Source organism: Gymnogyps californianus, chromosome 24, assembly GCF_018139145.2.
Source record: "Gymnogyps californianus isolate 813 chromosome 24, ASM1813914v2, whole genome shotgun sequence".
Classification (NCBI taxonomy): Eukaryota; Metazoa; Chordata; class Aves; order Accipitriformes; family Cathartidae; genus Gymnogyps; species Gymnogyps californianus.
The window spans coordinates 4,250,574-4,370,731 of record NC_059494.1 but is presented as its reverse complement, the minus strand read 5'-3'; the positions used below and the strand labels follow the sequence as shown (position 1 = coordinate 4,370,731).

General features: G+C 52.8%; 3 protein-coding genes and 1 long non-coding RNA gene across 4 annotated transcripts; 1 reads left to right on the top strand and 3 right to left on the bottom strand.

Annotated features, from left to right (window-relative positions):
- Positions 1–12,151: 12,151 nt before the first annotated feature.
- On the bottom strand, positions 12,152–15,340 carry LOC127025593 (uncharacterized). The gene is made up of 3 exons (XR_007767683.1): positions 14,562–15,340; positions 14,085–14,295; positions 12,152–12,342 (listed from the first exon to the last, which is right to left on the bottom strand). It is a non-coding gene; the product is annotated as an uncharacterized LOC127025593 (long non-coding RNA).
- Positions 15,341–16,126: 786 nt separating this feature from the next.
- OAZ1 (ornithine decarboxylase antizyme 1) lies at positions 16,127–20,416 on the top strand. The gene is given in 6 exon segments (XM_050910623.1): positions 16,127–16,284; positions 18,792–18,849; positions 18,851–18,937; positions 19,068–19,240; positions 19,776–19,861; positions 19,987–20,416. Coding segments are annotated over 6 exon segments (651 nt in total). The 5' UTR covers positions 16,127–16,168; the 3' UTR covers positions 20,118–20,416.
- Positions 20,417–33,324: 12,908 nt separating this feature from the next.
- LINGO3 (leucine rich repeat and Ig domain containing 3) lies at positions 33,325–59,260 on the bottom strand. The gene is made up of 3 exons (XM_050910655.1): positions 59,232–59,260; positions 46,894–46,997; positions 33,325–35,176 (listed from the first exon to the last, which is right to left on the bottom strand). The coding sequence occupies exon 3, from the start codon at positions 35,140–35,142 to the stop codon at positions 33,325–33,327; it is 1,818 nt and encodes a 605-aa protein (XP_050766612.1). The 5' UTR covers positions 35,143–35,176; positions 46,894–46,997; positions 59,232–59,260.
- A 17,658-nt stretch (positions 59,261–76,918) lies between these two features.
- Positions 76,919–79,899, bottom strand: LOC127025613 (uncharacterized). The gene is made up of 7 exons (XM_050910672.1): positions 79,824–79,899; positions 79,644–79,730; positions 78,989–79,211; positions 78,678–78,820; positions 78,175–78,291; positions 77,730–77,993; positions 76,919–77,077 (listed from the first exon to the last, which is right to left on the bottom strand). Exons 1-7 carry the CDS (start codon positions 79,860–79,862, stop codon positions 77,060–77,062), a joined length of 891 nt encoding a protein of 296 aa, XP_050766629.1. The 5' UTR covers positions 79,863–79,899; the 3' UTR covers positions 76,919–77,059.
- Between the last annotated feature and the right edge of the window lie 40,259 nt (positions 79,900–120,158).

The window sequence follows — 120,158 nt, the reverse complement described above, 5'->3', positions numbered from 1 at the left end:
ATTTGGGATACAACGGCTGTGCAAAGGGAGGGTGATTTACAAACTAAATGAGACAAAGGTGGAGGTGTAGCAAGAAAACAGTGAATAAACTCCTGGGCAGCACAGGACGGGAGGATCTAACCTACGCTCTGCTCCAGCTGCTCTTTTTGCTACTGCCCCAGTTTCTGCCTCCTGGCATGAAGGTCACTGGTCTTATACAGCCATGAAATTCCCCCTTGGCTTAAATTACATGTGTCCTTCAGGCTTCTAACCCTAGATGTCAAACCGTCAAGGCTGCCATGTCAGTGACATGGACATAACTTCTGGTGTAACTCCAGCGAAACTGATAGAATTACTTTGGATTTACACCAGTACCACCCCCCTGCACCCCACCCGCTGCCGGGGAACGTTTCTCCAGTTTCCCCGGGGCTCCAACTTTCTTGCCCTGTGCATGCCTCTCGGTATAACCATGCCCACGGCGGGATGCGACATGTGCCCAAAAAGGGATTCTCGGAATTATTCATATGGAAAAAATGCTGTGGTATTGCTTCCCTTCATGTAACTAACTGGTCCCATGACCTCAGTTTCATGAGTCTTGATTTCTGAGTGAAATAATTTCCAATACCAAGAAGGGAGAGGCTGCTGGGTTTGTGGGGAAGTCAGCGGGGAGGCTGCAGTGAGCAATTGCTTGCAAAAGAGACCGGCTTGGGAGCCACACCTCAGATGAGCTTGGCTCCAGCCCTGCCTCCCCACACCATCTTTCCGGTGCCTTTTTAGCAACCATGAACAAGCCAGTGAATTGGGACCCTGAGCAATAGCTAAGAGCCACAGAAACCTGCTGCTGGAGATGCCTTCGATGGGGTGTTCACCAGTCCCTAAATAGAGCAGCTCTCCACTTACGTGGAAAAGAGGGACGTGAAGAATTCAAAACCAAGAAGGGAGAGGAGGTCACCGCAGAGCTACTCAAGTTCAGCTGCAGTTTCACAAACGCTTTAAATATCGCTCCCTGCTGTCCTGTCCAGGCCTGGGCAGGGTAGAGAAAGCTGAAAGCTCAAGGTCTTGGGGGGGAAAAAAGTGAACAAATAGCGGGGAATGACAGGAGCAGCTCCCTGATTGCACAAGGAGATGCCTCCAGCTCCCTTCCTTCCCTCGGTCACTGTAGGAATCAGGATTTTGCAACAAACTTGAATTTGAGTACTAGAGAGTGAAAGGAACTGCAACGGCAATCAGGTGGCTCGTGCCACATCCCTGAAGCATCCCACGGGCAGCCCCAGGCTGCAGCACCACAGCTAAGTACCTGGGATGAAAACCAGCCTGTCTCCTGTTCTGTCCCCGCCTTGGGAAGAAGGCTCCCACCAGGTTTCAGAAAGGCACCAGGTGCACAAGAGGCATTTCAAAGCAGAAGAAAACAAATCGAAAGGGCAAAAATATATGCAAAAAAGCCCAACCCAAGACTCCTGGGTGCAAAAAGCGTTGCAGGTGCCAGGAACATCTATGCAAGGGGAATGTTTGAAGATAAGCACTAGCTCACACCACGGGGGAGAGAAGATCAGCCTGTCAGGGCAGCCCGTTGCATTCCTGCAACAGGATGGGGCTGAAGTGCACAGACTGGAGAAGATCGTGCAGGAGGGTCTGGGGCAGAGCCACAGGCTGGCCGAGGCCAAGCACCGAGTCTCGACCTGCTGTGGGCTCTGACTGTGGACAATCCCACTGCCTCGCAGTGTTGCAGCTTCCCTTTCTGTAAATAGAGGGAATAATATTTGCCGTGCTCCCCACATCACAGGTAAAGGTAAATAAATTCACTAAGATGGGTTGTAGAGGATCCTAGATGAGTTTACTAGAGTACTGTGCATTTTTGTCACAAGGTGTAACCCTAAATCCACCATCCCCAACGACACAACAGTATCTTCCAGAGCTTTGTTCGGTTCAACTTCCAGCATCCAAACAACAGTTTTTTCTGTTCCTCATCTCGAGATACGATCCACTGCTTGCCACATCCCACAACCAGAAATCATCCTCGACACTCAGCCTATAATTTCCACTTACTTAGCTTAATCCCTTTCACAATACATCATCCATGCCGCTGCCTTCCTCCTTCGGGCGCTCACCACTTGTGACTGGCTACGGCAGCGACTGCTCAGCCGACCTGCAACATCTGCTCCCATCTTCCCTGGTTTTTGGGGACAAATCCAGGCCCAGCACAGAGCCAGCTCCTGGGAAGGTTTCTGCCCTGAGCCTTCCCACCTCCATCCTCGCAGTGCAGATAACCGAAGGCAGCTGGCGGGGCCGGTGCGTGTCTCACAGCACCGGGGATCGGCTGGAGAAGGGAGTGCAGGGGTAATGCGGAGCGGCGAGGGAAGGCACGGTTTGCACAAGGAATTAAAAAAGTCAGCCCAGTCAGCTCCGATCGCTAATGAAAGCCTCGCAGCCGCCTATCACTGGGATTTGGCTTTTCTTATACCTGAGAACATTGTCGTCAGGACCACAAAGAAAACACAATGAGAGCGAGAGCAGGAGATAAAGAGGAAAGCTGGGCAGCACTGGGAGTGGAGGGAGGGGGGAAATATAAAAGGGAGAAGGAAAAGAACCAAGGATGTGGGCAAGCAAACGAGCCAGAAATTTGGGTAAAAAAGGCAGGGTCTGAAAAAGGCAAAAAAAGAAAAACGGAGCACCATGGCAAAGCAAATCCACGGGGAAGAAGCAGGAGGAGAGCGCCTGGTCAGCCCCGAAGGACGAGAGCTGCAGAAGGGACGGACGGACGGACCCACAGAGCTCCTGGGGCAGGTTGGCGGGACGGTGACTGGCAGCCCGAGCACCAGAGCGGTGCCGACAGCCAGCACATCGCCCCGTGCCCGACCGCGTGCCCCCACGTCCCTGCCCATTCCCCTGCCCGCCCCTCTGCCCAGGGAAGCATCCCCTGCCGCAGGGGAGCTCGTGCCCGGTGGGTGCTCAGGACCGGCAGCGATGGACCATAGCCCACGCGGGCAGTGGGACCAGCACCCTCTGTCGCGGCCCCACCACGGCCACCTCTCCCATCTGTTTTTGCTTGTGCCAGATGGGAAGGGGAGGGAGGGATGGGGGATGGGGCTGCATCGCTGGGATGTCGGGGATTCATTTCTTTCTATTCTTTTCCCAGTGACATTTAAATGGCTGGCCCCAAAACGCTTTCTGATGGCAGTGTGTTTTTCCCAATGACACAAAGGCGAGAGTCTTTCAGAATAAATCATTTAGAGACAGGAAAAAAGAAAAGCAGCAGCTCTGACCCCACAGGCACATACACCTCCCTCCTCCTCACCCTCCCCTACAAGCATGTTTTGGAGCTGCTTAAGCAAAGGGGAGAGTGAGCAGGAGTAATTTTCCACGGATGCAGGGAACAATTGAGCCCCGCATGGTTTTCATCGTTAAAATGCTTCCCTCCAGCAGTTTATGTTCATCCACACCAGACAAAGGCGATATGCATGCAGAGACCAGTTTAGTCTTGCTCCACCCGCCGGTGGTGAGGAGTCGAGGTGTGGGGTGACGAGGAGGAGGAGTGGGGGAGAGATGCTAACACCACGAGGTGGGACCCGCTCCAGCTCCTCTCCCTGCACGGGCAGGGGATGGCTGAACCCAGCTCTGAGTCACCCTTACTCAGCCCCGGCGCAGCCTCAACCGTGCCCAGGTACGTGGGCTGGTTTGGGGAAGGGAGAGGGGACGGGGCAGCTTGGGCACGGAGAAAACGAGCGCGTGGGTTTAGGGGGAAGCACCGCTCAATGCTGCTGGTGTGGCACCATCGTTTCTGCACGCAGACGGGAGGCTGGGGGAGGAAGGAGGCCACGTCACTTCGCAGCAGTGCTTGCTTCAGCCTCGTGCTGCCTGCCCGGCTTCTCCCGGGATCCAGCCCCTCCACTCACACAGGGTCTCCAACCACCCTACAGACATGGGAGACCACCTTCCCCATCCTCCGTGCAAACACCAGCCGGCAGTGGGATTGCTCCCTGCAAGGAGAGCACATGCTCGTGCTGAGGATGGATGCTGGTACCACGTTCGTGCCGAGAGGCTTTAGAGGGGAGCAAGGGGACGTGGGCATCCTCAGCACCATCTCCCCAACAGCACAGCCCAAAGGGGGCTGAACACTGCTGGGGCTGGGGGCATGAGATTGGGGAGTGGAGCCGGAGCCCTGAAGCACAGCAGGGCGATCCCCAAGTCCAGCAAAGCCTCGCCACAATCCTTTTTCCTCTTTGTCCTCAGTTCCCTTCCCATCTCCACTCCTTTCAGATGGAGGAACATACTTCAGTCACTGGCAAGGAGTTCCCCGGCTCTGAGCATCACCCGCAGCCCCCTCAGGAGGAAGGAGGACGGGGTCTGAGCCCTCAGACATCCCCTGCCCAGGTGTCAAACCTGCACACAGCTATGAAAAGCACAACTGGTTTTTATAGCACAGATCTGCCCAAAAGAAGAGCTCCAGGCTTTTGCAACTAAAAGAGCTTTTAAATGTCCATCTCCAGGACCTGTAGGACAGCAGGGTGCAAGTTTGCGGCTGGCAGCTTCGCTGCTCTTGCACATCAAGTCACAGCATCGTTTCTGAGCCCCTTTTGGCACCTCTTCCCCGAGTGGTGCCTACTAAACCCATCGTCCTCAGAAACCTGCTGCTCGCTGGGAGCATGCAGGGCTGAAGGGGCAATACCACCGGTCTCATGGGAACCATGTCAAGAGAACCTCTAGCTCTGAGCACGAAGAAAGATGAAAAGCGACCAGTTTTCATCAAAAAAAATATTTTCTTAGTTCCTTATCAAAGATCTGCACATAGGAGCTAAACAGACTCAGGCCCAGGCTCTTGGTGGGAGATCTCTAAGCAACATTTTTGTGGTGCAGAGTAAGGTTTTGCCAAACTCCTTCCACCTAGATACTACTGAGCCAGTGGTTCAGAACAATGCTGGTTTGTATCCGTTTGCCAGACCACTGAAGAAGGCTTTCAACAAAACATCAAAGCAGAGACCCAAATGAATCACAGGATCGAGTGCTGAGGCTCCAACAGCCCTTTCATGAAGCACCGCAGCCTAAGCCCTAACATCCTCATCGAATTATAACCTCCCCAGGTAGATATGCCAAGCTTTTCGCTCCTTATTCTGCTTGGATGTGTGTGCTTTTTTAGCTCCTTTTTCAACATCCAGCAAATGCATTTATAAATAGCCGGGTTTTACCTAAGAGGTGATGGCACTTACGTGGTCACGGAGAGATGCTTTACATAGCTTGTGTGGGAAAGATTTCGGGTGGCGGAGATACTTCCTTGACAAGACACATAATAAGGAGAAAGGAAGCTTTTACAGAAGACGATCTCAGTTTGCTTAGCCTAACAAAACAAAGGCCAGAAGGGGTAGGATTGCTACACATAAAAGCACCCAAGAGAGAGCTGAGACGTCTATTTAAGCATAAGGACAATGTTGGCATGAAACCAATTGGGAAAAAAATTGGCTACAGATAAATATAACTGGGATTAAAAAGGAGCTTCATAGCTCTTAGAGCACTCAGCTTGTGGAATGGCCTTGCAGGGGAGACAGTGGAGGCTGTGAGGGGGGAGCACTGTACCTTTATGAACGGGATCCTATGACCATGCGTGGACAGCAGGTCTGGATTTGACTCAGAAGGTCGCTCCTAGCCCTATGCCTCCATCGGTAAAGACATCCTACACGTAGGTCTCTGAAACGGGGAAGCTAAACCTTGCAGCATGGGGAAGTCCCAGTGCTCGATGTCCCCACAAAGCTGTGTCAAGAGCTCTTGAAATCTTCCCAGACGAAGTGTCAATCCAAGAAGATACATGAGCTGACTTCCCTTGGATTGCGTGTGCCTTGAGATTGGTAACTTTTCAAAGTGCTATAATGAGCACAGATCTTGGAGAGCTGCAACAATAGCTTATTTTCAAGGAAAATTAAGAACAGCTTGTTTTTCCTAATCTTACAGTTTTCTCCAAACAAATGTGTCACAGCTGTTATACCTGGAGGTCAGGGAACAAGGTCTCATCGGAACTGCTGCGAGAAGTATTTTGGCTGAAGAAGAGTTTAAATGTGTCCTGTATGAATACAATGAGGAGAGACTGAAGAGAAACTGTCTTCTTGCCTATGGTAACAGAACGATGAATAGCAGTCATGAATTTAAGGAGGAAAAGCCCAAATACTTTGTAGTAGTAAAGACAGAAAAGTATTGGAAGAGATTGTCTAGGGAAATGTTGGCCTCCCTACCGCTGAAGGGTTTTATGAACAGGTTAGACACATCTGTCAGGAATGATTCCTGAGAAGCTGATCCTTTTTTGGGGCAGGAGCATAGGTTATATGGCCTTCTGCAATGGCAACTAGTATCATCTGTGATACAAAGCTCAGCACCAAGATGAAGACGACACAGTCTTCTCTGATCGCTTACGTTCAAGGCTGGACACAGAATTGCTGCTAGCTGCCAGCACAAACCCAACGGGCCCTCCACCTCCCACAGCGACCTGGAGATGCCAGTCCTGAGGCAGGCCTGAACGCCTCGGTCCCAGCCTGTGCTATTACAGTCTGAACTGGAATGATAAAGGCTTAATCAAGCCTTATATATTATTAAACTTTATTTGCACTGCTTTGCATGCGAGGCTCAGGAAAGGCTTCTCGTTAAAATTCAACAGTTCTAAAAGTCCCAGGGACACTGAGAGTAGTGATGCAAAAGTAGTGATGCAAACAACCAGAGTTTCAGTGCCATCGCGTTGGCGTTGCTTGACAAAGACACAAGCTGCACGATGGTGGTCAGAGCCGTGCAGAGGCCCAGGGTGGTGGTCATGTCAATCGACATCACCATGAGAACAATAAAATAAAATAAAAAATATAGTTTTGTATAAATTGATATCTTGCAGCCACCTCCGTAACAGCTCATGGGGAAAAGTATCCAGTTACCACAAGCAAGCGTATTTCTGAACCCATTTAAAATCTTAAAACTGCAATACATAAACCTAACAATACCAAATGGCAAGACATGAGGAAACCATTGAAAGAAAAGCCCAGTATAATAGAAAAGAGAATTAAACATGACTATCACTGCCAAAGGATAATCTCCCATAAACATTTTTAAAAGCAACAAAGAGGATTATCAATGAGAGTTGAGACAGGATAAGGACAGATAATTTAGGTTCAAGAGAACGTTTTGCTTATTTCAAAGGTACGTTGAGGAGACTTTTAAAAGTGACCTAACCCCCCAGTCCATTTTCCATAGGATTCAAGGTCAGAGGAGGCAGCCTGAAGGGAGCAGAGGCGCAAGACCTCTTTCAGCTCCAATCTCAGCTCTGCCTCTGTACAGCCTGAGGCCGGTCCTTTCTCCCTGCCTCAGTTTCCCAATCCACAGTGACACAAGCGCAGTAAGTTACAGCCTCCAAAGGGAGCATGAGGGCTGCAAGGACTGAGAGGTAGCATTGGAAGCTTAAAGATGTAAAACACGGATCCTATTTTCCCTGTCTAATGAATACGGACGGTCACAGGGATGGCGTAGGATCTGCCGCCGCCGCCGTGACACGCTCTAATCTCTGCAGGGATCAGTTTTAATGTGCATACTCCAGCCCATTGAGCCCGTGACTTGATTTAGCAGAACTACAGAGCTGCCGTACTGTGCACATTGTTCTGACAGCTGTTAAGGACTGACCTGCTGACTCTCATTACTTCCTGTCACATCCTGTTCCTTGAAGGATAGCTGATTACATTTTCCTCCCTAATGAGCTCAATGAGTCTGAAGATGGGCTGAGACTGCCCAATTGGATAGTACACGATCTTTGGCTTCCACTGCTGCCTGACGGCTGGCAGTCAGAGATCGAGGATATGTCTGTGTGTGAAGCCAAACAAACATGGAAACGTCACGGGGGATAAGGAATTGTGAGCTAAGAAATTAATGTGCTGTAGGACACAAGTCCGGGGAAGCACCAGGAAGGCAGAGCACCATTACAATCTGCATTGCAATTTGAAAGGAGATCCCCACTAGACAATCCAAACTGGAAACTCTCTGACCCAAGAAAGGACAAACATTTATACGGGGATCAGATGTCCAGAGGAACAGAAGTAATAGCTTCAGTAGCTAAAATACCCAAAAAACAAATTTCAGAACTAATTCTTAACTCCTGTCCAGACAGTTTATTTTCTGTAATCACAACTGCTCTCGTTCTTTGCATACACCTCTGAAGCAGTAGGTTTTCAGATCATCATCTGAAGTACTTAGTAAAAGTCACTGTGAGCTGGAAATCAAACTAACTAGGTCATCAGTCCAATCCCGGACAGTAATGTCAAGGTTTCTTGCCTTCCTTAAGCCACCTCTTTATCTTCTAGCACCTTAGGAAATCTGTTGGTCTTATTAAGAGTTATGAGCACATGCTCAGCTCTGCGTGGAAGTGCGCTTTTGCACTCCCCAAAGATTCGGCTACCCTGCCTCTGCAGTGGGAAGCCCCGTGGGTCGAGTTAGGGTATCTGCGTGAGATTGCTGGGCTTACGTGCAGCAGGACACGCGGGAATAAACAGCTCCCCTAAAGCCTGGTTACTTCGGAAACATAGGGACAGGCATCACGATGCTCTCGGGAGTGCTGCTGGAAAGCATTGCAGAGCTTTGCACCGAGTTACCCCTTTCCAGCGGGGTAAGCAATGAACTCTTCAAATCTCAGCTTCTTCTAGAGTTAATAACAAACAGGAGGCAGGGTAAGTTAATTTGTACCTAGAACGGCTTCATAAATAAAAACCTTTAGGAAAACTGGAAAATTCTAGCAATGAAATAGAGCTGCCTTCATTTTAAAGCCTCCACTCCTAAGTGGGTTGACAACCTGGTGGCTTATTTGATAGCAGTTCGCTGTCAATCCCTTACAAACATCACTATAGCACCGGTTGTCTTTGGATTTCAGTTTGTTGCTTACAGAGCGAGCGGTGGGGAGACGCCAAGGCCTGCCCGGGCAAGGGGTCTGCTCCTCATCCGCTGCTCAGAGGGGCTTTCCTGGCTGAAGAGGCACTGCGGGTGGGCAGGTCAGAGAGGGTATGCTGCAGGGGAAGCTTGCGTTGCCATCGCTCTGCCTGCTGCGTGGGTAAAGGCTCACCAGAGCTGCCAAGCTGCCACCTTTCACCAGCCTGAAATTCAAGAGTATTTAAAAAAAAAAAAAAATAAATGTAAACAACCCGAGCTGCTAAGCTGGCCTGATGGCTGGTTCCGGCCCCGCTCTCACTTGGGATTGCTGACTATCTTGGTACACAGAACCATGAGTAAATATTGGCTGAAACACGGATAGCTCGTGGGCAAAAAGCACAAGGCTGCATGCAGCTCAAATAAACAGGCTGGCAAAAGTGACTGCTACTGGGGCTGGACCTCCCCTGTCCCTCCTGCAGCACCCCAAGGGCTGCCCTGGCTGTTAGCACAGCTCGGGGTGAGCTCTGGCCAGTGACCTTGCTAAATCCACGCTGAATCCACGGGGATTATACCCAAAATAAAGCAGCGTGCAGCACAAACATACAGCTGGAAGAAATCCCACTTTGCCAATTCTGCTGGTCAGAGGCCGTTCTCGGGCTTGTTCTCAGCTACAGCAAAGGGGCCAACTGGTTCCCTTACTCGCAACTCTCTAAAGGATGAGTGTGGGATACAACTTATTGCAGGCTAAATAACCTTCCCTGCCCTCGAGGCTCGTTCATTTTATTTATGGGAAAATATGCTCATTAATGCTGTTATCACAGGAATGATCTAATCGGGGGGAAAAGTCTCCTTTGAATATATCCATTTTAATGAGCTGCTGGGCAAAATGTTTAGGCAGGCAAAACTGACTCTGAACTCGTTTCTGACAGAGCAGATTCTGCACAGGTCTTAACGCTCATCCTGCTGGCATCTGTTTGTTTTGATAACATTTCCAAACGAAATTACGAGTTACAAAAGCTGAGCTGTACTGTGCACTTCCTCGTCCCTAAGGTTGACTGATCCAAGCACAATAGGAACTGAAGGAAAATAAGCCATGCCGTCCAGCTCGCCTTCCCGACACACAGGCTGTGAAAGTGGCCCATCCTGCAAAGAAACATCAGATTGTGCTGAACTCTTCTGTAAGAGAAAAGGGAAGCTAAGCAAAAAATAAACGAATAAATCCACCACACAAAGGCTCCAGCAAGCAAGCAAGCGAGGGAAAGGGGTCAGCAGAGAAAGAAAATGTCCACGAAAGAATTCCAGAAAGCCGCTGCACACCGAAATGCTGATTGCATGTGATTGCAGGGGGGCTCGTTTTCTCAGGACCCGGCTCTGCGAGGTGCTGTGCACCCCACCGCTCTCTCCCGTGCTAACGGGAAGGAAAGTGCTCGACCTCCTCTCCGAGCTGAACTCCCCTCTGAGGCATTGCACCCTGTGCAAGAACCGCACCTTTATCACCTCTGGTTAACTTGGGGAGGGGGAGCGGAGGGAGAGGAGGGGATGGAGCTGTGAGCTGCATTTGGCCCAGCCTAAACGAAACAGAAAATGGATTGTGGAAGGAGGATGTTGCAATGTCTTCCACTTGATTGTTTTGTAACTACCTCTGAATTCCTCATGACCATTTGTTCATAACTGGCAGCAACACCCAGAGAAAAATCAATAAAAAAAAAAAAAACAAGCTTGTGGAACACTACTCTTAAATTACAGAACTGTAACGACAATCTGCTCAAGCACACTTCTTTCCCCAGAAATGTTAAGGTGCCATCCTCTGACGGTATCTTGTGTCTCCTGCTGTTGGCTAACCCACTCTCCAGCTGACTTTATTTCCTGTTCTTACTTCAAACTTTTCCTCTCACCCCCACATTATTTTTATACGGAAACTGAGCAGCAATCCCTGGTAAGTTTGATCCTGCAAACATAAAGAAAACAACTCAGCACTTACCAGGTGACCAGCACGATGTTGGATTACACCCCTAAATCAGATAACAAGACTTGAAAGCATTTTAAGCATCTGTTACCTCATCTGCATTCAATATATAGTCCTCTTCATACCAGCTGTTTTTAAGTGAGAAAGCAGAGATCCAAAGTTTCTTTGGTAAGACGTACAGACATTTGTTGGCCTGACGAACTAGTAACTGCTTTCTTCTAGTTCAATATCTCACAAAGATCTTGGAAAAGAAATTCTTCCCTGTGCTAGTAAACATCTAAGAATTCCAGCTTAATTTGGCAGTGGCATGCAGAATCTCCTTCCAGCACAAGTGGGTCTGCAGAAAACCTGACCTTCAAATCAAATCAGTCTCGCACGGATGACAATGATAACGAGGAGAGTTCTCCAGCTAGAAAAAGTGTTCTAATTACATGTCCCACAAAGATCAGAATAGATTCTAACACACCAAATAGCGTTTTTAGTGGGGGAGCATTTAAAATTAGATAACTGGTAGTTAACTGTTACCTGTAAGGAAATGAACCAGAAGTTCTAAGGAAGGAGATGGGTAGACTTAAGAGCCCTGCTTTATAAGACTTATAAACTATAGGTCTTATAAAGTTCAGAAATAACACTATCCAGTGTTTTGGTAAAGACCTCACAAGCTTTTGCTGTACTTCCTCTCCACACAGAGCTGACCAAGATGAACATTTAAATTATTCTGAGACTAAAATCGGCTAAATTACAGGGTGGAGAAGTCATTACACACCATGATTTCTGTGAAAACACATCATGATGGACATCTCTGCCTCAGTTTCTGTCCTGTTTTGGTGCTTGGCTACTAGATAAACTCTTAAAACTGTAAGAATAAGTAGAATCTTCCTGGAGTGGAAATAGAGAGAAAAGGCAATCAGAACGACTTTATAGTCTGGCTCAATTAGTTAATTTTTTTTTTTTTAACCATTTTTGGGGAGTTACTAAATGTGTAATGCTACGTAAGGACTGCACACGCTTTACAAGAGAGCTCATGTTTTTCTTTCTGTTGTACTTCCCTAGTCAGCAAATCAGAGATAAATTCCCATGATGCTGCTAAATGTCATAAACATTTCCACATTCAAGAAGAGCTCTGACAGCATGATGCAGCTAAGCAGAAAATATACAGGGGTTTCTGCTAGGTGTCAAGTATCATTTTTTTTCCATTCACCTTCACTGGAGCTTTGTTACTCCCCTAGAACATGGACGCAGGAGCTGCTTCAACGAAGCCTGCAGCAGCCCACTCTCCGATAACCTCCTCAGCGGCAGAAAAACACACAGAAGCACTAATATTTGCAGCCGTGTTATTTAGTTATGTTTTAATCACCTAAACATCAGAACAGTTTCTCTTTCCTTCTCTAAATAAAAGATGTGATACAACTATGGCATCAACATGCAGGATTTCAGAACCGGCAAGTCTTTTGAGTGTTTCAGGTCCTGTACATCTTTCTAAGCACTAGTTCCGTGTCATCTGACCACAAACACTTGCAAACCTGAAAACAGACAATGAAAAGACATTGTTACTTATCCTGCCCATTTCTTGCTCTAACATCTGTTTACATCAGCTACCAGTTTTGAATTTGACTTTAACTTATTCCTGTGCTGCCATAAAGTCTTCTTCCAATCTAGTATCTTTCAGAAAGTAAAAAACTATAAAAGCCTGACAAAGAATCATTAGCTGGTGATTTTGACTAATGTTTGAGACCTCTTTTGTTAAGAGAGGCTGAAAAGCATGCTGAAACAAGCTAAAAAAGGAAATTCTAGAAAATGAAACTCCTTGGCTTTCCTCAACCTGAAACAATTTAAACTTGGATTCCTAATGTGGAGTTTCAGTTGTGTTGCTGCTTCTGTACTTTCTCTGTTAACAGGTCTGATTATTGAGTAACTCAGACTGTACAAGATATTTTCCCAGGTCGTTCCATACAACCTAATTGCTATGACCTGCTTGTGTAAGAACACAGAACAAGCGCGACTCGCTACATGCTCTCCTCTGAGGAGTTCAGTAAGCAGTTCAGGAGAGAACTGATACAAGCTCCCTGCTGCATCTCCTGCTTTGGGGACTACGCTGGTCCTTTGAAACATGTATTTTTTGGAGATGGAAAGGCTGTGGTAGTTGGGAGCCAGTGGAATGAGGGGGCCTTTGATAGTGTATTTGTGGACACCAGCATAGGACTTGGAATGAACTAGAGCCTCAGGACTTCGATGGACGAGATTCTCTATTTGCAATTGTCCATCTTGCCTCTGTGTTGAAAGGTACTGTGCTCACAGCAGACGTGGGCAAGTAGGAATGGATGCCCACACATCAGCTGTTAGGGTTCACTGCCCAGTGTATTAGATAATACCAGGGACTGAGACGGGTTTGGACTACGATGCCAAACTAGGAACGCAGCTGGAGCAACTGAGACACCGACACACAGTTACTTCTGCCTACTCTGCTGCCACGGGTAGGGTAATCATGGCAAACCAGTGGTAAAAACAAACCAGCTGGAGATGGCAACATCTCAAACTGCCTCAGCTGATAATCCTGAAATCGTGAGTCAGAGGCTTCTCTGGGAGGATTTATGAATCACTGTCACCGCTAAACTGGAAGTCAGGCTATCTCAGCAAAACTGCAGCTGGAACTAATCCCACACGATATTTAACGCACAAAACCGAAACAGGTTGATTGGGCTTTTTGCAGACTACAGAGCACCACAGCATTACCCAGGTCACTCAACTGTAAAATGGAATGATGGCCCCTTGAGATGACAGGTATCCAAAGGGCAAAGCTGTTCCCAGTGCCACACTAAGGAGGAAAGCAGCTGCAAGGATGATGTCCTCTGACACAGTGCCATTACAAGGAATTACAGTCAGATTACTACATAAATAATAAATGCCATTATTAGAAATAACGAAACCTACCACAAAATGCTAAGGCAGTCCTTCCACCGACTAACACATTCATGCCCCCATCATGAAAATCTTTCTAAAACAACATACAAAACATGAATCGCTAAATCCTCTCTGATGTGCTTAATTTGGTCCGGATATTCCTGAATTGCAGCTATCCCATTGTTTCAAGTCGGTCTCTGGGTAATGCATTAAATGGCAGTCAGCTTCCCCTCCATAAATCAACACCCAAACCTAGAGAGCGAGGTGAAAGCAAGCACTAACGTCTCAGTTATGTTGTGTTCTGGGAGCTAAGCGCAGATACCTGCAGCAGGAAAAGGATTTTTCTCTCGTACCTCTTACTTACCATGACTCCCAGACTAGTCACTGGCTGCCGGCCAGGCTAGGCTTCTCATCTAAGCTGTAGGAGAACAGACAGTGTTTTCTTTTGGCAATACACTTTGTTCCATCATAGTCAATCAGAGCAGTTTCAGGACACAGAAGGTGGGTGGGGATTTAGACAGTTATCCTCGTGCAAAGTGGAACCAATCAATGGACTATCCATGTGCTAAGAGCTCCTGGATGGGAATATTTTAAAGCAAATAAAAATAAGCAAGATAGTAAACAAAAAGGAAAAATAAAAAGTGCCCGAATGCAGCTATGGTACCTGAAGGCAATAAAATAGGCGTGTCGTAGCCCGAGATGAATGAAGAAAAAAGAAATACAGCCATCTACAAATTTTTTTTTTTCAGAAAACCATGATTTTGAAAATCATTACAATGCATCTTTAGCAGTTTTCTTTGGCACTATAAACACCTTTTTCCACTTAATTTACATGGCATACCTGACTGCAAACTCGATTCAGCATCATTTAAACCATTATTTTGAGCTTTCTTTCCATATAGGATAAGATCCACTGTTTAGGGTGTGCCTTGACTTCTGTCATGTGCTTCTGACTTGGTTTTCAGGCTGAAATGTTCAGAAATGGCCGAGTCAAAGATCTGCTGTCATGGAAATTATACCCTATTTACCTTTTGTACACATTTGCTGCTTTTAAGATGAATTTTGAAGATTGACCCCCACCCTCCAAAGGGATGAATCTGTGTTTTCATCAATATTGTCCAAAAGAGAAGCGGGGCATCTGATTTTCAAATTCACATCCTTCCCTCCAGACTTTGTTCTTGCTGTGGGGCTGCAGAAAGACCCAACCGTGTCCCCAAGCCTCGGATTTCCAAAATCTTTGCAGGAGACAAAAAGCAGAGCACGATGCTGTCAGGGGAGTGCTGTGGGCCGTTTGTTATGGGGGTGGGGATGCAGACCAACTTCTGCTATGTAAATAACCAGGATTTATTCACTTCCTCACAAAAGTGCAGCACAAATCCTTTCTCCGTTTAAAAGATCACCACCGACCATTCCCCAGACAACCGAAGCTATACATTACTGCACCGGCCAGCACAACACACAGGCAGAAGGGAAACTGGGAGACGTTGCAACTGGAGGCGGGAGCACGGCCACCACAGCCCAAAACGCGCACCCCAAAACCGGGCCACAACTTCAGCCCGCCCTTTTAGGGACCCTCTCCAGTACTTGGGGGATGTTCTTGTTATTTTTTTAATTGAAGTTTCTCTCAGCATCGAGCCGACAAACACTTTGCGCGACAGCTCGGAGGGCGACGATGCCCCCCCCGCCCCGAGCCCGCTGCTCCCCACAGGAGGGCCCGCTGCCGCCCCTCTGCTGCCTCCACCAGCGAGCGGGCAGCCCCGGAGCTGTAAAGCCCGGCCATACAGAGACCCCGGCCATACAGAGACCCCGACCCGCCGTCGCCGTCGCCGTCGCCGTCGCCGTCCCCGTCCCCGTCCCCAGCCGCAGCACCGCTCCGCTCCGCTCCTCTCGCCCGCCGCCGCCCGCCGCTCCTCCCCCCACCGGCGCATGCGCGGGGCCGGGCCTGGCCCCTCCCCTCCGCCGCAGTTTACCTCAGCCAGGCGGGGGCGCGGACGCGGGACTCGAACCGGCGGCTCCGAGGGGAGTGAGGGTTGCGGCGCCGCGCCGAAGCCTCCCGGCCGAACCCCGCCAGACCCCGCCCACCCGCAGAGGGCGTAGCCAATCAGAGACCGCTATCCCCCCCTCCCTATCCCGACGCCCTTCTAACCAATAATGAACCCCCTCACGCTGCTAGCCAATACAGAAAGAGCTTGCTGTTCTGCCCCCGCCCTCCTTCAGCCAATGGGAAGCGAGACTTTCTAAGGGACAAGCAGGCCGTTCACCGGACGGGAGTCCTTTCCCGGTGGGGGGCGTGGCTCGCTCCGCGGGGCGTTGCCGTGGCGGGAGGCGTGGCCTGGGAAGGGTATATAAGGACCCACTGCGGCGGCGGTGCCATTTTGTGTAGCAGCGCCTGGAGAGCGGCCGGCGGGAGGCGGCGGAGGGTTTCGGGGTTCGGACCAGAGCGGCCGGATGGTGAAATCCTCCCTGCAGCGGATACTCAACAGTCACTGCTTCGCTAGAGAGAAAGAGGGGAATAAAAGCACCATCATGCCCGCTGTGCTGAGCCTCAGTACCGGACAGAGCAGGTGAGGGGCCGGGGCCTCCCTCAGCCTTCGCACCGCTAGGCGCTCGCCGCCTCCTCCTTTCCCCTCAGGGCCCGCCCTGATCCTCCTCCTCCTCCTCCTCTTCGTTCCGCAAGCGCCGGTCGCCTCCCCCGTGACCGGGGGGAGGGGAGGGGTGCTCCGTGGCGGGTGGGGGAGGGGCGGCCCGCGCCGCCGCCGCCTCAGCGCTGGGCGCTGCGGCCTGGCCTCCTCCCCCGCAGAAAAAGGGGGGAGGGAAGGGGGGAAAAAAATGGAGGAAAAAAAAAAAGGAAAAGGTTTTTTTGAACGCCCAAGGCGGCGCCTGCGCGCCCACGGTCGCGCCGGTTGCACCCCGCCCCCACCCCCCTCTACCCCCCCCGGTCCGGTGTGACTCGCCGCCGTGCCGGGCGACACGTCCCCCCTCCGCCGGGGGGGGGCTGCCCGCGGCCGCCACCCTCCTGAGTCGCCTCACACACCCGGCTGCCTCCCGCCATGTGCCACGTTAGCTGCCGTCTGCCTGCAGGGAGAGCTCCCGTAGCATCTCCGGAGTTGTCATAACCGTGGGAGGAAGCCTGGAAGAGCACACACCGGCCCCGGATGGGAGGCGGCGGGTCCGTCAGCTGCTCCCGAGCAAGTGAACGGGGCTGAGAGGTGCCTGGAGACAAAAGCCGGGCTGGAGGCAGGGCCTGGAGGTGCCGCCTTCCTACTGGGGGGGAAAAAAACCCCGACAATTAGGCAAAGATATCAAAGGATTGAAAGCTGTTATCCCCTTACGTAATTGTAGATATTCTCGAAAACTAATCGAGGGTACTGAGCCTAAAGTAGAACATAAGAGTGTTAGGAGAGCTGTTAGTTTAAAACTCAACCAAAAGATGAAACAATCCCGACAGATGCTGGGAAGAAAATATCTGAATCGGGGTGACCAGTGTAGAGTGATGGATGCTTAGGACATCAATCTGCGTTGTATGAAGGAAGCCATGATTAGACCTTGTATGTGCACTATGAAAGGAGTTCTAGAATTTTTTTAGAAAGCCGTTTTTATACTTGACTGCTGTTTAAAGGTTATTTTTTCCAGGAGAAGTAAGTGCGCACAAACATCGCTCTAAAATACGTTCTCGATTGCAAAGTGTAGGCAATCTTCATTACGTACCACCTTCCGTTGGGCGAAAGGTGAAATTGTATAAAGGATTGCCACTGTGCTCTTCTGAAAAGAGTGCTTAAAGGCTTATTTATTTGTAAGGGTAATCAGGAATGCATAGCTCTACAGTCATTCTGAGATAAAATAAGTATCTAATGCTAGTACTAAAGAAAAGTGTCTCTCTTTCAAAGACCCTAAAATAATGGATTGAACGCTCATTTAATTGAGAGTGCAAATTTTAGTTTTTTAATAAAACTTGGCAGTTGTCATGCTTATGCGTTCCAGCATCTAATATTTGACCTATATGGCCATTCAGTGCCTTTCTAATACAGATTATTCATCACAAGTTTCAAGCTCATTAAAAAAAAATAAACTCGTACGAACTGTGCAAAATGGTGGATTATTTTGTACATGTTTATTCTGATTTGCAAATGGCTGCTGGCACTCACAGACAGGACGATTGTGAAAATTTCCCTAAGGGCCTCGATTGCTGCATCTGCTGAGATGACGCAACTCAAGAGTGAGCCTGCAGGGTGAAGGATGGTGCAGAGGGAGGGGCCAGTCAGCACAGCGTTTGCTCTTGGTACAGTAGAAGGCTTATTCGGTTAAGCAGGCTTATATGGATGGGGTGAAACTTAGCATGCATACAAGAAATATGTTCCGTATCTTAAGAGGATAACGTTCTTAGCCTTGAGTACTGAACTTTGCTGAGCAGCGCAAAATTGCTCTGAAGAATTCAGGAGAAAGGCTTGTAGGTTTTCAAATATTCAGGTGTGGTCTCAAAGTTAAAACTGGCGATTTTGCTTCTGAGTGTGGTGAAAACATTTGAGGTAGTGACACCTGTGAGACTATTTCATGTAATTTTCTGACCTCCAGCCAAGAGTGCTGACGCAAAAGTTTAAGGTAATTAGGGCCGTACATCACAGGGGAAGAAAATTACCCCTAGCTTGCTGGGCCAGTATACTCGTGATAACTTAGGAGAACAAGGTGGGGGAGAAAATGGGATCTTGCGTATGTGATAGCAGAATGGTTCTTCTCTTGACAACAGGTCAAGCATACTGCTGCCTTGGTATAGAAATACACCTTGCTCACTTTAAGCTGAGAGTATTTTCATCTCCAAGGTAGTCTTTGCCTCGAAATACTGCAGTAGTAGCTTTCTGACCCTTGTGGATCTGGGCGTGAGGCAGTGTTCCTGTCCCTGGTCTGGAGGTTCCTTTGTCTTGCCACATCCCTAGGTTGCAGTAGGAGGAGTTCCTTTGCCCTAGGTTTTGGGTTTTTATTTAAATCTTGCCATCTGATCACTGTTTAAAACCTAGAATGCACCGGCTTTGTCTAACACTGCCTGTTTGCCTCTCTAACTGTGATCCCTTTCTAGTTCCAGGGTTCCCTTCAATTGCTGTAGTAACCTGGGTCCGGGGCCTCGGTGGTGCTCCTGATGTCCCTCACCCACCCCTGAAGATCCCAGGTGGGCGAGGGAATAGTCAGAGGGATCACAATCTTTCAGCTAATTTATTTTATTCGGTGAGTATGAATAATAATAAACAGCTTGCTATGGTGAGCTTGAATGCATTTCTTCCCTCGAGCCTATTAATGGGAGTTATCCCTTCTCCAAAATGAATTGGAAATAACTTTGCACGTATTACTGCTACAGGATAATCGGCTGAATGTTACAGAAGAACTAACATCTAATAACAGGACGAGAATTCTGAATGTCCAGTCAAGGCTTACAGATGCCAAACACATTAGTTGGAGAGCAGTGCTGAACAACAACAACCTCTATATAGAAATTCCCAGTGGTGCTCTGCCTGAAGGGAGCAAAGACAGGTGGGTAGAATAAAATGCAGCTGCGGTTTAACTTGCCTCTGTCTTGAAAGCCTATCAGTAGGGTGGAATAACACTTTACTGTTGTTGATGTTTGCTTCCATTGTTCTGAAAGTTGAAGTCTAATTACGGTGCTTGGTGCTCTCTTGTAAGAGGCTGCAAGTAAGTGGTCCTGGTTTGTGGGCTGCTTCTACCTGTTTTGTCAGGCAGAACCACCCAAAAGATCCGTGATTTCAGGCTGTGTTCCCAGGTACTGGGTACTTTTATCCACTGAAAACACCAGCCTGGTTCTGAGTCTGTCACTGCAGTTTGCCCTTCAGCTGCAACAGAAAAAGCATATTTCCTGTGTTACTGAAAACCTAGATTTCTGCCTCAAGTTAAACCTAGGGCTCAGGGATCTCCGGTTGGTGTGAGTCTCCAGCCACTAGCCTCTTGGGCCTTACAAGTTTGGGTGCAGATTGGCTCACAGGGCCTTGCTTACTATCTCTGAAGGAGGTGCTTGCTCATGTGCATTGAACGCCTTGTATTTGTCTTGTAGTTTTGCAGTTCTTCTAGAGTTTGCTGAAGAACAGCTTCGAGTTGATCATGTGTTCATTTGTTTCCACAAGAACAGAGATGATAGAGGTAGGTGTTAACTCATAGCACTGTCTCTAGAGATGTGAATGCAGTATCTGAAGTTGGTTTTGGTGGATGCTCTAACTGTTGTACAGTATCAAATGGATGAAACTTGTTTTGTGCTTTTTTTCTAGCTGCATTGCTCCGTACTTTCAGCTTTTTGGGCTTTGAGATTGTGAGACCAGGGCATCCCCTTGTCCCCAAGAGACCAGATGCTTGCTTCATGGCCTACACGTTTGAGAGAGACTCATCAGAAGAAGAATAGATTGCAATGTTTGCCTCTTAGAGCTTTCTTGTTGTCTATAAAGATGATTCTGTAGAAATTTTGTCAACATCTATTACAGTATATATAACTCTGTATGAAACGTTGTGACCAACTGCTCTGGTGGCGAGATGTTGAAAATTTCAGACTCCACATCTTTTTCTGGATTTGTGCGCATGTTGTGGTTGTGCAAATAAATGCTCCCTCCAAATTAGCAGTATATTTCTTGAAGTTAAATATTGTGTTTGTGATACTGAAGTATTTGCTTTAATTCTAAATAAAAGTTTATATTTTACTTTTTATTGCTGGTTTAAGCTGTTTAAGACTTGCACTCTGAAGAGATGGCTCTGGAACTGCTCCAACCATTAAAGTTGCAGGTACGGAAAGGCGTTGGTCATTCTTTGCTTGACTGGAACTCATGGCTGTCATCTACCAGGACTTGAAACAATCTAGCAATCCTGTAAAAGCCTACTTCTAGTGAAATAATTAGCAGGTTGTCCATTTCCACTGGTAATTAGGATCACTGCATCCCTGCTCTGTCAATGTTTCGTGGGGGTACTTAAGGCTGTGTGTAAGTTGGAAAGTCAGAAGTGAAATGCTGAGAAGCACAGCTTGTGGCTGCCTGGAGCTTCAAGCGTCTGAGTATCAAAGGGGCGACTTTGGTACCTGAAGTCTCAATGTTGCCAGTAGTGGTGGAGTCTTACACCAGCGCGTGTTAAGCAGGCAGCATGGCTCGATGAGTTCTTCGGCTGTGATCTAGGAAGGCTTGTGGCGCTTCTGTAGCTAAATACTGTCATTGAGGCTGGGCAGCCTCCGGGACTCTCCTGGGGAGACAGATTGTGGTTGAACTGTAAGGAGAAGGGGCCATTGTCAAGCAGTGCCGGTTGTTGGGGTCCACAGACATCTGTTAGTGTTTAGGATACTGAACAAAAGGGAAAATGGCTGCTTGTGTAGTGCTAGAATTAACAAAACTTGTGCTGAAGTTACCAGAGAGAAATCTCCAAAGGGCTGTGCTTTAAAGCATTATATTTCAATTTTTTTTCGGTGCTTAACGCTTGCAGCTTTGGAGGCTTGTTTGGCAGCATTTGAGCTGGTTAATCTCTGCTGTAAAACCTTGTAGCAGTGGATCCCTGGGACGGGTTATTTACCAGGTTGTCATGCTGTGAGTTGGTGTAAAGAGAAGCATGTGATCTTCATGAGTGGGTGCTCTGCCAGGGACCTGACACCCCCACCGAGCTTGGCTTTAGGAACTCTGTACATTGTGAAACATGTAAGGGAGGGGTCCTAAGGATCACCCCGCAGGTCATCCCTAGGCAGATGTTCTGCGGAATCGCATGGAATACACCAAAACATAATCCCTGAAACTCCCTTCTCGGAGATGCGGCAGGGAGCAGATCCCATAGTGGGATCTGCAGCACAAAGTAACCCGGGGGGATGGCACCGTGTTCCTAGAGAGCCTGTTGTTAAATTAGCAACACAGTGAAAGGTGGATGTTCTTGATGGTCTGTTTAATTGGCTTCAGATACTTATTTCAGCCTCTCGCTCCCCCAGCTTGAGCTGTTCTCTGCTCCTTGGGTCCTGGGGTATGGTGTTCAGCACAGCCATCACCTCCGCTGGGATCAAGGCTCTTGGCTGCGCCGCAGTCCAGTGAATGCGAGAGGTCTCCTTCCCACAGGTCTCTTGCCAATTTTTTTGTGGCCGTATAATTGTGCTCTTCCTGTGGGTTTTTTTTGGAAAGCTGTGAACTTGCTGTTCTCGGTATGCTGAAGGCCAGCAAAGAGGAGGTGGGCATGACCAGGGAGAGAGTGTTCCTCCTTTATGCAACAGGCTGGCAAAGGTCTGAAGTTCCTAAGCTGGTTCTCTAGAGAAATTCTTGTTTTCCTCTGCGATGCTGTGCCTGTGCTGTGGTCTGCTTTCCGCAGGGATGTGCGAGTGTGGAGATGTACATGGTCCTGCCTTGAAGGTCGCGTTTCCCGGTAGACGTTTCGCTGACCTTGGGTGCTCCAAGCTGCTCCTGGCAGAAGGGGAGGGGGTCACCCAAGGTGGAAACCAGAAACAGTGGTGCAGGGGGTGCTCGGAGGTGCCGGCCTGGGGCTGGGGTGGGCTGCAGGCGCCGGCAGAAGCAGGTTTTGTCTTTGTTTTTTGCAGGATCCGATGCCCAAGGTGGCTTTGGGCAAGCTGCTGCCGTGCCGTGGGCTTTACTGCCATCTTGTAGCCATGCAAGATACTACAGGAGAGGCAGTGGGGATAGTAGGGCTGGGGCTCCCCCGGGACAACCCCTCCTGCATGTTTTTGGCCCAAAAGCCCATACTGAAATTTGAACAACATTTCTGTGGACCAACCGTGCTCGGGTGGTGACCGTGTCAGGGTTTGCGTGGCTGGCGAGCTTGTTTGGTCCCCGCCCTTGCTCATCCAGCCTCGGCGGGGAGGCTGTGCGGCGGGGTTTGGGTGCTGCTCTGGGGGGGGGGGAATGGTTCCCCACTGTGCACAGAGCCTCGCACGGAGGGGCTGTGGTCTCGGCTGGGTCTTTGGCCCCGCTGCAGCCCAAATGATGAGGCCGCTGCCTGCCCATGCTCAGCGGGCAGGGCAGGAGGCAGAAACCCACTGACCGGGGGAGCTGGGAGCGTGCTGCTCTGTGGTTTCATCTTGGAGGGGGGGGCATGTCACAGCTCCGATTTACTAGGGTTTTTTTTTTTGAGCTCAGGGATTCCTAGGAGGAATCATTCCCGATCCAGCCCTGCCACGGGCTCTGGTGACTGCCTGGTGTGCCGGTGCCCACGTCCATGAGCGCACCAGAGCTGCCCCAGCAGTAGCTGCGGGGGAGGCTGGGACGGTCTGTCCCACTGTGTGCGCAGCCCACGGAGCCTGCTCTTGCTGCTGTCGGGTGATAGCTGCGAGTGGATTAATAATTACTTAATTAATAATAATTTAAATGACCTGAGCGGGGCCTTGCATGGCGCTTCACTGTGATGGTCACTCGGCATCTGCGTGGGTTTGGGGACCAGGGTGCAGATCCTGCGCGGTGCTGCGTGTTTCATACCAAACAGCAGATGCAATGGCCCTGCCTTGGTGCAGCCAGAGACCGACCCTGCAGCCTGGTCCCTGGCTGCAGCAGCCGTTAACTGACCCGAGCTATTTACTAGACACCATAGAGGCTGTTCTGGCTAATCACTGCCGGGCAGTGAAGTTTGGCTTTGTGTTTCTGCCTGGATATATCACTGGGGTGTGTAATGCTGTCAAAGAAGCACATAAAGGACCAGTATTTAAGAGGCTGAGCTCTGGGTTTTATTGAAGCTGTGTGGCTGCTGTATTTCCCCCTTTAAAATGTCATTTATATTTGTGACTATGCCACAAATTGTTTCCGAAAAGAGCAGGCTGTACGAGGTATTGTATCTCTCCTTTGCTAACGGTGCATTAAGGTGAGCTGTAATGTGTGGCTTTGCATTGTTATTTAAAACAGTGAAAGCCTCGTGGGCGCAGGAGAGGTCTGAGGGGGTTTTTTTTGCAAAGTCTAAGCCCCATAAACTTTACTTGGGATAATCAGCCACTAAACTGGCGCTTGATCCTGTGGCTTCCATCCAGCTGTCTTTCCTGAGATGCTCCGATAAACTGGACTCACAGTATCAAACAAAAATCGGTCGAGGGTGTAAAAACACACCCTGCGTTCTGGGAGCCACGCGTGGGAGTTTGGTCCCAGCTTCATCATTGATGTGCTGTGGGGGAAGCGGGTTTGGGTTTGCAAACAGAGTTTTCCCAGCCAGGACCAGCTTGGGTTCCTTGTGAGCTGGTGGATTTGGCCAGGTCCTCAGGGGCTCTTGGCTTTGAGGAGACCTTTTGGGTGGGCTGAACTTCAGCTTGCCTTTAGGGAGTGTAGAGAGCCTGGGTGACTTGGTAGAGTGTGTGTTCAGTGACGTCCTTGAAGTACTGGCAGCACAGCCACTCCTCGAGGCCGGGGCTCCCCACCGCCCCAGCTGAATTCTCCGCAAACTTCAGGAGCAGCAGAGCCCTCTTCACCTCCACCCAGCTCCGGAGCAGGGTAAGGGTCTTCTTGTTCCTGGCGAAGAGTTCCTGGCGAGGCCCCCAGAGCAGGACCTGTAGGATGCTCCTTGCCTGCTCGATGGAGACCCTCTTGCAGGGATCTCTGTGGAGAAGCAGCGTGGCCAGACGCTTGAGTCCCGTGGAATAGATGGACAGGGAGAGGATTTCAGGAAGTCTATTGCTTCTGAACCCCAAGGCGTTCTCCAGAGAGATGTCCACATGCAAGATCTGATAGATCAGCATGCCTACGTTCAGCTCATCTGCCACCGGGGAGGGTGGTGCAGCAAGCCCCTCGGTCCAGTCCTGCTCTTGGCTGGTAGAACAAGGTCTTCGCTTGTCTTTAACCTTGAAGAAGCTGCTGATGAGCAGCCTTGGAAGAGACAGCCCCAGGGATGCCTCCTTGCCTTTCTGGCTCCAGGGAGGACACGGGCACTGCACCAGCAGCAGGTTCTCCAGGCAGAGGTCCCCCTGCCCCACGTTCTGCACCCGGAGATGCTCCAGCCCCATGCACACCTGCAGGAGGAGGAGGCAAGCCAGGCGTTCGTAGTGCCCAGGGCTGGTCCTGTGCAAACCACGGGATCCCTTCACAAAGCCCGCCAGGGTCTGGTAGGGAACCTCAGGAGAAATGAGGACCTGCATGACAGGGCGGGTGGCGAGACGGGCTGGCTCCTCTCTGGAAGGGGACTGACTCTGCTCCCCAGGGCTTCCTGGGAGCACCAGCTCCCGAGGGAGGCGGTCAGTGAAGCGGCCGATCAGGCGCTGGATGCTGCAGTGCACCCCGAGGGAGCTCTGCACCCCCAGACTGGTGCAGGATGGCTTGGGGACCTGCAAAGAGAGACAGGGCACGGCCAGCTGCTTGAGGATGGAGCCACGGGGTGCCTCATCCTGGGCCGGGCCACCACCTCAGCTCAGGGCCACCAGCCCACGACCCATGCCTGGTGCTGGGCTCCCCTTGCACCCTCTGAACCCACTGGCACCCACCAGAATGGCTTTGAGCAAGAAATGGGAAAGGAAGGGGGGGTGTAACCCCCAGGTGAACTGCAAAGCTGCTTTGATGGGTCTCATCCTGCACTGCCTGAGGAGCCGGCTCTGCTCCAGCCTCTGTGTCCGCTGGCCCCTTGAGACCACTTGCCAGGGCATCTCCCCCAGCGGTGCCATTCTCCTTGACGTGTCCTTTGGACCCGTGGGAGCTGTCGCCCTCCCCTCCCCGGCCCGCGCCAGCAGTGCTGTCTCATTTAGCAAATGCAGAAGTAGGTGCAAAAAGAGGAAGCGCCTGCGTGACAGGGGTCAGGGGAAAAGCCAACCCTCCCGGTTCACGCTTGCCTGCAGCACTGCAGCCCTCTGCGCTGCAGGAGCCCACTCCCTCTGCACCACCCCGGGGCATTTTCCCCAATTCCCTGCTTACCTTCGCTGCAAACACCAGTTGGGTTTTCTCAAAAGTGAAGCCCACCCGGAAATACCAGGCATCCCTGCTTTCGCAGCACGGCTCCCGGTCCAGGATGCTGAACGCTGCCCAGCTCTTCCCTGCCAGCTCTGCCTCCAGCAGCTGCTGCCGCTCCTCCGGCCCCACGAGCTCATCCTGGATGCGAGCCGAGAGCCGGGCCAGGGTGGCCGCCTGGCACCCCAACACCACCCCGCACACTCCAGCCGGGCTCTCCAGGAGTGGCAGGAGCTGTCCCAGCTCCCCATCTGCCATCCCGAACGTCAGCTCTGCTGGGCTGGGCGACGGGGCTTTTTGCGGGCTGCTCCGGGCTACTGGTTCCCCCAGGCTTTGGGACTTGGTCAGGAGTTTCTTGGGTCCCCAGGAGGGTCTGTCCCGTGGGGGGATGGAGCTGGGAGCCCCCTCCTCGTGCCGCAGATGGGACAGTGGGACGCTGTAGAGGATGCTGCCAGCCCATGTTGTGGGGTTGCCCCGACAGTGCTGGGACGGCCCCGGTTCCGGGAGGGACTCCGCTCGCTGGAGCTGCTTTTTCGGCAATGGGGGAGGCACGAGGTCCCGGTCGGGCTGAGAGGGGGGTCTCCCAGCCGCTTCCCCTCGGCTAGCCTTGCGGGGGACGAGGTGGGCCCGGAGCTCTCCTGGGGAAGGAGGAACAGACATGGCAGGGCTGAGACTTCCCCGGGGGGCGGGGGAAGAAAGTGGGAGACGGAGCGGGACGGGAGTACAAGCACGTTGTTATTTGCCCCACTGCATATTTCCAGCCCCAATGCGATGCCCAACGCCAGCCGGAGGGGTGATGACCGGGTGCCGCGGGAGGAGGATGAGGACAGCAGTGGGGTTCGTCCCTGCCATCCGAGCTGACACCTCGGTGGGCAGGAGGACAGCGGGGTCGGGGCGTCACTCACCCACGTTGCTGTAGATGAGGGCTGAGTTGGGGGGTCGAGGCGGGTGGCCTCCCAGGGTGTCCGGCATGGGGGCGGGCAGTCCGGGGGCACCCAGGTCCAGGCTGCTGGAGCGGGCATGCACGCTGCCCTGTGCCTGCACGACGGCCCTGCACGGAGCCGGGAGTCAGCGCTTGCCCCCCCCCGGGGGGGTTCTGGTTCCTTTCAGTGCCAGCTCAGAGGAAGAATAAGGAGAAAGGGGAAGCAATGGCCTGGGGAACCCTGGCTGTGTGGTTTTGGGGCAAAAGACAGGGAGTTTGGTGGCTCGGTGACTCCAGCTCCTGCAGTGGGGGGTCCTGGGGGTGCTCCCGAGGGGTGGGGGCTGCCTCAGAGGCTTCACGTGCGTGGGTTCACACTCACACGGGTGCAGGGGGGTGGTGTGTACACACGGGTTCGTGTCTGCCCTGCTGTCCCTGTTTGGTAGCCATGAGGAGGACACGATGGTGGGAGAGGTGTGGGACGAGAGCAGGAAAAGCCTTCGACACCCCTGGCCCAGGTCTCGGAGGGGGCAGGACAGGGGGTCTGTGCGCGGGGAGGGAAAAGCAGGGAGCCCGTAAGGAGGAGAGCAGTGGGAAGGAGCCGTCCACAGCCCCGGCTGGGGTTTCGCTTCCCCGTCCTGGCCAGGCTCAGCGCAAACCTGCAGCTCTGACCCTGCTCCCACAAGCGGTACTGAAACCACGGTGGCTTTCTTTAAAAGCTCCGGTTTCTGCTGGGGACATCACTCGCTGTGCAACTTCAGGCTTTGACCCTCTTTGGCCCAGCTCAGCCCCCGTTACCCCCCCCCCGGGGAACTGGGGATTATTGCCCTGCCTCTAGCCACGGTGCAAAGCGTCGGGCTGAAGCAGCCTTGCCGGGGTGCTGCTGGGAAGCTCCTTTTTGAGCCCCATTTGCAGAGCAATTTGTTACCTCTGAGTTTTCCCTGGCAGCGGTGGGGGCCTGAGGGGCTCCAACTCCATCTCCCGGCTCGGCAGCGGCTCCCGCTCCCTGTCCCAGGCTCCCCCGGCGCTGGCCATGGCGCTGCCGGGAATCGCCTTGCACAACTTGCTGCAACCCTGCTCGTAGGAGGATGTTCTTTCAAAACCTGCTTCTTGCAAGTCTAAAGGAAGCCGGAGGCTTGGCCTCGCTCCCCGGCAGCCCCCAGCGCTGCTCCGGGGCCACGCGCTGCCCACGGAGGCTCCTGCTGTGGCTGCAGTAATTGCATCGCTTTCGGTGCAACCTGTTGCAATGGGTTTGCTTCCCCTGAGCTGCTCGTGGAGGCTTCGCACTCCTCCTCCCAGGCTGCTTTTGGATGGGAGCGGTATTGAAGGGGGGATTTCCGCGGTACATCCCCCCCCCCCCCCCCCCCCCATTACATAATTAATTCCCTGCTCTCCAGGTTGTGTTACTGTTACTCTAGATAGATTGGCGAGGTGGAATTTTTTTGTTTTCTTCAATGTTTTTTTGCTGGGATTTCCTGCAGCCGTTGCACAAGAGGAGACTAGTTGTTAGGAAACGCTTTTTTTTCTCCCAGAGCTTTACAGGCGCTGAGAGAGCACGGAGCAACATTGACTCAGCTGCTGAACCCCCCACCCCCATCCGTGTCTATCCCCTCTAGGATAAAGATGCTCTTTTAACACTCTAAACCCCAAAATATTTTAATATCTCCTCCCTTCTGTTCAGTCTTTGAACTAATTAGCAAATAACTAATGGCACTCGTTAGCAATTGGCCTGGGTGGGTGAGCTCCTCTGCCGAGAGCTGTGGGAAGCCAGCTTCAGGGATTTCTCCTGCGAGCACCGAGGCTGGGGATGAGCAGGCTTTGGGGGGATGTGGATTTGCATGAAGAAAGTGGAAACATCCACCGTATTTTCACCATTTGACCTGGACCATGCAGCCCCGGCGGCGGCGCAGGCACCCGTGGGACCGGGCACCTCCCCAGGGCTTTGGGGGGCCGGTTTGGGGCTCGGTGGGTGTCTGTGAGCCTGGAGCCGCCCCCTGCAAGGAGACCACCCTCCTCCATGGTTTCCTCACTGTGTATTTTGCAATCCGTATTTCCTAGCCAACACCAAGCAAGCCAGTAGGTTTGTGTCTGTTGGCCCACGATGCTTGCCGAGAGCCGTTTCTGCGGTGCCGAGGCTGTATGCTAGAGCTGATAAAAATACGTGTTGGGGCTGAGTCATGTTTGAATCCGGCACTAGCTCGGGGAGGATGTGCAAGACTTTGGGAGATGACAACCTGCCTTGGTACCCACACGGTCCTTCCCACGCTGCTGCCTGCTTTGCTGCTGGAGCTGCTCATCCCTGCGCCGCAGCCCCGGCCGGGGCTGCAGCCCATCCCTGCCCAGCAGCGAGGCTGGGCTTTGTGTTGCTCCCTCAACACCTCATCTAGGGTTATAATGCTGTAAAAATAAAGAATATAAATGGAGCATTTAAGATTCAGCAGGATCCTGGGCTTATTGATGGTGTTCAGCAGCGGGGTCAGTGTATGTATGATGTCCCTCATCCCAGTAAGTCATTTATGTTAATGGCTGTACTACAAACTGTTTTAAGCAACAGTAAATCTATCATCAGAAGCATCAATATTTTTCCCTAATGAGTAATATGTTACCTTCAAGATATACCAGAGACCATTAGGAATAAAATTACCAAATTAATACAACGAGCGTGACCCTACCAAGCTAGAGAGAAGTGGCACGAGCCCAGAGGAGCCCCGCAGCGGGGCAGGCAGGAATTGCCTTTTGCAGAAGTATTAGCTGCAGATTTCCTGATGCCTCTTATTATAATAAAAAGGAGACAATGCCAAGTTTAAAAGCAAGCCTCTGGTCCAGGGGGTGCCGAGCCCTCTGTCCCACCTCGAGCTGCGCAGGGGTGGGATTTGGGGAACTGATGCAGAGAAGTTTTACTTAGCCGAAGTCTTTTTAATTTGTAAGGAAATTGGTTTCTCTTCCCAGCGGGAGATACGATCTTTAAATGCACCTGCTGGAAAATTGCATTTTTCTAATTGTATTTATTTTTTGGTGGGTTTTTCCCCGACATTATTGTCAATACATTGCTGCTGTGGGGATGCTCCGTGCCCAGCTCGGGGCAGGTCGGGGTGATACCTGCGGCAGTGCCAGGCCTGTGCGGGCACACGGGCTGGGCACAGCGGGCACTGAAACCACCCGAGCCGGTTTCTCAGCATCTTCGGTCCTGGCAACTCTCATCCCCCAAAAGCTGCCGAAGGAGCGGGTGGGCTCAGTCCTGGCTCCCATGGGTGTCCCCGAGGCCACGATGCACCCAGACCCTTCGGCACGGGCACTGTAATCCTGACCCTTAACCTCCTGGGCGCTCTTGTGCCATGCAGTATTTTTTTCATGCAGGAAATAAGAGAAAAAACCCAGTTTCCTCTTTTACTCCCACGACAGCTCTGGCCCTGGCTGCAGGGGCTGCAGGAGGCCCAGGGCAGTGGCAGCATCCTGGTTATTTTGCAACCAGGGCCACCCTCCTTCATGCCAGTGAGGTGGGTGCTGGGAGCCTCCCCGGGTCCCCTGGGAGCCGTGGGGTGTGGAATTTTGGGGTGCAGAGGCTGGGAACCGGCCCAGGGCCCTTTTCTCCAGCAGATGGAGGCATTGCTTTGCTTCTACCACCCTGCAGGCTCCCAGTCCCCATCCCAGTCCCATGCTGGGAAAGCCGGGACTGGGGACTAGCATGGGGGCAGGCCAGGCACTGAGCCTGGAAGGAGGGAAATGGGGGGGTTTGGGGAGGTGTAGCAGCCCCTTTGCTGGGGACACAAGGACAGATGGTCCCCAGCCAGCTGGGCAAGGGGACACTGGGCTGGCTGAGCGCCTCGTGGGGATGGCGACGGCAGCTGGGCCAAGGGCAGGGATGGCCTTGCATGGGGCCAGGGTGTCCCCTGGGGCTGGTGGGATGGGAAAGGGGACCAAGAGGGTCACTTCAGCCTTCCTTAGGAGAGGGACAGCCCCCCCAGTGCCGCTGGCTCCTGCCCCTTGGCCCTACTGCAGTGCCCCTCCGTGCCTCAGTTTCCCCAGCCAGAGAGCTGCAGTGCAGACCCCCAGTGCCCGGTTTTCCAGGCTCATCGGAGGGGTTTGGCTGTGTGTACATGCACGTGTGCGCGCACTCTTGTGTGTATGCGAATCCTTTTAACACCCCCTAACCCCAGTTTCCCTGCAAGCAGGAGGTAAGGTGCTGGCTTTGCACCCTTCAGCTTAAGTGCATCCTTATAAACACTCTATTAATAATTAATAATAGATTAATAGCAGTGGCAGTTTGTTAACATATGCGCATTAATCATTTATTATTAATATGGACTTCAGTACCCTCTGAAAGTTGGTTTAGCATTGTTTATTAAGGGTTTTGCGGGGCTGATGGGGGTGATGACCAGCTGATGGGCTGCAAATCCCAGCAGAACTCGGGGGGGTTAACGTCTGCCTGAACCCCGGGACTCCCTTGGGCCTGCACCACGCTGGAGCAGGGCTGGCGAGCACAAAGGCACGAATCCTGCACGTGGTGCAAGCGGCTCCGACCGCCCTGTCCGGGTCCTGCCCAGCTCCACGCTTGCACTCAGCCCTGCTCAGGCTTTGTCCGTGGATTTTGGCTTTTCTTATTTGAGGCACATGGAGAAGAAAAGGGGGAAAAAACCAAACGAGCCACAAAAGTCCCTTTTTTTTTTTTCCTTTTTCCCCCGCAAATACATTTCACATGCTCATTACATATAAAATTGTGCCAGGTTTGCGCTGCCCAAACCTGCCTTTGCTCCCGGCTGCAAGGGTCCGTGCCCGACCCCCTCCCCACCCCCTCCCTCACCCCCCCAGGTAAAAAAACCCCAGACACCGAACAAGGGCGTGCGGGTGAGGCCGGTGGGACCCCTGGTACGACACGGCATGCACGGCTCGGGGAGCGAGGGGGCACCGGGCATGCGAAGGGGCCGCAGGCAACGGCCGGACCCACGGCAGGGGGTGGATGGGGAGAGATGGGCAGCATCTCCCCCAGGTCGGGGGCCGGATCCTGGCAGTGACCGGCTGCAGCCCGGGCAGGCGGGAGCAGCCTGGGGAGCACCTTGGAGAGGAGGGCTGGGTGCTGAGCCCGCCGGCTCCTTTGCCCCTCTCCCCGCCTGGGGCTCAGCTGGGGGCTGGGGGGCACCCAACACCCATGGGTGCGAGAGGAGGACGGGGACAGCAGGATGGGGTGCAGGGGACGACCTGAGCAGCAGCTCTCACTTGTGCCCAATGCAGCAAAGTTCACGGGGCGGGGGGGGGCGCACAGCCCTGAGCCCTGGGGAGCTCCTGCCTCCAGTGCAGCCCCGAAGGCCCGGGGATGCCCGGCAGGAGACGGGCAGCTGCCTTCTCCAGCTCCCAGAGCGAGTGTGCTCAACCTGACCGCCACCGGCTGGAGAAGGGACATCCGGGTGCGGGGACGTGCCCGCAGGAATGGGGACAGAGGAGGGACCTGCAGCAACCCCCGGGGGTGAACATGGGAGGAGAAGAAAGAGGAGGAGGAGGAAGAGGAGGAAGAGGAAGCAATGGGCTCCCTGGCCCATTTAGGTCCCACCCAGGCCTTCCCTTCCAGCTGTGCCAGCTCTGCTCCTTCTCCCACCCAAAAACCTACACCCTGAGCCGAAGCCAGCGCTGCCCCGGGCAGGGGTAGGAGGGGAAGCTGGGAACCATCCCCGTGGCAGCAGGGAGCGGAGCCCGGGGACACTGGCCCGTGGTCCTCAGCGCTGGAGGGTGCAGGATCCGGGCGGACCCGACGGAGGTGCCAGCTGGGACCTTCTCCCGGTGTTTGCTTTTGCTGTCGGTTCCCAAGCTGCTTGTTCCAAGCCTTTCTCTCCTCTTCTTTCCTGGGCTGTATGGCCTCCCCACACAGGACAAGCCAGCTCCTGCTCTCCTGCAGACTTCAACTTTGCAAGCCAGACCCAAAAGTGCCTTTTACACCCGTACGAATCCTGACCCCCTGCTCCTTCACCCCTGCCGCTCCCGTGGTGGCTTGGGCAGATGCAAAGACGGGGCCTTGGATCGCCCCGGGGCTGCTCCTCCTGATTTTAATGACCTTGGCCTCATTTTGCCTTTTTTTTCCTTTTTTTTCTTGCTGACACCTCCTCAGAGCCCAGCCTTGGGTGGGTTATTATTGCTTGTGCAGGAGCATCCCCGGGCACCCACGTTTGCAGATGCTGTGTCTTAAATGTGCCGACGGGAAGCTCTCAAGGCACGGCCATGCCCCAGGGGGTCCGGCTTTGCCAAGGGGCTGGAGGAGACCCCCAGCTCAGCACAACCTCCCCTGGCACCCCAGTCCCGCATCGCCCCGGAAGACTTTTCTCTTGGAAATTCATTAAAAAAAAAAAATCGTTGGACCAAAAAAAGAACCAACAACAAGAAAAGAGAAGAACCATAAATAACCACCAAGAAAGTTTTCTGGAGAGTCTCTTAAAAAAAAGGGAAAGGGGGGAAAAAAAAGGAAGCAGTTTTTTTCCCAGGCCCAAACGCTGCTGACCTCTTGGCTAGAGAAATGCATAGTTGGTAGCAAAAATGTTGGCTACATAGGGAGCCCCTGGAGCCGGGATGGCCCCTGAGCCATTGCGCCCCGAGGGCTCACCACAGGGCCGGGACAGCCGGGATCATCGTTCCCCGACCCTGAGGTCCATGCGGTTCTGACCCTGCTGGCCCGCGGCGCCTCTGACATGTCTCCAGCCACGTCCCAGCACGGCGAGGTCCTGCCGCCAGCCCTGGGACATCGCCGGTGCTCCCACACCCCCCCTGGCCCCGTCCCATCATGGCTGTGCCTGGGGCCAGGCAGCAGACAATAGTTCTCCTCTGGGAGAGGCTCAGATCATCTTCATGTTGAACTTCCTGGCTCCTCCTTGGCCGGTGGTGGTGGTAGGACCGTCCACCTTGCGGAAGGAGTACTCCACCGAGAAGTTGTTCTTGTGCTGCCCCCGGCCCCGGCTCCAGACGAAGAGGAGGAGGAAGCAGAAGAGTACCACGCCCAGGAAGGTGATGCAGCCCATGGCCGTGGAGACCAGGATGGTCTTGAGGTCCAACGTAAACTTCAAGAAGACTTGTGTGTCGTTGTGGGAGGTGTCATTGAACTCACTGAGGTACAAAGTTCGGTTCGCGTAGTGGGAGCCGTCGGCTGGCCGCCCCTTGACCGTCAGGGTGGCAAAGTAGGTGTCGTTGCCTCCCGCGTTGCTAGCGATGCAGATGTAGGTGCCACTGTCCTGCACCTGGGCGAAGCGGATCTCCAGGGTGCCCCCGGGCAGCACGGTCGCCCGCCCCGTGCTGCGGGTGGTGATCATGCGGTGCTGGGGGGACACCCAGGCGATGGAGGGGTCCGGCTCTCCATCCGCCCGGCAAAGGAAGGACACGGACTGCCCTTCCCGGGCCGTCACGTGCTGCAGCTTCCGATCCCTTATCTTGGGCTTCTGGCAGGTGAAGTACTCGAAGAGCACGGAGTCCGGGAAGTCGCGCAGGGCATTGCCCTGGATTTCGGGCGGCGAGGAGCACATGGGCTGCTGCCCATCGAAGTTGAGTGTCTTCCGTCGCTGCAGGATCCAGAGGAGGCGGCAGTCACAGGCCAGGGGGTTCCTGTCCACCCGCAGCGTCTCCAGCGTGTTGACGGAGTGGAAGGTGCTCTCCTCCAGCGTGGAGAGAAAGTTGCTGGAGAGGTTGAGCAGCCGGATTTGTCTCAGGCCGGAGAAAGCCTGCGGCTCCACGGACACCAAGAGAGCACCCACGATGTGGAGCTCCTGGAGCCGGATGAGGTCTTTAAAGGAGCCCTTCAGCACAGTGCTAATGGGGTTGTAGGACAGATTCAGGTACCGGAGGTACACCAGGTTCCTCAAGGCAGCGGCGGGCACGGCTGTGATGTTGGTGTAGGTGATGGAGAGCGAGGTGAGGTTCAGGCCCTGGAAGCTGGTGGGGGAGACGTCTTCCAGCAGCGGCCAGTTGTCGATCTCCAGCTGCAGGAGGTTGTAGAGCTTCTTGAAGTTTTGGTCCTCCAGCGCAGAGATGCTGAGGTGCCGGAGCCGCAGCACCTCCAGGTTCTGGAGGTAGGAGAGCGACTCGGCCGAGATGGAGGTCAGGTTGCACTTCTCAATGGTCAACTGCTCCAGGCCGAGCAGCCCCGAGAAGGCCCGCTGGGAGATGTACACCAAGTCGTTATCACCCACCTCCAGGCTCTTCAGGTTTCGCAGGTCCTGGAACATGTAGTCCAGCAGGATGACGAGTTTGTTCTCGCTGATGTCCAGGAGGGTGAGGTTGGTCAGCTTGGTGAAGACCCCCGGGGGGATGAGCTTGAGCTGGTTCCCCCGCAGCCGCAAGGTCTGCAGGTTGAACAGGTTGCTGAAGGCGCCCGGCTCCACATTGGAGATGATGTTCTCGCTGAAATCCAGCTCCTCCAGCAGCGGGTACGGGGAGAGGTCCCCCGGGTTCAGGCAGCGGATGCGGTTCTTGTTGAGCTCCAGGATCTTGGTCTCAGTGGGGATGCCCTCGGGGATGGAGGTGAGCCGCTTGCGGTGACACACCACCGATTTGACCTGCGGGGCACACTCGCAGCGGGCAGGGCAGGCTGCCACCCGCCGGGGGCTCAGGAGGACCAGGTGGAGGACCAGGACCGGGAGCCAACATGTCATTGTGTAGAGCATGGTCTTATGGGCTCACTACCATTCTCCCATATGCCTGGAATGGAGAGAGAGATGCGGAGTCAGCGGCGAGCCCGGGGGCAGCTAACAAAGTCCTACCCAGCCCCAGATCACCTGTCTGTGGGCTGAGACTGGAAAATGCTCCCCAAACCATGGCCCGTGGTGCTGATAAGGTCCCAGTCCCCCCAGGAAACCCTCCGAACCCCTTTCTCAGCCCGTAACGTGTGACCCGGCAACCGTGCCCTATGCAAACCTGGGCTAAACAAGTCTCATCGCCTGCACATGCTGTTAGGAGAGCAGGGAAACTGAGGCAGGGGGAGATATTTGCGAGACAAGACACAGCTGCAAACCCACATCTCAGCCTCTGCCTTCCTGCCTGCTCACACCCGCTCCGTGCCGCTGACGGTGCATGCACAAGCGTAGAGGACAGTGAGCGCGAGCACCCCAGGATAACGGGGGACACAGACCCCTCCAAGGCAGCGTAGGAGCAAACAGATGCAGCCAGAGGCCTTGCAAACTCGTGACACAGGTGGGACGCCACATCCCCTCTGCTCCCTGTGCAGCTGCTGCGAGGTCTCGTCCGGCGGCACAAATCCTTCCTAGGCCCCGGGCTCAGCGAGGTCCCGCAGGACAGGGGATGCTCGGTGCCGCACGTAGGGACAGGTCCTCCTGTCCCTGTCCCCAGCGTCGCCCTCTCGGAGCGGAGATTAAGGCGGCCGCAGGCACAGTCTTCGCAGATAAGGGATTAACACCGACCTCGCGCGGCACGGTGCCCCAGCTGCCCTCCTTTCCAGGGATTAGCACTTCGCCGCTGCTTTCCCTTTTCTCTGCTTCCCCTTCCCTGCTCCCTGTCCCCTTCTCTGCCCCAAATCTGTCAGGCTGCCGCCGTGCCTGGAAACGCACCTCCCAGCACCGGTGCAAACTCCTTAGCCGGCTTTCCATAACGAAGCACTGTCATTAACCTAATTAAGCGGCAGAGCTGCTCGGTCGGGGCGCTGCGGGGTGTTTCTGGGCCTGGTGAGGGAATACAGACAATTTGGGGGGTACTGAGAGCAGTCAGCCCCTCCAGCCACCCCTGCGGAGGTGCAGCGAGCGGGGCAGTTCTCAGCCCTGCGCTGGGGGCAAAAGGCCCAAAGAGAAAATATCCCAAACGAGGCGACTGATGTCACCCGAAGCGGTTCAACATCTTCTGGGGCTGGGTCCTCACCCCCTGTCCCCTAAGCAGCATGGGGGCGAGAACCTGGGCAGAGCATCTCCTCTTCCTCCCCCTCCTCTTCCACCTCCGACTCCTCCACCTCCTCGCTGCCAGGATTTATTTGCTTTGTGCCTTCCCAGGTGCCTCCTGGCCGCTGCACCTCATGGGCAGGAGGCAAGAGCATCCCTCTCCCCATCTGCTCTCTATCGACAGCATTTATCCATGCTCCGGCTGCTCTCGCCGCACCAGCCCTGCTTCTCATGGCAAAACCCGCCTGTCCATGGGACGTCTCCGTTCCCACAGACTCAGACCCCTGCCTTCACCCTTTTCCAAATTTTCAACAGCCCAGCACGGCCATACCGATGGCTTGAAGGGGCAGAGGGGCACTGACCCCTCCGGCACAGGGGGCCATGTCCCATCACCCCCACAGCACTAGGACAAACTGGCAAGAACACTGGGACAAACTGGTGTGCGGTACCCAAGTGGCAGCCAGGCTGGCTCCAGCCCTTCTGCCTTCGGGGAACCCTACGCTGTGGCTCTGGGGAGCGTTGGACCTCACTTCAGGGTTTTTTTGCCCAAGCGCCCCACGCACGCTCCCTTCTGTCCCTCTGGGCCTGTTGGGGACCCCAAATACGGCTGTCAGAGCCCGGCAGGGTGCGGGGAGAGGGGACGGGATGGGCCGGCAGGACACGGTGTCTGTAGCTGCTCAAGCCCATCGTGGTGCCGCCGCATGTCCTCATTGCCCAAAAGCTTCTGAAAAGGCCAGACTTAAGGTGGCTGGGGCTTGGTTTAGGGGGTGATGGAGGGAGAAAGGAGGAGCTGCTGCTTGTCATCAGGAGAGACAGTGGGAGCTGCCGGGGCAGGCTCACAGCGTGGAGAGGATGAGCCACCACGTCCACTCGCAGCCCCCACGCCTGCCCCTTTGCTAAGGGGCATCACAGAGGAGAGAGCACCCAGGGCCACAGGGATGGTGGGGCAGGACACGCGGGTCCCCATCCTGGGGTGCTAAGCCATCCCCAGCTTCCTACCGAGTTGCTGCCTGTCGCCCAAACCTGCTGGCCCCTCTCCTCCCAAAACTCCCTCTCCTGCAGCATCGCAGCCCCCGGCCACCCCCGGCTGCGCCCCGTACCCCGAGCCCGTGCCGGCTGGCTCCGTCCCTCACGCAGCATTCGCACCCCAGCCCCAGGGAGGCTCGGCGGGACAGACCAGAAGGAGTCTGAAGGTTTTGCCGTGCTCCCGTTCCCCGTCACCCCCTTCCCCGTCCTCCTTTGCACTCCCAGAGCGCTTGGCTCAGAGCAGCCCGGCCCCGGGGTCGGCACCACTGGGATGAGTGATGGGGACCCTGGAACCCCGCGGAGAGGTGACACTGATGGAGCGGGGACAGCAGGAGCTGGCCCATCCCAGCACCTCTGCCCAGCGTCTCCTGCACCACAGGTCCACCATGCTGATGAAGGGCACCAAAGGCTGGCGTCACCCTCCTGTCCCCGAGGGGCTGGCAGTGGCGTGGGAATGGCCTCAGGGGCTGGGGGGGCTCCCGACCCTCTCTGTGCCCACGTCGCGGGAAGGATGCCATCTCCACGGATAATTTCCCATCCTGATCCTATTATCCAAGCTGAGCAATTCTCTGGCAATAAACCCATTGCTCGGTGCAATTTAAGAGCCGCAGGAGATTATCTTTCACAGACTTTTTTTTTTTTGGTGCGTGTCTTAATTTTGCCACGTTTCCCTTTTTCTTCTAATGAATCAAACCGAGAGGGAAGCGTTATCATTTTTCACACAGCCACAGGGAGGGGATTAACAGCCGGGTGGGATGCAGCATCGGCTTTCTTTGCCGGGGGCAGCGGGGTGGGACCGAAGACCCCACTGCTGCCTCTGCCAAGCGTCCCAGCCCCTTCCTCCCCCCTCACCAGCCACGCAGACCCTCTCTCCAACACTGCTCAGGCTTCACCCTTTGCACCTGACCCCCCCATGTCCTGACCCCCCCCATGTCCAGCAACCAGGGGCCCCCAAATGCCACCTGGGCACCGGAGCAGGGATGCGGTTGGAGCTGCTTGGCAGCCTCTGCCTTCAAGGAGGCTGCTCACAGCCGTGCCAAGAGCCATTTTGCGATCGGCTCTGCCTGGCTGGTGGCCTTGGGAACCCGAGCTGGCTCTGGGGTGAGGTGGGGACAGCTTCGCTTGGTCCCCCCTGTTCAGAAGGCTCCGCTCCTGGTCTGCCACGGGGCTGGATGGGAAGGATGTGCCCAGGCACGACCTGCAAACCCACAGGAAAAAAACCCTCCCAATTTATTGTGACACTTATTTTTTTTATTTAGTGTCTCTACGCTAAATAAATATGCCCAGGCACCGCTGCCAGGCTAATGGTCTCCCATGCTTGGCCGTATCCTGTGCCCACCGTTGCCTCCCCTGGGGGGGATCTGGCCTCTTCCCCTGCCCTGCCCACGGCCGCTGTGCCAAGGCAGCCCGTGAGCACGCCGGCTCTCTGCCGCGTTCATTATGAATGAGCCCGGGGTAACCGTATTCCACTTCTGGTTACTACTTCGGCCACCTGATCCTCTAAGCAAAGGTATATGAACCTGCTGGCATTGTTTTACCCGGCAGCCGGGGAGCGGGAGCCACAGCGCTGGACTCTCCTTCCCCCTCTGCAGCCAGAGCAGAGCATCAGCTGCCCCCGCTGCCCCACAGCTCCCACCCATGGGTGCACCGGTGGAGCCAGGCACAGCCCTGACACCCTCAGCAAACCCCATGGGGGGGGATTAACGGGTGCCGGCCGAGCCCCCTCCCAGCAAACCCAGGCGGATACGAGCTCCGGAGCAAGGAGCCGAGGTGGCCGAGGTCGGCTCTGCCCCTGGGGGTCTCCACCGGCTCCAGGACATCCCGCAGAAGCCGCCCCAGCCGCGGAGACCCCAGGTCCCCTGCAGTGACAACCGGGGCCCCATGGTGCCCATCTGGCCCGGGCAGAGCAGAGCACAGAGCCGAGCAGCGCCGTTTATTAATAGCTCATTACTCCGATAGCGCAGCGTTCTCCGGGGCTCGCCTGGTCCCTGGGGAGCGAGGCCAATTAAGACTCTACTTGAAGGCCTAGATAGAGGCTCTTCTTCGCATTTAATTTATTTTTAAAAATAACACGCCTGCTGCATGCAGGGTTGGGGAACAGAGCCAGGAAAGCCCGAGGCGGAGGGGCTGCAGCACGGTGAGGGGAAGCAGAGCAGACCACCTTTGGCCACTTCTGAGCCCCCGGGAGCAGCCTCCTCCTTCCCTCCCTCCCCACCAGGACGTGTGGCCACCGAGCCCGTTTTGTCCCAGCCACCGGCAGCACAGTGCTTCCCAGCAGGCAGAGGTCAGAGCGCGGAGGAACTGGTGCCCTCCAACTGCCCGGCTCTCGGACGCTCGGGCACCGGCCGACCCGGCTTGCAGGTGGGTCTTCGCTCCCTCGCACCACCACTTCTTAGAGAAAAGGAGGTGGGAAGGTCTCTTCCACCCCCTTCAAATGGCTCCTGCTTTGGTGGCACACGCTCAGCACAGTCAGCTGCTCCGAGAGCAATTGCTCCTCAGCTGCCATTTCTCCCTTTTTCTGAATAAAGACCAGAAAATAAGCCAAGGTTGACATTTCTAGGTTCCCCTGTTTTGACATTGCGCAAGTACAAATACTTCAGTCAAAGCAACGTCTTGTTATATTCTTCCATCGACTTGCAGGATACAAAATGGTCTTGCTGAGACCTTCTCCTTCAAGAACCCCACTGCTGCTGCTCAAGGCCAAGCCCATGTTACCCCTCCTTCACAGGCTCTGCCTGGGGAGGCCAGGAGCACCCAGGGGAGGTTACGTGCTCGGGATACGGGATGCTGCTCCACCTTTCCAGGAGATGCAGGGGACCCCAGGGCAGGGTGGAGACCCCCAGGTAGGGAGGAAGCAAACGGGGCAGAAAGTGATGCTGGGACCCCCATGCGTTTTGGAGAGGCTCATCCTTAAAACACTGATGGGGGGATAATACCAGCGCCCCGACGCACAGGTGACAGGGAGGTGGCAGTGTCAGCGACTCGTGCCAGTACGTCCCAAACTCGGCACAAGAGAGGAGAGGGCTCCTACAAACACCGACGGCAGCCAAACGCTGCTGGAAACACCCCGAGCGATGCCCGTTCGCTGCCGCTTGCCTGAGAGCCGGCAGCCAGCCCTGCCCTGGCAGCGAAGCATCCCAGCTGCCTGCCCACGGCCGCCCTCGCTCCCTGGCTGCTCTCCCCAGCCTGCGCCAGGCTCCATGCCAGCGGCTCTGCAAGGAAGGCAGCGCCAACCACGGCTCTGCTGCGCAGACGGCGGCACCTCTGTGCTTGTCGGGGGCCCGTGCCAGCATCCTCACAGCCACCATTGCCCCGCTCAGCCCCCGCGCTGGGGCTTGGGCTGGATTTGGGAGGCGGATGGAGTGGCCAAGCATCCCCTGTCGAAGCAGAGCGATATTTCCCCTGGCTCATTCACAGCTTGCCAGGATTGCTCAGGGGATAGTGCCGGATTCTCCATCAGCGCAAGCTCCGTGTGCTCCCCGGTCCTGGGGTATCAACTAGATGAGATCTCGATTACCAGGAATGGGAATATGGCTGCATCAAGCAGGCTCGATGGCTCGTCTGGGACTCGAACCACCCAGAGCTGCTGGCAGGGGCTTGGAGCGGAGGATGGGTGCCCTGAATGCAGATGCCAACAACTCCCACACGTTGCTGCCAGGCTGAGCCCTGGCCCCAAGCTCTACCCGTGGGCTGGGAGCCTTGGCCCAGGTCTCAGGGGAAGCCCAGAGCCAGAGCTGCCACGGGACAGAGCTCTTCAAGACCAGAAAATGAGCCCAGCTCCCCAGTCCTGTGCCAAAGCCCGTCCAGACGTCTGCTCCTTCCTCCCCGCTGGAAAACCCCGAGCCCTCAAATATGCCACGCAACAACTAGCAAAAACAAAGCCTCCCCCATATGGTTTTTGGGCTGCAAAGTGAGAAAACCAGGGTCCCCGGGAAGTCTGCTTCATACTCAGCTCTCGCTGGTGACGCTGCCACCATTGACCTGTGGCACCCATGGGCTGATGTGGGCTCCTGGGGGGACTTTTAGGCATTTTTCAGAGCTGACAGAGCAAACTTCCACACCCGAATGTGAAGTCAGGGATTTGAACCGTGTTTTTCCAGCCGCTGCCGCGGGTGGCTTTGCTCGCAGCAGAGTGTAGTTACTGCGGACATTTTCTGGGGGCACTGACATGAGGACCGAAGGTGACCTGTGCCGCTCAGCATCTCTAGGGTTTCTTGTGCCACCACCCAAAAATAAACCTGTGGCTCCTGCAGCTTTATTTTATCCATTGCCTCGAGTCTGCAAAACCAGCAGGTTTGTGGCCACACTGAGCTTGGAGAAGCCCCAGAAAAGACGAGGGGGCATGGGGAGGATGGAGGTGATAGGGAGGAACTGAAGGGGCATCCCTAGGACCTTCCCTGGCTCCAGGGGTGACACCAGCAGGTTTCTCCCTCTGCTTAGGGCAGCAGAAACAACCCAGCTTATGCTGGGGAGTGGAGGAGATTAAATCAGAGCTGAGGCATAAACAAAGAGGCAGAAAACTCGGAGGGTCAGAGGAGGCCAGTGATGTGCCCGTGCCTCACTCTGACGAGGCTCTAGTGATCAGGCAATTAGCAAACCAAGCATGAGAATAATCCAGCTGAAACAGGGAGAGGAGGAGAGAGCTGATGGTAAGAAGGAAGAAAATCAATCACCAGACCTAATGGAGAATTATCTAGCAGAGAGTTATTCCTAATCCTATCAGAGTCTGGCTGGGAAACAAATTCTCCCAGCTCTGCCACTCTCGGCACACCCAGAGCACGTTTTTCTGGGTCAGTTCATTTCCCAGCAAAGGCAGGCTGGGGCAGGCAGGAGGGCAGAGCTGGAGGAGCGGAGGGGAGAACCGAGCGGCTGGGTGGGCGGCGGAGCAGCCCCGGCAGCAGGAGGGCACCCGGCAGGCTCCGTACAGTGGGTCCCCCCACACCGCGGTGCCTCGTGTCTGCAGGACCTGGCAAATGCCCCAAGGCCAGGGCTCCCCGGGGTATGAGACGGCCGAGTGACTGCACCCAACAGCCATGGCAGAACCCAGCAGCAGGGCTGGGACCCGTGGTGGCCATGCTCCTGATAGTCACCCTTGTGTCCCTCTCAAGGCTGCTGAAACAGAAACAGATTTTCCTGATGACTCGCAGAAATGGGGAGAGAAAGTGTGAAAGGAGAGATGTCTGTGCGAGGAGAGAGGCTCCTGCTGGGTCCCTGCAGAAAATGTCCCGAAGCATGATTTAAAGGAACTGCTTGAAAAACATAAAAACCTTATATAGAAGGGAGTTATTTTGGAGACTGGCAGCTGCTGCATCTCACGCGTCTCCCCCTGCTCAACAGCCCCAGGTCTCGGGGCCAGCCAAGATGATGCTGGAGCAGCAAGACTGCGCGAGCTTTCAGCGGAGGCAGGATTTACCCTTTCTACCCAGCACAAACCATGACTGATGTCTTCATGGAGCTGTCTTCCCACCCCATGATCCCACCCTGAGTCCTAGCCGAGTTCTCAACAGCTGCGACCACAGGACTCTCCACTTTCCTCCCACGTGGAAACTCCCAGCCCTCGCAAATGCTGCAAAAACCCAGAAACGAGGATTCCCTAATGAGCTAAGATGCCAAGGAGACAACTCAAAAGAAGCCACCGCTTATTTTTAGAGACAACCTTATGATTCTTGAGCACGTGGCCCAGGCAATACTGCACAGGCAGCCACAGATTGGCCGCAATCTGCTTTTCTTCTTGATAGACATCATGTCTGAATCTCTATTTCCACAAGATGCTCCCAGGAGAGAAGACATTTAGATACAACCACAACGTACAACATTTCTAAAAGGTCACTGCATGTACTAGGGAACGAGGTGCAGAAGCCACTCATCAGCAACAGGGGTTTTGGGGAGGTGTTTAATATTCCACGAGCATCTTTATTTCTCTACCAAGGTGAGTAACTCCTCTAAAACGAGGGAAGGGGGAGCAGAACAAGTGGGTGCTATACTCTTATTTCGACCCAAGCAGTCGGACTGAACCACCAGCCAGATGTCTTGACTGCTACTGGGAAATGTTGGCTGAGAGCAAACCTCACCTGGATCTCAACAACTTCAGTACCTGCCGGACCACACGGGAACTAAGGCTGAGCTCGACTCCCTGTCTTCAACTGCACCCAAAAACGCCTTGTTGCCAGTGAGCTGTTCCACTAGCACCCGTCAGAAACACTTGAGTTGAACTTGGCTTTAGGCAGCAGCAGTGGTCCCCGGATGGGCACCGGGGGTTATTTTTTTGAGGATTCCCAGCAAGTTTCTGCTGCGCAGTGAGAACTTTTAATTTGCAGAAGCCCGCTAACGTCACGGGCAGGATGATGAAGGTCTGGAAGGCAAATGCAGGCTGACAGCCCACGTCCCTGGGACTTCCCCCTGATGTTTTGCCATCACTGTCTGTCACCAGGACCAGCTGCCGGCCACAACCCCCATGGTGTCCCTGTCCCTGAGCACCCACCCAGCTGGGAGAGGACCCAGGAACAAGCTCAGAGGCATCTCAGGGTCGAGGAGACTCCTCCTGTCAAACCACTTTCCTCCTCTCCCACCAAAGGGCAGGATACAGCCCAGGGGCTCTGGGCTTTGCAAAGCTCCCCATCTGAACCAAAGCTCCCCATCTGAACCAGCCCAGGGCCCAAGGTTTGCCTGTACTCAGGTTTCTTCCCAGCCCAGCACCGGGAGCGGGGACGGGGAACCTGAGACCCCCAGGAAACATCCTCCCGGCATCTGTCGGTTTTAAAGCCCATGCCACGACGTTGCTGAGAGATTTACAAAACACAAGCCCATAACAGTCCCGGCTGGCACAGACGTGACAGTCAGGCACGCACGTATCCTGGCTACGAGCAGAGCATCTCGGAAAACAGGGCTACGCTCCTGCCCCCACGGAGACACAAACAAAGATCATTAAATGAGAGAGGGGAATTTGCTCCTTCTCCTGCAGCTGCTTCCCCCTCCTGCCTCCCGGGGTGTGCGGCCATTTTTACGAGCTCATCACTTACCTTCTGCACCAGGGCTGCCGAAACACAGCCTGGGAGCAACGCCCCAGGAGCAAAACCTCGGTGGAGGAGAGCACGAAAGCCAGCGTGCCACGCTTGGCTGGAGCCATGTGGAAGGGGACAGAGGGAGCTCGGCAGAGCCTGGCCAAGCAGGACAACCCCAGGCAGAACACAGGCTGTGCTGGGGCCGGTGGTGGGGACACCCCAGGCTGTCCCCCCACGCTGGGAGCACTCATGTCCTGCAGACACATCACCCAAGTGGGCTCCCAAACAGCAGGGAGAATGTGCCACCTCGTCACATGAAGGGACCCTGTGCCTTCCCTCCTCTAACCCAGGCAGCTCCGTAATAAATGAAGTGCAGGAGCAGGATGATTAATAATCATAACAGAAAAGCATACGCTGTAATTAGCCGCCTTTCAGAAAGCTGATTGATGACGCTGCTCGGGGGCGTGCGGAGCGCTCGGGCTGGCAGCCGCGCAGCCGCCCCACCTGGCCCCAGCCCCTGGTCCCAGTCCGGCCAGCAGCGGCTGGCAGAGCCCTCCCCATGCCGCCAGCCGAGGACTTTGCAGCAGCCCAAGTGCCAGCTGCTTCCCCGCAGGCTGTGCCCCTGCAAACCACCTCGCTTGTCCACCTGGGCCAGTGCGCCAGCCCTCGTTAGATTCGGTCATTCATTAAGCTCAGCATCTCGGTGACGCTGGCCTGAGCCCCTCGGGGGGCTGGCACGTAAATCACACTGTGATCGATGCCTCTAGTTGCCAGCGCTGGACCTTTGATGGCAAAGTCTACTCTTAATCCCTTACCTGGACCGTGGTGGCACCCACGAGCCCGGTTGCCAGCAGCACCGTGGTGTCAGGCGCTGCACAAAATCAAGTCAAGGCAGTCCTGGCCACCTCCCCAAGGCTCCTGGATAAAACGACAGCCATTTCCAGGCTTGACCCTCAGAAAGGACCCTGTTCCTGAAGGCTCAGCCCCATGGGGTGCCTTCACCCACAGCGGCGGGTGCAGGGGTGCCCGGCATGCTGGTGAGAGAAGGAGCCCAGAGCCCTGGGGCAGGCTGCTGCCAGCCCACGGGCACTGCACCTCGGGAGAGCGATGCATCATTCGGGAGGCTTTAATGCGACCAGACGGCTGGACTCGTGGGCAGGATGAACAGACTGACAGGCCAGACTGACAGACAGATCTCTGTTCTGAGGACAGGGCAGGAGAGGCAGCCATGGGTGGAAAACAACCTGGTCCCAGCAGGACTGCTCAGCTCTCCGCAGGAAAACAAGCTCGTAGCTCTGCGAGCAGACCTCTGCGGGTGCAGAGGGGTGAGAGGTGGAGACATGGAGCCCCCGATCTGCTGGAAACCCTGCTCAGAGCAGGAATCCCAGGCAAGGGGAGTACGGAGCGACAGCCTTCCCTCCACCTTTCAGCTCTGCTCAGCATCAATCCGAGGCTGAATGCGTTTTTTAAGACCTGTCTACAGCTGCTGCATTGGAAATTTTATTGCCATCCCAATTATGATCATGGGAGCGGCGAGCAAACAAAGCAAAATGCCATTACAGGGTGAAATAACGCTCGGCATTGCAATCTATACCTCGTCCTGCCAGGCGGGAGTGAGACCAAAGCCCCCCACTGTAATAAGCCCCCGAGAGGGGAGGGGGACAGGGGACTCGTCCCAGCCCTGCCTGAGCCCTACGGAGAGCAGATCCCTCCCAGCCTCGCTGCTCAGATTTCGGATGGGGCCGGCCGGGCCTCGGGGGCTCCAGCTGCGCCACCCCCACATCTCCTCCAGGCTGGAGATTGCAGCGAGCGGTGACATTTGGAGCGAGACACGCTGGCATCAGTCCCCAGATCTACAGCTTCGGGGCATCAGCTGTGGCTGTGGGACCAGAAGAGCATCTCCTTTCCCATACGCAGCCCCAAAGAGGTTCCCAAAAGTCAGAAGTCTCCGTGGTGGGAGGGGAAGGGGATGGCAGGGCCATATCTCTTAACTCCCTGTCTGGCATCTCGACAGCAGAGCAAGGGCAAAGCCTCCAGAGTCCCTCTCCCAGGATGGAGCTGGTGGACTCCCGAATCCCATGAAACCTGTCCAAACCCTGAACCGCCACTCTTCAAACCGATGCTGTGCACGCATCCCGGTGCAGCCAAGGCTGGGGTCCCTGCTGCTGTCTGCCAGCAACCTTGGAGCGAGCACCAGAGCTTAATGCCCCTGAGCTTTGCATCACGTCCCTACTTGAGTTACTTTTTGCACATTTTTGGGGTCATGGCAACAGGCAGGGGATTTCTCAGCTGTGGGATAAACCTCCGGCTCAAAGGTACTGAGTGCTCCATGCTGCAAAAAGAGGGGGGGGACGAGGAGGGAGCTAATGCCACCAAGCAGGGATGGCCATGAGCTAAAAATGAACTGGATTTCAAGCATTCCAGTGCACAAACCCCATGGGGTGCAAAGGCAGTGATGATGCTGACCCCCCCCTCACCCTGCTCGAGCCCGGGGAGCGCTCACCGTTCTGCAGGTCCGGGGCAGCACCGACATCTGGATCTGCTGTGGCATCCGAGACTGGGGATGTTTAAATGGCAAAGTGTCCGGCACAGCCAGCCTCAGCTCCTCTGGACAAAACAGCACAAGGAGATTACTGTAAATCACCTTTCCACAGTGTCCAGCACAGAAATCCCAAATAAATGCCCCCGAAGCCCAAGAACATGGCACACAGGCACCTCCCAGAGAGGGGAAGCATCCTTAGTGCTGCTCCAGCCTGATGTGTGACCTGACCATTGCAGCTTGCCCTGTTATATATATATAAAATTATATAGCACTTTGTACCCTGAAGGATCCTCTTACAAACAGGAGAGCGTCCAAGCCCAGCACCACCATGGCCAGCTCTGGGGTGGAACAAGGGAAGACGTGGCAACGCTCCCCAGCAATCACACAGAGGGATTTCAGGAAGAGATGGCACCCATGCAGCGGGTGCCCACAGCCAGCTCTCCAGGAATCCTCTCATTTGGGGAGGCTGGACCCAAACTTGGAAGCAGAAGTGCCACTGGCCGGACCTCCTGCCCCGTGTCCCTCCCCTGGGCACTTTGTGGGGTCGAGAGACACGCTCCCAGCCCTGATGGCCGGTGCAGGGGATGCAGGACGCCAACCTGCAAGCAAATGATTTGCTACAGTTCTGCTAAAGTGTTTTGAGCTCTCTGGATCAAGTTTAATTTGCCTGTAACAAAGAAAGAGGGAATTTAAATAGCTCCTTTTGGGGGGGGAAATCCGGCTCCTCCTGGCTAACAGAACACAAACAGTTCCAGACTCGGGTCCTGTTCAGCTACACCCGCGCAGAGGTCCTGCTGTTACAGCTTGGCAGCTGCTCTGACCTCTGCTCGAGACCCCGCTGGGGCCCCGACTCGTCTCTGCCCCCTGCTCCTGCCCAGCCGAGCTGCCCCAGGAGCCGGGGAGGTTAATTCCTGCTGGGAGAGGCTCGGGGAGCCTTAGCCAAAGGAGCTTTCCCTCGCAGGGATTTGCTAGAGAACGGTGGAGAAACGAGGAGCCGGCTCTGCAGCAGCAGCCGGAGCCGGAGGCACATGGCTCGCACCCCCTTAGCGCTCGGGGGGGACATCCCTGGTGGCAGTGGGGAGCCAAGAGCCGACCCCAGGAGGGTGGGTGCCCCTTGCCCGGGCAGGGCCGTCCCCTGCAGCCTCCCCACGTGTTCCTGCGAGCCCCGGCGCTGTCTGCGTGCTGCTTATGGGAGGGTAAAACCTCACTTTTGGGGTCCCCGAAGAACTGACAGCGTGCAGCAGTCCAAAAAAGCTAAAATTCCTCCAGGAAAGCATCACTACCCTGAAGCAAAAGACAGAGGGATTCCCCTAAAACCTGCCGGCTCAGGCTCAGTTGTGCAGGTGCCGAGTGGCGGCTCCGCTTCCCTGGCCACCCCCGAGCCGGGGGTCACGCAGGGCCCCTGCAGCGGTGCAAGGCAGCAGGGCTTCAACCAGTGACTGACAATCCCAGCTCGTTCCCCGCTCCAGAAAACCTTCCTCTTGTCCGCTCTGCCTGGGGGACGTGGACTTCTCCCTGGGAGGGCAAGCACCCACATTTCCAGCTGCCGGAGGGTCACAGTATCGCCAGTGATACACTCAGCCCTTCACCCCAGCCTCCCCCACGCTCCCGTTGTGCCATCAACAGCGGGGATGCACACATACACAATTCAACTCATGCCCTGGCAGGGATGCACGCCAACAGAGAGCAGCTAGCAAAGAGGGAGCGGTGCTAAAAATCCCCCCTATTAGCAACCGCAGCAAGGAAATCTCCTGCCATGGACGTGCCGGGGTTTGCTAGTGGAGCCAGGGGATGCATCAGCCTCTCTGGGCTGGCCCGAGGCCGTGGCAGGGCTGGGACAAGAGAGACAGGGAGCACTCCGGGGCTGGCAGCAAGATGGGAAAAGCCCAGCACGAATCCCAGGCATGATCGTATCTCCTCCACCAGGGAATGTCCCTGTGCGGGACCCTGCAGCACGGGTGGCTGATGCATGCACATGTGTAGAAGTGACTCAGACCCACTACTCAAAATAAAGGTGAGAGCAACCCAAACCAAGCCCTGCTACGGGGAAACGACCCAGGAACACCTCAGCCTGCCCTCAGCACCTGCGCGGGGAAGTTTGAGCACCACCAGCAACTACGATGTGGTGCAATTCAGCAAGGATTTTGTCTAGAAAGTCAGTCCAGTGTATGCGCTTCGAGGGATCACAGCCTCCACCGTGTCGATGCACAAATATCTGTTGCAGTTACACGGTGCTGGCAGCTGCAGAGCAGGTGGGGCTTCTCTAACGCCCAAGTGATGCGATAATTGGGAGGGAATCGGATTCATTTTGCACTGCAGCGACGTGTGCGGGACCTCGCACGCTCCAGCACCTCCGTGTGTTTTGGCAGGGGTGGAGGTGGCACCACGGGCAATGCTCGGAGGCATCGCCATCCAAGAATTAAGTACAACTGCAACAGAGCAGCTTGGCTTGCTGCTCCTGAAGGCCAGGCTCCGGCTACCGAGGACGGATAAAGCAAAATTTAATACAAATTCCAGCAAGCTGGACATGCCCATATATTTATTGCAAACCTGCTGAAACCAAATTGCAGTAAACCAAAATCTGCTCAACTCCCTGCGCTTACTGGCCCCTCTCCTGCTCTCCCCGCAGGCAGCGAAGCACGGGGCAGCCTTGCCTCCAGACCTGCCTGCATGGTGTGAATGCAGCGTTTAAGTTCGCTTTAGAGACCACCTGGGCTTGGCTTATCAAAGCCCCACACGTATTATATGAGCCCCTCATTCCCAGCCCTCTGAATGAGTAGGGTCTCAGCTGATGGTCTTGGCATTTGTTTTTGGCAGCTCCTGCGTCACTTAGCAACCTCCGTTTCAGGTTACTTCAGGTTTTTTGTCCACAAATGCATTTTAATCCCTGTGAAACGGGACCCACCAGCACATGGGTGAAGTGGTCTAAAACCTCCTCCGGTCCCACGCGCTGCCACCAGCACAACTCCCCAGCTCTCTGTGTGTCCGTACCACCAGAGCACTTGCCACTGTCCAGCCCCTGTACCTTGTATTTTAAGACACATATACTTAAAACTTGTATTTTAACTCTTTTGTAGAGCAACTTGGTGGAGGAGCCAGGGGATGAGTCTGCTCTCCCCTGGACCTGCCTCTCCATTGAGGAGGCTCCGGTGCAAGTTCTGTGCATGGGAGCCTCTTGAAGAAGAAATTCGGCAGCAAAGCCAAAAGCCAAAAGGGACCCCGGGGTCCTGTGAAATCAGCGGAGACACTTCTACCTCCAGAGGACCAGACCAGAATGCCCAGGTCAAGCTTTCTAGGGCAGCAGCATCCCTTGGGATGCGCATACCAACTCTTCCAGCCGGAGCCTGCAGATGTACACGGCAGCAAATCTGCGGCTCATCCCAAACCACAAGAGACCTGCAGTCCCCCCCAGACCACAAAAGACCTGGACCCCAGGAGCCCCTCAACACCCCCACACTGCTGCTCACCCGACAGCACCCACAGTCTGGCCAGCCAGCATCGCACCGCCCCAGCATCCGGGAGAGCGGAGCACGGAGCAGTAAGCCAGAGACTTTTGCTCATTAGTGTAATTAACATCAGACTTCCCAGCTGGCTGGGCTTCCGTTTGACCTTTAGTTATTGAAATATGAACAATAAAAATGACGCATTATCGTGGAGTGGGAGCCATGGGCCATTCATTTGAAATCCTCAGTGAAATCCTCTGTCTTAGTGACATGCCCCCAAAGAGCATCTTTCTGCAAAAGTAAATGGGAAAATTTGGAAGACCATCGAGGAAGGAGGAAAAATTCAGCTCCACGCGTCCACAGCAGCAGCCCAGCAGGGACAAAGCGTCTCCCGGCTTCTGGGGGGGGCACAGCCAGAAACGACCCCAGGGAGAGAAATGGAGAGACAGGGCAGAGCTGTTAAAAAATGAAACAGAGGAAAAAAGACTTGTTTCTTAAGAGTCTTGGGAAAGCGGGAAGTCACTGAGATGGAGACAGCCGAGCCAGACCCCAGCGGCACAGTACCGAGCCACCATCGATAGGTCCCCAGCCCAGCATTGAGCGGTCCCTGCACCGGGGACGGCTCTGCCCATGTCCTGGCATGAACCAAAACTCACGGGCCAGCAACAGCCGCAACCCAGCGAGAACCTCAGGGCAATTCACAGGGGAAAAAAAAAAAACTGGCAGCCGTGACAGGCAGGGGAAAGGCAGCGGTGCCGAACCCCAGCGGGACGCTCCCTAAGCTGGAAATTGCTTTGCCACAAAGCTGGTGCTTGATGCAAAAAAGTGACCCTGAAGGCAAGAAGAGAAACCGCTCCCTGAACTGATGATGGAAAGGGTCCAGCCTCCAAAATAACTCCTGGGGCATCGGGCACGGCTAGGAGGGACGTCCGGCATCACCAGCTGCGCTTCCCCGGGTGCAGACCAAAGGCTCCAGCTCCATGTCAGCCCTGGGCACGAAGACTAACGAAGGCAGCGTTGTTTTTTCCCCCCCTCCATTTGTCACACTTAGTTAATACTCCTGCTTATGGAAAAAGGTCACAATTTAGATCTCATTTATGTCACTTCATCTTCGGTTTGCAATTGCAGGGTCCTGCTTCTTTTCCATCCCCAATTAGCATTCAATTACAGGGGCCCTGCTCCACCCCACCTTGCTGTTGTGATGGAAAGAAGAAGAAACGGAGGTCCTGGCCGTGCGACCTCGCCTGGGTCTCCAGCGAGGAGATGCCCCGTAGCAAGCTGACCTGAGAGCAGCCTTTTTCCTCTGGCAGCACGAAAGGAACCAGATGGACTTGCCTTCAAATGAGATTTAAATGGAAAAATACAAAATAGCTCATTCTGGCAATATTGAAGAGTTGGTGCCCAGCTGTCCTCAGCACGGGGAAGGTCAGACCGGGTGACCCTCTGGAAAAAGAGGCCAGAAGCACCAACCGCCCTCATGGTTTGCTCCTCTGGCTGCACCACCGGCACCGGGTCCGAAATGGCAGCCAGGGCACGGCTCTGGGCACAGAGCTCAATACCTCCTGCTCCCCCCCGAGGGGAAACAAAACCACTCACCTAATTTGAGGTATTACAGCATCCATAAACTAGAGTCACCGCGGAGACTCGGCTGATGGAGTTTGGATGGGATTCTCGGCCAGAGTTACCCTGCTCAGCACAGCGCCGCGGGACGGTGCTCTGCAAACCCCTGCTGCTTGCTGACCCGCGAGGAGCACAGAGGACCGTGCTCATGAGGCCTTTTGAAGATGGAAAGCACCTTCCCGAGCCCACCTGGGTCCTACGCGGTCCAGCCACTGTCAATTCCCACTGGCGGCATGCTGCCGTTCCTCCGACTGCAGTTACTCAACAGCCATCCTGGCTGCCCGACGGCTCCGCATTACAGCCAAGGTTCCTCGTGTCGCAGGGCTGGGTGAGCTAGCCCCACAGCGTGCAGCCCATCAATCCCACTCTAAATTTCAGCCTGCATATGCACCCTCTCATCCACCCGGACTGAAACAGCATCCAAATCAAGCAGGAAAAGCGAGCGAGGCCTCGAGGGGACTTTTCTGGAGATGCTGAGGACGGGAGATGAGTCGGAGGTCAGGCGCATCTCCCTGCCCTGCTGCAGGTCCATGTTATCGCTGCTTCTTCCCTCCTGTATCTGCTCGCATTTGCTGCGTGAAACACCCACACTGTCCCCATGCTCCCAGCTCTGAAGCCAGCGGGGGCTTTGCCACCTCCATGGTGATGGGTTCCTCAGCCCCAGGCAGGAGCACGACCGTCCCCACCACCTGGGCTCACCCCAGGTCCCACACGACCTCCTCGAGTCTGCTGGGAGCATCGGGGTCCTGGAACGTGACAGGGGCAGCGTGTGGGCTCAAATGCGCCCAGGGCAGTGAGAGGGGGACAAAATTTGTTTCAAATGTTTCTTCTGTTCTCTTCCTGTTAAATATTTTCCCTCCTCCTTTCCAAGAACCTCCTTTATTTCTCCCCGTCTCCCTCTAGCAACAGTATCTGGGAGAAACAATGAATTTTTAATAGGAGGGGGCGGTGGGAAGAGGGAGACCCTAAGGCAAAGGGATAAAACATTGATCTATGAAATAACCTCCATCATCACGAAACCACATTTTAGGGAGAGGGAACCACGCGAGGGACCACGCAGCGTCGGGCAGGTACGGACGGGTGTGAACATCAGCTCACGCTCAGGGTCGCAGCCCCCCCTTTTCTCCTAAGCTGGTGGCAGGACAGATGCTGCGCACGAGCAACTTGCAGACAGGGTGAATCCTGCTCGGAGGGGCCTTCCTGGCCATGCCACATGCACTTGGCCATGGCTGAGGTGGGTCTGGGCATGCAAGACCCCAAACAGGCCGTTGCACAGGCGAGGGGAACCCTCCAGCTCTCCTGCCCCGCAGCACCGTGGGTTGTCCCTCTGCAGCATCTCAAAGCCGAGCTGTTCCCATGGCCTGGTCCCCACATCCCCCCCAAATCCTCCCCGGGCTCTGCAGGGACAGAGCTCACCCTCACGGGGCCGAGGATGCCCAGCTCACCTCCCGCGGCGCCTGGCCCTGCCTCCCCATCACACGGCTGAACCTAAATATAGTCCTCGCTTTTCTTTTCTTGTAGACACAACCGGTGCTCCGGGTGAAAGTCCCTTCCCATGAACTCACTGTTGCTTAATAAAGCACAAACCCTCGGAGACCTTGATGCTGGGATCTGTCATTTTAATTCTCAGTGACACTTGTTCTTCTCCACTACAGTATGTGGCCACTGCTATTTTGGCTGGCACATCGGGAGTCGAACAAGAAGCCCTGGCGCTCCAGGTCCGAGCTGTTAAGAGCTGGGACGCAGCTTTAAAAAATAAACCCGTATGATGGATAGGGCTGCAAAATGCAGCAAAGCTCATGGTGGCATGAAAAATTCAGGGGGAGGAAGGCAGAAAAGCAAGGAAAGAGCTGGGCTGAGCCAGACGGTGAGGGAAAGAGGATGGCACGTGCCAGGGTTACGGCCGGCTTTGCCACTTGGGACTGAGCTGCTCAGCGAGATGGACGCTGCCTCTGCTCCCCAGCCTGGTACCCGGCATCCCGGCCGCCGGGTGCCCGCGTGGATGCCACGGCACCGCAGCAGCCTGGGGATCACAGCCTTCATGGTTAGCTTTTTTTTTTTTTTTTTTAACCTCATCCACAGGGAAGCTGTTTCTCACAGTTTGCCCAAATTATCCACCCCAGCCCCTGCTATCTGACCACGCTGGGGTGAGTTTGCTCCTGTCCTCAGTTTGCCTGTTTTCTACGAAGAAGAGGGAAGGGCAGCCCCTGCTCAGGGCCAGGGAGGACCCAGGACTCTCTGATGACAAGTGCCATTTCGCCGCTCTGCCACCCACACCAGCCCTGGCCCCACGTCCTGCCCAGCCTCAGCCCTCACCTCCGACACCCCGTCACCCTGGGGCACCCCCAAGCCAGCATGGGGGTCTGGCTACAGCCCCAAAGCATCATAACTTAAAGCAAAGGGATCAAAAGAAGGAGAAATCAGCACATGTCATTGCTGATGGCTGCCCAGTGCCCGCTGCCAACGGCCTCGCGATGCTGTGCTCCAGCCCCCCTTGCTCCTGCATCCCCGGAGCCAGCCCTCGTGGAAGCATTTGCTTTGTCTTTCAAGGTAAACCCTACATAAACTTCAAAAATAGCCTCCCAGAAAAGTCAACCGATAACGCCTGAAGCCCAATCAATTTCTCTACCACGGCTGGTGAGCCGGAGCGGCTCTCGGCATCTTTTCCAAACGCTCTCGCGGGTTTTATTGCTTTCCTTCATCTCCTCTCAAATCTCTGCTCTGAACGTTTCTGCCCTCGCCTGTTCGTTTTGGTGTTTTTCCAGGACACACAAAGAGGCCCTTCGGGCTCCGGCGGCACCTCCGTTGGCAGCACCTTCCGCCCCCACGCTGCAGCTCCTGCCCGGGGACGGGAGAGATGCTGCCTGATGCCCCCTCCGCCCTTCTCAGACAATTCAATCGTCGCTTTACAGCTGCAGACACAGGCAGGCAGCAGGATTTGGGCCGTCTGAGAGAGCACGTGAACCTACAAAGCCAGGCCTCTGGACTACATCCATTTACAGACAGGGAAACTGAGGCACAGGATGCATGTTTTACAGCCACCTGGTGATTCAGCACGGCAGGGGACAAGCTCAAGGACGGCCTCGCTTGGCCCCTGGGATCCCTTAGCTCTGAGATGTGGGATCTGGCACTTGGGGAGATGCTGCCGGCAACAGGCGTCCCACCCGGGCTGCCCACGCCGCAGCGAGCCGGCGGCGCGGGAATTACCACTGCCCACGCAAAATGCACCCGTCCACGTGCTTTACATTCCCGATGTTATTTCCAGGGCTACGGCAACAGCTCGCTCCCGTCCTGGGGATGTGAACGCAGCAGTGACGTGGCTCATATCTGCCGGAGCAGCCCAGCTCCTCTGCGACTGCCCGCTCCTTCTGCGTTATGGCAGCTTCGGTTCCCCGCTCTGCTGAGTGGCAAAGGGGCCGCCTGCTCCCTGGCGGGATGCTCAGGGGTGAAACAGTGGCGAGCCGACAACCAGAAGTTGAAAAAAATCGATTGGAACAACATCAATTTAAAGCCTTTAAACGCTGAGCGCAAATACAGCCGGGCGCTCTTGTCCGTCGGTACCATCAGGCTTCAAATTCAATGTTTAATTCGGGCCCGTGCTGTTGCTCGGAGGGAAAGCACAGTGATTAGGTTAGGGCCTTGGAGCGAGGGATGCGTTATCTTGTGATGCAGGATTAACACAGCTAATAAAAGCAGACATTCCTGAGCTCAAAACACTAAAAAAATAGGAAAAAAAGCCCCCGGCCCTGCTATCTTCAGCAAAGGATCAGCAGGAGCGCGTCCCCTGGGAAGGGCTGAGCCTGGCAGCAGCGGGAGGCGGTGCAGGATCCGGCCATGCCGGGGAGATGCCCCGGCTCTGCCACCGCAGAGTCCCTCGCTCAGCCTGGCACAGCCGCTTCCCACCCCAGGCATCGATGCCAAGGAGCAGCTCCAAAGGGCAGCCCAAGAGGGGCGAAACGCAACCCAGCCCCCGTTTCTCTGGTCCTCCAGCTTCCTCCTCCCAACAGGGCAGGGTAAAAGCAAAATCTGCTGATTTTTAAGCCAAAAACCCCAACTCTTTCATGAAGCTGCTTTGCCTCCTGCTTCCCCCGTGCCAGTGGGAACACGTTTGCTCCCTGCTCTCGGGGTGCTCCTCCGGCTGTTTTGCAGGCTGGGCATTATCGTGTTTGCGAGCATCTTCCCCCGAGCTCAGCTCAGCCGAGGACCAAGGGCTTTGGGAAAGGCTGCAGACATCCAAGTGGGATTTTTGCAACCTCTGAAAACCATGAGAAATGTTGGGGGGGATCTGAAGCCACCTCTCCCAGCTGCTCCGGCCAAAACTCACCCGGCACTGCCAGTCCTCCAGCAGCAAGAGGCAGCAACTCTGCTCCCTCCCCTCTGCCTTCACGAGCGCCACAGAAACGCTGATGATAAATACATTAGCTCAAATTAAACTGGATCAATCACAGGCTGTCAAACTGGCAGCTCCCCAACACATCTTGAATTATTCTCCTGTTTAAAGGACACGCGCCACCGTTTCTTGCCGTGCCCCGGGGTGCAGGCAGCAGGGACCTTATCCCCCATCTCCATCCTGCAGCGTAAGGGATGACGAAGCAGCGGTGAAGGGCAGAGCTTTAGGGTGCAAAGCCCCAAGGCCCCCCCGCTTCACCAAGGGGTTATCACGGGGTTCACCACCTGCGTTTTTAAGGCCAGCGACAGAATCTGGACCTGGCTTTAAAGACACAGATGAATATATTGCACCGAGCAGCTGTTCAGCTTGCCGGGAGCTGCTGGGCAACTCCGTTTTTTCAGGGTTGTTGTTTTTTTAATTCCTTGTGATTTGATTGAGAGAGACGTTCGTATGAACTTTCCCTCTCTGGATGCGGCTTTTCTCGCGGTGGCTCCCTGGCAGCGGGGCTGGACCTGGGTAAACCAGTGCCCGTCGGGGCAGTCTGCTCCAGGCAGGACGGCCTCCTGCCCGCACGCAGCGCATCCCCAGCCAGGGCAAGAGCAGGCTGGCAGCCGAGACCAAGCCACGAAACTAAGCAGCAAGTGGCAGCTCTTTGAAAGGCCAAGGCTGGTCCGCACCGGGCCACCAAGCGTCCCCAACCCCAGTCCGTCCCCTGGGGTCCAGCCTCTCCGGCTGGCACAGCCGATGCTGTTCGCTCCAAAGGGACGAGCTCGCGCTCTGGGTGCTGCCAGGCTGCGGATCCACGCACCGATCCGCTCTCGATCTATTTTGCAGGCGCTCTGCCTCCTTCTGTTATCCTCTCTCCTCCTGTTTGCTCTTTTTCTCCTTCCCAAAACCTCATCTCAGGGTAAGGCTGGGCACGAATTTAAAGAGCAGCTGCTCTTCTGCAATCGCTCCCTTGTGCGAACGCTGTGGGAATTAGAGCACCTTTTGTCAGGTTTTAGCTCAATCCGCTTTGCAAGTGGATTAAGAAACTGGCACAAAAGTACTCTGGATCTGGAGTAGGAAGAGGCAGGCTGCTATTCCAGAACGGCGATAGGAGCCGCGTATGCTGTGATTGCTGCCTGCTCCATTTCCCCGAGAAACACAACCCCGGTAACATTTGCATTTAAACCAACCCTGGGATTTTTGACAGGAGAATCCGCCTAGCCCTAAAATCAAGGATGCTGAGAGAAGGGGGCAGGCAGGGCCCTGGGGGGGCGAGGAGCAAGAACCTGCAGGACCGGGGGGGGGAAAACAGGAGCGATATGAGATGGGGGAAGACCCTTCCTGATGCCTGGCAATGTTCAGACCTGCTCAGGTCTGCCAGGGAAAGGCTATGGGGGGGGCTGCGAGCAGCGGCCCCAGCCCTGACTGTGGGGAGACTGCAGGTACCAGACCCTCCGGAGCACCGGGGCCGAGGGCAGAGCGGAGGCGAGCGGTGGAGGATGGAGCCGGGCAGGTTCAGGCTGGACCTCCCGGTGCAGCTCTCCGCCTGCTCGAGGCCATTTAAATCCCCGGTGCCAAGCCGGCACGGGGGGCAACAGCCCTGCCCGCCACCGCTGTCTTCGCCAAGCCCCCCCCCCCCCCCAGCCGGGGCTGAACCCCCTCTCCCCGGGCACCAGCCGGAGGCTGCGGGGAACGGAGGGGCCTTGCAGCCCCGGGCGGTGGGCACCGGCCGGGCAGACCCTGGGGAGCCGGTTTCGGGGTGCCGGGGGCAGGCGGAAGAGGGTGGCCCCCAGGGGCGGCGGGGGCTCCGCGGCCGCCCCCCGTACCCACGTGTGAGCCCCGCCGGGCTCTGCCTCCCCCGGCCCGCCTGGCTCCGCTCCGCTCCGGTCCAGCGCGGCACGGTCCGGCGGGGCTTCCCCCCCCTCCTCGCCGCCCCTCCGGGACCCCGCACTCACCGCTCAGCTCCGGTTCCCGGGCTGCCCATGGCGCGGCGGCGGCGCGGGCAGAGCCGCAGCCCCAGGGGCGGCGGCGGCAGCGGCAGCGGACGGACCCCGGCCCGGCCCCGGCTCGTCCCCGGGGGCGGCGCGGCGGCGGCGGCGCCTCTCTCCGCTGCCCGCCGTTCCCGGCCGTGCGGCGGCAGAGCGGGGCGTGGGAGCCGCCCCCCGCGCCCCCCGCCGGGCCGGGCCGGGCCGGGCCGCGCCGCCCCGGGAGCGCGGGGGAGGGACGGGGACAGGGACGATGCGCGGCCCCGGGTTGCGCTGCGGGCGGGGGAACGGGCAGAGCCCGCGGCGAAATAGGGGAAGTGCATGGGGATCCCCTCCCCGCTTTGCTGTGCCCAAAGGGGAGGGGTCCCCCCCGGATAGCCTGGGTTCCCCTAACCCCGGGCTACTCTGCCTGGGGCCCCCGACCCCATGCCAGCATGCCCGGGTACCCCCACACCACCCTGCCGGGCTCCCCCAGCCCCATGCCAGCCTGCCTGCATCCCCCCCACCCCGTGTCACCCTACCTGCCTGCCCTGGGACAGGGTCCAGGTGCCCACCTCACTGCGAGCTCCCCTCTCCGCACTGGAGGCTTACCCCATGGCGGTGATTATGGGCCAACACGGCTGTTTCCCCCCCTATCCAACAGGGAAATTGGGACAAAGAGGGCACAAACAGCACCGTAACACCAGGAACGGGCACAGCCCCCAACCCAGCCAGGGCTCCTGCGTTCGTGCCCCCGCAGCGGGCTCCGCTGTCCCTTGCGGCAATGCCAAGCTCATGGGCAGCCACAGCAGGGCCGGGAAGATGCCAAACTCACAGGGCAATAACGTGGTGCACCCCACCAGCACCCACTTCCCATGTGGAGACAGTGCTCACCATTAGCCATTCCTCCTTGGAGCTCTCTTCTTGCCCCTCTCCACTCCCGCTAAAGCCTCCCACAAACGTGGATGATTTGGTTAATTAGGCTTTGAGGATGAGAGAGACCAATTCCCTCGTTAGGGCTGACTTCCTTCCAGGGCAGAATTGTTGCTCTTCTCTCTTCGTCACTGCTTGGTCCAGGCTGGCATTAGCCTTGCTGGTCACAGGGCTTAGGGGATGCGGGCTGCTGAAGCGGAGCGTCCTGTGCCCTTGATCTGTTGCGTGACAGCCGATGAGCATCGCCTGAGCGATTCAGTTACATTTTCTGCATCTGACAGCGGTTTTCAAGCAGGGTTTGGCAGCATGTCCTCCATTTTACAGATGGGGAAACTGAGGGAAGAAATCAGGGGTAAGGAGCAGGGCACAGCACTGAATCCCAGGCTGATTTAGTGTCATGGGCTCCCCTATTAGATGTTCTTGCCTGAATTGGCTCCATTTGTGCAGGATGTCGCCAGGAGAAATGCCAACAGCTCTCCTGACTTGGGTGCCTTATCAGTTCCACTTGCAACTTCCATCCCTTGCTGCAGCCCAGCGCTTCTGCTGATGGAGGTTTCTGGCTGCCTCCTACTGCTCGTTTGCTCCGGGATGTGGATTTATAATTTCATTGCAGGCACAAGCATCTCAGGCTTTCCCATTTGAGTTTCATCCCCAGCCTCATCCCTGGATCTGCAGTTAAAACCAGGAGATTTACATGGGTGTGAAGGAATTTCATTGCTGTTTTAAACAATAACAATTTATCTGCTTAATAAAAGATGAAAAATCCAAGCATGAGAAATGCAACTGGTTTAGTTGGAGATGTATTTTTAAGAGGCTGGCGTGGGGGGGGAGGGCGTGCCGGAGCAATCCACGTTTCATTTCAATTCCCCAGGATGAAAAGGTGATTCTGGCTAATTTGAACCTAGTCATTAAGCCGCTGTTTCAAAAACACAGAGTCAATTAAACAGCGTCGTCCCCCCCCTCGCTCCGCAGGCCTGCCTTGTTATTAATCAAGGGACAGGGGGAATTGCTTCATCCATACAGCTCGCGCTCCTGTCGCTGGGAGCCAAGTGCTGATCTGATTTCGTCTGATGGAAGATGCTTTCCTGCCTGCTGGCCAGGGTTAGAGTTGATTTTGCGGGGGCAGAGTGCTGGCAATGCTGCGGGGGAGCTGGGGGAGCCCAGGTCGGAGGGGGCCACCTCGTCCTTGTCCCCTCCCCAAGCCTCTCACCAGAAAAACAAGTTATTTATGTCTCACTGTGTCTCCTTCATACCATTATTTTACTTTGGGGGAAACCAAGGCACAGACAAGTGATTTACCCAGGATAAGGGAAAAGGCAGGTTGTGACTAAAGCCCGTGACGTGGGTTTTAGCTCAGCCCCGCTCCCCCTCTGGGTGCGCCCCAGTTGCCACCTCCTCCCATGGGGCTTCGATGCCCCTTTAGCATCACTTTGGGCTTTAATAAAAGAACAGGACAAAAATGTGGAGAAAAGGTGCCAGGCTGAGGTTAACAGCTCTGCCTCCCCGAGCCGGAGCCCTGCAGCCCCGTGCTGGACATCGGAGAAGCCTGCGGGGCCATGTCGCTAGGTCTTGCTCTCCAATTAATTCAAATTGGCTTCGATAGGAGCATTAATCAAAAACGACCTTATGCCAGGAGACAGGGGACAGGTTGGGCCAGGGGTCCCCTGTCCTCTGCACACCCAGAGCCTACTCCCTGCCAGGGGCCGTGGCATTTGGGGTGCTGAGATGGGACCTGGTCCCCTCCTTAGGTCCCCTGGACTTTACTCCCACATGTCACCCCTGTCCCACGAGCCTGGCCCTGCGCCGAATAGTTCCCCCCTCAAATGAGGGTGGGGACCCATAAACCACATCGCTCCAAACTCTGCCTCTTGCTCAGCATCAGGACTGGGGACGCAGCGGGGCCACCCGGGTCACAGCTGTACCCTGTGAACAGAGGGGAACACAAACGTCACCTCCTCCCCTCGAGGTGTCCCTGTCCCCAGCTCGGGGGGAAAAGCATGGAAGTGGCAGGGCCCTGGGGCTGGGGCTGTCGGCATGCAATGCTTCGGGGAGGGTCTCTGCCTTCGGAGGTGCTGTTCCGAGCGAGCCAGCGCTGGGAGCGTCTTGACAAGTTTTACTGCTTTCTGGGGCATTTTCACACAGACTCAGCAAAATGATTTAAAAAAAAAAAAGAAAAGCGAGAGAGAAATAAAAAAATCACAGCTGCTCTGGCACACGCTCAAAATCCCAAAGAGTTTTTGGCTGAAATGTGCCAAGGAAAAAAAAAATCCAATAAACAGAGAGGTAAACTCCCTTTTGCCCCCCGTTTGCCCTCCCATGGCGGAGCATGGGAGCCTTCCCTGCTGAACCCAGGGGCCAGGGCCTCTCCCTGCCTGCTGGGGGGCCTGTGCCAGCCCCCGGTGCTGCCAGACGCGCTGGTCCCCTGCCAGCTCAAATGCAGCACTCCAGCACTGCCAGCTCCGGTGACAGCCAGTGATTTTTTTTCCCCCCTAAGGATGCAACAGTGGGAGCCATGTGATGACTACAGACTCTTGGTGGCCATTAATTTTGACTAAGGGAAACCTCAGTTGACTCCTAGAAGGAGCCAGCCGGATGGCTCACGATCCACGTGACGGATGCAGAGGGAGCTGATGTTTGACCCTGCAGAAATTGGGCAGCTGGGGAGCTCACCGAGCGCCCCTTTGGCACTGGACCGATGCTGTAAGGGCTCGGGGATGGCAAGGAGCCAGTCCTCACTTGGTGGAGTACCATCCCCAGGGCATGGCTGGAGGGCAGCCCAGACCCCCCCCACCCCCAAATGCCCCTGCACCAGAGCCAGCCAAACCACAGGGACTGGGGACAGCACCGGCCCCAGCACGCGTCGCCCTAGGGTGGACACTGCCGGAGCTGAGCCCTGCCCTGGGATGCGCCACGGTGTCTCTTTCCTGGGTGCCTGACAGCTCCTGGGGCACAGGGAGGGGGTTATATCCCCCCCCCCGTGGATGTGCTGGTCGAAGGCTTTGCAGAGACCCAAACACGAGTGGAGAGTGACACCGCATGGCCGGAGGCAGCAAGGCCCTGGGTGCCCTGGGGACACCACCGCATGTTGTCCTCTCCTCCGGCTGGAAGGGCAGGAGGAGCCCTGCTCCATCCGCAGGTTCCCAGCCTGGAGCGACCCTCTCCCAGGGACTTGCCAGGGTGGGACCCCGCACTGCCTGGCTGCGAGGTCCTATGGGCTCATTCTGGCCGGGTCCCCTATCGGCACCCCAAAATGCAGCCTCCCCTCACCCGTGTCACTTGGGCACGACTCCAGCATGCAGACGGAGGGGCATGGCCTGCTCCCCCTGCTCCTGGGGTTTGAGGAGCTCAGGACAGGGTCGGTGCCGCACCGCAAGCAGCGTACGTGACCTCCTCCGCACGGAGCCGGCGTTGCTCCCCCTACAAAGCCTGTTTCCTCCAGCTCGCTCTGCCCTGACCCTGATGTTTCTGTGTCTGTAGTTTTGATCTGCTTCAGAGCATGAACCCCTGAGGGAAGACATCTCACCCTTCTATTTACCTACAAAGCACCGGACATACGTACCTGCTCTGCAAACACAGCCTGAGCCGATGACTAATCCTAGTTACTTTTAATAAATATTTGGTAAGTACAATGAAAGTTTCTTTGGCCAAGCACCTGCTGTTCTGAGCTGTCCCCAGCAGAAACACCATCAGGCGAACGGTTTTAATCCGAGCAGGAAGGAGAGGACCTAACCTTAACCTAACCTTTCCCCCCTCCGACTGCCAAGGCTTCGAGTGACAGCGGAGAGGAGATGCTGGGAGCTGGTGTGTGGCTCTTCACCCGCCGTTGCTCCCGGCTGCCTTTAGCAACCCCTAAGTGAGCCCTTCTGCCATGTCTGGGTCAAGGTGTCCCTTCTGGCACTGAAGTCAGCCCAAGGTGACAAACTCCCACAGAAGAAGGATTTCCCCCAATCCCTTTTTTAAGGTCCGTGGCTCAGTTTTGCAGAGCCACCAAACACCAGCGCCAGTTGGCTTCAGCAGGGGCTTTGCACGCTCAACGGCCCTCAAAACCAGCACACCTCTTTCCCTGCCCAAAGAAGGGTAAAGCAAATTATCTCCGGTTCCCCAGCACAGGCTGCATTTCTCCCGCTGCCACCCAGCACGATGCTCGCCGCGGGGCTTAGACCACCCCGGGTCCCCTTTGCAAGGCCATCACTTCTGCAGCCGCTTTGCTGGGGAGCAGGAGTGCTTGCACAGCACCCACGTGCCAACGCCTGCCTGTGCTCATGGAGCTGATCGCTGCCCGGCATGGAAGTGCGTGTGCTCCGGGTGCTGCGTGCTCACCTTCCGGGGCTGCTCGCCCCCAGTACTTGGCTCTCGGCCCCGCTGCAGCCGGCAGCTGAGTGCAGAGCCCACGGCCGATGATTTATTCCCCTCAGCAGGTAAGGCCAGCACTTCCCAGCTCATTTTCTCATCCTGGCAGCTGAGGGGTTTCTGTTTGCCCTGCTAATCCAGGAAGGTGCTCCACGTACCAGGATACATGAATAGAGGAATCACTGCCAGAGGATGTGCCCTGGTTCCTCCTTCCCACTGAGATCCTCAGCTCCAGAGTGGGGTTTGCTGCTGCTGCCCAGCCCGGCCCAGCCAGGCAGGGTTACAGAGCCATCTGTGTCCCCAAGGGCCCCCAGCCACCGGTGGGGCTGGGAGCAGCCTGGTGTGGTGGGGCCGTGCAGTGACAGTGTGGGGTTGGGGGGGGTCCCTGGGGTGGCGAAGCCTAAGGAACTGCCTCGTGCCACGATCCCTGCTTGACCCAAAAAGCAGCGGGGAGCAGGAAATTTCAGGCTCTAAATGCAGCTCTGAGTGCAGCTGCCCACAGCGGCAGCGCATCCCCAGGCTGCCTGTAGCTCGGGGCGTTTGGGGAGATGGTGGCTGGGCTGTGGGGCGAGGGCAGGCAGTGAGCCGGGCACGGCCGCTGCAAGTGCTTCCCCCAACCCACCCGGCTCTGCCAACAAACTCAAACCTCACATTTCTATAGCACCGGGGCCCTCAGGGGTCCCCCAAGGGCTGGGCACACACGGAAGTCAGCACTGCAGTCACTCTGCACCAGAGTGAACGGGCAGCGCATGTCCCTTCCCGAAGCATCGGCCGTGGCTCTGTAATGGCAGCGCAGGCAGCTGTGCAGGCTGTCCGCTCAGAGGTGGCAGAAGCCATCCTTGCTCAAGGAGCAAATCTGGCAGCTGCCCACGCAGTGATTTTCTTCCTGTTCCTTGTCCTGGTTCATGACCCCGCGTGCCGCTGCCTGTCCACCCAACGTGTCCGTGCAGGGGCCGGGCCAGCTGACAGCCCCCATGCCACAGAGCCTCTGCTCTGGTCCGTGCAGGCTGGCTGAGCCACCTGGGACTCTGCTCATGAGTGGGCGCAGGACAGGATGGAGGGAATCAGGCAGCACTGATGCGACCACTGCCAGCAGAACTGGCCGAGACATGGGCTGGGGTGTGCTCGGGCACCGTCGCGGGGCAGCGTGGCCGTCCTGATGCAGAGGGGCAGGAGAAGGAGTGATGAGCAGCGCCGGCACAGTGTTTTTTTGCCAGATGCTGCTTATTTCACCTCCTCTCTTCTTTGTGTGGCAGAGGTACCTGTGGCTGCTGGAAGGCTCCAAGGTTGCCTCTCCATCCCTGAACAAGTGCAGGGGTTCATGCCGGAGCTGTGCCCGGTGGGATCCCAGCGCTCCCTGCCGTCGGAGAGCTGGGGGCGGCTGCTCCGCTGCCTGCTCGCTCCCTCCCCGCTAGGAAATTGCTCCTGATGAAATTCAGCCCACATTTTCCTTCACTCAGCTGTGTCGTGCAAAACGCGCTCCCCGCCCCCGTCTCCCTCGCCCTCCCTCCTCGCGCGCGTCCTGCCTGCCTTTATCTGAGCGTGGCATCGAATCCCTCCTGGCAGCTCCAAGCTCATTTTCAAATATCATTAGAGCTGCTTTACAGGCGATTAGGATTCCAGGCACTGCGGTGCCGTGGACGGCAAACACACCATTTGCACCCGCTAGACGGAAACCATCCCTGGTGCCTTCTTTGCCCCGTGCCCCTGCGACCCTGGCGTCTGTCTTCATGCTTAATGCAGATAGCCCAGGTTCTCCTCTCCTTAATTCATCAGCTCAAGCCATGGCCATGTCTGCTCACAGCTCTGGGAGCGGCTGGTTCCCGGTCAGAGATGGGGCCGTTGCAGATGAGTCACGGCAGCCTTGTCCCCAGACAGCCTGAACAGAATTGCACGAGTGGAGCACATAGCACAGTGGCATTAAAAACCCAAAAGTCGTGGCCGTCTCCGCTGTGGCATCGCCCTCGCCAAGTTCTCGCACAGGGATGTTGCAGGTATGCAATGTGCTCGCTGAACTCAGGTGCTGGCAGCGCAGGCAGGAGGGAGCTCACCTCCCGGACTGGGGACCCGGGGGGCTGCTGGGGCCATCGGCCAGGAGACATCCTCCTCACCCATTTCTAAGTGCTCACTCTCAATTAGGCAGCATTTCTGATCCAGCGGTCACTCCGCGAGACACCGTCTTGGGAGAAAAGCTGCAAGTTGGTGTAAATCGCTCAGGGACACGTCCCCGGCCACTGCCAGGCTTTTCACCTTGTTTGGAAGGAGCTAACTCAAAGCACCAAGCACACAGAGGAGATCACTTGCACCCCAGCTTGGGCAGGGTGACCTCCTCCCTGCCAGCAGGCAGCTGCCCGGCCCCTCTCCTGCTCTGCTGTGTCCAGTGGCAGCTGGCAAGTGACAGTGGTGACAACGCACTTCTCTGGCCCTTTTCTTAATGGAGACTTTCAAGATTTTCTTCACTCTGCTCTGCCCTGTCTCTGCTCACCCGGGCTTCCAGGAGGGACGTGCCTTTTTCAGTCCCTTTCGTGGTTCAGGGTCATGCCGAGGCAAGGTGCCAATCCCCAGCGATTTTCTCCATCTTCCCTGTCCTCGCATGTACCACGTCCAGAACGTGAACTCAAACAGCGAGGGAAGAAACTCCCCCAGTCCCTGTCATTTACTGCTCTGCTGAGTCCAGCACATGGGGTCCTGCTTTTTTTGGCTGCCTACTTTTGCTCCACGTCCTCTGAGTGGGATGGGAGCTGTTACGTTGAAAGACAAGACAAATTATGCTGGTATGCAGCGATGGTAGAGCTGATTCATAAGCCAGGTGGGTCTACAAGGTCTAATTTGGGATGGAAGATAGCTGATGAATTCTTTAGTAACTAGGAAGACTTGGGAAACTAACTTTTTGTTGACGAGCACATTATTAGCTACCAGCTTAATGCCGTTGCCCTGCCCATCCAAGCACTCGGCTTCTGCAGGACAGAGAGGCTGGCATGGTTAGGAAATAGGTTCTAAAGAGGAAACGGTTTAATAGGAAACGGCTTAAAATTTGCCAGGAGGATCATCCCTCACCCGTGTGTTGGTCTCCAGGGGCGTTGGCCAACACCAGTTTGAAGATGGCAGTTTCTCCCCCGGGGAATCCAGCTGTTTCCAGCTGTTGAGAGTCTCTTCTGGCCCACGCATGAAGCTCCGCAGCGCCGGCCGTGTTTCGCCTGCCAGAACAACCCTTATCCCTTCTGCCCACCGCGGGGACCAGGAGCGGCTGCTGGGGTGCTCTGGCTGCCCTGATGCCGAGCAATTCTTTGGGGCTGAATGTGGCTCCAGGGCTTGAAGCGACTTCTCCAGCTTGACACTGTGGGAATTGGTTTCGTTGCTAAAGGCTGCCTGCAGCCAGGCAGGTAATTACAGCACCGCCGGCAGTCTCGTCCAGACGTGAGTGCCTCGGAGGCTGGAGGAGAAGGACTCTCCTTCAGCTGTTGATAATTCAGCGCTGGGGTCTGTGCAATCGGGGCTGCTCTCATGCACCCGCTGCGGCTCCCAGGGGGGCTGCAGGGTGGGGGACCGGCAAGGAGGGGGGCTGCGAGAGCATTTTGGGGAGCGTCAGTGCTGGAGGTGAGAACTGGCACTGCACCTGGCACCCGGCCAGCGTTTATTAGTGTCTCACTTTTGCAGGCAACAAATCCACCCACATCCTCGATGGAAGGAAAAACTGTTTGGAAACAAGACCTCTACTTTGCACATGGATCCAGAGATGTTCCTCACCCCGCGCCTCCCTGCCCGAAGGCATCTCACCCCGCAGCACCCAGCTCCCTGCACACTGTGCCGCGGCATCGGCAGGAGATTGGCAGCTGTGCCCAAGGGACCACAGTTCCACCATGACCGTCCCCACCACCCTGTCCCCCTTCCATGCTCGTCATGCCAGCGACAGCTCTCTGCACCTTGCAGCACTTAACATGCGAGAGGGGGCGAAGATCGCTGCACCCTGCCTCGCGCAATGAATTATTAATCCAGCATTAGACAGGTTGGACTGTTAAATCTTCCCCACCAGCCATCCCTGGCTGTCCCCCAGCATGCAGGGACACTGGGGCCAGGTTGTCCAGGCCCTGCTGGGGGAACTGGCCAGAGACCAAGTGACCCGGGCCAAGCACGGTCCCGCCTGTCTGGAGACTGTGTCCCTTCCCCTGCTCCACCACTGAGTCACGGGGAATTCAAGGTTGCTCTCACCCCTCGCCCTGCGCCAGTCTTCTCTGCTCTACCCCAGCGTAAATCCTGGACCAAACCTTGGGGTCCTCCTGCCACGTGCTGGGGCTCCTGGGAAAGACCTGAGCGCAGGACAAGGGTGCTGTGAGAGGAAGGGGTGCTCCCAGGGGTGCAGCAGCGCATGGGTGCTCGGTGGTGCTCAGGGAGCACATTGCGGCGCCCAGGGCTGTTGCACAGAGCAGGCAGCACATGGGTCCCAAGCCCAGCTCCCAGCACCGGGGCAATCGTGTGGGGCAGGTACCAATGCCGGGGCTGCCTGATGCGATTCAGCAGGGGAGAGACTGGCTCAGCTCCCGTGGGGCATGCTCTCCTCTCCCTGCAGCACTGATGGCCGAGCCCCCGGGGCAGACCATGCTAAACCATGCTAGCACCCAGCTTCACCTGCATTTTTCACCACCAAGCGCTCAAGCATCCCGCAGAGGAAGGGAGGAGGAAGGGCAGCTCGAGGTTGCAGGTTGGCATGGCTCCCTCCATCTCACCTCTCTGGTGACAGCTCCGGCCACCCCCGTGCCCCCCGCATGGCTCTTGCCCTCCTGTCGCTCCGCGTTTGCGTCCCCGCTGCCGGCGAGCTGTTCGCTGGCAGCTGCCGTCAGCACCAGCCGCCCTGCCCGCGCTGCCGAGCCAGCCTCCTTGGCGGGGGGATAATTAGGGCTGCAGGCAAAGGGAAGCTATTGCCGACTTTTGCATTTTCCCAAGTCGTCGGCTCTGTTAGTGTCTTCTAAGCAGATTAAACTTGGATCCCAGGCAGGGCAGCCCCATGCCCGGCTCACCAGGCTGCTAGGAGGCAGAAAAGGAGGCCGGGGGGTTTCTCTGAGTCTGGGAAGCAGGAAGAAATTTTTTACGCTGAGGGCGGTGAAACACCGGCACAGGTTGCCCAGAGAGGTGAGAGATGCCCCATTCCTGGAAACATTCAAGGTCAGGTTGGACGGAGCTCTGAGCAACCTGATCTAGTTGAAGATGTCCCTGCTCATGGCAGGGGGTTGGACTAGATGACCTTTAAAGGTCCCTTCCACCCCATTCTATGAGTCTATTATTAGTGAGGACCTGATCCTTCGCTCAGAAAGACCCAGGTGCAAAGATGCTGATGCTGGAGCTGTGTATTGGGGGCCACTGCACCCACCCGGGGGGCTGTGAAGGGACGTGCTTCGTGGGGAGCAGCATCTCCACTCAGATCACACGAGCCTGGGGGACACATCCACGTCGGCCAACGGCTGGTGATGCTGAGCCAAGCTGTCCCTGCTCCACCTCGCAGGGCTGTCCCACCTCCAGGCTCTGCTCCACCTTGGTGCCTCGCCGTGAGCAACACCACCTTGCTCAGTCCTGTCCCTTCCCATAACGAATCTCACAGAGGCTTCATCCAGTCAAGCCCCTGCATTTGCTGGAAGCCCCCAAACCTATCTCATCGGTGCAAATGAGAGGAAGAGAGCGGGATGAAGAAGGAGCAGAGGTGCATTACAGCTTAAGCAAACACCCAAGGAAGCATTGTCTCATTGCTCTTCACGTCTGACAAAAACTACTAAAGCTTTATTAAACTTTAGGAGTAACAATAATCCATCACACCGCTGCTGCCATTAATCCTTGGTAATTGTTTCTATAATTAAAAGCCCCATTGTGTCTTGTCTCTCTAATATAATTTATCAGATAGGGAGAACTCTTGCATGAATGATGCATGGCTGTTGGGAGGACATGTGCCTCTGGGCTACTTGCATTTAAGAGAAATGCATGGTGCCTGCCTTCAGTGCCTGCTGTTCCCTCACCGTCCCCATCCCTCGTGCGCACCTCAGGCTATTCAACCCCGGGATGAAATCCCCGTCCTTGAGACACCCCTTTGCTGCGTGGACATCAGGAACCGGATTGTTTCAATCCTTTGTGCAAAGCTCCCAGCCTCTGATCCGCAAGTGAGCTACAGCCAAGGACAAAACTAGCTCATGAGCTAAAACAGCAAACGAGAAACCGCCTACTTCCCTGGAAGTGCGGGAGGGCTGGGTTTTGTGTCAGCAGATCACGCTCCTGCCTCTGATGTGAGCTGCATTAAAAACTTAAAACAAGGTGGGAGGACCTACTCTTTGCTAGTGATAAACTAGGTGGTCTTTAGATTCCCTCTCTCTATTAGAGACCCTGGAGCTGATGAGGGGACTGGCTGGAACATGCAGTAGAAGATGCAATCCGGGGCGGTTCCGTGGTTGCACGGAGCTGTTCTGGGCATGAAGTTTCCTTGGCTGTAGGCTCCTCCTGAGAAAGCATTTTTGGTGATAAAGCCAGGAGCTGCTAAGAAGACTGGAAGAGTCATTGAGGTCCCAGCAGCCTGCCCACCTCCTCTGGGCTCTGCAAGAACGCCAGCCTGGGGCAGGTGCCTGGAGCCCCTGGAAGTGCTGACCGCAGCAAGTGGGGCACAGCCAGCCAGGATGAGACAAGCAGAGCAGAAAGTCCACTGGGGACAAAGCAGCGACCTGCAGCCTCGCCTGCCTCTTCACATCGCAGACTTGCAGGCACCATACCCAGATCTCCCCTCCCGGGGGGGCTGAGATATGGGGACACGTCAGGAGAACGAGTCACCCGCTGCGGGCAGAGAAGCACCCACAGCTACCGATGAGGTCCCTGGGGGGAAGGGGGTGTCAGAGCACGGAGGGGATGGGTGGTGAACTACGCTCCAGCCCTGTTGGTGCCCTGAACTGAAGCCACAGGTGCCTCTTCCCACGTAGACAGGTCCAGGGCACTCTGGCCAAGAAACTCAGTGCAATCCCTGGCCCCTTTGGGCTCCTCTGCACCCCATACCTGGAGCCATCTCTAGAGTACAGGCACCGGGAGATCATGCGTTAGCACCAGCAGATCGGCTCGCTGGCAAGGACCTCGTCCTTCCTTACCATTGTGGGGTTGGGACGGTAGTTGTCCTTGGCTCTCAGCCTTCCCTGTCGCCTCCCGTTTTTCTAAGCTAATATCTTGCAGCATCTTAAATGAAATATGAATAAATACAGTGAGTTTTGGAGAGTGCACGGATGAAGCTAATCGGACCTGAAAATTACTCTCCTTTCTTGTGTGAGTCACACACCTAATGTATGTGCATATTAATGCTCGCAGCATGCTCTCTTTCCCATCTTTGTTTTCAAGAGCTTTCACTGGGGGTTTAGCTAGAAAGACACACACCACAGCCGCCACGGGAAAGGCGCAGCTCATTTCCCAGCTCAGCTGAACATGGCCATTAGCGTAGGGGGTCTGGCCTGCTGGATCTCACGACTTCTCCATCACTTTGCTCACAGTGTGACATGCAATAAGTCTCTGGGCCTCAGCTCTCCATCTCCCAGCTGGACGACAGCCCAGTCGTGGCATCCGGTATAGCACCGGTTTCTCCATGCCACCCAACTGTGACCAAGAGCTTGGCTCCAGTTCAAGAGACTACAACAAGGGCAGCAGCACAGATATTGGCTCAAGGCCTTTGGAAAACTTCAACAGAATACACACAAGCCAAAAATATCTGGCCTGGAAACTGTGCACCTCCTAGGTGATGGCCCGGAGCACTCCGTTGCTGGTGTGGTCATCTGCTCCCAGTTACACACTTGGAGGGGGCTGTGTGCCCAGCTCAGGGCTAAAACACTGCTTATTTGGTCCAAGGCATCCTTGGGCTCTCGGATCCAGACAAACTGCCAGGAGCGGTGGTCAGCCCTGACAAAAAGCCCTCACTGGCAACTGTGAAACCCCCGAAGGGCAACTCAAGGCAGCCTGGCTGGGTCTCACCGTGCACATCCCTGAGCGAAGCAGAGCCCTCCACCAGCCCTGCCTCCAAACCACCGCATGCATCTGGGACCACGCCGTGTCCTCAGAAAAGGCACAAATTAATTCCCCAGTCACCCAGGACCAGGCGCCTTATCCTGCAATGACGATGCCCAGAGCTTTGTGAGATGAGCAGATATGGGGACAGTTGTTTGTCTCTTGACCATGCAGACGTGCAGCTGCAACACCAGCTGTAAAACCTGCTGGTTTTAGGGCAGCTATAATGCTTCGATACTGGCTGCCTGCATCACAGAGGAGAGCCAGATGCTCAATGCAGGCCCTTGGCACCGCCTGGAGCTCGTACCGAGTTCCCCAGGGACACGTCAAAGTCTCCCTCGTTCCTGCCGCTGTCGCAGTGTGAAGATAAAGCCAGGATTATCGCTGCGAGCTGCCAGGAGTTGCGTCTCACATGAATGACAGCACCGAGCAGGCATCTGCCTGCACCGCTGAGCGTTTGCATCTCCTGCGGAGGCAGTGGGAGGCTGAGCAGGACGGGCAGGAGCACGGGCAGAGGGAACCCCCAAATTACTCCTCTGCCTGTGAGGAAGGAGGCTGCCAGGCCACGAGGGCTCCTGATGCTTTTCAGGAACTGCAGTACCAGCTGCCTACTCCTCCTGCTGGCAGGGATACTGGTTTTGCTGGGGCAGAGCTGGGACCATGCCAGGCACAGCACCGCGGCCCAGCATCTCCGGGGGTTCACGAAACTCATGCTTTGCTTTTCACGTAGCAGGGTCCCTTAGAGAACGGTCATGCACAGAAGTTGTTGCTGGGCTGGAAAAGGCAGGGGATTGGGTTCAGGTGGTGCTCAGTGCCTGCCCCTCACTGCTGGAGTGGTGTGAATAACCAGTTCTGGGGGGACCAGGAGACTGAACAGGAAAGAGAAGCCCGATGAGAAGAGGTTTTCACAAAATAGAGGAAAAAATTTGGTAACAAAAATTATGACCCGTAAAGATGATTTTGCTGGGAATGAATGTTTTGAGTCCCTGGCAGTTGTATGCACATGATAGGAAAGGAATGCCTCCTGTAATTTTAAAAATTACGCTTAACATTTATAACCTCATTTGCAGCGTGCCAGGGCAGAGGCGCTGCAGCCGAGCACGTCCCCCCTCCGCAGCCCCCAGGCACGTGAGGAGCCCGGCCATTGCCCCTAAAGGACAAACAGGAACAATTTTTCTCTGCTCCTTGTAGGAAAGAGCAAAATGCTCCTTCCAGCCCTGGAGCAAGGTTGGAATAGGGTTTCTGACCCTCTCGATTACCAGCTTTGAACAGCTGACAGCGATGGCATTTGTTAGGAAGCTGCTCCGCGGGAGGTGATTGCCGCTCTGCCCGTCAGCCCTGTTACCGATGGCTCACCCCTCCGCTGAGCACAGCCTGGCGAATCCATTTCTCCATCCTAATTAGGCTCCGTCCAGGGCCCAGAGCCAGCAGGCCAAGGAGGAGAGGATGCTAATGAGTGCCAGCCCTGGGGGAGCGCCCGCCGCCCCCTTTCCCTGCCTCTCCCAGCCGCGGGGCTGCTCCCGCACCACCCCAGCCCCCCGCGCTCCCAGACAGGCCCAAGGTAACCTGCCCGTGGCTCCTAATTGGATTTGCTCATGCTAATTATGATCATTTTTGCCTCAATTAAGCCATTTGTTTCCCACACAAGTCCCTTGTCATAGGTCTAGCATGGAGCCCTTTGCAGGCTGCTTGGTCTACACGTCCTCTGGGGACCCCGACCGTTGGGGTCACCTTTGCTTACCCCTTCAGGCTCCCTCAAGGGCCATGCTTGTCTCTTCATCCCCCTATCACTGCATTAACCCCTCAATTTCTCTCCTTCTTCCCATTCCCCCTTTTTCCCGTCCTCCTCTCTCACAGCACCTGGCTTGCTCTTCGGTGGCCCTTGCCGAGGAGATGGGACCGGCCCTGGTGTCACCCACAAAGCCACCGAGACTAAATGGACCCTGGGGCTAGGGAAGGTGCAGACCTCGGCTCCGGGTCCTGCAGCCTGCATAGTTCCCGCCATTCCAACCCCTCTGGGTCTGCAGGAGGAAGCAGGGAAACGTGGCCTGAAAAAGCAGCGCCTGGAGATCTCCAGGGTGTGCAAGGGTGGAGGGAGGGAACCTGCTCCTCAACACAACCTTCCACTACAGCTCAGCGCCCTGCTTCTCACCATGGCCACCCCCTCTGCCCAGCTCCTGGCACCGAGGGGAAGGGTGAGGGGGCACCACACAAAAGCTGGGCTTGGACGATGCACAGCGCTGTGCCCAAGCACAGCAGAGGCTCAAGCTGGGCACATCCCACATCCCCTCTTGGGCCTTTTCCCAGAACAGAGGATGCCAAGGAGGCCTCAGTGCATCTCCATCCGACCGGAGTTCAATAACCTGCTCCATCAGGCTGCTCCTCGCATTGCCCAGTCCCAAACTGAGCTGGGCTGCAGCCACCCTGTGTGGCCTGGGGCATGTCCCTGCGCGGCCTGGGGCACGTCCCTGCGCTTCACCTCCCCACGCTGGGGGGAAAAATGGGCAAAAAAGCCACAGACCAAGACAGGGAAGAATAGGGACAATGGAGAGGAAGGGAAGAGATGCTCAAAAGCGCTGAGCAGATTCTTGCCTTTTGGCAGAAGGACAGACTCTCCCATCCCTCCCATGCCCTGCTCCATCCAGATGTAGAGAAGGGCCAAGTCCTCAAAAAACATCAGATTCTGTAATATCACATCCCGGTGAACAGGCTGGCTGCAGCACCACTGAACTGCCCCAAACAGCCTTTTAGCCACGAACGTGTATTTCTGAGATGTACAAGCCTTATCCTCCCGCAACCAGATGAAGCCCATGTGCAAGCAGGTATTTCGGGCAGCTCACTCCCAGCCCTGCAGAACCCGTTACCCCCAGCAGCGGTGACACCCGGTCAGGCCACCAGCAGCCACTGCCACATTCAGGCACCTCCCAGGCGATCGGCCGCCTCTCTCCAGGCTGAGCCTTCACACACCAGCAGCAGCATGACCATCGGCTCCCTCCTTTTTCACGCTGCCTCACTGACAACACAAACATGCACCACCTACTTACTTGGGCTGGATTCAAGGTGATGACCTTGGAACAAAGCAGCTCTGCAGCTAGTTCTCACTCCACCAAGCTATTTACTTCCTCCATGCTTGTCTGAGAAGGTCTCTTCTTCCTAAATCAGGGCTTGAGATCTGGGAAGCTTTGGGCATGTCCCTCATCGCAGACAAGTGTGCACAGAATTAATCTGCAGGTGAGCTCAAAGAGCCAGATTTAGTGCTAGTTGCTTCCTCACTACATTTTAAGGCATAATCACTCTGCAGCCTGGCACCCAGACAATGAACAAAGCCTCCTCTTTATCTCCACATCCAGTGCTACTAAAGCTCAGGAGCAAGCAGAAAAAGCCCTTACCTAGCTACATGCCACTAAAGGATGTTTTATTAATCTCTGCTTTGAAAACACTGGCTGCAGAGAATGGGAGAGCTATCAAATACAAACGAGGAACAACTGAATTAATGCAGAGCCCAATATAATATCCAGGAGTTGCAATATCAGCTCCTTTATCAATCTTAAGAAAAATCTTGTTATTATTCAGCAGTAATGAAACCACTGCTATTGTGGCTGCAGATAATGCCAGGTAAGAGGCATACCTGCATTTAAAGAGACACTGCCACTGGGAAGGACATTGAGCAGCTTTACAACTGCTTGAGCTTCATGACTCAGGACTGTTCTGCACATTGATGGTGCACAAATAACTGGTCTAACCTGGGAGAAAAATGGCTCTGCCTCGTCCAAGACATGCCCCACCAAAGCAGAGGCACAAGGAGCCAGCGCGAGGTCTGTGGCCAGATCTGTATGGGGAAAGCCAACTGTAGAATGCCAGGGAGGGGTTTAAGGGCTGCAGCTGGAGGAGAGGTGACCCAGCCACTAGTTTGAAGTGCAAACGTTTCTTCCTTTAAATGGCTCACTGCTGACCAGAGCAGCCCTTTGCACAATCACTGTAGCCCAGCAGGAAAAGCTGCACAGAGCACAATGTGCCCCAGAGCTGCTTTTGACAGAAGAAACAATCTTTAATTAGAAAGACATTAGCATCCCTGATCACAGCAGGGTCTGGGAGCAAGGACACCTCCATCCTCATTACCGCCCTGCCTTTGATCTCCCTGGGATTTTTAACTCCCACTCTTTCTTGCAGCCCATGTGAATTGGGAGACACAAGAACAAAACCTCAGGGCATCTCAACACCTCTCTCCTTTCAGAGCTCGGAAGGATTCATACTTCTTTAGAGGCTTTGCCCGTGGCAGGGGGCAAGCACGGACATTACAAAGCTGGTAGGCAGCAGTGGCTGTCCACTGCTGTGCTCAGAGCAGAACTGGCCTGGCCCATCCATATTAAACCTGCCTGAGAGCTCAGCTTGTTCAGCACAGCATCCCTGCTGCAGGATGCCACAGTTATTTTTAACAGTTGGAGCATTGTTAGTCCAAGTTGACACACACACAGATACAGCTCCAGGCAGTCGTGCCATCAGACACAGCCTCCAGGCATGCCCCGAGCGAGAGACAAACACCCTGAGCTGTTCCCATTTTTATACTCACATTTGGAGGAGTTACTGCTCTTTGCAGCTTCAGATACTGTGACTCGTTCCAGGCAACAGGTCATGTGCTGGCCAATCTCAAGTCACTCCAGAGCTCTGGGTTGCATTCAGGCACTTTCTGATCCCAACCTGTCTTTCCAGACCCTGAATCACCCTTTGCTCAACTCTTGCACTGAACCAGGGTCCTCTGTAGGATCCATGTGGAGGGAGAAGGCTCTAAGCAGAAACACCCAGGTATAAAGCAGCCAGAAAGCAGACTGAAGACCTCTAAGTGTTCACTGAGCAACATGGACTCTATGTGAAATTGGTTGGTTTATCCCAAGGGTACAGACTTACTACCCCCCTGTATTTCTGGAGATGTCATGCATGTGGAGGGAGGTTCTTTTGAGGCACCCATCCTGCCCCTCTGCAGCCAGCCAGCCCAGGGCCAGCTGGGGACCGGTCAGTGGGGCCATGCTCAGGTACTGCCACATGGCAACCTGGCTCCATTCAGTCTGAGCCTCCGCTCCCTGCACCCCTCTCCTTCCCATCACACATTTCAGCATTCCCAAAGTCATCACGCTCCCAGGAGCCATGAAGAGCCTCTCCACAGGAGGGATCAGAGGGGAAGGTCCTGCTGGCAGCCCCGTACCTTGGACTCCCAGCAGCAGTATGTCCATGCCCTCTGGTGCACAGGCAGAACCTTCCAGCTCCAGGTACTGAAGCCAATTGCATCCCAGTTCACATGAAAAAATAGGGTAATTTTATTATGAAGTTCAAAAGATATCAACATAGCATTTAACTGGACATGTTACTTGAGGACACAGCTGCCCCAGAGAACCAGGCGCTTTGCAGCCACAGCAGAGGTCCAGGTCCATGGGTCAGGGTTTCTGCTTATCCTAGAAAACACAAGAGATTTTACCCATAACACCGGCCAGCCATCACTGGGGGGGGGTGAGCTGCTGAGTACAAACCAGCCCACCCTGCACCTCTCCTCACCCTCCCTTTCCCTGCAAGCCAGGCAGCTGAGCACCAGTTTCATGGGAATTGAGAGGGTATCCACCAGTGCTTTTGCAACAGATGGGTCTAGAGCAGTGAAGGACCCCGTGTGAAGTTGCTAGTGATGAAGACTCTCCCACAAACCCTCCCCATTTTAAAGGGCAAGATGTCTGGGCCAGTGAGTCATGAAGGGCTCATGGGGACCTGCAGGTAGTGGCTCTGGTTCAGAGGTGGCTGCCCTGGGTACCAGCACAAGATGTTCAGCTGGCATTGGGCAGTCCTGTCATGCAGGGGTGAAGATGCCCATGGCACTGCACACACCCAGCATATGGCAACTGAGGTTGTCTCTTTGCACAGGGAGAAGAGCTAGAGTCCCTACAATCCTTTCCTAGCTCACTTGGCAGCAAAAAGGGAATGGAGAGATGTATCACAAAGGCTCAGAGCCTGGGGACATCCTCCCAGGCTAAAACACCTCTGAGCTTGTGACACCTCCCCTGCTCCACACTAAAAAAGGGTGGGTGAGATTATGGCCCAGCACAGAGGAGTCCTTACCCCATACTGTGACAAACTGCTGCTGTCATCACAGTCTGCATCAGCCTCCTGCTCACTGCCATCCCCACTGCTCACATCAGCTTGTGGCTTCTGGGCATCACCAGCACCACTATCGACATCTGGAACATCTTCCCCACTGCTGGACCCAGCTGGATCCTCTGCTCCCAGCTCTGTGCTTGCAGCCAGCAGCTCTAGGGTATCACTAACCCCAGCGGGTTGTACGTCCTTCACTTGCAGAGACAGGGGCATGGTTAGACTGCAGCTCTGTGGAAGGGCAGCACAAAACCCATACGTGATCTCATGAAATTCAGATTAGTCCGAGTGACCCCAGACACCTCTCCTGCTGTAGCCAAGGGAACAAGAACTGAAGTGCATCCTTCTAGCCCAGTATTTGCAAGTGTACCCAGGACTGAGTTTACAGCCAGCATGGGGCAGGCACACTCACCTGGAGATTTGATGACTCCTTCAGCGTAGTGATCCCATCCTGCTCTTCAAGTTCCAGGTCTGCCTCAGTGTCATTCTGGGACTTGTACTCCTCACTATCTGTTTCCACATCTGAGGGCTGGGGAGGAAAGAGGCAGTCTGAGGAAGCACACACCGGCCCCATTCCCAATGGCACTGGGAGCCACAGCCAAATAGCCAAGGGCGACAGAGATGCTGCTTTGCAGGGACATCAACCAAAGGGAAACCTCAGTGTTATGGGATGAGTGGGGCACCCACACCTTTCAGATACTGACAAAGACATATTCAAGTGCTCTTTGGACAGCCTGCAGCCCTCAAAGGGCGTACAATAAAGGAAATATCTTTACAGCTCCCTGCACAGGCTCCTCTGCAGACCTGTGCAGTGACACTCCCAGTCTACCAGGAGCACACAGAGGCTAAATGCAATCATCTCCGAATTGCTCAGCCCCTGAGGAACAAACCTGCTCAGCAGCCAGAATGTCATACCTCATATGTGATGTCTTCAGAGTCATCCTCTGGCAGGTCCCTCTCCAGTACCACCAACCAGGACTCTTGCTCCTCCAGAGCTACATCATCCCGCTTCCTCTTGTTTGCTTTGTTAGATGGGTTGATCAGAGCTTCTAGGATCTCTGCAGGGATTCATAGGAGGCACAATCACAACACATACAAACATACGTCTGTGTGTTTCCCAGGTTTCTACCCAGCACAGGAGTTCCAGACCTAATGTGTTTTGATGTCATGCTGTGTGCTTCTTAGCTGCAAAGCCTTCAGGTGTTCCAGGAGGCCACAACTCTTACCCTTGGGCATGTTGCTCTGGCCCCAGTCTGCTGGCAGGTAGCCCAGGATGTTCTGGATCCTGGTGGGGACAATGGAGAGGAGGAGGCGCATTAGCCTCCCCCGGCGCTTCTTGGCAAGTCGTCCAGGCCTGGTGGGAGACTGTGTGGGGTAGACTTTGCTGATAACGGTCTCCACAGGGACCACAAATCCAATCCAGACTGATGCTTTCTGAAGGATCTTCAGCTGCAAACAAGAGAGGTACATTAGGTCACGTGAGAACTTCCAGCTATTTAAAGTCCTCAGTGAAACTCTTAAACCCTGCTCTGTCCCAGCATGGAGCTGAGATTGGGACCAACTTCAGCCAGGTAGAACAGGACCAGTTAGATTGTATTGTCCCCAAAGACCTGCCATCTCTCCTGGCCCAGAGAAGGAGAGAAACGTGAATGCTGCAACAACCATTAGCAGAAAGGGAGCAAGGCAAGACCAAACCAGGCAGAGGGCAAAAGCTGGGATGGGGAGAAAAGCAGAGGACAAGCACACACTGAGCACAGGGCAGAGGGAAAAGACTGAAAGAGATAATATCTGGCAGACAAACCAAAGGAACTGCCAGTCTCAAAGTTTTATCACCCCATCCCCTTGGCCTCAAACTCCTCCAGCAGCAAGAACAGCACCTACCAGGTACTTGACAAAACTCAGCTGAAGGATCTGGCACAGGAACCTGCTGGAGAAGGAGCAGGGCTCATTGCAGGTAACCAGCCCCCCCTAGACAGAGAGACAAAGGTCAGACATCCTCCACGCCAGCTCTGACAGTGCCCCCAGCAGAAACAACCCCTTTGGCACCCAGAGGATCTCTACCTGCTCCGGGCTGGTGTATGGCCTTAGTTGCTGCTCCATGAAGCCCAAGAGCCTAGACTGGAGAGAAACCTGGCTTAGCCCAGCCTGCAGCCCTCAGCTACTTGTAGCTACTGGCCCAGCTGCTCCTCACTGCACTGACGAACTGCCGGCCTCACTAATCAGTGGGGCAGCCCAGTGCCCTCCCATGGGGGTTCCCCTGGTACAAGCACTGATCCTAGTGCCTTCCTTAAGGGCTGATGGCTCTCAATTAGGGGTTTATTTTCTCTCAATTTGGGATGCCTGTCTCCTCCTGGGCGTTGTAGCTTGCCAAGCCAAGACAAGATTTGGGATATCTCCTCCCACTCTGTGCTGATGCAAACAGCTGAAGGCAGAGGGTGGTGAGATGCGAGAAAACCTGCCCTGCTGATTCCTCCAGTGATGGGAGAAGCTGGACCCCAGGTGAGGGGAGGCCCCTCAGCATCCCTCCCGGTCTGTGCCCTCCCCTTGCTCCCACACTGGGGGGAAGCTGGGGCTCGGATTTGTTTTAGTCAAAAAAGATGAAAGGAAGGGAGTAAGCCTGGTCCTTTGAAACCACAGCCTGATCAATTAGCCAGCAGTTCTGTGTGCACATGAACACACACGCACACACACTCCCCTTCGTAAAACGGGCTTAGCTGAGCCCCTAGAAACACCTTCCAGAAACTGCTTCGCAGCAGATCCTCTCAGCCCCTGCTCTGGGCACTCTCTGAGGTTTTAACTTCGTGCAGACCGTACATCCGAAAGCTGTGCTGGGCGTTGCGTGGACAACAGACCTGCTGACCCCTGCGTGCAGCTCAGCGTCAGTCCTTCCTCCCAGCTCTGTGCTTGGCCAAGCTGGGCACCACGATGTGCAGATGGGCTGGGGTCGTCTCTCTGACCAGTTCAGGCCTCACAACTATGAGGAGGGATTTTCAGCTGTTATTTCTACCAAGCAGGTGGTTTTGGAGTGGGGAAAGGCATTTAATGTTTGGGTGTCACTTTACCCCGTTGCAAGGTAACAGACACCCTGCTGCAAATGCCGGTGAGGCCCGGGGAGTGGGCACGGCACGTGGCCATTGCCCTCGGGGTGAAGGGCACAGTGTCGGGATAACGGGGCACCCACCTCCCTGCTCCATCCAGCTGAACAAGGCATCGTGGCAGAGGTGACCCTGCAGAGACAGGGACCTGTATCCAGCATCTGCAGATCTTGCTTGTAGCCCTGCCACTGGCCACGCATTTAGGGGACAGACGTGAGCCCCCCCTTAGCAGAGCTGGGACGTGGCTGTTTACGATGCTCTGAGATGGTCTCCTGGGCTTGTCCAGGCTCCCAACCCCTGTTTGTGTCAAAACAAGCCTGGCCTTGCTCCTGCTCCTGCTGAAACCTATGGCAGAGCCTCTTTGGTTCCTGGTACGGCACAGAATGAAAACATGGCACATCACAACAGGCCAGCTGCACTGCTGCAGGGACAGACCCTGCACCGCACAAAAACAGAGCTGCTTTTTCTCTCTGTGTCGTTTGCAGAGCAGGAACCAACATAAAGCAGCCGTTATCCACCTGCTAGCAGAGGAGGCTTCCTTAGCCAAGGGGAGGGTGGCAGGGCAGCCCGGCTCTGCAGCTCTGCCCCTGCCCGGCTGCAGAGAGGGAAAAGGCAAAGCAGCCTTTGGCTGAGGCTCCACTGGGAGAGCTGTTTCGTGCTCCCACCTGGAGGATGCACAACACCTCTCTTCACCGTGGCCTCATGCCTGGGGGCTGCCTGGGACCGTTCCCCCCCCCGTAGTCCCACCCCCAGTGAGGATGGGAGCACAGGGATGCCGTGAGAAACAAGGCAGCACACAGCCCTAGCGACAGCAGAGATGGGAGGGGGGACTTGGGGGCCCGAATGGTTGAAATTGCTGATTTCTCTGGGTAATTGTGTGGGCCGAGGTGGAGATTTTCCTGACGGGAGTTTTGCTAGACAGAGCTGAAGTGTTTGTCTCCCGCTCTCAGCTCTGGCTGCCCCTTCCGCTCATCTCCGCCCGATGCCCACGGACGGTGACTCATCCTGCACAGGCCACCGCTCGCTGCACTCGCCCTTGCTCCCGGTCCGCAGCTCCCTCCCGCCCTGGGCGCTGCAGCCCTGGCTCACACCTCTCATCCAGCTCTTCTTCTCCTCGGTGCCCCCCCCACCTCCTGTCTCATGGGTGACGGGAGCCAGCCGGCACCAGTGGCCCTGCATGTGAGCAGGAGGGCAGGAGCAGAGGTTGGGGACGAGTGCCTCCTCACCCGTCCCCCTCCGTCTGTCTCCCCTGTGCCCAGGCGGGTGACGAATTGCTGCTGGTCTGGAGGGAGCAGGTGCAGGGACCTGGCAGCCGTCGTCACAGTGCGTCACCACGCGCAGAGCAATCAGGGCTGGCTGCGGAGCATAAATACACAGCGCTGCTCCAGGGAGCTCTGTCAGTCCCACCATGTCTCTCTGGGAGGGGATGCTCTGTCCCCGCGCGCTCCAGGGCAAGAGCTCCAGGGACATCTTCCTCCACGTGGTGACCCCGGACCGCATCCCGCAGTTTACTATCCCCTCTCTGGACATCCACAAGAAGCACAGGCGCTCAGGCAAGGGGAAGGGGCAGCCGGTGGGGACGGCTTGGAGGAGCGGCTCAGACCCAGCAATGGAGGATCAGCACGACGTGCCTGCCTCTAGCTCGTCCTGCTCTAACGCCGGGCTCGCTGCCACTGCGCAGGCTATCCCAGACCCCACTGCTCGGGCAGCTCTGTCCCTGCCCCATCTCCCCAAGGTCACCACTCCATATGGCTTTGTCACCCTGGGGCAGAGCCCACAGGTCACCAGTGAAGAGGCGTTGTTTTTTCACTCAGGCTCAGGTTACCCTCGAGGTCCTGCTGCTGAGATAAGTCCCAGTTGGCAGGAGGAGCCAGGATGCTGCAGACGCCCCGGGATGCCTGTTACTGGGGGAGACGGCTGCTCACGGACGGGTGGAGGCCTGAGGGACCGCAAGCAGCCAAGTCCCCATGCCACTGGTCACAGGGACGGCGGAGGCAGCCAGGACTACAGGACTCCAGCAAGGCTTCCCCTGCCCAGGAGATGTGCAAGCCCACTCAGAGACATCCAAATAACAGATGTTCTGGAAAGCAAAGAGGCAGAGAAGAGAGAGAGGAGGCTCCTGGGGGTGGGCTATCAGGGGAGCAGCTCCAGCCTGGAGCTCCCCGCTGGGACACCCAGGAAGAACTTGCTCCAGAGGATCCTCAGGAGGCACCTTGCCCACCCTCGGCAGCTCAAGCCTACGAATTTCACTCTCCACTGATCTTGCAAAGCAGCTCTGAGAAACAGAGGTTCCCTAAAGACTTGGGAAAGAGAGACTTTTGCAAATGCCACGGACTGCCAGGCAGCCAGGCTCAAAGATGAGGGCGTCAGATGGAGGAAAAGCATTTACCTGGAGGAAAAGCATTGAAATGGCATTGCCCTTGGCTGGGGCATCCGAAGCGCTCGGCAGCAGGAGACCCCGCAGGGCCAGGGGCTTCGCCGGCTGGGGCAGGACAGCCGTCGGGCAGGAGGGGCAGCAGCAGCAGCGGTGAAGCTGCGCGGGGCGGGCTGGGGAGCAGAGGGGGCTGCAGGTTTGTAACTGTACCGTGTCTGAATAAAAGGGAGACAGTTCAACTGACCAGTGCACCTCTCCTTTTTTCTTGCCTGTGCCAGCAGTTAGGTATCAATAGGATATTTTGGTGCACCCCCGCACTCCCTCCTCTTGTACCCCCAGTCTCAGCAGCTCCTGCAGTTTATCTCCAGGTGAGAGCAGGTTCTTGATGGGCTGAAACTGCTGAAATGCGGAGCAGGAGACTGCCTGAGCCCCGCAAGACATGAGCTGCAGCAAGCTAGGAGAGAAGAGTGATCACATCCACTTTATGGCTGGTTTCCAGCTTTGTGGCTGTAGGTTGGGATGTTTGCACGTGTCAGGGTCCCTCTCCCAGCCGGTCCATTACAGGTGGGACCTCTGCTTTCAGGGCACAGCAGCTTTCCTGAAATAGTTACTTCACACCAGTCCACAGGGTACAGTTGCCAACAGCTCTTAACCCGCTGCGATGAAGCGAGTTTCATATTTATTGGCCGTGCTCTCATAAATTGCTTTTTGCTTTTATTGAGAAGCAGAACCTGCAATGCCAGAATTAAAGCATTCATGGTCAGCAATGTTTTGGAGCTAATGAAGCAGAGCCTCCTGGGTCAGCAGCGCTGGGCTGCTGCCACGTTTGCTTTCAGGGCTCTTAATTCTCAATGAGGATCCCTGAGAGGTGGAACTGGGAGGGCTGGTCCCAGTCCAGGCGGGCAGCTGGAGTGCAGCCAGCTGGGGGGTACTGGGAGTCAGTTGAGGTCCCTGCAAGGAGGCCACATGGAGCAGGCAGCAATCAGGTTTTGCATCAGGGCCATTAAACAGGGAGTTTATTAACTCAGTTTGATTGCCATCCCTGCCAGGCTGGCTGCGTGACCTGAGCCACGTCCTGCCCTAACTCGGTGGCTCGGTTTCCCCCATCTCTTCAGTCTAGTTCAACTATAAGCCCTTTGCTAGAATTGCCACTCACAAGGGAGCTTTGCCCAGTGTGTCTGAGCACCACCCAGCAACAAGGATGAGCAAGAAGCGAGACACGGGGCCCCAGAGTCCCTGCTCTCCTCCGGACGATGCTGCATCAAAGCACCGGTACCCAGAGGACTTCAGCGTTGGTGTGAAAGGGGGGGTGGGAGCTTTTCATAGTGCAAATCCCAGACTTCTCCAGGTGTATACGTGCCCTCCTGCACAGCTCATGGCATGGATATTAACGACTTTTTCTCCAGCACAGGAGAATGTGGCAGCCGGGGCTGCTAGAAAGGGAGCCGAGATCAGTTATGTGACAGAAAATCCGCTCAACAGTTATTATAAGGAGCGCTGGCACTATGGAGTGAGTCAGGGACGAAGGCTTCTGAAAATTTAAATTGATCTCCAGCTCCTGAGGGCATCATCTCTGTTCAGCACTTAGGGCTGAGAGGGCAGATTGAGTTACCAGAGATTAATAAATGAGCGGTTATCAGTTACTTGAGTTGTGATATCTGAACATGTGCATGCTCCAAGCTGACAGGCAAATGTGAATTAAGCCATGCTCCTGTAAATGCCTCTCCTTTTCTTTTGATGCTTAAGCTACTACATAGTAGTGGCTCTGTCTAACTGCCTCATCATCTTCCAAGGAAAGCACGGGGACAAATCCTCGATGGCAGCTAACTGAAACGGTGAGCCTGCTGTATTTAGCAATTAAACCTGGAGATTGGGAGCTAGGACTCCTGGGTTTTATCCCCTGCTTGGTGACCTTCCTGAGCTCCCGGGAACCTTTTTGTGCCCTTTACCTTGTTTAGAAAATAGGAAGAAATCTGCTCTGCTTCACAGGTGGATTGCAGGGCTTCATCCATCCTTGTTCACAAGACATCTCTGGTGCCCTTGACAGGATTTCCCAAGGGAAGAAATATTATGATATGTTATTACAGCCTGCCATGGTACAAGACTCATTTCCTCTGGATGTGCCAGCGTGGGGATTATTAGCCTGGACAGAATCACAAATTAAAGGTTTGTTTAAAATGGCTGCGGTGGGGATTGCTACGTGGCAGGCGCGGAGCTGGGGCGAAGCTAGGAAGGAAACATCGATTCCCTGCAACACAGCGAAGGTGCTCTGCGGTGAAACTGTGCCTCTCTGCCATATTTCTGCTGGCTGCCAGGTTACAGCTCAAGGCATCTCTCCAGCCTGTGAAGTGAGAAGGACAATATCTCCCACTGGAGCAACGTGCCTCTGAGATTTACAGGATGCCCTTTCCCTGCAAACCGCGCGCCAGGCTGTGAGGACGTTACAACGGGAGACATCACCGATGTGGCAAGATAAATAGTCGTTACCAGCGACTGATTATTCTGCCCAGGCCTGGTACATTTTCTAAATGCTGTTTTTGTCTGACTCAGAATTTTGTTCCAGCCTCCTGCAGGTACAGACAGCAGAAAAGCTCGGGGCTAATTATCCACTCTTAATCCCACATACAGCGGTTTGAGCAGCACTAACCACGCTTAGCTGTAAGTAGGTGGAATCAGAAAAGTAACCAGTTCAAATCTCCCGAGCACGAGGGGCCAGATCAGGGACAGCTCTCTAAATCCTCTGCAGCCGGCAGCTTCCCCGGCACCCTCCCGCGGGTCTCCACTGCTGCAGCCGGAGAGCCGGGTGCTGCTGCCTCACCATGCCACGGCCTCCCCCAGCCCCGTCCCCAGATGGGACTCTCTCCTGTGATACTGAGAGCCTTTTTCCCTCCGTACTGACCCTTCTGAAAGGTCGGATGCTCCAGACGCCAGTTTATTTGAAAGAAAACCGGCCAAACTGGGCAGATACCGAGAGCATTTCCCAATGCCTCATTCCTGCAAACTCTGTATCAAGAAAAATAAACAGACCTTCCCTTTGATCTCAGTGGCTCTCTCAAGGTCTCTCTGATGGCATTATCATCTCCCCTGTTCTCCAGCATTTCCGCTGCAACCTATGGAAATCAGGATATATCCCTTTTCAAACAAGCCCAGCTTCCCTCTGGCCAGGCTGCTACGATCACCGGTCACATCGGCACTGGAGCCTGGCACCCTCCTGTTAGGCTCTGCGGGGGCAGAGCAGAGACCCCCCAAGGGGATGCCAATCTCTCGCTGTCAACAACCTCAGGTGCCGCAAATGTCACCTATTGCATGATGAGGGCTCTTCGCCACGCTAGGCACAGAGAGGTGTCGGTCTCACAGACACCGGGCCCTAAGCAGCAGTGGGAGTCGGATGGGAGCAACAAACATTTCTCTCTGCGATTCTTATGCGACGGAGCACCTGGCCTTCCTGAGATCAATACCGAGCTGCTGTCTTTGCCAAGAATTTTATAGCCAGTGTCCATGCCTGCCGGGTGAGATAAACCCCTCATGTGCTCATTAGCTGCACGGCTCCTCTCCCAGCTAATTGGTGCTGGAAAGGTCAAGCTCTGGCTATGAGACAGTCTGCTGCAGTCAGGAGTCCCAGCTTGGGAAGCAGGGAGGTACGCGGGGCTGGAGACCGGGATGTTCTTCCACTGACTCTGGTGGAGTTGGGGATGCAGTTTCCCATCTGGTTTCCCAAGCGAGGGGAACCGTGTGCATCTCCCTGCCCAGACGGAGCCTGGCTCTCCTGCCCTCCACCCTGCTAACCCCTCCTGAAACACCCTCCGCTGCCCTCCAGCAGCCTGCCTGCTCCATGCCGCAGGCGCCTGGCTGGTCTGTGGGCTTCACCGGTGCCTGGATGCTACGAGGATAACAGCTTCTGCAGTGGGTTAGATTTCACCTCCTCAGCTGGCAGGCTGTTTGTGACCAGGTAGCGACTGCCGCCGATTTAGCTGTTATTCTCATTTGTTCCGTGAATGGGTTTGTTTGCTTGTTTCCATTACCGCAAACATCTGACAGCCAAGCTGTGCTCGTTAGCTGCGCGTGGCGCAGGGAAAAGGCTCAGCACTCCTGCCGGGCAGAGCCATGTGAGCCCCTGCAAGGCACATGGCAGGAGCTGCTCTCTGCTCAGCTGCGCTTGCACGGAGAAACCACTTTTCCACCCAGCCTGGCTCAGCAGCAGGACCTCTGTCCCCAGCTGCAGTCTGCAGAGGCACAGCTATGTGAGTGCATCCAAATCCTTGCTTTCCCCTTCATATGCTCCCAGAGAGCCAGCCGTGGCGAGACTGATCCACTCGTGAAGAGGAGAAATACTGGCTGTGTTCCCCTCCTCGGGGTTTACTTTAAACCCCAGCGTGATTATCTGTTGCTCTTCATCAAGAATTGAGAGTCATATCTGAGTGATTTTCAAGCAGCTCCTCATGCTTTGAATATATTCAAATATCTCTAGAGATGGGGTTTATAGTGTGTAACCGGGAGGGTGTGCGGGAGCAGCCGGCGCACAGGGGATGTGACGTTGTCTCTGGACATCTGTGCTCTATTGCTGGAGCCTGGCTTAATGGAAAAGCAAAGGCAAAGCAGCTTCTGTGCTGTGAAAACAAGGAGGAAAATTCTGGGCTGAGGCCATCCCAAGGCAGCAGCTGGGATGCGGTGATCGGAAAGTAAGAGCTGCCGGGACAGGGAAAAGCTCAGCGGGGTTAGTGATAGAGCCAGGCAGGGCAACGGAGAGAGCCAGGCTACTGCAGACCTGAACCTGTGTCCTGGTTTCGGCTGGGATAGAATTAATTTTCTTCCTAGTAGCTGGTACAGTGCTGTGTTTTGGATTTAGTATGCAAATTAAGTTGATAACACGCTGATGTTTTATTGTTGCTAAGTAGCGCTTATCCTAAGGGAACGATTTTTCAGTTTTCCATGCTCTGCTAGGTGCACAAGGAGCTGGGAGGGAGCATGGCCAGGACAGCTGACCCAAACTAGCCAAAGGGATATTCCATACCGTGGAACATCATGCCCAGTATAGAAACTGGGATGAGTTGGCCGGGAGGGGGAGATTGCTGCTCAGGCATCAGTCAGTGGGTGGTGAGCAATTGCATTGTGCATCACTTGTTTTTCTTGGGTTTTATTTCTCTCTCTTTTTGTTATCTTCCTTTTCATTACTAATATTATTATTATTATTTGTCATGGTTTAATCCCAGCCAGCAACTAAGCACCATGCAGCCGCTTGCTCACTCCCCCCACCCAGTGGAATGGGGGAGAGAATTGAAAAAAAACCTTGTGGATTGAGATAAAGACAGTTTAATAGGACAGGAAGGAAGAAAATAATAATAATAATAATAATAATAATACTACAATAATAATAGTAAAAGAATTAGAATATGCAAAACAAGGGATGCACAATGCAATTGCTCACCACTCGCTGACCGATGCCCAGTTAGTTCCCAAGCAGCGATCCGCCCCTCCTGGCCAACTCCTCCCAGTTTATATACTGGGCATGACACCATATGGTATGGAATATCCCTTTGGGCACTTTGGGTCAGCTGTCCTGGCTGTGTCCCCGGGGCCAGTGGTGGTGCACCTCAAGCAACCTCCTTCCTCTGTGTCTTCCCGTCATTTGCTGTCACTTCTTCCCATGCTGATGGCACCTGCCAGGGCAGGGACAGTTGTGCCGAGACAGAGCAATAGAGGCAGAATGTGACCTGCTGTGAGAGATGCCACAGTCATAATGCTGCTGAACCCCAGCTGGGGTGAGGCATCGGGGGATCCCCCCCAGGGCATCGGCATTGGACCCCAGGCCTGTGGTTTCTGGTTCCCGCTCAAGGAGATGCCAAATTTCCTGAGCTGGAGATTTTCGCTTGATGCGGTTGCAGCCCTGGGTGCCGAAGGGTGGCTGGAGAGCTGCGGCAGCAAGACCGATGGGCAGGAAAGCCACGCGGGTATTCATAAGGAGTTGCCCATTATTTTTTTTCACCCGCAGCTTGTCTGACCAGGGTTTGCTTGGACTCACTCCTGGATAACGTCACTCACCCATGGTTTAGTGTAGCTTTTAGGCCGCACACCACAGATACTTGGCTCAGCCTCCTCTTCAGTGCCAGCAGTGGAACGCAGTAGGCAAGGTGGTGACAAGCTCAGCAAGAGGCAGACCCAGCGGCTGTGCTAAATGACTATCATCTCCTTCAGCAGTCCTCCAAAGCTGCACCTCTGGAGAGCAGCAGGACGGGGGGTGGCAAACCTGGAGATGATTTCCCACTGGAAACAGCAGTCCTGGGGATCTCTGACTCACGGCTTCCTGGGATTACTGCAGAGGGTCTTCAGCCATGAGAAATGGCCTGAGAGACACAGGCGATGCTGTTGCTGATGGCAGCACATTGCGAAGGTGCCTCCGCGACAGCACGGCTCTGCAGGAAGAGACCTCAGTTGTGACACTCAAAGCAGGACTTGATTCAAACACAGCGGTTTTGGCTGCTTTGCCTTCTCGGGTTCTCCATGCTACATGGGCTTCATTACGACAGCACGACGGAGAGCACGGGCAGTGGTGAGGTCCCTCACCGGGGCTGCTTTCCCACCCACCCGTGAAGATGCAGTGAAGAGTCCCGCTGGCAGGACTCATCCGAGCTGTAACAAAGCTGCTCCCTCTGCTGTGGGCTGGAGTCGGCCCAAATGAGACTGCCAGCTCAATTAGAGGAAACACACAGAAGGCATCTGCAGGGATAGCTCCAGTTTTCGGCACAGGGCAAAGCCAGGGAGCTATATTTTCATCTTGTTTCTGCTAATTATCCATGTAGATGAAACAAGCTGTTAAAGTTGGAAACCAAAGTAATTTTCTTCCATACGCTGCCTTCGCACCTCCCAGGATTTGACCCTACCGAGGAGCAGAGAGCTGCTTTGTTCATTTGTGGGTATTTTACTTCCTCCTGGTGCCTATTCCCATGAGCTTGTCTAGACACGGCAGATTCACAAGCCAAAGCCTATTGCTGTGCCCACCCTTGGGAAAACCAGCATTTGCAAGAAATAGTTTTCCCAGGCTTGGGGTTGTTTCTTACACAGTGTGGAAACCCTTCCAGGCTCAGGCCAGACGCAGCCGTGCTGGAAAAGCCTCTCCTTGTGTTAGGCCAGCAGGTCTTGCAGGAGCACGAAGCCTCGGGAAGCTGCGTGCCATGCTGCCAGCGCCAGCTCGGCACCCTGGGATGGGAGGTCTTGCCAGGACCGGCTTTACAACGCCACAGCTGGCTGCCCACGGATGGAGGGAACGAGGCAGATGTGCATTACTCGGTGTCAGTTGCTGTTTTTCTTGTGTCCGACAAATCAATAAACTGTGGCTGAAAATAAAATCGGTACTTGCCTTGCCTCCTTTCATGTTCATACTCAGCAAGGAGCTTGAAATGCCAAAGGAAAGGGAGGCTGAGTGCTTCAGCCTGATTTGCGGAAGCGGCTGAGCCAGGGCAGAGCCATGGGGATCCCAGCCCAGCTGCGGACCCTGCCAGGGCACACAGGGCTCCTATTCGGGAATGAGGTACCCGCCGGGAGCAGAGCGGCAGCGAGGAAAGTTGGAGCAAACCTGTAGCAGGGAAAGGAGGCGAACTCTGTGCACCGGGTACCCGATGGCACGAGTGAGAATGGAAACATGGTGAACCAGTTTTCTTGGTGAACAGATAAACCTACAAAGCAGCTTTGTTATTTACGCCAGGGACTTCAGCGCAAATGCAAGTAGCAGAGCTGTGGTTGCTACACAGACGCTAGAGCCCCTCTGTGTCGGGTGCTGTACAAATGCAGAGACAGCCTGAACTTCACTGCAATCAGCATCCCACATGGCCGAGCCTCTGTCCAGTTCACAAGTTATGAGACCATTTAACCTCCAGTAACCGCTGGGTAATTGGGCCTGCAAAGCAGGACCAGCCAGAGAGCCGAAGGAAGGAGAAGGGAGAACAAGGCACCGTCTCCTCGTCATATAACCCAGCCTGGAGGCTGAAAAATAGATCAGATCTGGGTTTGCAGATCTGGGGCCTTTCTCCGAGATATCTCCAACCTCCAAACGCCTCCTGGTTCAATGGCTCTCAGCTGACACCCTCCACAGCTGTGGTCTCCTCCCTCTCTGTGGGAAGCTGTGTGCCAAAGTGCTGCCCTTTGGCTCCTGCTCTCAAGAGCACTTCAAGCCCTTGGCACATCTTCAGGTGACAGCAGCCAGCAAGTAAATTTAGATGACCAGCAAACATGACAATTGCAAATCTCTTCATCAGAAAGGCTGAATAATGCTCCCCCAGATGCCATGTTCTCATCTTCTACCTCAACCCCTTCTTCACATGGGCAACTGCATGTGAAGTGCTACTAGAGGCTTATAAACCAATATTGCTTTCTCCATCAAAAGCCATGAGTCATGTAATTTTTAAAAGCTACAAGGTTCACCTTTGTATCTGCTTCAAGCTAATAGCTTAAAAAAAAATAAGAAGCAGGATTCATTATGTTTCTTTAATTGCCCTCAAGGCTGGGTGTACTGTGAGGGCGAATTTAATTTAGCTAGGAGATGATTTTCATTAGGGGATAAAGGAGAAGAGAGAAAAAGTGTTGTGTGCTTTTCTGTCCCCTAACAAAACAATACTTTGTGAAAGCTCTTGAGAGTGTGGGGCCGGGCTGCCGGGGAAAAGGAACCCCCCTGCACAGTTGCGGCGCCCACTGCCCCAGCTCCCTGCTGCTCCAGCTCCCTGCTGCATCACCAATGCAAGCGCAGCAGCGAGTACCCGCTTGCTCCGGGGGCTGGAAAGTCCTTCGGATATCAGCGGAACAGGAACGGACAGTGCAGAGTGTGAAACGCCTTTGTGCTCAGGGGCTCTGCGTACAGATATCGCCTGCCCTCCAAGCAGGCCTTATGAGGGAGCATCGTGTCCTTCTGCCCCAGAAAGACTTCACCGCACAGCTCCTCAGCTGGGCAGGGAGAGCTCGACCTGGCCTCTGCCTGGCCGACTGCAGAGGCATTCAGGCGTTCAACATTTCAGGGAAACTGAGGCACAGAAGGTTATCTTGCTCGCCCAAAGCTGCCTAACAGGAAGAGTGTTCTGCATCGCCACTAACCGCACCAGGAGGTTTCCTCCCTTGGGGGCTGATTTCCTAAATTACACTGGGCTATGCACTGCTGGCAGTTTGGCTTTGCTCCGAAGGAAAGCCCGCCCTTGGAGCTGTACTTGTGGACTCTGATTCATCTCTGAATCACCCACGCACATGGCAGAGCAGCCGTCCTTGCCACGGGGCAGCTGCCCAAGTGGACCCTCATTTGCAGGAGCAAGAGAACGGCTGTTCCTCACTAGTGCTTATTAGAGTGTGTCCATGCCGGGCTCGTTGCCCGCGAGAACAGCGGAGTTTTTGTAGCCCTACGTGCCACCGAGGGCTCTCATCGGGCTTTGAGGCAGAAAAGGAGTGACACTGAAACATGGAGCCGCCTTACAGCAGAAAAGCCTGGGTGGGCAGAGCACAGGGCGTGTACCTCGCTGCGAATTCCCGGCAGAGGCGAGATTCCTCTTTTCTTCTCGCCTTGTCACCTCCCTGTCGCTGCTCAAGTCTCTGACGGAAATTCATCGTTCTCCTTCGCTTGGTGTCTCCCCCTCGCTCCCCTGCCGCTCTTGCTGCAGTGGCCTGGGGCTGCCTGCGTGGCCACATGCCTGCCCTGCACCACCCTACCGCTCCTTCGACGCAGGGCACTCAGATTTCCTGATACGACTCTATTCTGGGAAATGCATTTCAGCAAGACCAACTGGGCTGATGGAGACTTAATCACTCTGTGCTTGAGAAAAAGTCATGAAAAGGCAATAATATTTGGGTATTTATGGCCCCACGATTGTTCCGCTCTGCAAGGCAAGTATTGGGGAGAAAAGAAGTAGGCAAAGCACGTGGAAGGGCATTTTTTTTTGCTTCTGAAACGCAGAACAAAGGAGTGTGAGGATGGGCTGAGCTCTGCAGAGCCGGCCGACACGCAGCCCTCTGAGCTAAATGGCAAAAGCGACGAATTTGCTGAGTGGGAGCTCTCGGCAAAAACCTGCAGGAATGTGGTTGCACAAGTGCTAGTGTCAGAAAAATTGATGGTTTTGAAGGCTTGACAAGGAGGAGCCCAGGGAGGAGAAAGTACATGCTCTGATTTATGTGACCAGCACAAAAGAAGAAAATGTCAAAAGCAACAGTTGTCATCAACGGGTGACTGAAGCCAGATGCAGATCTTGTGGTGGAAGAAGCATGTGTTGTCGCTGGGGTTTTGGGTGGTAACTACGGAGCTACGGGAACAGTGACCTGACTCAGTTTATCTTCGCCAATCTCCCTAGCAGCTGGCTTGGGAAGTGTCTGGTGAGATCAGACATGCTGATGTGAAGACTGCAAACTAACAAAAAGCTGGTTTGTTTTGGGAAGATAAATCTGCATTGTGCTTTCGTTTCACGGCTGCATGTGGGCCTTTCAAGGGCGAGGCGGCCCCACTGAGCTGGGCTGTGCTGGCACGTGGGAAAGGGTGCCTTAACCCATGGCCCAGCTGTGATCGGGGTGTACGAAGATGAACTGGGGGATGCAGAGGGGGGAGAGAAATGCTGGGGTCCTGAGCAAACCTGTAAGACCACAAAAGCCCCTACAACATGAACCTAAGGCACTGCGGAAGAGCTGTCCAGTGACAACCATTCGGAGGCTGCATAGCTCCAAGCTCATCCGTGTTTCTGCGACTGAACACTGGGATGAGTCTATGAGGGGAGAAGGGGCAAACAGCCCAGCGACGTGACCCTCTGCTGAACACGTGTGTATGTTTACACAGCCATTTGTAGCCACCCTACAATAACAAAGCATCACATCCATTCCCTGCTTTTACATTCCGTACAAAAACCAGTGACTCTTTGCTCCCTCCAAAGCTTAGCATATTTCTAACCACTGGAAATTTTACAGCAAGTTTTTGCTCTGTCCAGAGATGTCTCTTGTCATCATACCAAGTGTTTTAGTCTCCATATGAAGGCTGTTCAGCCTGCCCAGGGTCACCTCCGCCCTGCAAGTCCCCCATTCCCCGCCCCAGGCTTGGCACACCTCCCAGGGCCATTGATATTTTCCCTCCTCTCGGCAGGTATCTCAGCCGCTGGGCTGCGAAGGGGCAGACGGGCACGGAGGCCCATCGAGGCAGTGCTGGCTGTGCAGCCGGCGATGGCTCCCATGCAGCCGGCTCGCCCGAGGAGGAGGAAGGGACTGCTGTCACGTTGCTGCTCCATAGACTGGCTCAAGGAAGGGAAGAAAATCTGTGCTTGGCCACGGAGGAGGGAGAAACGAGGGGGGATGCTTTATATCTCCACCTTCAGTAGAAGTGAATGCTTTTAAGGATAGAGCTGTCAGGAGATCTCCTTCCTTCTCCTCCTCTTTGTCCCTTCTTTCTTTCCTTTCTTTGCTCTGTCACCTTACAGCTCTGTTCCACTGCACGTAACCTTTCAGAGAGGCACTTCCCTGCGGTCCCATTGGAGTCTCTAAACCTGACAGCACGGTGAGAAACCGCTGGAGGCGACTAAACTCACGATCTTCTTTGAGGATTACACTCTGCAGGAGAGATCCTCTTGCTCTCCTCTTCTGCGGGAATTTGCAGTCTTCCTCACAGCCTCCTGCCAATAAGTGTGATATGTAGAGAAAAGATGACTTTAGCCAATTTTGCTTATATTTTTGGAGTTGACATATTATTTAAAAATGGTTCAATCAAGCTTTTTATTATAGAAGGACAGTGATGAGAATGCAGAGGTAGGTACTATACCCAATTAATGAGATTAGTCCTATTGATTTTAATGGGGGTGATTCACTGGCTTGAGATGAAACGCTAGGTTATTTATCTACTGGATCACGGCCAGATGATGCAGCATCTTATAGGATCTGGCCCTTAAATATCACAACTAGCTACAGTCAGTGCAGGAATCCAGTCCTTTTAGTAGTACTAGTCTTGAGATTATGTTGAGGGTTTTATTGCTATTATTTTAGGCAGAGTGCCCAAGAGGGAACAGGATGATTAATATTCAGGGAACAAATCCAGAGGTAATGGTCCCCACGAGCCCGGGGCCAGGGAAGCTGACAGCTCGGTTTTCTGGGTAGCCGGGTGGAACTGCTGATTCCTGAGCTGCACTTTGGATAGGCTGCCAGCAACATTTAGGGATGGATTGGTGGGCCTAGAAATAAAAACTGTTTACCCACACAGCTCACCCACTCTGCTGAAAGGGACCATTAGCCCTATTTCTATAGGATCAGCGCTGTCTCTGGGGTCCTGCCTTCACAGGGTGTGCAGATGTGAACTCCCTGGCTTGCATCCCCCTGGTACCTTATGTCCAGGCAGGAGTCTGTCTGCATATTGCCTCCTCCCTATGTGCTTTAAGCACAAACCTGAATTCAGGTTGCCCTTATAACAGCAGGCATCCATCCTCCCAGCTACACAGACACGTGCGATGCGGCTTGCCTTCCCCTGGCCGGGACAGCTGGACATGGAGCCAGAGAGACAGCAAGGGCAATGCCCCCCCTCGAGCAATGAAACACCATACAGCGGCCCAGGGATGGGTGCAAGCTCAAGGTGCTGAGCTGCCTCCAGCACCTACCACCTCGCTCACCTGGGCTGGCTGGGGATGTGGCAGCACATCGGCTCCTGCTTTGCAGCATCTGGTGCCCTCCCCTGGCTCTCTGCCGCACTGTTCACGCTTGATGCCAACCTTCTTCAGACACTGCACTGTGTCCAGTGCTCACAGGTTTTCAGCAGAGGGAAGAGAGGAAAGTTGCTCCTTGCCCTACATTTTAAATGGCTGTGGGTTTTTCATCTTTGTGAACAGTTCAAGACCTTTGAGAACCCCTCTCTAGGCTACATTTCTCTCCTCCAACTTTTTTTCTTAATATATTTAATTTCTTCTTTTACCATTAGCTTACCTTTCTTCTTCTGCTTTCCCCTCCGTGTCTTGGTTTAAACCCATCCTCATTTAGCTAAGGCTAAGATCAGGGTTTTTTTAAGAAACAACCTCATAACACCTCTCCTACGGGTGCTGCCTAGGAGCAGCAGTAAGGCCCCAGTCTCCCTGTCAGATACTCCATAACAGATATCATCACATTTGCAGAAAAGCACAGAGGATCGTGAGCTATTCCTGAGTGATGGGGATCCATTCTGCCCAGTGCTCAGCGTCAGTCCTGGCCCTGGTGCTGGAGGAAGCCGAGTGCTGTTCTCAGAAACGTCAGTGCTCTCCCTGACTCCAGAACAAGCAATGAACGTGAGTTTGCATTCAGCTCCATCACCATTTCTCGTGCCGGTGAGACAATCAGGAGAAACCTCTCGCTTCTCTGGGGTGGGATGTTCCATCTTCTGAAGAAAATTGATTGCTAATTAATATGGCTTAGGAAGAAACTTCCCAAAGAGCAGGATTTCCTACGGTCACTCGCGACGGAGCTTCTGTTCCATCTTCGTAGCCACTTGCTGCTGCCCATCCCAAGAGGCAGGACACCGGTTTTAGGGGGACATTGACAGTTTCCAAACTTTTTTTAACTAACATGTCTCTAAATTTGTTTGTAGTTTTCAATACTTTTTGGTTGGTTCATTGTGGGAATGCAGCCAGAACAGACAGTCCTTTTCATACAGCCATCAAATAATTCATGTTCCCACAGTGAGGCCAGAAAACAAGCCCTGTAACAGCTAAATGACCCGGAGAGAGTTTGTTGGTCCTCGGTACTTTGTAAATAAATATTCAGTCGCTGTCTCAAAAGACCTGGGCAGAAACGCTGGGCTCGGAACAGGAGCCACTTTGGGACCGTTGGAGGTGCAGACCCTGTATGACAAGGTGTACGTCACTTTGTCAGCATACGCAGTGCTCTGCCCTATTTCAGCTGAATGTGCTCCTCCTGGGACTTTTAAAAGCTTTCCACGGTGCTGGAAAAAGGACAGCTTCCACTTTCAGCCACGCAGCTCCCAGCAGAGTCAGCTCCCACGGGAATACAACCGAGCCTTCATGGACAGGAGTTCAGAAAGTGAGAGCAAAATTTTGGTATTTTCTTTGAGTGCAATATGACAATGTGGTCTTACATTATTCATTGGACCCTCCTGACAGTGCACGCCACACAGGAGATTAGTCTATGCTATGCTTTAAATTCTGAGTCTGCCTATGCAAGGGGACTAATAATTAGACTCTTGTAAACGTTAAAAAAGAAATGTCTTAACACTAATTAAACCTATTTATCTTTCATAGTTAGAGCAGTTAACATCCCAATAAAAGGTATCACAGGAAAACAGTATGTTTATTTATCAAATGATTTTCCTGAATGTAAGGGCCTCTCCTTTACAAATTACATGACGAAAGAGCAGATGGTATATGAAGATGAAAAAAAGCCTGACTGTTGCCCTGTATGTGATCTCAGAAGTGAGGCAGCTCAACTGAACATCATCATTAATATTTAAGAGAAGAGCAAGACTTCATCAGGACCCAGGGCTGCCTATTACACAACAATAGTGTAAGGACAGTCCATTCCAGCAGGAGACTACAGTCCTTTGGGCTGGAGGATGCCTGCCCCACTAAACAGGGGTCTTCTATCCATCAGCAAGCTGAGCATCAACACCCTTGTGCCACCTGGTGAGCGTGAAGAGGACCAAAGCCCTGCACTAATGGATGGTTGTGGTACCCAGCCTTTCTGGTGATGGCAGTGGCCGCACAAATTGCAGGTCAGTGATGAACGGGGCTCAAGGTCTGCCTGGGTCTGCTGCTCGGCTCCTACCCATGATCACGCTGACCGGTGCTGCACAGACAGGGAGGGTTGTGTCCCCTGTGGTGTCTCAGCAGAACAGGCAGCCCCATGCTAGCTGGACAGTCAAGCGACAACCAAAAGGCGAGGAGACGCAAGAATCACCTACGTGTATCTGGACAGAGGCTGCTGTGCTGGGTCGCCACCACAACAGCTGTGCAATCGTGGCAGGGTGAAACACGCTTGCCCCGTGCGTAGAGATGTGCAAAGCCGTGGGACTTGGCACGGGAACAGCTGGAGCAACTGCTCCAACCCAGCCAGGCTGCGGAGGACAGCACGAAGAGGTCAAACGCCCATGTCCTGGCAATACAGGGCTCAGTGCCTTGTGAGCACAGGAAAGCTGTCTAGCAGACCCTCCTCCTAGCCCTCAAAGTCCAGGTATCCAAGGCCGCTAGCCTTATTACAGGTCTTTCCGAGGACGTGGAACCAACAACATCTGACTTCAAGAGCCTGGAGCAGAGGTGACCTCTGCTGATAAAAAGTGCTGACTGAGGCAGGACCGTTGCCTGCATGCTGCCCGCATTGTCACCTTTGTCATGCTGCATCCCTAACTGAAAGCTCAAAGAGCCCAGGGGAAGGCCAGGCACGAGACAAGTCAGCAAATGAAAAGGGGCTGCTCTGTTCCCTTTGTGCCAACATCTCCACTCAGCTTTTTTTCAAGGACACAAGTCCTTGAGAGATGAAAGGTGCTGCATGCAGTGGTGACTTCCAAATCATAGATGTGGCCTGGAGGTGACCGGCTGTTTGCTGCAATGTTCCTGACGACATGGGTAGGAGAGTGGGTCCGGAGGGAAAAGGAGGAGACAAAAGGCAGGGCCTAGGAGCAGGAAAGAGCTGCAGTGTCCCTGGGGGAGCAGAGATGTTGAAAGGAATGAGAGAGGAGGAAGTCATGTAAGTAGGGAGAGCTGGACGTTAAAGAAAGAGCCTGAACTTTGGTGTCAGGAGCAGCAGGGTGTACAGGAGGATGAACACGGGACAGGCTTGACATGGACAAGGCTTTGGAAAGTTTAGTCTCAGTGAAACAGTGAATAAAAGCCAATCTGGAGAGATCCTGAGGGATGAGAAAGGACACAAACGCAGGCAGTGACTGCTCATTTTTAGGTAAAAGGAGTTAGGAGAGCGTCTGCTCATCAGTGGACTGGGACTATGTTTATGAAACTCTGGGCACGCTGGCACTCCAGTTCAGACCAAGGACTGTCAGAAGATAAAACTAAAAGAGTAAACTGTGCTGCATTTGCACCCATCTCCTATTGCAGATGTGAACAAAGAGGTTTGGCATGTTTCCCTGGCCCAGCCTGTGGTGAGAGGTCGCACCGAGACCATCCCTCTAGGTACACAGAGATGCCCTTTCAATCATCTGAGCCCCTGGACCAGTTAGTCTGCAAAAACCTGAACTGGCTTGTAAAGATAGAGTGTCTTCTGTACACATGAAAGCAAGTGGCTGTAAAACAAGGAACATACTATTTTCAGAGAACATAAATTTATTTGCTTTTATTTATTCAGGGTGTTGATCTTCAAAGTCTGAAGAATCACACCGGCTTCTTACCATCAAGTTGCTGATCATTATGGAGTGCCTGGGAATGACATGTCTTTCTTTACTAGTGTGATACCACAGTATAATTTTAACAGAAATTTAATGCAAATTTTGTGATTTCTTTTACAGAAGCTGATAAGGTTCATCTTCCCTGTCCTGCCTTTTTTTCTGAAAGAAAATGACTACATTTACCTCGGGGTGTCATTTTCTGAAGATGGGTTTTGTCATTTGTTATGCCGTTAAACTCCACACTGATCTAGTATCAAATTCTTGTCTTGAGATTATAACCATGACAAACTGCAACAGCTATCATCAAGGCCGTTGTCAAAATCCGTCTGGACTTTTTGCACCTAAATTAAGCGTTCCAAATGCTAACTTTGTTCCCAGAAAGAAAACTTCTTGGCTCTGCATTGAAGGAACATGTCAGGAAATGGATCCTGTCTCGATGACATTGTTACTATAAATAAGAGGTAGGGACATTTTAAAAATTCTAGCTGAATCTCATGCTTCAAAGGCAGCACAGCTTTTTGTAGGTGCAGGAGAGGATTACTCCCCCCCGATGCACCACCCCATTTTCAAGGGATGTATCAGATATTTTCATGAACTTTGCAGGCCTGGTCCTTGTCTTGGCTGGTTCCAGATGCCAGACTGCAGGATGCTACAACTGAGAAAGCACAAAAAGGGAAAGGACTGGCAGCAGTGAAATTTCCTGAATGTTTGCTTTGATTATAGCAGTTTTTACATTCGGGCCAGGCTGCAGTTTGCCTTAGTTTGCAGCAGACAAATGTGCAGTTACAATGAGAGCGGGGCAGATGAAAACAGGCTTGTGTGCGGTACCAAGCAATAGTAACAACGGAAGAAGCGGCAGCTGCTCTTTTCCCACCACTGAAGCTACATATGGCTTGCAGCATCTACCAGCAGAGAGTTTGGGTGGCCAAGAGGGACGGTGTCTGTCAGGCTGGAAGGGCGGTGTACGAGGTGGAGGAGAAACCTCTGAGCCTGCTCTCACATGCACCAGGTTCCCGTGGCTGTAAATCTGCTTTCAAAAGCAACTGATGACACAAAGTTAATCCAAGCACAAACACAGGTTACTGTAGGATTTCCCAAGCCTTCCGCTCCATGCTATGATACTTCAGGCTAAACAAACTTCCCGTCTGCTGCAATTGTTTTAACACTTTTGGTTCTGCCTGGGGACGAAGTTCAGGCGGAGGCAGCTGAACCTGGCACCTTGCCCTTTCTGCCCACCAAGATGCTCCCGCTGATGGAATAAGCTCATTTTTCACATCCGCCTTCTGCCTGCTGGCCTTGCTCTTGCCTCTACTCCACCCTATGCTCAAGATCAGGAGAAGGTCAGGAAAGTGAGTGAAAAGTCCTTGGAGGGCTGATGTTCAGCTCACAATGTACATGGGCTTAGGAGCTCACCCCTCGGGATAATGGAAACCAGCTCGGGTCCCATAAAGGCCAAAGGCAGCTTCCCTCTGTTAGCTACTCAGACTGCCCAGGAAACAAGCTGATAAATAATATCCTATATCACCCGCAAAGTTACACAGGAACCTACTGGGACAAGGTTCTGAGCAAGTTGCCAGTAGGGGAGACACTGAGATGAACCTTTGATAATTGGTGTAAAAATTCCTTGCTGACCTCTTGTTATGATTAGATTCATTACAGAAATCACATAGAAAGAATGCAACATTGTCTATATCTGCACCCTCATCTGCTTGGCTTAGTACAAACATAAAATTCATCAGCTGTACTGAGAAAAGCTTTTAGAAATTCACATAATTCAATTAGACCATCAAAAAGATGATCTAATTATGTCAGTTCAATTATTCAGACTAGGGCAAGCTAAAATCTTTCATGTTACCTAAACTGGAAGCCTTCTGCTGTGCCAGTCCTCTGGTAGCAATCCGCTCATCTAAGGAAGAGATTCATTCAGACTTTATTCTTGCTTTTCAATTTAAATAGTGGGTCTTTTTGGATAAGAAAATCCTCTAAGTCTCATATTAATCAGAAGGAAAAAAAGTATCCTGGAGACAACAGACTATTCTGCAGGGTGGGAACAGAAGCCGTGTGGGCTGGGGTTCCTGCAGGTGGGGGATACACACAGCCGCATTTAACATCGGAGCTGGTCACAGGAGCTGTGCACTCTGCCTGCCTCCCATGGAGGTGTATTTTGGCAGAGGCCCCTTTGTCCACTTCGGCTCGACATCGTGAGATTTCATAATGACAATGCCTCTGTGTTCCCTTTTCCTGCTGTTCTTGCTCATTTTAAGCTTCTCCATCCTCACTGCATTCTGCTCCTGTCTTTTCACATGTTCCGCACAAACTCAAATGCAAGACGACAGGGTTTCCCACCATTTGCTTGTCTGGCAGGACGTTCCCTGGGGTCACTGGGAGAGCAGCTGTACGTGCACATCCTCTTCTAACTCTTCCCCTGTTCTGTGAAAGGACCCAAGATCTGACCTTCAGCAAACCCTTTTCTCCCAGCCCTGCTGTATCTCATTCCTGACTCTTAGCCTACTCCCATGTACTTGGTCTCCCATCAATCACGTACGTTGCTTTGCAGTTAAGGTGCTGTGCTAACACCCTGACTCTTACCAGGTGCTTGGTTTCTAGAGACAAAATGCTCTTACACTGAGCAATGTGTCACTAATATTTCTTTTGAAGCTGCCCTGCAGTTAATACGTCCTCCCTGAAAACAAAAACATCGGAACAAGAGGATGAAGGGTATACAGACGAGCCTTTCAACCTGAAATCTCACCCCTGAAGCCACCCCAAAGATACAGAGAGTTTAGCCTTGATCAAACAGAGCTATGAGCTCACTGCTTGTGCTGCACTTCGCTATTGTTCTCAGGCAAGTCCCAGCTAGCAGCAGTGACGGCCAGATCCGAGGAGGAGGGAGCATCTGAGAGCCAGCTGGCGGAGGCACTGTTTATACTCCTGTTTGCTCACTTTGTCTCGGTGACTTCCAAAAGCCTCTCACTCCAGCAAAATAAATAAATTGCAAGCTGCTGAAGGAATCCTGAAGAACATAGTACATTGCAACAAGCTGAGTCCTCCATACAAGGATGTAAATATGCTCTGTCTGCATGGATCCACAACACCCCATGGGCATTTTTGCTACCCCTGTTTTATTCTAGGGACCACTGATGAGGAGATGGAGGCTCAGATAAGAGTGATGTGGTGGTGTCCAAGTTGTGTGGTTAAATAGCTCCACAGTGAAAAGTTCTTTCATTGATTAGAAATTAGTCAAGAGATAAAAAAAAACAAACGTAGAATTAAGAGGCAAACTTTCAGCATGGAAAGAGATTAGCAGCTCTATATCCTAACAATTTGTACAAGAGACAGCATTACTGTGTATATTTAGTGGTGATCTATAAAAGACCGTGAACAGTGGATGTCAGAAAATTATGGCTTACAGAAAATCATTTAGATGTGAGAGAATTTTGAATAGTCCCAGATATGAGAGGATTTTGAGGAACTTTGGAAGGATAGAAAAAAAGATCAGTTGGGCAATAGGATGGCAGATTAAAGTCAGTGCAATGTGATACATATGGGAAGAAACAGTTTGAACTATTCCTGGTCTTCATGCATTGTAAATTAACTAAAAGGCCTTGGTGTCACTGTAAAGAGCTCATTAAGAAGCATCTGCTCAGCAAAGCGTTCTGACCAGAAAAGCAGTAAGACATTAGGATACTTAAATATAGGTTTTATGTAATGATGAAAATATTATAGTGCCATATATTACATTAGTGATGATACCTCCTCATCTTAAACAGTGTGTTCAATCCAGTTCTGTTCCCCTCATTTGGAAAATATAAATCAAGTTCAAAGAGTGCAAGAAGAAATGCTAAAGACTTGGAAGATTTCCATATGAAAAGAGACTACTTGGACTATTCCAACTTTAGATAAGAAATTAGTAATGGAAAAAACTGAATTTCATTCACTAATGAATGGTATGGGAAAAGAAAAAAATCATCTTCGAAAATACTCTGTGTTGTACTGCTACCAGAATAAGAAGGAGGCACTGATATAAATTCAAATAACTTTTTTATGTCAAGCACCATTAAAACTCAGATGAAGTACTTTTGATCTGGAAATGGAATGGAAACTCATTAGTATAATATAGTAATTTGTGCCCAAGAATTTAGTGAGATTCCAAAAAGAGTTACCTCCTCTTCCCATAGACACTTGCACACACACAATGCCAATTGTTACAAAGTCTTGTTAAATTCTCAGTCCTCTGCGAGACTCCAAGACTATTTCTTGAGCCAGTGCTCACGCTCCTATATACCACTGAAACTGGAATTTCAGACCACTCACTTGCCAACACATTTTCTCTGGGAAACATCCAGAAATGCTTCTGTAATATCAAACCTAGTAAATCTAGGCTGCTGTTATCCACCTGTCAGTTTAGCTACCAACATAACAATTAAGGCGTGTAAAATTCAATTCACATGCACATCCTTATTTCAAGCAATTTCAGGTAATTCCCTAACCTCCAACTACTGGTTTTAAAACCTCAAGAAAAAAATCCGTCGCACTCCGACTCCAGATGCAACCCTGTGCCTGAGGGTAGAGCCAGCCATGTGCTTGGGAACCCTTAAAAGCACTTTGTGGGAAGTCCAGTGGTCACTGCAGGGGTGTCGTGGTTTAACCCCAGCCGGCAACTAAGCACCACGCAGCCGCTCGCTCACTCCCCCACCCAGTGGGATGGGGGAGAGAATTAAAAAAAAACCTTGTGGGCTGAGATAAAGACAGTTTAATAGGACAGGAAGGAAGGAAGGAAAAATAATGATAATAATAATAATAATAATAATACAATAATAATAGTAAAAGAATTAGAATATGCAAAACAAGGGATGCACAATGCAATTGCTCACCACTCGCCGACCAATGCCCAGTTAGTTCCCGAGCAGTGATCCGCCCCTCCTGGCCAACTCCTCCCAGTTTATATACTGGGCATGACATCATATGGTATGGAATATCCCTTTGGCCAGTTTGGGTCAGCTGTCCTGGCTGTGTCCTCCCCAAGTTCTTGTGCCCCTCCAGCCTTCTTGCTGGCTGGGCAGGAGAAGCTGAAAAATCCTTGACTTAGTATAAACACTACTTAGCAACAACTAAAAACATCAGTGTGTTATCAACAGTATTTTCCTACGAAATCCAAAACACTGCACTATACCAGCTACTAGGAAGAAAATTAACTATCCCAGCCAAAACCAGGACAAGGGGACACTTTCACTGCATTGCAAGTGGCCTCAAAGCCAGTCTCAAGGTGAAATTCACCCTCAAGTCTAGATGTTGATTCTTAGGAGTGAGCTTAGGGCCAGATTCAGGGCAAATTAGTACACTTGAGATCTACCCCAAATGTGCCCTGCATTTAAAGGGTGCTCCGGCTAATACCAGCCGCACAGGGAGCCGCCTTGGCCAGTGCACGCATGACTAAGCTGGAGGCACACACAGCATGAGACATGAGTGATGTCAGTCAGACAAGATGGCCCCAAGTGCTACCTGGAAATTTTCATTCCTCCCCTACTGTGAAGGCAGAAGAAGTTCACAGGTGGCTGAAGTTCAGCTTCCCTTCCAGAGCCACGTGGCCTGGAGCTGGATCCCAGGAGAGCTCTGAAACTCAGGTGTTCCCAAATCCAGCCAGCTCAGGTAGAGCATAAACAGCAACAAAAAGTCCTCTTCTCTCCTTGTGGGTGGGATTGCTTCAGAGCTCCGAAGGGATGAGTAAAGGCTGTGACAGGGACAGAGGGAATACACAAGAAAGTCTCAAGTGTTATGATTTGGACCAAAACTCGTAAACTCTTAAGAGGATCTTCTTTTTTGCAAATTTCCCCATGTTGTTCCTAGACAATCCTTAAGTATTAGTACTAGAGATTTTAATTCTCAAAGAGAAATCCACACCTCACAAGACCAGAAAGCTACACTGACAACACATTTCAAACTCAATTTTCCTCCCTGCCAATCTACTGGCTACAAAAGACACGCTCCTCCCCAGAGAGTACTCCCAAGCCCTTCTGATGAGTAAGGGGTTTTTTGTTTTGTTTTTCTGCTTGCAGGATACCCACTCATTTTCAAGACACTGAACACACACCGCAACAATGCAATTTCAGTATTTCAGTTTAAAGCAAGGAAGATCACCTCAGAAAAGCTCATCATGTGATGCCCAGTGTGCCTGCAGGAGACTGGCACAAGGGGTTCTTCCTGACCTTATATCTGCAACGTGGCTGTGGAGAAGAACTCTCGTGTCTCATCCAGCTTTGAGCCCTCAACAAACTTCCTAGAGCTGGTAAAACAAACTGTGTAACATTTAGAAACATTTACAGATGCTGCAATATTTTAAGTGGATACAACTTCCGTGTATTTATACATTTTCACACACGCAGAGAAGAAGCCATCTTCTGTTATTAATATAAAGAGAAATTATCATGAAGGAGAAAAATGCAAATTAAAATATGGTCTTTGTAGGCAAGCCCCCAGAGGCAACACTGGTTAGGAACGTATGGCAAGAGGCAAAAAAGGGCAAAAAGAAGAAAAGGGCAGAAACGAGCCAGGCTGTGATGCTCTGCCCACCTCTATCTTCAATTTGGTAAATGTTTCCCCCAGACCACGATAGAGCTCAGACATTTTGGGCATCGCTGTCTCTGACCTCTGCTTCTTCCCAGCACAAGAAGAAGCACAAGCAAAAAAGGGTGTGAAGGAGACACTGGCCAAATGTCCTGAAGACATCAGGGAGAGCAGCATTGTGCCGTGCACCGAGCCGGCCGGCTGAGCTTGCCATCACGCTGTTTCCAACTGGATATTACTGGAAACCAGTCTTGAATAGGAGCCACTCCCTTTGCCTTTTACTAAAGCAGTGTAGCAGTGTACTAATGCACCTGGCCTTTAACAGATGAAGTCATGAATTTAAATCTTATCTGAGCTTAAATACTTTGAACCAAAAGTTCACTGTTAGTGAAACTGAGTTTCACTGTCAGATCTGCAGGGAGCAAGGAAAGGGGAACCGACAATCTCAGATGAGGAGTGTCAGTGGGGACTTCTGCTAGGGACTTGAAACACTTCTGCCACCAAATTGCATGTCTCTCTTAATGCATAAAGTTTTCAAAGCAACACTGATGAAATATTTCTATCTTATACTCTATCCATGGTATTTTACAGATTTCAGAAATTGTTTTGAATACTTGGCACTACCCAATCAAAGTTTGGGGTTTGAAATGTTTACTGCATTAAGACTACACCTACATGGAAACTGAAATGTCTGTTTCCTTGGAAATTCTGTAATTTCAAACTCAATTTTCATTCCAGTGTGGAGTGAAATGTCATATTTAGAAATTCAGCACAAAGTGAGATGTTTAAAAAGTTTTTAAAAGTCACTTGAAACACTCTGTTGCCATTTTGACAGGCTTCTTTTATATTCTTATTGTAATTTATTGCCTTAAGTAATAATTTTCATAGCAAAAATTATTTTGAAAGGAAAAATGGAAATGTGAAGTTCTTGTCATTTTAAAATGGAACACTTCAGCCTTATTTGCATGTTTGACTTTGCATTCAGAATATAATGCGCAAAACCCAACACAATTCTGGTGAAAGCTTAGATTTCGATAAAGCATTGTTTTCTAAGAAGAAAATGTATGAGAATGATGCTCAGCTACAGCACGACTCTGTACTGACTCATTCCTAGTCTGATCCCACTTGGTCACTCCTGTAATCCTTTGCCTTAGCTTTGATGTGACTTCAGCGAAGACACAAGGTAGACAAGCACTCCTTGGAGTTGGGTAGGTGACGTTCACCTCAAATCTTACATATACTTAGTAATCGCCAATGAAGGTCACAAGGTTTTGACCACCTCAGAGAAGCTCTGAGCTGGATAGACCTGGGGAATGAAACATCTCTTACGCTTAGCTGGATAGTCTGAGATGCCCTGGGGAGCGGGGTGGAGGCTTTAAATCTGCTTACATTAGGGCTGGCTTGCACTTGGATGAATCCTTGCTAGAAGAAAACCTAAAAAGACCACTTTAATATTATACATTTCCACTACTAACTATTACTTTTTTATTTAGACATCTTGGGTGTGATAAAAAGCTGTTTCTTCAAGCTTGCTGTAGTTCAAGCTCTTTTTAAGAGCAACAACCCATGCTATCCTATGTAAACAATATTTTCCTATGTGGAAAATAGATGTGCATACTGACAAGATTCTTAGAATTACTGACGTTTTTATCTTACTTCAGTTAGTGAAAGGCACTCTCACTGTTCCTGCTTTACAGCTTTGCTGGACTGTACTGTTTGAGACTTACGCGTGTTTGCATTACGGTGGCAAACCAGCCACACAGCTTACCTCTATATAAACTGCATATCTTGACTTTGCAGGCTTGAAACCTGGCACGAGTTTGCTAAATCCTCTTGAGAACTTCATTCCCACAAATATCTGCCTGCAGCAAACCCCCAAAGGATGCCTTCTGCTACTGCTGTACCACTGCTAAACGAGCAGGCTCACAGGAAAGGAGAACGACTCGAGTCCTCTCCAGATGAGGTCTCCCAGCACCGAAGCATCTATCAGCAGGACTAGGACCACGGCTCTTCTGTGTGCAGCTCCTTGCAGGGGAAGAAAGTCATGGCCCGGGTGACAAGTTTGGTGAAGAGGAAGGTAATCAACTCACCCGCGATCTCTTCAGCCAGGGAAGTGAGAGGTAAACAACAGATGCTAAGTGAGGCTGGGGACTCCAAAGCTCCCTCTCCACAGCATACTTCTGCCACCTGTGGTGTCCTGCCATGCCTAACCTGAGAAAGATTTTTTTCCCTTTCTATTCCTCTACATCTGGAAAAATAAGAAGTTAAATTTTCCAGGCCTTTGTGGTGATTAATTCCTTTAAGGTGGCAAAGGAGATTTTAGAAAGAATGAATGTTATGAAACTTGGGATCAAGCACACTAGGAAATGCACACACTGTCTCTCATGACTCACAGTCTAATGAACCCTGTTGTTATTGCTTCTCCAAGGATATTTGCCGTTATCTGTCACTCCTCACAAGGTCGGCCTGTCACTCTTCATCTTTTGCTCCACACCAAGCGTGATCTGGCTTGGGCAAGGGCTCAGTGCTGTGCTGGAGTCACTGAACTTTGTCCTTCCTCATGCATGCCAGGTGTAACACAGCTCGGACATGCTGCAGGTGTTGCTGCACCCCCCCAAACACGGTGGCCCACCTCCAAGCCCTCAGATACCCCCAAGGCAGCTGAATGGAGGGAGCACAGAGGGGTTGGCAAGGCTCTGCTGGCAGTGGTTTATCTACTTCTTTAGCCACTCTGCAGAGATGAGAAACTGGGAAAATGAGTATGAGGAGTGCCAGATGAGGATGGCCCCACCATCGCCAAGAGCCATCCTGCCCACCCAGAATGGGCAGCTCAGCATAGGGCCGTGCCACATGGCTGCCACCATTCTGCAGTTTGTGCTCTCTCCTGCCCAACCAAGAAGGGAGTTTGGGTTGAAGATGGTTTATATTAACATTACATCGCATGCAGGGTCATTTAGGCAGGAATTTCTGTGCTAGAGAGAGAGAGAGATGGGAGGTAGCACACCACAGTGATCAGACTGCTCCAGGGATGTCTGCAAGGAGATGCAAGAGCCTAAAAGCCAGGCCATAAACTGCACAGACCATAAACTATAAGGGCAGTGACACTGATACAGTGATGTTAGTACTGTTGTCTCCCCGCTGCTCGGAGCACCTCCAGTGAAATCTGGAGCTGTTCCTGCTGATGGAGAGCAAAAGAGACAACAGATTTTCCTCTCCCTGCAGGGAATATCCCCCACTGTAGCGGGTAAGAGCTGGGTGTGGGAACGGGAATCTGCTCTGCCTTTTTTTTAAGCTGAGCCAGGATGGGTGCACCTGCATTTCACGCAGCCACCGCCTCCCTGTGTGCCTTACGGGTGAATAAGCAAGGCACCTGCAAATCCTCTGCAAAGCAGCAGGGCCGGCTAGCACACTTACACTTTAGGTAAAGACATACTAATGGATCCCTGTACTTCTTTAAAGGATGTCCCGACAAGGGAATCCCTCAGGCTCCTGTAATGATAAGAAAGCACACCTACCTGGCTGCAGAAAAACCCAAATCGGGAGACATTTGTTATCAAAAAAGAAAAGCCTTTCTACAGAATGCAATGCTAGAAATGCAGGTGTACAGGATCCACACATATCCTTGAACACTTGACCTTCACATTAATGCTTCTCACCACACCCCAAATGTATGGGCATCCAGTATAACTTCATGCCGCAGGTGCTATTCTTTCCTCTGTGCAACGAACCAGAATGCCTCTCCGTCTGCTCTTTCCTTTGTGTCGGCATTTGTCTTCCCAGCCATCTCCCTTCATTATTCCCTTCTTAACCATTTGATTGCTGAGGAGTGTAAAGCACCATGCCCAAATCCAGATCAGGCCTTGAATTTCAGTATCTGTAAAATATAGGGGTGTCTAGGTCTGGGTTTTGGTGCGATCCAGCAGAAAAAGAGGGGACACTTGCAAAGCCGAGAGACCTAGCTGGGGTCATGAGTCACAGTTTTCAGTGAAAGCTCAGGGTCTGGCTTCAAGACCTCCACTACTACACGGTGCTCACGCATCTGGCAGCAAGTGCATTGTACAGTGTGCTTGTGCCTGGAGTAAGGCCAGCCCTTTCTACAAAGAGGGTTTTGAAATGCACCTGTAAAAGAGTTAATCTCATCTGTGGGATTGCGATCTGACAGAATTGCAGGCATTTGTACCATTTTCTTTCAGAAAAGTCCTTTGGACTCTTAATCAGTTACAGGATTTAGTCGTATTATTTACAAACTGAAAGGACGAAAAAGAACCGCCCAGCAGCTCCTCGGTGAGACAATGCAGAGCCCCTCCTCACATTGACTGAACTGCGTCAGCGTTAACCTTTCAGAAATCTCCTGTTGCAGAGGTATGACACCCAGACATACCTGGCTTTGATAGCCAGCGACTCAGAAGCTGAACTAAGCAACTTAATACCATTATGAAATGGTTCTCAGGGTTTCTGCAAATTTTACGCATAATTTCTTATAAGGGAAAGGTGGGCATGAGTGATGGCAACACATTCTTGCTCCTCACCTTCAAATCAAGCGACTCTTCCACCAAGCAATGACTGTGATGAAAAGAGCTGGAGCTGTCACTAGTAACACTGGGAGCATCTCTACTGCCCTGTAACTCACCCCCTTGCATTGTCCCAAGGCAGGTGGAGGTACTTTGCCCAGTGAAGCCACTATGGAGACCCAGTGCAGCGCGGGGGGTAGCGCTCCCCATTCGCAGTGCGGGGCAGCTGACCCACAGTCTCCCAATCTGTTCCCAGCTGATGCTGTCCCACACTGCCAGGCGTGCAATACCGTCTCACGGCAAAACACCACGCCAGCTGGCCTCCAGCGTGGCTCTTGCTCCACAGCAAACCTCCGAGCGGAAAGAAAACTCTTGTCGATATCCTAATTTTTCTTTTTAAAGATCAATTGAAAATAAAACATTTATTCTGCATTCTAGATATTCATGTCCCCAATTCACTGAATGTGTCGTGAGGAACCTCTAGACAGATCACACCACAGCTTCACCCTTCCAAGTTGCAGTGCAATGAACTCCGTGAGATTACCTTTGCTCTACAAATGCAAATTTGATATCGTTTTGTGTTACGGGCATAGGTACTGTTGAACCAAGCCTACCAGAGACTTTTGTGATCTCCCATGTTCAGCAGCAATATCATTACTGCCCTTTGAATGGCCTGGAGAAAACAAGATCTCAGGAGCCATTTATGGCTGCTGGTGCTGCTAGTTCAAATCAAGTTTCAAATAGCAGGTAAGAAATGGATTTATCTCAATAATTTCCTTTAATCCATTAACTAGTCAGACTGGCAATTTACAATCAAATTATTTTTCTTTTACCACAACTTTCCTGCATAATAATTTTCTTAACGTATTTGCCCACATGCATTTAAAAAAAAAAAAATCAAGAATTTCATTTCTAAATATATATTACCTGCAAACAGCCATAGTGCCAGCAGCTAATGAATGCAACTTTGCACATAGTTTCACTGTAGCTTCTTTTCTGATAAAGGAGTTTAAAATAATTACAAAATTGGTGTACAAAAGATTAATCAACAAAATCCCACTGTTTGGCAATCAGCTATTAAGTGGCCAGAAAACAGTAACATTGCATACAATGGTGTGGGAAAGGCTTCAGGGTTTTATGATGGGCTGATCCATGTATGAATAAATGCTTATGGTTTACCAAAAAAGCAGGAAAGAGCATTTAAATATTTTAACCAAGGAACAATTTACTTCTAAAACCTTGAATAATATTCCCATCTGTAATTTCTTGTAAGTACTTAGTAGTAAACTTTTGAAAGTTTGGTGTTCGAATGTCATGTTTGCATAGATACTGAGGGGTAAGATTAAATAAATATTTAAATTTTGATCAGACATGTTAGTTAAAAAGTTTCATGGAAATACCTAGAAGCAGATTTTTTCAAATCACTATTTGAATTCAGTGTTGCTAATGGCAATTTCAAGGTTGCCATCAGCATCTTGTAGAGTACTAGATTATTAAAATCATTATTGTTGTAATGTAATTAAATCTGAAATAAAGGCTATAAAGACTTAAAAAAATATATTTTACGTATTGCATCAACACATGACATTACCACTGTCTTCCTACTGTAAGAGCATTGTCTCACTGTTGTCTTACTGTTCTTTATCTGTAAAAATAAGCTTCTCAAAGAGAAAAATAATAAGCTTTCTGCCTTAAAACTTCAGCCCTTCCAGTGCATCATCTATGGACATGGAAATATGCTTTTGGGAAGATTTAGTATAATTTTCAGAGATGTTTGGAAGATATGAGAATCTCAATAATGGAGTTATTTCATTTCTCTTTATGTCAAAACAACCCTCCATGAACAAAACAACAACTCTGATAATTTTTTTTCTGGTCAAAAGAATGCAGAAACCTGAGCCACTCTCAGCCCACAGGTCTCTCTGCAGCCTTTGCTGTTTGAGATGCTTCACTGAAAGGACTTTTCACTGGTCTCCTAAGGTACAGCATGGATGTAGACCCAGAGAAGTCCCTAGAGCCATGCTGCTCTGAAGTCCTTGACAGCACTTCTGGGACCTGGAGCAGAACTAAAGGAGCCTTGAAGGTCCATTGCCTTCAGTCACATTTCCAAGAAAGTCCCTCTGACATATCCTCAGTTCTCAGACGCTGAAAGGAGTATCTTCCACATGCCAAGCCTGATGGCTTTGTGGAGTTATGCTGTCAAAGTCATGGTGCACAGGGGAATCACAAATTGGAGTTAGAGATGTTTTCTCCCCACAGGTCTAACGCTGGGGGAACTGAGATGTTCTAGTTGGAGATACTAGGTTAGAAAGGAAACCAAAGGGATTGTCAAATTCTTTCTTAAATTAGTCTATCCCTCCAGGCAAAAGAAATCATCCGCTGACAAGGAGAAAAGACAATTCCCAGCTAGCACAAGCCTACTAACCTCTGGCTTGCTTTTCCCAGAGTTGTTCCACCCTGAAATGAGTTCACCTAAGCCCAGAAACAGCCACAGAACCAGAGCCGAATGAGGAAGCCAGATAACAAAAGATTCCTAATCCTTCTGTTGTCTCCTTTGCTATTAAACCTCTTAGTAATCGGTCAGTGAATTGGTCATGTAACTCCCCTGACCTCAGGATGCTCACTGGAGCGTTAAGGAAAAAACCTCCTCTCTCTTGGGACTGTGCCAAACCCTCCACGCCCGAGAGAGGCAGACAGCCCTTCTCATGGGCTGCACTGCAAACACTGCTGCATCCCCAGCATAGGCCTTGAAAACTGAATTTGCCCAGGATTTAGATACTGAAATCCTGGCCTCTTCTACTGACAGCCCCTGCTCTGCTGCATTTATTACCCTTCCCTTCGACGACAGCCCAGCGTTCAGAGCATTTGCCCCAAAACTAAGAGACATGGGTTCATCTACTTGTTTGAGAAGAATCAAAGCTGTTTTGCTCCTCTCCGAAGTCTCCCAAACTCCATAAGAGAATTTGGACCTCCTCCCAAGAGAGAAGAGCAGCAGATGCATTACTTGTATCTGCATGACTGCTGTAATCATCATTCATGTTAGCTCCGTTTGCAATAATTCCATATTTATGTAAGAATTTCACACAGTAGTGTGTTTTTAAATACTTCTCACTGCAGAGCAGATAACAGCACTAAATGTACTGGGAAAGGGAAATTAGTACAGTCAGAAGCACGTACACTAGGAAGTACATCTATGTGTGCAAAGCCATGGCCCAAAGGAGTTCAAAGAACAGTCTTTGCCCCCAGCTAAATTCGTTCTTATTGGGTCTAAACATGCTTTGGTAAAAAGTCATTATTTATCTGCATTGCTTAGCTGATGACACCAACAAAATTCATTGCAATTTTGGATTCCTTCCCTGCTGACCTCAAGGCATTAAGTGGTTGGAAAGGTCTGTGCACCTCTTTTGTACACCTGCATTTCACAGCACAATTGTTGGGTCTCTGCTGAGCTGGCCCTTGGCTAGGGAAAGAAAAGTCTCACAAAATTTGTTAACAACAGCATGGAGGATGGATTATTTCTCATCTGTTTTAAAATTTGTAGAAGCAGCTTCTTTCCTGGGACCTCACAATCCTTAGATCTTAGCCAGAACAAAGATGTAATGGCAAGATTCAATGGAAGCTTAAAGCAAATATTTGAATTTATAATATTGCAGTTTCGTGATGGTTACTTTTTTCCCCTGAAGGGAAAGACTGGACCAACATAAACTTTTCCTTGTAGAAATGTTTTGTTTTGTTTTCATGACTGAACAATTGTTTTCAGATGGCATTTATATTAACAGCTATGCAATCAATATGTGCACAAATTTCCTTAAGATTAAGAAAAAAATGAGTAAATCTTGTGCTTCCATTCCAGATATAAAGAAAAAACTTCTCGATATTGAAGGTGTATTTAAGTCAAAGCATCTAACAGGGGAATTGTCTTCCTTTCAGTTTTTGTTTTGTTCTTTTTTAGTCAGCCTGACAAATACACAGCATTGTGTTCTCGCCTTGTCATGACTAATTTCAAAGTAAATACATATAACTAGCCAAAATAATGGGGAATAGAGAATCTGAATGTTTTATCTCCAACTTTTTTCAAGCTTGTGGTCTGAAACAGAAGAAACATAGTCAGTGACTCTGAGGGAAGAGATTTTCTTGGAGTAATTTCTGTTTCTATGAGTAGAAGTCTGAGAGTAATGTGATATAAGCCAGATTTCTGTTCAACCAGAGAGGAACAAACAATGTCCTTTGATACTGCTTTTATCCCCTAAGTAAATAATGTTAAGAAACTGCAGAGAAGCCTTTAATACATTTCCTGTTTCTTTCTTTGATCATTCCCACATTAGGAACACTCTTCTTCTTTGAACTGAATTTATACTTCATTTAATGAGGTAAAAAAAAACTTTTAAAATTTGGAAATGTAAAATGGGAGATGAAAACAATACAAAACAGATATGTTGACTAATTGTTTTTCTTATACTTTTAAAGCCTGTAATTGCTGAATTATTGTCTATTATAAGAACTGCAAGAGGCAAGAAATGTAAGTCTATATACTAATTTAAAAAAAGGCATCGCTAGTAGAATTCCTTCGATACTGTCTGAGCAGAACCCTTACATTTGGAGAATGCATTGTTTTCTGTATTTATTTATTCTCAGACTTGCACCAGCTGAGCTGTATGGACAACACATGTCCAAGACAAGCCTTAGAATGCCATGAGAAGAACAGGAAGCAAAAGCATAAAAAACTGGCGCAGATTCAGGAATCTGATATAGATGAGAATAAATGGGCCTGCATGGTGGTCTACACTACCAGGTTTTGCTGCTTTCATTGTCCACGATTTTTCATTTAAATCCCCCAAATCTCTATGTGACATTGCAGGCTGCGATGTACACACACTCTGTGAGTCTTTGTTGAGGATCATCAACGCTGGTATCAACTGATGGCAGGGCTGATACTCCAACCTGCCTCTCAGTCGATTGCAACACCTTTGTCAGATCCACTTAGAGCTGAACCAGACCTTGAAACAGTCGTGTATGCGTTGAAGGAGTTCTAGTTTTAGCCCACTGAGAGTTAAAAATAGGCTGAGGAACTAGGAAGGGATGCAGAACTGAAGCCAAACCACAACACGAAGCTTCTGTGTGACCGAGTTCTGCGCATATGTCCCATCCATCGACAAGCAGGCAGCAGAGCTCTGCGTGGTACGGAGGTGCCAGTGTGGGCCCAGCACAACCATCAGCAGGTCGGCTGTTGGACTTAAGGTTCCTCCTAGGAGACGAGAGAAGGCTCCCGGGAAGAACGGTGCAGGGAAGTTCAAACTGTTTGCGTTCTGAGACTAGTAACATTCAGATTAAAAAATCTCCCCTCTTTTTTCAGATGAGAGGTAATGAAAGAGCTAGAAGCCTAAAATAATAGGTCAAGTTCACAACCAGCCTTAGTAAAGAATATCTGCCATCTAAAATAATGCCAGTTTTAAGCTTCTCAAAGAAATGGTATTCTTTGGATTCACAATTAGGTTAAAGATATCAAATGGAACAAAACCAAGACAGCAGGGAATCAGAGCACAGAAAATACATGTGTGTCTCAGTAAGTGCTATCAGTATGAGAAAGCAAGTAAAAACTCAGCTAAGAAACGTTACCAAATACTCAAGGATGAGGGGAAATACATCCATATACTGAAAAGTGCAGCGATATGAAACAAAGGAGGACACTCTCTCTCATTCAGTAGTGACACAGCTCCCTCTGCAATTAAACTCTCAGAACTGAAGCAGCAATCCCTTGGTTAGCTACCATGATGGAGAGCAGACACTTCCTTTACGAACACAGACATTGCTGAGCTGAATGCACTTGTAATGCCTACAGCCAGAACAGACCACCTCTGCCATCACAGCAAGACAACTAGGTGGTGCTGAGCATTCCCGTTCGAGAGAGAACCCGGCTCTGCAGGGGTAGTGCCTTCTGGAAACAACATAGTTATTATTCACTACCCAGTAAGAACTGGACTTTCATGGGAGGAGACAAAAATAAATAGATGTTGCAATAAATTATCCTTATGAGCTGGACAGTTATCCTGAAAAATTTGTTTATTAGTTCAATTCTGCTAAACACCTACATGGAATGATGTTAAGGCAGGTAACTCTTGCCTCTGTAGCCATAAAGCAGTCCTCTTCCGAGTGTATTATTCCTTATGTACTATTTACAAATTATGCTGTTACCTTTTAAGGCTAATTTCCATTATTTCCTTTGCAAAAACTGTAGAAAACATGAAATATATAGAAATCAACATTTTAGTCTGAGCATATTTGTACAGGAACTTACCTCCAGACACTCCCTAAAGAGAGGCTAAAAGCCTAACTCAGAGGAGACTGGGCTATGTTTAGACCTATTCCTAATGACAGCACTATTGTACAAAAGAGACAGCTCTCTGATTTCCCTATCAACTTAGCGTACCCCAGCCTTCTTTTAAACTGTATTGCAGAACAGAACTGATTTTTCTATTGTGTCCTTGTCAGGTATACACTAATCCTGGAATCGCTACTGCATCAGCTCTTACAACCTGGTATTTTATATTTCATTGCAACAGACTGGAAGGATCCAGCTAATACAATGATGCCACAAATGAAAGACTGCATTTTGAACTGTGCTGTTATAACTCATTAGACAAAGTGTTCTTACATTAATTATTCCAGATGATGGCAAAAAAATTAATTTAATATTCTATAGAAAAGATGTCAAGGTTAATAATTTAATCAGGAGAAAAACTGCTAGTGGAAAAAACCCTGCATATGACAGAAGTTTTGATATTAAATGAATAAAAAGAATTAAAGATTGAAGAATTGAAGACAGCACCTACAAAAACCCAACCTCCCCCACTTGTACAATAATAAGGCTCTATTTTACATTGAGGTTTTTCAAGTAAACAAACCTTTGCTCTTCCACATTATATTTTCTCCAAACAAATTCACCAAGACCTACATTTATACCACAAAGTGCTTGAAAAAAACCCTTCAAACATGAAGCTTATTCCAGGGGGTGGTGTGAAAATCAGCCCGTTCAATGCCAGCACGCGTGTCACCCAATCTGTACCTTGGCACTCTGCCTTTAGGCACTGTGTGCAAGAGCCCGGCATAGGTTGATATTTAAAGCTATAATTCATCCCACCATCTCCGTACTATAGGACTTGTATGTTGAGTATAAAGAAGACATTTTTTTCTATCAAATCTGACTGTCGGTTTTGCCACGAGCTAAGGAATCACCATATTAAATACACTGAGGGGAATCCTCCCACCCTACGAATTGTCTCTTCTCTGCAAGTCTAAGTTTCTCACTTTTACTTAAAATTATTAGTTATAAAATCACCAGTAGGATCCTAATTTAAAATGGATGCCTTTAAGTAGAGCACTTGGAGGACGTTTAGATGTTTAATTAGGTAGGTATTGTAGCCTCACTGAAGTAAAATACTGACATGCTCAAGACTGGGCTTTGGCACAGGGACACTCACAAGCGCAGTGCTTTGCCTTGTCCCTAGCCTATCTGCATCTGCCATTACGCCAGCCGTGCATTAGGGAAAACAAGAACCAAGCTCTGGTTTCCAAAGGAAACATGGGGTTTGCAAGGTCCCTTGAATTTTTAGTTAAGCCTGTAAAAACTGGAGGTAAAATGCTACCAGAAGACCTCATTATAAAGTCCAACTCAGTCGATTGAGCTTAGGTTCCTTGTTGCTTTTTCCTTATGGTAAATGTTTGCCCCTTTCATTCCGAATTGCTCCAACAAAGCCCAAATACCTTGTGTTTTATTGCTGCACGGTGACAAGGGCTGACCTCTCCCTCCACTCCTACTACAAAGGCTTTTATGTTTTACATGTTGCTAGGAGGGAAGACATGGAAGGACTGTATCTTGTTAGCTTTTCCTTTGCCTCCTTCACGCCCCAAGGTGCTCTGTATGAACTTAGTCTTTACCCTTTGGCAGCCTCTACAAGAAAGAATGGATTCAACACAGAGTTTAATCTGTAGTTAAACAGAAAGACAGAATGGCATGGTCAGACAGGAAAGGTTTTAAATACTCTCCTATGAAACTGCAACAATACCAGGTGTAACTAAAAGACTGTTGAATTTATACTACTAATGGGAGCACAATCTAGTGCAGTGCAGCACCCTTGCTCCATCAGTAGCAAATACTTCAGGAAAAAACACACCAAACTCGTAAGGGTGCAAGCAAAGAACAATCTCTCCCAAAACAAACTGCTTGGTTTGCTTTAAAAATATCTAGACTTTAATCAATCTTTTATGATTCTTTGCTGTTGTCCTTTATTCCCATATGCTTTGCTACTTTATTTTGTGAGGTATAGGATGGCCTCTAGTGGCCCACATGATGTGCAAGGAGAGACCCTGTTTTGTTTGACTTAGCAGGGCATGCACACAACGAGGACGCAGAGACAAACACAGGCCTTGCACAGAAAACAGACTGGACTTTTACTAAACAATCCCCAGACAACTCCTCCTTCCCCATGCCAAACAGTAAATATAATACTAACTTACGAGATGCATTTTTCATTCTGGAAACAAACACAGAGTATTTTCCAGATTGTAATTTTATTTCATCTCTCTAAGAAAGCTGCCTTTGCAAAACCGCTGCCTAATTAGGACAGTAGGGATTTGATCAGGTTTAAGGTATGTGGTTAGCAGTATCACTTTGGTATGGAATGAGATCACTGATCTCATTCTAGTCCCCAAAGGACACTTTTGAACATCTCCAGTCCACTGCTAGGACATTCAGCTCTCTGGGTACCTGAACATCACCTGAAGCAAAGGCAGAGGGATAGTTACAGTCCATTAGGTTCATTGCAGCAGCACTGGCAATCAGGAGGCAATGTGGTTCATATCTGTGAAACAATAATCTCAATTCATCCCTCTGTTGCCAGTACAGGAGCAGAAGAAGAGGTGATGTGCATCTCATCTCTTCTAGGATCGTAGGGTTAGCACATTTCTGCCTGAAGTCTGGGCACTGTTTGAGGTTGATTTGATAATCACAAAACCACACAGGAGTGATTTTTTTTAATGAGCTATGTCCTTTATTTGAGCAAAAGGGGGTGTGAGGAATTGCTCCTGCAAACCCAAATCCTCTCCATGCACTCTGTGAGAGAGTTGAGGCGTAAGGGACCCCCTGAGTGACTGCCTGTCTCTCCTTCCACTGTTTAGGCAGTTATGTGTCATTGACACGTTTTCTCATGGTCAATAATGGTAACGTTGCTTTTGGAGACCTCCCTTGTTCCCAACCTGATAAGTAAACTTCAGCCCAATAAACCCATTCTTTCTTTTTTTTTTTTTTAAATCCAAATGCTTTTTCATTAATGTTGCCACCAGTCCATTTTTGCATAGAAAGACTTAGCTAGGCGATATGGGTCCTCATGAAAGTTTTAAATGGATGCACAAACGTAACTGCCTTTTTGTAACTATAAATCAACACATTGGGTCCACAGTCGTCTTGCCCAGATAACAACAGTTTCTTAAACTAAGCAGGACTTTAAGGTGTGTCAGCTGCTCAGCTAACAGAGCAACATGCTTGCATTA

Excerpts from the sequence above, each read along its gene's own strand:
- LOC127025613 (XM_050910672.1), bottom strand. The coding sequence starts at position 79,862 with ATGGAGCAGCAACTAAGGCCATACACCAGCCCGGAGCAG. Across the intron at positions 79,212-79,643 it reads TGAGTTTTGTCAAGTACCTG|CTGAAGATCCTTCAGAAAGC; the intron begins GTAGGTGCTGTT and ends TCTTGTTTGCAG. Across the intron at positions 77,994-78,174 it reads AGGAGTCATCAAATCTCCAG|AGCTGCAGTCTAACCATGCC; the intron begins GTGAGTGTGCCT and ends GCCCTTCCACAG.
- LINGO3 (XM_050910655.1), bottom strand. The coding sequence starts at position 35,142 with ATGCTCTACACAATGACATGTTGGCTCCCGGTCCTGGTCCTCCACCTG.